General features: G+C 40.8%; 2 protein-coding genes across 2 annotated transcripts; both read right to left on the bottom strand.

Moving 5' to 3' along the window:
* Positions 1 to 46,002: 46,002 nt before the first annotated feature.
* BMP5 (bone morphogenetic protein 5) lies at positions 46,003 to 118,114 on the bottom strand. The gene is made up of 7 exons (XM_073335124.1): positions 116,955 to 118,114; positions 90,196 to 90,388; positions 82,085 to 82,233; positions 63,072 to 63,269; positions 55,026 to 55,102; positions 51,702 to 51,812; positions 46,003 to 47,384 (listed from the first exon to the last, which is right to left on the bottom strand). The coding sequence occupies exons 1-7, from the start codon at positions 117,436 to 117,438 to the stop codon at positions 47,235 to 47,237; spliced, it is 1,362 nt and encodes a 453-aa protein (XP_073191225.1). The 5' UTR covers positions 117,439 to 118,114; the 3' UTR covers positions 46,003 to 47,234.
* A 16,812-nt stretch (positions 118,115 to 134,926) lies between these two features.
* On the bottom strand, positions 134,927 to 135,838 carry LOC140908770 (paraneoplastic antigen Ma1 homolog). The gene has a single exon (XM_073336644.1). The coding sequence runs from the start codon at positions 135,836 to 135,838 to the stop codon at positions 134,927 to 134,929; it is 912 nt and encodes a 303-aa protein (XP_073192745.1).
* Between the last annotated feature and the right edge of the window lie 8,341 nt (positions 135,839 to 144,179).

Here is a 144,179-nt window from a genome sequence, read left to right on the forward strand (position 1 = left end):
TGAATGAATGTGTGAATAAATAGGAGATTGAATGGAATGTTATAGCTATAACTAACTGCTTACTATGATTCTTTCTGTATTCACAATAAATGTGGTATTTTGCCTTTTTCCCTTTAATAAGATCCTGCTGGTTTTTATTTTATTGGTACAACATGACTGGCAGAGTGGTAAATAATGATGAGGACAGGGTAGTCTGTGAATGGGATTGCTTGATAAACTGGGCCCATTCACACAAAACATTTTAATGTACTGCTGTTTGAAACAGATAGTAGGGTCTACATGGCTAGTTAATGCATAGCAAGCTAGTACACTGTAGATTTAGATCCTGGCTTGCCACGCCTCAAGTCTCCATGTAGACAAGCCCTGAAAGCGTTTAATCTGTTTAATTTATCAAGAGAAGAATGAGAGAGGACTTGATGACAGTGTATAAGTACCTTCATGAGGAGAAAATACCGGGCATGCAAATTGCTAGAGGACACAGACCTGGCTATTGTCTGTTTTTGAACATAATTACTGCTCCCACAGGTGCTCCACAAATGCTAGCTATGTAACAAAAGACAGGGAAAAGCAGGGACAAGCCTCCCACCCCCATTTCTGTACTTAGGCAGCAAAGATAGCTGGGCAGAGAGGGGAACATGTGATGCCCCCTTAGAAAAGATGGCAGAATTACCAGTGAGACTCTGGAAGACCTGAACCAACTAGAAAGCCATCTTGTGGCCCCCACTGTAGTTCAATTTCTCCAGAGTGGACCATGGCTTAAAAGTCCCAGAGAGTCCCAGTGTGTATTATAGACAGCAGACAGTGGCACACAGTTAGAGACGGTTGGCCAGGCATGTGCATGGCCCTATCTGACCAAAGAGTCAGCCACAGGCTCAAGGCCTCTACTGTTACAAGGGCTTTGGTAGGTGGCGCACTTCCTTCCTCATCGGTACTGAATCATTACACTGTAACAGTGTCTGTCTGAATGAATATCAGCCCAACAGGAAATAATCCATCCTACCATAGAAATTCAGGAGAGACACTGTGCACCACCTGAGGTCTTTCCCATGATCCCAATTGCCACAGCGGGTAGAATTTGTGACTCCACCCACAAGAAGAGGGGAAATTGTGGGTGGCCCATTTAATGCCTCAAGTGGTATTACACAACTATTAATATGGAAAAACCTCTATGGTTGCATGATAGGGAAGTCTTTCAAAGTTTCTGTAGGCTGGCAGCTGCAGAGGCTACTTTCTAGTTCACATAGCCCTAAGAAACAAACAAAATCATAATATATTATTAAAATAGGGGGGTTTATGATACTGTTTGGAATTCCTTGTTAGGTTTTCTGGCTTCCACGTTCCTCCCTGCTGTTCCAGACTTTCCCACCAGCACTGTCACAGCTACAGGCTTCAACAGCCTTCATCTGCTGTTGAGAGTGCTATAACTTCTTTTTTCCCTATTAAAAAGTACATTGGGAGCCCCTTAATGGTGCCTCTTTTGTTTTCTTTTAATATAAAAAGTAAGTTACAAGCCAGCACAGCCTTTGGTGAAATAAATGAGAAATGACAGCAACAAAAATTGAGATTAAAAAGAGAAAATACCAGACAGTTTCCATCTTATTTCTATTAATATACATCTGTGAAGGCATTTTTTCAGGCCTTCTGATACTTTATCTCCCCTTTAACCTCTGACACACACACTGAGAAACTCCTCCCATCTCTTCTCAGTTACACCTCACCTATAGTCATATACTATATCTCTGCTATGGAACAGCCACTTCTGAAGAACAGGACATAAAATAAACTCGGAACATTAGTGAGGACCTAGTCTCCTAAGGTGCCCGGCAAAGGTGAAGTTGTAGTGGCTAAGTAGAAAGTCGGGTGAGAGGACTACTTTTGTAACTTGTTTGTGTAGCACATGATTAAAACAAGCCTGTGCTCTACTTCCAATACAAGCAACACATATGATTATAACGCCTTTTCTGGTCACTCCACTTAAAGTACTAGCATAAATACCATTAATGGTAACGGATGTAAAAGCACCCCTTGGCGTTCACTTGAGTGGATGCACGGACCATTGCATGGACATCCATTACGAAAGAGAATTTAACAAAATTTTCAACACCCGGCACCTCTTTGTAACAAACCGTCAGTCAGATTTGTCTGGCATGGACTCAGTGAGCAGCTATTTTTTCATGGCATCTGCAACCTTGTGTTTGCATTTATGTCATTGGGGTATATCTCTGAAGCATAGGAGTGGACAATTTAAATGTCAACTCTTTTAAATTATTTCAGTGATGATAAAAATGCACAAAAAAATAGGGATTATCATATGAAGATCTAGGCCATCTGCTGTACAAGTTGTTGCATTTTGACATCACCATTTTGACATCCTCCCATTTACTGTGCTCTTAATTATATAACATGATGCCTTTCTTACTTTGTTTGCTGTCCAAGGAAAGTGACATGACTGTAGTTTCTCTTACAAAAGTGAAGAAAAAGCTAAAGAAACAATATCCATAGCATTTTTGAAGCCATTTTAAACAGTTGTCTGCTGTAGCTCACGAAAGCTTATGCTCAAATAAATTGGTTAGTCTCTAAGGTGCCAGAAGTCCTCCTTTTCTTTTTGCGAATACAGACTAATACGGCTGCTACTCTGAAAACTACTCAATGATCGGTGGCAAACATCTAAACAATATTCAGTACATTGCTGAACAGGCTAATGGCTGTTCTCAAATCTTTTCTCTATTGAGAAGAATCAAAATATTACATTCACAGCATGCACACCAATACACAAAATGTAATCTAATCTATTGACTCCATAGTATAGTTGTAAGCATCAGAAGTGCCTCAGGATGTGCTGCAAAACTGATCATTTTATTGGCAAAGAGGTAGGCTGATATATGGGGTAGTCAGACACAAGCTTTATTATTGATAGGAACATAGGAAGTGCCATGCTGGATTACACCAGTTGGCTGCCTAGTCCAGTATCTTGTCTTCAGCAGTTCCTAGTACCAGATATTTGATTGGGCTGTAAAGAAACCCAGTAGTAGGCAAACGTGGCATAACTGACTCATATGGGAAGTTTCCTGACTCCCATTCATTATTATATATTTATTGTGTTTATTAAGGTAGTGCCCTGGAACCACCTAAGAATTTGGCTCCATTATGATAGGCACATTGCAGACCTAAAATAGATTGTCTCTGACTTGAAGATCTTAAAACCTTGAAGTTGCTTCATGCCCTGAAGCATGAAGATGTATATCCTTTCCAAAATCTTGTTTATTTTTAATCCTTACTATTGTACCTGGATGTTTTTGTCACCCAAACAAATGTCCAATCCTTTTTTGAATCCTGCTATTATCATGGGCAAGTATTGTTGTGGTTTTCTATGGTCATTACATCTGGCACATAGTGGCATGTTAGTTTTGGCCCTGGTAATTGTAAAAGCTCTTAAATTAAGGGACTGACACCTCCCAGAAGTTGAAATGAATTAATTAAATGCATATTAATATATAGTGAAAGAAGGTTTACACACCATTTTGTTCACATTTTCTTCATTAACAACAGACATAAGAAAATTAATTTACAATGAACAATTTCATCTTTTTTCCTAGTCACAAAATGTCCCCGAGAAGATTACAGTTTTTGCAGATGTATGCTCTATTTGAAAGTATTTGACAAAACTTTTTGCAAATTTTGTTTAATGTAGGGACTGCTCTTTGATAATTCATTACTAGTGGCACCTTAGAGACTAACCAATTTATGCTCAAATACATTGGTTAGTCTCTAAGGTGCCACTAGTACTCCTTTTCTTTTTGCGAATACAGACTAACACGGCTGCTACTCTGAAACCTTTGATAATTTGGTAGTCAAACTGCGTGGCTCAGCTGTGATTGGTCACCTAAGTCACATGGGGCTGTTTCTATTCTTTGACAGGATGAGGCAGGCTCTTATAGCCCCATTCATTCTTATAGCCCCTGCTTATGTGCTTTACTGAATTATGTCCATAACGAAGTGTCCTGGAGGAATGCTCGCAGAAAGCTCTCTACCAATGTTCAAACACACAGCCTTAATATCACCTTCCATGAACAGAGATGGTAATACAGTGTAAGTGATTGATGTCAGGAGTGCAATCTTCATAATACCCTGTGTACGGAGTGACTTGGGGAGGGTATGATCCTCCCTTCCTCCCCAAGATTCCGATAGGACAAGATTACTGCCCACTACTTGAGAGAGCAGCTAAATTGCATAACTTACACTCCATAACTTCTTGAAAAACAAATTGTTCGATTTTTTTACTCTTGGATTTTAATTCTGAAATATCAGTAGGAAATGATAGGGTTTCACTAGCTGCCATTATAGCTAATGTGACAAAAAACAGAGCAAAGATTAGATTCAGTTGTCAAAGCACAGCTATTTACCAGGACCAAAATAAATATTGTACTTTGCAAAGAGTATGTCTTTGCGCTTTCTGCATAAAGGTAGCCAGGGTTTGGCAAGCTTGTTCCTAAAATTGCGGAATGAATTGTAAATTCACATTGCAACCTGGACAAGGTCTTGTTTCATTCTGTAATTCATACCCCACCTCCTCCTACTTCAAAGATGATCGCGGGGGAGAACAGGAAAATATACACTTCCAAAAAAACAGCATAATTTGTAGAGATATTACAGTAACTTTTAAATGAGTGTTGCTTGGTACATTAAAAAAATAACATGGCAGACGAACAGAGGCAATGATGTTTTTCTCTTCCCCTGCTCCCAACCCTTTGGTCCATGTATTTTGAATTGCTGTTAAAAAATAAGGGCTTCTTGATATTATTTGACATTGTTATTTTTATTTTCCAGGCTCAAGACTGTGAATGTGCTTAATCTCTAAATTAAGTGACTGGTATTGAAGATACTGCAGTGATGAGAACAGTTGTGGAAGCTTGGTTAGATAGAGCCAGGGGTATTGGATATTCAACTCCATTCACTGGTGTCCTTGCTGAAACTGTTACTAAGGGTACTAATTAACACCAACTGGTGTGGTGATTGGGGGAACACAGACTCCTGGCTTGAACTATGGCCAGTAGATCATTTAGCATAGTTGCCTAAACAAACACCTCATCCAATCATTAACAAACCAGGCTGGGGTTGAACTGGTGACATAAAGCAGGACATCTCTAAATTCAATTACTAATCACTTCAGCTATTCAGTCCCTCAAAGCACAGCATCCTGTAGTTAACTCAACATACAGCATTAGGGAAATTGTTGCATTTAAGAAATTACCTATCCTGGTAGGCTACACAAACAATCCACAATTATCTATCATGGCCATTTGAGTCTCCAGTCAGATGAAATCACTGAAAGGCAAGCTGTTAATTTATCATGTCATTATGATGAACATTTAGACTGACATTCAATAGAAAACTACACAGTGTCTTTCTCCCAACTCACTGAGAAAAGAGTGATTGTTAAAAATGCAAGAGAGAAGATTAAAGATGCTGTGTCAATTACTATGGTGAAAAGAATTCAAATGTACATTTAGGGCTGGGACAGGTGAGGTATGTTAATGACTATTTCAGATCTTGACAAAGGTATTTTGGAAATTCAGTGAAAACTCACATTCTCATGCTGTCTGTCACTTGCTCCCCTAATGTTTACATTCTTCAGACCACTTTGTGAGAAAGGGATCCTCTCCTGAACCAGCTGCACTTCCCAATCATGACTGTCCAGTTTGCCAAATTCTTAATTTTGCAGGCCACCATGAGGACTCTATAGTCCTCTGGTAGTCTATATACCATACTCTAAGTACTGCTGCTCAAGACTGTTAACCAGCATTTTGGTTTGAATTTGGTGCTCAGGAGAATGAGGGATAAATAATACCATTGGTTCCAAAAGGCATAATGCAGGTACCAAGAGATACATCAAACACAGTAATATCACTAAGATTGGGATTGGAACAAATCCAAGTTTTGGTTTTGTCCCTGATTCATTTGCTTCAACACTCACACATCCAATATCTCTGTGTGTGCATGTTATATTGTTATATACTATATATATGTACACACACACACACACACACACACACACATTTCCTGCAACTTTTAAACAAAAGTGGTAATAATATTTTGGTAAATCTGAAAACCTCTCCAAAAAGAGCTAATGTATTCTTTGTTCTAAATCTGATCTTCACCAGATCTAAACCCCAAAATCCAGATGCCTGGGAATGGGGAGTAGTGTGACCCTGAACAACTCATTGTCTCAAAAGGTTCTGTCATATAACTTATATATACTTATCAAAGCTTTATTCTAAGAATAAGCTGAAAAATGCTATTTTACAATTATAAGATAAACCTTTACTGCTTTTCCTAGTGTGTGTGGTAAGTTCTGATAAGTGTGTGATAAGATCTAACTTCTCTATTGATGGGAGTGAGGTGGTTAAATCCCCAAAATGTGCTCAGAAAATGTCAGAGTCCTGTTGCATTTTTGATCCCTGTGACTTCACAAGATAAAAGGTGCTGGGGGGAATGTCTTCTTTGCATGAGTCATTAACATAATGACAGCTATACAGGCATAAACAGTCACTAACAACATAATGAGTTAGCCCAGGTATTTGCCTTTGGGGTCTTTAAGTGTTTTCTGCATACAGGTGACCTTGTAGATGCCTTCAGGATGATTCTGTGAGTAGGGAAGCGAATACCAGGGTCCGAGTGTAGTGGTGGTGAGCAGTGCACAATAATGCTAGAAGCAATGGCTTCTCAGGGCAGGTGCTCTTGGGGACCAAGGTGGTAGGAAGGGAATAGAATAGGCAAAAAAATTAGGAAGTGAATCAGCGAAAGGAGAAGGGACAGACTGTGGCCTCAATGGGACTGCTCATGTGCTTAAAGTTAAGCACAGTTGGAAGTGTTAGCAGAATCAGAGCCTACATGAATTTTAAAAGCCAGAGCTATGAAGTAGCTTATCTGTGAGTACAGTCAAAGTGCTCTGTGAGTCTACTTCGGAAGGGAAAAGCTTATAAAGAGGTAGTTTATTAAGGTTTAACCCCCACAATACACTCTTACAACATGGATTTCAGAAATGTGCTGCAAAAGCTGAAGAGAGGACCAGATTTACCAAAGGCTGGTCTACATTACATTATGGCCTAACTACGTACCTCAGGGCTCTGAAATATTTCACATCTTGTGCAATGCAATTAAGCAGACCTAAGTCCCAGCATAGACCCTACTAGATCAATGGAAGAATTCTTCTGTTGACCTAGCTACAGCCTCTTTGAGAGGTGGATTTATTACAGCAATAGAAGAACCCCTTCCATTCCTATAATACGTGTCCACACTGCAGCTGTGCCACTGTAGTGTTTCTAGTATAGACGAATGCTGAGTACAAAAAGGGATAATGGTCCTGGGGATGACGAGAGGGTGGGTGGGGTGGGGGTGTTGTGGCAGATTCAGGAAGGTGTATGTGGAGGGGGTTCTGATAACTGAAAGGCAGGGGAAGAGACGGGGTGGGGGGAGAGAAAGAGGGAATACTTTCCTCCTGCTTAGTCAAACAAATCACATCCCCTAACTTCCCTCCCTGCTGTTCTGTGAATGGCCAGCCGTAGGCGATTTGCTGTCCAGCGCAGAAAACATTTTCAGCGCTCCCTTCCCCTCGCCCCCTCTCCATCAGTCAAGCAAAACTGCCATGCAACCATTCTACCCGACCCCCGACAACCAACCACAATACAGGGATTTGGTGCCCTGAACGCTGATCCGGTGCATTTGACACCACATACAAGAGAGTGTGGCCTTGAGGACACTTATAGTCCTCCATATAGTGTGGGGGGTATCAATAAGAGGCTTTATGGGAGTGAAAGAGAAGGCCAGGAAGCCAGCATATGCCAGGCCTGCTGGAGAAGATAGGGAGGGCTAACCTGCAGGGCCACATACATTTAGCCAGCCTGATGGCTCCTTCAAGAACAGGGCGGAAATGCTGCCTTTGTGAAAATTGTCAAGAACACTAGGCCAGGCACTGAAAACAGGAATATTCCCGGGTTTCAGGCATACCTACTCACCTTACACTCAAAGCACTAGTACAATAGTCCCAAACTATTTTTCTTGGAGCACCCCAGTGTGCTGGATTGGCAGATGGCTGCTTTCCCTTCTCCTTATTTTGGTCAGCTTGAAATTCCAAAGATTGTCACCATCTTTTGGTTTTTGTTGTTTGTTGATTTGGGGTTTTGTTTGGTTTGCTTTCTATTTTCAGAATTATTTTTACTTCCCTTCCTGGCTTCACCACTCTCTAGGTGGCTCTCCTTACTCATACCCCAGCTCCCTGAAAGTCTACATGAGTGAGGTTGGAAATCCATTGCTGCCTCTATGAAGCTGGGGTACTTTGTAGCTGAACAGAGTTCCCTGCAAACAGAGAAGAGGATCTACAATCCTGTAAACATGGCCCATTTCCATGGTTGGCTTCTTTAGGGCCACAGTGGAAATGGAGGAAATTCCAAGAAGCATCCTTCTTCTTAAGTATTTAGGAGAGAAATTGGGCACCAGGATGGATTCAGGGTTATGCAACTTTCTTTATCTTCCCCCCACAAACGCACAGCCCACTGCCCCTCTCCATGCCTCCCCTTGTGCCTAACCTGAGAAAATGGAAAGAATTAAATGGAGAGGGGAAAGAAGCAGCATTGTAGGAGGAATAGAAAAGTAGTTTAATGCAGAATGTGTATGAGCCAAGGTAACTCACACTATATTTTTCTGTCAAGGCTATAGGAAGCAACACCAATAAATGTGGACACATGATTTAGTTGCGGATTGGTCCTGCTTTGAGCAGGGGGTTGGACTAGATGACCTCCTGAAGTCCCTTCCAACCCTGATATTCTGTGATTCTATCGTGCAATCCTGGCCCTAACTAAGTCAATTGGAGCTTTGCCATTGACTTGCGTGGGGGCAGGATTTCAGCCTACTTTAGCTGTTTCGCTTACCGGGGGAAATATTCAGCTGAAAGCACACAGTTACAATATATTTACCACAAAGAGGTGGTTGAGGGGTGGGGGTGGGGGGGAACACAAAGGCTTACTTTAAACTTTTTAAGTAAGACCTCAGCTCCTTTAGCTTCACACAATGAAGGAAAGCACATAGGTTTCAACAGGCTGAAAGCAGACTTTATTTTGTAAAGAGATCTAAGGATGAAACAAAGAACTGTAATTGTACCTCCTATCTGTAAATCTGAGGTGGTGAAGGAAAGGAAAGTGGGTGGATGGTTAACAAGAATAGTTTGAAATTGTGCTTTGTAACTGAGTAAAATTAGCTTGCTGAGAACCTTTATTTTCCACATAACTCTTAACAAGAGCATTATTTTACATATCTCCACGGTGGAGCGCCCATTTACAAACTGTAACAAGTAACCACTGAACTTGAACTAATTTTCCCCTCTGTTTTCCATGTCAGCTACTTAATTAATGCCACTGCATTAGAGTTGGCTTGCTAGCACAGCTATGGTGAAGGGGCTGTCAGCATTTCCATTATGTACACCTAGAGCACTTTCACATGGGTCTATTAGCTGTCTCTAAAAATATATAGTGTAGGATCAAGCCTGACAACTGATTGCACCTAGGGTGCAATTTGTTTGTTTTTCTAAAAATATTTTTAAAACCTATGTGGCCATACGTAAACCATAGGACCGCCCAAGTATAAAGAAAATAGAAACGTATCAATTTTAGATACATTTTTCATTTGTCTGATTTTAAATGCACATGGTAAATTGCCTACCACATGTGTAATATAGCAGAATTAATATCTGCAGTTTGGCCATTACACCATATCATGTTTACAGTTTCAGGTTAGCAGAATCATACTGAGCATGACACCACAAGAACTGCTTACTAGAGCTGATATTGTATATGAGTAAGTGTCAAATAATTCTTTGAAATCTGCAAAGCAGCTTTTGTAGCATATGAGTCTAGAAGTACATATATATTTACTATTTAACATTTATATTATGGTAGCTACTTCCGGCCACAGTCAGGCTGCAAGCTGTGACAGATATGGCAATTTCCTGCAACATCTTTGGGATATCTTACTGCCTTAAGTTTATGTATCATTGTGGGGCAAGGAGTGTATGTAATTCCATGGAGGAGGGTGACCACAGTTTCTCCAGGAATTAAGAACAGTGTGGGGTTATTTGACAAATTCACTCAGGTTGCAACATCTCTAGAGAGGTACCATCACCTGGAGAAGCTCGCATATACTGGCTCAGACTGGATTCTGTTGGTCTGGACCAACAGACAAAGAAAGGGTAAATAGCCTGAGTTTAAACTGACTTAGGGTGTTCTTTGTGATCCAGCAAATGGACAGGTACTTTTGTCCAAGGGTTGGGAGGCAATCCTGCCTGGGAAGTGTTGGAAGGACTTGGGTCCACTGAGGCCCCATCAGACTGATGAGTGATTATGGTAAGCTGTTACCACACATATGGGAACTTTTGTTGTTTTTAATATCTTTTCTCTGTAATGCTTTCACCTTAAAAGTAGATGTACTTACTTAGAAAGGTCTGTGTGGTACCTTATAACAGCTGGTAATTGTGTTGTCCATAAGCCTTTGAAGAGAAAGCAAAGTGCAGATGCTGGCCTGCTTACGCACTTTGGCTTGCTGGGGATAGCACAACAGGGGCAGGAAACTGTGCAGCCTGGAAAAACCCTGGTCAAGAAAAAGAGACAGGTCTCCACTCAAGGGAGGGAACAGCTGAGGAGCTGGGAGCCAAGAGTGGGTGTCCTCGGTGGACCATGAAGGGAAAATACAAGTGCAGTTGTCCTGAACTGTGACAGGTGTCACTGTGCTAAGCACTGTACAAACACATACGTGCCCTCACAATTAACCTTGGCTAGTTACTTTTTTTGTCCCTTTTCTGCCTTTTTCATAAATTCCAAGCGTTCTGTGGGCTAGTAGAGTAAATGCAAAATACAAATTATCCCCATCATCAATTTTTAAAACCGCACAGTTGTCAGGTGTGACTTCAGATTCCACTCATTTTCCAGGTGATATTTTACCCTGCAGGGTGAATTCCACTGGAACATATCTCCCCTTTTAGGGGATGCTAGTCTCATCTCCTTGCATTTTATCTTACTATTGCAGAAGATAAATAATATTTAGGGCCCTATTCTCCATTACAATAGGCCCCTTTGCATTTCTCTGCCAGTAAAAAGTACCAGTTAAGCCAGTAGAGCAGCCACCTCAGAACTTTCCTTTTATAAAGAAAATTCTCTGGGTGGTGTGGAGCTCTACGCCAACCTCCCTTCTTACACATACATGAAGTCCCCTCATATTGGGGGAAATGGGTCATGGTCAGAGCATAGATATGCTCTGGCTATTTCTGGCTGTAAGTCTCTCTTGACTATGGGCAGCCTCCTGTAAGTTAGAGTAGCACTGAGGCTGCTTTAGCTTCTCCTGAGGGTCAAACTAACCCTCATCTAGCTCCAAACTCATGGAGCTATCACAGATGGTGAACAGGCACCATTGCCCCATCCCTCAGGTCTTGCACTGAGCATAGCTTGGTCAAAGCTGAGAATCAGACCTCAAAAGTCTAACTGGCATTACATGGGATTACAGCATGTCCATGCCCCCCGTTCCTCCAGAGCCTAGGGCAGGAGTGGGGCTGTGGATCCAGAGATGGGGGGATGCAGCCAGGAGTAAGGGGGCCAAGGCTGGGGCCGCATCTGGGAGTGGGTCTCGAGCCAGGAGTGGGGACAAAGCTGCAGCCAGGGGCCGAAACTAGGGGCTGGAGCAGAGCTGCACCAAGGCTGGGGACAGGGATGGGGCAGGACCTGGGGGCCAGCCCAGCCCTGCCATGCCCCCCAGTGTTCCTCAGTGCCCCTTAGGGAGGCATGCCCCACAGTTTGGGGACCTCTGCATTACAGTGTATAAAAATAGTGAATGACAATGGATAAGCTTAAGGCTTGAGTTTCAGGCTTAATTTTGAACCATCGTGTTTAAAGGGGTAGATTCAATCAGATTCCTGATGCTATCTGAATATATATTTGTCATGGGTTTTATTCATTTTTTAAATGTTTGAGTTTGCTCTAATTTATTTAGCAGATCCAACATTGGAGGCAGAAATCCCAACATTATTAAATTCAAGGACTCAAAGAAAGGAAGGCATAAAAACATATTCCTTAAGAAAAATCAGCTGATTAATACTGAAGGGCCCTCTAACCAATTTAAAATTATGATTAATCTCAATATATATAATATATGGAAAACCATTTAAAAACTGCAACTTGAGAAACCTAAATCTATTTTTTATTCTTGAAAGGGTTTGGTTACTTTTGCTAGAGCACAGTGAATGTCTATTTTGTACTTTGACTTAATACATGTGTAACTCTTATTCTCCAAAAAAATCTCTCTCTTTAGAGTGCTCATTGGTGGTGTAAAGTAATCCCTTCTTTAATTTACAGACTCTCTGGGGTTTTGCAATTTGGGGATTTCAAAAAATCAAAATAAAATAAAAAATTATTCCTATGCCAAGAGAAGCCCTCTGCTCCATAGTACACACATTGGAATTTTCCATGTTGTTTCTTTGTATTCATGGAATATTTCCAGACATTTGGTTGCATCGCATTATCCTGTCTGTTCATTAAACACAAACATCATCTCTCATCGTGTCTGTTATTCTTACATTGCTTTAGCCCAGCTGTGCTGCCCAGTTCTTACTGTTTGGTGCCATTGCAGTTTGTGTTCTGAATGGACTCTGAATGGACTATAGCATCATGTCCCCACATTAGGGTGGAACAGAGAACCTATACTGACTGGAAATGTTACAAATTCAGTTCATCCTGAGCCTGATAATTTGGCCCTAATATGTGCCTAAGTGACAGTGCTGGGTCAAATTTGGCCCAAAATGTGGGTTTTACAAAAAAACCCACAACAACAACCCTTTCTATTGCACATCCAATATCACTGGTCCCAGGACTTCCTTCCCGAAGTGTTTCCCAGTCAAACCCTGCAGCACTATACTAGTGTGTGAGAACCAGAATGGAAAATAACTGGTTTATTTCCATTTTCTGAGCTGAAAGACTTGCAAAATGTAAATAAGCAGCGTAGAAAGTGAAAAGTAAATGAGATAAAAAGATTCTTTTCTATTTTAGTAATAGGAGGTAAAGGTTAGTAACAAGGGTAAGGAAATTATATGCGGAGGCTGTCAGTGATAGTTTAGGTTGCCTGATCTTTATTATACGACCCTGTTGTTTTCAATTGTTTATAACTTTCATCAACTTTAAATCTTTGGGTCTTTTAAAATAAAACTGGCTCTGGGTGGGGGTTCAAGCCATATACTCTTATTTTGTCTCTGGAAAGTTAAAATAGAATCTCTCTGCTCCTTTCTGCAGATGGTTCTGCCCCACTAGCAAGCACACAGAACCCCTGGGAACATGAAACCACAAGTATCTTTTCTGGGGGGTGGAGAGAGGGGAAGGAAGGAAGGGAAAAAAAACAAAGGAAACATGAAACAAAATGGAGCAATAGTACCTCACGAGTTTGGTCAGCCCCACAGTTCCAAAAAGTAATTGTACAGATTGCTGAGATCCAGAACTCATGGTCCCACCACAAACCCTACCACCTAAAACCCCAACTCACGGATCCAGTTAGACTCAGTGGTAGTCAAAGGGCATCAAAGTGTGGTTCTGCTTTGCCAATCTGCTCCAGTTCAGAGAGAACTGCTCTGCCAGGTCCTGTCACAGTTTGCAGATACCTGGGGTATCAGCTCTGCTTCTGGCAGGCTGGTGCACCTTTATGAGGTGAAATCAGCTCTCTTTCACTGTTGGTCTGGCCAAGCCACACTGCAAAATCAGCTCTGCATTGCCACTAGTCCAATCTGTCTAGTCTCACAGATTCACTCCTCAGAGGGCACAAATCTCCAGTGGGGAAACTCAAAGCCAAAGTAGACCCTTGAACAGTGCTTGCTTGTCAGGATGAAGCTCTAGTCATAGGCACAGAACCCTCTATCCTCTTGATGATCTTTGATTTAATTACCAAAGTTCACTACCCATAAAGCCAGGGTGACCCATTCACTTCAGGGCATATCCTATACATTTTTATGCTCTTCCATCAATACAGCAATAGTAATAACCTATTATCACTTATACAATCAAAACATAAATAAATTCTAACTAAAGTAACAAAATTCAGTAGATGAAATTATGGGTAAGCATCTATATAATTCATTCTGATCTTTCACACACTACTGAGTAACTGTGAACTTCAGTAGAGTTATTCCAGTTGTATACTGGTGTAATTGATGTGAATCTAGCTCTCTGACTCTATTGGGCCTAATAACCAGAAAGCAGACTCTTAGGAATGATGTTGGAGAACTTCACTAAGCATGCCAAATGACCTCCATCATATCTAATATGGGATCATAGGTTTCAGAGTAACAGCCGTGTTAGTCTGTATTCGCAAAAAGAAAAGGAGTACTTGTGGCACCTTAGAGACTAACCAATTTATTTGAGCATGAGCTTTCATGAGCTACAGCTCACTTCATCGGATGCATACCGTGGAAACTGCAGCAGACTTTATATATACACAGAGAATATGAAACCTGATGATCACTGATGATCACTTTAGATAAGCTATTACCAGCAGGACAGTGGGGTGGGAGGAGGTATTGTTTCATATTCTCTGTGTATATATAAAGTCTGCTGCAGTTTCCACGGTATGCATCCGATGAAGTGAGCCGTAGCTCACGAAAGCTCATGCTCAAATAAATTGGTTAGTCTCTAAGGTGCCACAAGTACTCCTTTTCTTTTTGCGAATACAGACTAACACGGCTGCTACTCTGAAACCTGTCATTATGCAAGGCACTGCATTTAGCCGTATGGAGTGGAAATCTATCAACTGCATGAAAAAACTTGTACAGATACAGACAGACATCATCTTCCTTTCCAAATGCAAACAGGTGGACATCGTACCAAAAGGACTGAAGGTAAAAAATCCATTACCATCTACAGACTATGCTGACAGCTTGTGCCACACGCTCTCAAAGAAACTGCGGAATCACCTGATCAACATCCTCTACAGCAAACAGGGAAAGATTAAGAATGAGCTCTCAAAAATGGATACTCTCATAAAAAACCAACCTTCCACACAAACTTCCTCGTGGAAGCCATTTACAACGCACACTTTGCTTCTCTACAAAAGAAAAAGGACACTAAACTTTCTAAACTACTACATGCTACAAGGGGCCACAGCAATGGTTCCCTCAACCCACCTAGCAATATTGTTAACCTATCCAACTATACTCTCAGCCCAGCAGAAGCAGCTGTTCTATCTCGGGGCCTCTCCTTCTGCCCCTCCACCCCCACGAACATGATACAGTTCTGTGGTGACCTAGAATCCTATTTTCGACGTCTCCGACTCAAGGAATATTTCCAAAATACCTCTGAACAACATACTAATCCACAGAGGTCTCCCTACCAACACTACAGAAAGAGGGATTCGAGGTGGACTCCTCCTGAAGGTCGAAACAGCAGACTGGACTTCTACATAGAGTGCTTCCGCCGACGTGCACGGGCTGAAATTGTGGAAAAGCAGCATCACTTGCCCCATAACCTCAGCCATGCGGAACGCAATGCCATCCACAGCCTCAGAAACAACTCTGACATCATAATCAAAAAGGCTGACAAAGGAGGTGCTGTTGTCATCATGAATAGGTCGGAATATGAACAAGAGGCTGCTCGGCAGCTCTCCAACACGAGTTTCTACAAGCCATTACCCTATGATCCCACTGAGAGTTACCAAAAGCAACTACAGCATTTGCTCAAGAAACTTCCTGAAAAAGCACAAGATCAAATCCGCACAGACACACCCCTGGAACCCCGACCTGGGATATTCTATCTACTACCCAAGATCCATAAACCTGGAAATCCTGGGTGCCCCATCATCTCAGGCATTGGCACCCTGACAGCAGGATTGTCTGGCTATGTAGACTCCCTCCTCAGGCCCTACGCTACCAGCACTCCCAGCTACCTTCGAGACACCACTGACTTCCTGAGGAAACTTCAATCCATCGGTGATCTTCCTGATAACACCATCCTGGCCACTATGGATGTAGAAGCCCTCTACACCAACATTCCACACAAAGATGGACTACAAGCCATCAAGAACACTATCCCCGATAATGTCACGGCTAACCTGTTGGCTGAACTTTGTGACTTTGTCCTTACCCATAACTATTTCACATTTGGGGACAATGTATACTTTCAGATCAGCGGCACTGCTATGGGTACCCGCATGGCCCCACAGTATGCCAACATTTTTATGGCTGATTTAGAACAACGCTTCCTCAGCTCTCGTCCCCTAAAGCCCCTACTCTACTTGAGCTATATTGATGACATCTTCATCATCTGGACCCATGGAAAAGAAGCCCTTGAGGAATTCCACCATGATTTCAACAATTTCCATCCCACCACCAACCTCAGCCTGGTCCAGTCCACACAAGAGATCCACTTCCTGGACACTACAGTGCTAATAAACAATGGTCACATAAACACCACCCTATACCGGAAACCTACTGACCGCTATTCCTAGCTGCATGCCTCCAGCTTTCACCCTGACCACACCACACGATCCATCGTCTACAGCCAAGCTCTGCGATACAACCGCATTTGCTCCAACCCCTCAGACAGAGACAAACACCTTCAAGATCTCTATCAAGCTTTCTTACAACTACAATACCCACCTGCAGAAGTAAAGAAACAGATTGATAGAGCCAGAAGAGTTCCCAGAAGTTACTACAGGACAGGCCTAACAAAGAAAATAACAGAACGCCACTAGCCGTCACCTTCAGCCCCCAACTAAAACCCCTCCAACGCATTATTAAGGATCTACAACCTATCCTAAAGGATGACCCAACTCTCTCACAAATCTTGGGAGACAGGCCAGTCCTTGCCTACAGACAGCCCCGCAACCTGAAGCAAATACTCACCAACAACCACATACCACACAACAGAACCACTAACCCAGGAACTTATCCTTGCAACAAAGCCCGTTGCCAACTGTGCCCACATATCTATTCAGGGGACACCATCACAGGGCCTAATAACATCAGCCACACCATCAGAGGCTCATTCACCTGCACATCCACCAATGTGATATATGCCATCATGTGCCAGCAATGCCCCTCTGCCATGTACATTGGTCAAACTGGACAGTCTCTACGTAAAAGAATAAATGGACACAAATCAGATGTCAAGAATTATAACATTCATAAACCAGTCGGAGAACACTTCAATCTCTCTGGTCACGCAATCACAGACATGAAGGTCGCTATCTTAAAACAAAAAAACTTCAAATCCAGATTCCAGCGAGAAACTGCTGAATTGGAATTCATTTGCAAATTGGATACTATTAATTTAGGCTTAAATAGAGACTGGGAGTGGCTAAGTCATTATGCAAGGTAGCCTATTTCCTCTTGTTTTTTCCAACCCCCCCCCCCCCCCCCAGATGTTCTGGTTTAACTTGGATTTAAACTTGGAGAGTGGTCAGTTTGGATGAGCTATTACCAGCAGGAGAGTGAGTTTGTGTGTGTATGGGGGTGGGGGGGATGTGAGAAAACCTGGATTTGTGCAGGAAATAGCCCAACTTGATTATCATGCACATTGTGTAAAGAGTTGTCACTTTGGATGGGCTATCACCAGCAGGAGAGTGAATTTGTGTGGGGGGGTGGAGGGTGAGAAAACCTGGATTTGTGCTGGAAATGGCCCAACCTGATGATCACTTTAGATAAGCTATTACCAGCAGGACAGTGGGGTGGGAGGAGGTATTGTTTCATATTCTCTGTGTATATATAAAGTCTGCTGCAGTTTCCACGGTATGCATCCGATGAAGTGAGCTGTAGCTCTCGAAAGCTCATGCTCAAATAAATTGGTTAGTCTCTAAGGTGCCACAAGTACTCCTTTTCTTTTTATGGGATCATAGTAATTATTTATTTGTATAATCATGGTGCCTAGGAGCCCACTCAAGGACCAAAAGCCCATTGTGCAAGGCTCTGTACAAACACAGCATAAAAAGACAATACCTGCCACAAAGATCTTACAATCAAAGTATAGTTTCTTCCCTCATTGTCAGACAGGCAGAATGTTTAAAAAGTACCTGACCATTAAGATGAGAGCCCCTGTTAGCGTGAAGAAGAAACTGATGATTGCCCTAGGGAAGCTGGAAGTATGCTCGCATGCTTACCAGTCCATGGGGCATCAGTTTGCGATTAGAAAGTCCACCTTTGGCGCTGTTTGGTTGGACATGTGTATGACAATACATCAAGTGCTGTAGGAGCATTTAAACAACTGTGAAATGTGCCTGAGATTAGTAAAAAGAAAAGGAGTACCTGTGGCACCTTAGAGGCTAACAAATTTATTAGAGCATAAGCTTTCGTGAGCTACAGCTCACTTCATCAGATGCAATCCATGAAGTGAGCTGTAGCTCACGAAAGCTTATACTCTAATAAATTTGTTAGTTTCTAAGGTGCCACACGTACTCCTTTTCTTTTTACGGATACAGACTAACACGGCTACTACTCTGAAACCTGAGATTAGTAAGGGCTTTTTGAGCAGCTGGACTTCCCAAACTGTACCCTCAACAGTTCTTATGTGCCCATCCCATCAATCGAGTATATGAACAGGAAAGGCTGCCACTTTGTGACAATCAATGCAAGCCTTGTTGGATCATCATGGCTATTTTCAAAATGCTTACATTTTGTAGCCAGGTTAAACTATATGATGCCAGCAGATTCTCCCTACCTTCCATCCTTTAGAAGTTGGTTTACATCCTAAAATCTGAGGGATTATGTCTCTTTTGAAACTTTTGGCTAGTTCTTGTTAACCCTTACTATTATAACTCTGGATGTTCTTGTTAGCCATATACATGTCCAATTTTTTTTTTAATCCTGCTAAGTTCCTACCCTCAATGAGCCCAAGTAGAAATAAAGTTCCACAGGCTAATTGTGCATTGCATGAAAAAAAAAATCCTTATATCAATATTACATTTTCTGCCATGGAACCACTTTGTTTTTCCTGGGCTGCCTCAGCTAGCTGATCTTTCCAATGAATAGGGTGACCTGAATATTGGTACACCTGTGGTGTTCTGTAGTTTGCATGGCTAGGAATGCCAAATAAACATTCTATAAAATCAGGCCCCTATAGGTTTAGAAGACTGACATATAGGTGTGGGACTGCTACATCTGTGATTGCTTTCTTTAAATATAGAGATTATGCAATAACCACTAGTACTAGTCGACATTTTGAATGTAGATAAATTAAGTACTGGAATGCCATTTAGTTGTAAAGCATTTTTAAAAGTAACTGTGAATTATCCCTTTGATGAGTCTAGCCTGAAGGCTGATGACCATAAACATTCCTGTCTAATGGCAGTCTTCGTTAACAGACCTCTGACAGTTGTCTTAAAAAATAAATAAATAGATAAATTCTGTGAGAGCTACATTTCCAGTGCTCACCAAGTCTTTGCATGGCTTGGGAGAAAGAAAAAACATTTTTATGAGTTGAATTTGATGGTGTACTTGTTGCTACACTTTAATTGGTAAAAAGCTATTGTTATTTAAATGAATTGCAGCAGATGCAGTTTTACCCAATGGTTTATCATGGAACAAATGTTTATCTGTGGTGCTGGGTTTGTGAGAAAATACCTCTGAGCATAAAAAATAAAAACTGTTTTCAAAGTCTGCTATGTTCTAATATTGTCACTATCTTGTTTTATTGCCAAAGGTTGTTCAAGAAGCAGTTTGTTAACACCCTAAAGGCGTGCAAAAAGGAGATCTGTTGTGGGCCAGCACTTGCCAAATAATGTTAGGAGTCTTTATTAAATGACTAACATTGTTGTAGACTTTTATGAGCTACTACCACAAGATGTGTAACATAGGAAAAATCATACAGCACAGATTCAGTCTGGAAAACATGACATATGTGGGAATTGCCCATCTTGCTCTTGGGAGGTAAACCACACACAGAATGATTTGTTCAATATGCTTATACATTGCCTCCTGTGTGACCTTTGTGAAAGCTAGAGATTAGAACTTCACAGAAGCGACAAACTTTTCCCAAAAATATTTTGTATGAAAAGTTTATAGAAGTATCACGATGGACTATTTGGTAAGCCAGAAATGGGGTTGTTGGGTTTTTTTTCCTACCATGAAACCTCTGTGAAATAGCCATGGCCACAATAAAAATGTGACCTTTCCCATGTTTTTTGATACTAAGCTGATTTTTGTTTGAAGACCTTAGGGTTTTGTGTTTGAAAACAAGAGCACATTTGAGTGAACAAAAATGTAAAATGGGGTAAACAAGTAACATTGTTAAAAATTCATAGGTTGGAACCTTTTTGCCAATTCAAAATGGAATGAAAAAATATTTCAAGTTTTAGCATTTCATTTTGAACTTTTCACAGAGAGAATCAGGGTCACAAGTTACTGATAGTTTAACAGCCATGTTTATTCAGTGAACTGTGACACTCATGTACTCAAAATTTGTCTCTGTCTACTAGTTATGGGAACATGGCTATATTCACCTTCTCTGTGCTTATTTTATTACATTGCTAAAATAGGTTTGATAAGGCATCTTGAATCATGGAGGTATTACCATGGCGAGCAGATACAAAAAAGCAGGTACACCAATTTTCCCCCCAGTGGTTCTATAAATACTCTCCCTGTTAATTGCCTTTCAGCCATTCTAATCCATAATATCTCTGCATACTCCCTAACAACCACAGCTAACTGCATATGACTTACCCCCCTTACCATTTAGACACTTGTCCATAGTATATAGTTCACAAATCTTTTAAATATTAAAGCTGGTGTAACAGATGTCTTCATTTGGCAATCCCTGGAACTTTAATGCACTCATTCATACTCTGGAAAGAAGTAACAATATTATATGCTTTTAAAATAAATGAGCTCTGATTATAAAATGACATTTCCACCCACACTTTTTTGCAAGTCCCCTCCCATAAAAATAAAGTTATGTGAAATATATAATGAAGTCCAGAGAAAGCACTAGTTTTATGATAGTCGTGTTATAGGTACCTGCAATGGTTATCTGTTAACTATTTAGAAGCTTATTCTGAAGTAACTTATATTGCTTTCCCTCTGATGTAACCCTGCGGAGTTCAACAGAGTTGCTCTGAATTTAAACTGGGGTAGTGAAAGCAGAATTGGGACCACTGAGGAGACCCAAGGCCCTATTTAATCCAATGCATAGAGAGATATACGCAAGCAGGTATTTTTAAACAGAGGGCTTTTGTGCATTAGTCAACATTACTGTAAAAATATGGGACTTTCACATCACAATGCTTTAGGTAAATATCTCAGCTGATGTTGGTAGGCTTATAGATGACCCAACCTTCCCTCTTACACAGTTTATTTATTTTGTTCCTGTTCCACTTTGCTTAAACAATTTGTATATTTATATGTTATACTGAAGCACCTTTAACAGAGAAATACCATTTGCATATGTAAGTCAGTTCAGGAACTGGAAATATGAGAAAGCCACTTCATGGAATTCTGGCCTAGTATCAGGAAACTGTGGAGAAGTAAACATTACATCTCATCTACTGACCATGAGGTCATAGTACGCTCAATTATGAAAAGTCATTTATAAACTATTACTGCTGTTCCTTTAGTTTGCATCTATAAACATTACAAACCCTTAGGATTCTACTTTTAAAGGAAGACGTTTGTGAGTAATGCTACCCCATCACTGGATGCTGTTTTAAAAGTAGAGGTTTCATTATTAAAAGACTGCATCAGGGCAAGAGGATACATTGTTTGCACTGTGGCCAGCAATCCTTAAATTAAGCAGCCTCTCTTCCAAGTGTGATATTGGAATGTAACAGCTGTGGGAGATTCAGCTAACTTGTGGGAGATTCAAGACCAGTAGATTAATTTGCTTTTCACCAATTATAATTAATCTTATATCAGGACTGTTTACATTACTCCTGTCATCTACATGCATTAGCACCAGGTTAATGTGCAAACCATGGACTAAATTCTGCCCAGTATAAATCTTTCCTGCTAAATACCAAAGTCCCTGTCCTTACTTCCTGAGAATAACCTTTGATCTTCACATCATCAACAAAAATAATTACCATCTCCCCCCAGTCCAGAACGAGTCATTTCACTTCTAAATAGCTGCACAGCTGGAGACAGATGTGCACTTCTCCCTGGTTAGACCCTAAAGGCTCTTCTATTAGTCTTTATATCATACTTGTCATTCGTTTATCAGTGTCCAAATGTTGTACACTGTAAATGTGTGTTAAGCATTCTCAGAATTTCAAACAATAACAAATCCGAGCTGGAAAAAAGTCTGAAAAAATAGAAGTCTCCCAGCTGTGCAAACTGAATTAGTTGTTGTATTAGCAGACAATGAACTCCAAAAGTTAATGCTATTAACATTTTCATCTACAGCAAATAATGACGGACCACATCTAGAAAAATACCAGTTTTCTTATGCAATTATTAATTGAAAAAGTACTTTTACTATGGAGTCTTCTTCCTTTCTTTTAAGGAAACGAATGTTTTTCCCTTAAGAGCCAGTTTTAGTGTTTGCTTATATTTTCCCCAGAAATACTTTTTGTGAAAATTATATTTTAGTTGCTTTGCTTTACTCTGGCTGTCATTGATTTGGAGAAATACAAAATTTGCTCCCTTCCTTGAGAACAGAATACAGGTGATAAGAAATTCTCTTCACTAGAGTCCCTTTTGATTCTTTATCATATGAAAAGAGATTGGAGTAGTTGAATCTGTTTACCCTGGAGAGGAGACAAATAAGTGGGATAATGATAACGGTATACAAATTAATCAATTATATAAATAAGGTAGATCAGGAATATCTGTTCATCATCTTAGGGTACAAGAAAAAAAAGGACAGTCAACGAAATCAGGAGGTAGCAAATTTAAAAGTGATAAAAGGAAATACACTTTTACACATTGCACTGTTGAACTCATTGCCACAAGAGATCTTTGAAGCTAAGAGCTACTCAGAATTCAAATAAGCATTGGACATTTACATGGATAATAACAACATCCAGAGTTAACAGTAATGATTTTAAAAATAACCAAGAGTTTTAGAAGGGAAATAAACCATCACGCTTTAAGGACTAAGCCAACCTCTAATTAATGAGTTAGAAAAAAAATCTGTTGTAGACGGTATATTTCTCAAAATCATCTCATTGCTCTGATACAATATGTCACCCCTTATAATCCTATAAGGGTCATAAAAAAAGAAAAAAATATAGATAGAAGCAGCATGAATAATCAATCTCTATAACAGAGTATCTTCTTCCAAATCGGTAAGCTCAAGGGTTCATGACACAATGTCAATCATTAAATAAGCTGGGGACAGCTCTGTAATTAAGCTGTCTTTTTCCTACCTTTTACAGCTATTTAGTTTGTTTTTAATTAATTATTAATTATTATTATTATTATTATTATTATTTGAGTCTCTGTTGAAATCAAGGGCAGTACTAGGTGCATTCAGCTTCTAGCTCCCCCTCCTCTGACTGCTTCCTGCTCCTTTCTTCACTATAGCACTGTCAAAATGGTGTCTCTCTCTCCTGTCTGCATAGAGTTAGGGGAAATCAAGTGGGCAGAAACACTGAAGACAAATAAGAGTATGGCCTATTGCTGAGTGACCATGATGATGCCAGTTCTGTTTGTTGTTCCCTTTATTTGAGGAGCTCCAGGTGATTGCTTACTTAGACTATTCTCCAGATGAAATGAAGACCCTGTCCTTTGCTAATCTTGATCCAGCAATGAGGGGTCCATATCTGCATAACCAGCACCATAAGTGGGCACCCTTCTTGGCAGTCACAGCAGTAAGGCCAAAGTTTGAAGAGTTTGTAAGACGCAGCTGCGTCCTCAATTCCCCAAGCCAACCTTGTGACAAACTGTCCACACAATTTGTCAACAAATTGAAAAAAAAATCTGTTGTGGGTCAAATGACATATATCGCTTGACTCGAAATGTTTTGTTTTGGGCATGTTTTAAAGGGTAGATTCAGAAACAGTGGGAAGGTCCACCTGGAAACGTAGCCCAGGAAACTCAGTTTCCTCCTCTATTTGGTGTGGAGAAGGGATTTGAACTTAGTTTCTGACATGAGAAGAAAGTGCCCTAACCACTAGGCTCTATGATACACTGGGAAGAGTCCCTCTCACTCTGTCCTGTTGAAGCTGCTTCACTTTTTATAAACAATTAATCGGCCTTTGGAGCAGGGACTTGAATGTCAGTCTCCCACAAGCGAGGTGTGGGCCTTACCCACCATGTTACAAAATCATTTGTCCTCTTTTTCCCTAGCCAATGACTATTCATTGTCATTTATAGTGGCAATTCTACCAGCTCAAGCCCTGCACAAATGATGGGAAAATACAGGCACCTGTGTCCTCTGATAACCAATAGCCCAGTGTGGTTAGCACATACAACTTCAATGTGGTAGAGTGAGGTAGGAATCCGCACTTTGCCTGACTTGGAGTAGGGAATTGAATCCTGGTCTCCTATTTCCCAGAAGGGTGCCATTATCACCGAGCTCGCATGCTGGAGCTGTTCCACTTTGTATAAATCATTAAATATTCAGTGGAGCAACGCTCGTGCCTGACTAGCCCGCGTTCCGGGAGGGTGCCCTCACCACTGTGCCATAGACCAAATCTCTCACTTTCTCTCGCTCTAGCCCAATGAATAGTTAAGTGGAACAGCCCCCTCCTCCCCTGCAAGCATAGCCCAGTGGTTAGTTGGGAGGGGGAAGAGTCTGGTTCCCTACCTCTCAGGTAAGTGCTCTAACCACTGGGCTATTTGGGTATAAAGGGTGGGCCGGATAGACAGGTGAACACGTAGCTTGAGGCTCCCCCTGAGGCTTACGCGAGAGGTAGGCACTAGGTGTCAGGATTGAGGTGGCTTTATGTATGCCAACCAGCTGAAATCTGACAGCTCAGTGGGTGTTTTGAGGATCCAGATTCTGGATTTGGGAACCTATGCTTTAACATGTGGCTACTGATATGGAACAATTACCTATATTGAATAATTCTCCACCCATTCTTCCAACAGCAATTATAATTATTGTACAAGATGCTGTTACTATTTTCAGTGAGAGGTTGCATGGAAGACTGATTGCCATAACTGCTTTTCTTAACAAAATGCTTCTGTACTGCTTGCAGTAGCTACAGACCAGGACCTGTTTCCACACTTAATCAGCTTGAGTTATAGGCACACAAACCTATTCATTTGATTGTTAAACAGGAGACAATATAAAATATGGTCTGATGTAATGTTTTGCTTCCTGCAGAACTCTTGCGTCAACACTTCAGGAAGATTCCATGCACAGGCAAAGACTTTACAGGCCCTCAGTCCCCAAGGAACCTTAAGCTGTACAAAGAGAGGAAGTCATTTTCTACTTCCTACATATCTCTTCAAACTTTTATGGAAGAAGAGGGCAAGAGCATAAGCCTTCAACTCCCTTTATAGCAGTAGCCAAAGCTTTAGCAACATAACTGAGGAGGCGAAAGGATGCTCATTTTCATCCTTGCTGCCAGCATTCTCCTAGAGAGACAAGGTGGGTGAGATAATATCTTTTATTGGACCAACTTCTGTTGGTGAAAGAGAGAAGCTTTCGAGCTACACAGAACTCTTCTTCAGGTCAGCATGTCAACATTTCTTCAACACTGCAAACAGCATTCTCCTGTTCATTTATGTGTGATGATATAGCCCTCCAGGACCACCAGCAAGCTTGGTATGAAGTCTAGGAAAGAACATTGAGACTTGACTTAGCAGATGAAAAATGGAAAGAAAATATTTTTTTCCTTTGTACTATTTCCATAAGACTCCCAACAGCAGCCAAACTAGAAAAGCATGTGGAGGTCAGGGAAAGAGAAGGGGGCGATGAGGGGACACTGGTTAAGTATTCTATCATGTAACAACATTCTTGTAAAGGCAATTTATCAAACGAGGCAGGGGGAGGAACTTGTAAATTGTTGTGATCTAAAGTTGTTTTCCATTGCTAGTGGAATCCCATACGATTCAATAGTAGGCCTGTTATTTTTTTCCATTATTTGTCAGTTATATTTATGTAGGTTGTTGGATAAATTCCATAACTAGGTTCCATCTCCATATGCACAACACTGTCAGTGTGTATGATATTGATATAGCAAGAGTGGAAATCATTGTCACAAAACATAGGGCTAGATCCACAGCTGGTGTCAACTGAAGTGAACAGAGATACTCTAGATTACTCCAGTTAAGTATCTGGCCCAAGAACTGAACTCTTGATTCTCATGCCTTGTCTGTTTGTGCATCACCCAAAAGTAAAGCGGGATTGTGACACGCAATAGCCTAAGCAATAAGGAGTAGCCATGCCAGGATATTGCTGTCTTTTGTCTATACGGATTGGGACAGACACATGGGGCCATCACACCTGTACTCAAGTGTCCCAGAAGAGGGGCCTAGCTAGTCCAAATGAGAAGGTGATAGCCCTACCCACTGTACATCTATCTGCCTAATCCTATAGGAAGAAAGTCTCCTCAGAAGCATACTCTAACTAGAATAAGCCCCATGCTTCAGCTGGGCTCAAATTCAAAGCCTAGTGGGACCTATCTGCCTAGATGTGATTTTTTACATACCGTCCAGCTAATTTGGAAATCCGTTTACAAAAGCCAGACCTTGAAAATAGCATATTGATCTCTGACCCTACCTGAGGGATTTAGCGCACATAAACCAATTAATTACACTCAACTGTAGTGTCTTTGATTGTTAGACATACTTTTCTACTTATAAATGGATAAACAACTTCAACAATTCCAAAGACAGCATATCTCCACCTCTGCAGGAGGAGTTCACAAATAATGCAGCTAAAAGATACTCCCTAACATATTCAGCTTGTCAGAACCTTTTGTATTTATTGCCCCTCTGAGTATATTGTGTGGAAAGGGAAAAAGAAAAACTGAAGAGGCAATTATGAGATTATGGAGGGTCTATTAAAAAGAGAAAAATAATCAAAATTAATAACTGTTACATATTACATGTGCAATATTTTTCATTTAATCCAAATATAATTCAGTAGAAGTTTTGCAGCATTTTGTGGCATGCTGGTCCTGAATAATAGATGGTGCTGGAGTGATAATTAAGTTTTGATTGTAGCAGTTACAAGTAGGGTGTGAGTAACAAGGATAAATATCTATGTTGTCTTTATTGGTTATACATATTGAACTCTGCACTTCCAACTGAAAAATGCTTATTTCTCACATCTCATATGTGGTGGACCTTAGAGAGCGATTTGAAGGAGAAGAGCATAGGAACCTGTATGGATCAGTTCAAAGAAGGCAACACTGAAAAAGATATGGAGAAATTTGTATGAGAAGCTGAGGAACAGACAGACAAGGCTAGTGTTGATGGAGAAGAGGAACCAAGGATGGAAAAGCAACAAGAGACAAGACTAGGTAAGGCAGGTGAGGTAATATCTTTTATGGGACCAACTTCTGTTGGTGAGAGAGGCAAGCTTTCGAGCTACACAGGCTCTTCCTTCAGGTCTGGAAGAGGTACTAAGGGCTTGTCTTCACATATGGCGCTACAGCAGTACAGCCCTGCCACTGAAACACTTTAGGGTAGATACTCCTATGCTGACAGAGGAGCTTCTCCCATCAGCATAGTTAATCCACCTCCTTGAGAAGCAGTCACTATGTGGACAGGAGACGCCCTCCCATCGACATAGCACTGTCTACATGGGAGGTTATGTTGGTATAGTTACATCGCTCAGGGGTGTGTATTTTTCTCATCTCTGAGTGACATCGTTATACTGATATAGGTCTGTAGTGTAGACCCAGCCTTCTTACTCCAGAAGAGCCATTCTTATATAGTTTCCTGTCTTCATTTTGTGAGCCTGATGAGGCTGCCATTCTATCTAATTTCCTTCAGCCAAATGGGTTTTTAACCCCCTATTTGCTGTCCATCATATAGGGCCTCTGCACTCTGTCACAACCATATTGTTAAAATTTATGGAAACCAATGCCGTGGCTTATGAAGCCATGCACGGAGCAACTTGACAGCAGCAAGGAGCAGTTCAACAACAGGCTGAGCAAGTGCAGAATGACTGTTGAGTGTGCTTTTGGCTGTTTAAAAGCATGCTGGTGCTGCCTTTATGGGAAGCTGGACCTGGCCAATGACAATATTCCTATGCTTACAGCCACGTGCTGTATGCTCTATAATATTTGTGAAGGGAAGGGTGAAAGCTTCACTCAGAGCTGGACCACAGAGGCTCAGTGCCTGGAGGCTGAGTTTGAACTGCCAGAGACCAGGGCTATTAGAGGGACACAGCATGGAGCCATAAGGGTAAGGGATGCCTTGAGCATTGCCACAGCAATTTGAGGCTGAAAACCACTAATATTTGTTGCTGTGTTTGGGAGTGCAGTGCCTGTAATGCTAGACGTGATTGGTGCAGACGATGCAATATGTGGGTTTAACATAATTGTATGTTGCCTTGCAGGGCTCTGTTTGCTTTCAATCAATAGAATAAAGAGTGCTTTCAGACCAACACAAATCTTTTATTAAAAAACAATAACCAGAGGAAAGAGTCAAACAAAACAAAAAACAAAAAACAAAACAAAAACAGCAATGAGGGGGATGGGGGAAGGGAAGGTCCCAGGAGGAAGAGGGGTCCCGGGATGGCTAAAGAGTTGTGTATGTCCAGGAATCATATTCAGCCTTCTCCTCTGCAGTACAGTGCACCAGGTACTGTACTTCAGCAGGGCTAAACTGCAGAGGGACGGGTGTTGAGTTCAGTGAGTACTGGGAGTCCACAGTGCTGGACTGTCAGGGGGGAGGAGTGGAATGCCATGGGTATAGACTGGAGCCAGGAGATTGATAAGAGTTTGTTGGTGGTGTCTGGGGGGGATCATGGGAAAGAGTTTTGTGACAGTGGCTGTAGGGGAGGGCGGGCGCGGAGCTGCTCGGTTTGAAGAGCTAGTATGGCCTGGAGCGTGTCTGCTTGGCACTCTATAACCTTTAAGAGCCTCCGTGGCTTCATTCTGGTGTGCTGCATTCTCCTTCCGGTCCATCTTATCACTGTCCCGCCACTCCTTCAATTCCTATTTCTCAGCGGCGGAGTGCATCATAACATCACGCAGAAAGTCCTCCTTAGTGCTTCTCGGCTGCTTGCTAATTCTGCGCAGCCGTTTAGCCGCTGATAACAAAGAGGGAGGCTGGGCTCCCAAGGACATATCTATGAAGCTCCCAGCAGCTCATGGGCGCAGCACCAGTGCGGCAGTTTGCCTCCCGCGGCTTGTTGTAGGTGTTTTGCAGCTCCTTCACTTTGACCTTGCACTGCAATGTGTCCCGGTCATGGACCCTTTCTGTCATGCATCGTGAAATCTGTCCGTAGGTATCATAATTCCTACAGCTGGCGTGCAGCTCAGACTGGACAGTCTCCTCTCCCGAAATGCTGATAAGGTCCAGCAGCTCCGCATTGCTCCAAGCAGGGGATCACCTGGTGCATGGAGCAGGCATGGCCACCTGGAAAGATGCGCTGAGAGCAAACAGGAAGGGGACTTTCAAAATTCCAAAGGAATGTACGGGGTGGGGATGGTGGTTAGTCTGACTGAGTTCAAACTGATGACCAGAGAGGTGAGAACAGGCATTATGGGACACCTCCCGGAGGCCAGTAGCAGCGCTGTAATTGACCACGATGTCTACAATGGCACGACAGTGCTATAGCCCTCGTACAGAAAGCTGTACGCCTCTCGTCGGGGTGGTTTTTTTACAGCGCCACAACTGCACAGTTTCTGTGCACTAAGGGGCTTGGCAGTGTGTACACCCCGGGAGTTACAGTGCAGAAAGCTGCTTTATTGTGCAGAAACTTGCCAGTGTAGACAGGCCCTGGTGTAATAGATTCTACATCAACAGAAGATACAGTACCACCTGATCTGGACCTTGGCAGCGGTTGAGGGGACAGTGCTATGATCTTACAGAATGTACCAAGACAGCTTCGAAAATATCTCAGTGGAACATATTGTATTTTCATTTCACTTTCTAGTGCCTGATTTTTCCTTTCCTGTAGGTGTAAATGTTAAGAGTTTGCCAAAGTCAAGGACTGCTCAGCTGGGCCCAGATGATGGTACTACTTCGTATCTCACTCAGTTAACCAGCTCATCAGGTATTTGTAGCAAAAGAGAAGCAAGAAAGCCACATCTTTCTACAAAGTAGGGACATATAGAAGTACCAAGTGAAGCAGAGCTAAACGCAGGGAAGAGCATTCATAAGAAGTCAGTCGGTCAGAAGATGGCAGTCTTACAACAAGACTCCAAAGGCAGCCGAGAATATATAGGGAGCTACAAGATATTTAGCAGATCATCAGGCAGGGTGTAGCGCATGCTCTTTTCTCCCCCTCAAGAATCAAATTTCATTTAAATGGGTGTTGAGGGGCCCACACATCACACAATCAGGAGAGGAGTCACTGTGATTTTAGGTACAGAACTTGGTTTTAAAGAATAATGAGTAAATGTGAAAAGGAAAATTGTAAAGAAGATAAGAATGGCTATACTGGGTCAGGTCAATGGTCCATCTAGCCCAGTATCCTGTCTTCTGACATTGGCCAATGCCAGGTGCTTCAGAGGAAATGAACAGAATAGGGTAATTATCAAGTGATCCATCCCTGTCGTTCAGGCCCAGCATCTAGCAGTCAGAGGCTTAGGAATACCTGGAGCATGAGGTTGCATCCCTGACCATCTTGGCTAATAACCATTGATGGACCTATCCTCCACGAACATATCTAATTCTTTTTTTAACTGAGTTATAGTCTTAGCCACAACATTCCTTGTCAATGAGTTCCACAGGTTGACTGCATTTTGTGTGATGAAATATGTCCTTTTGTATTAAACCTGCTTCCTCTTAATTTCATTGGGTGACCCCTGGTTCTTGTGTACATGAAGGGGTAAGTAACACTTTCTCCACACCAGTCATGGTTTTATAGACCTCTATCATATCCCCCCATAGTCATCTCTTTTCCAAGCTGAACAGTCCCAGTCTTTTTAATTTCTCCTCATACGGAAGCTGGTCCATGCCCCTAATCGTTTTTGTTGCCCTTCTCTGTACCTTTTCCAATTTTAATAGAACTTTTTTTGAACTGGGGTGCTTGCAGTATTCAAGGTGTGGGCATACCATGGATTTGTATTGTGGCATGGTTTTGGGATGTGCCAGTAATTCGTAAGAAGAGGGGAAAAGTGATTAACAAAAGTTCTGGGTGACAATAAATGAGTGTGGCACCAGGTCAGCAAGTAAATGTGTGACTAGAAATGTGTTAGCCAAAGGAAGAGTAAGTTGTGACTAAAGAAATGTTTAAAGATGTGTGAAATTACTTCTGCAAACTGTTGGCAATCTCTGAACTAGAGTAGAGACAAAAAGGCAGAGGAGAAAACTGGATGTAAGTGAGAGTAAACTCACTGAACTGAAAGACACCTTTGGTGTTGTCTGTTTTTCAGAAACACCAACTCTACAAACAATAGCAGCTGAGAAAATTTATCAGGTTTGCAGCAGTTTGCATTGGGCAGAAATTTATCTTAAACTTCATTGTGCAAAGACCAGAGCATTTTTTAAACAAGTGTTGTTCATAAAAGAAAAAGAAAAACATCTAACAAATGGTACATATAGAATCATAGAATATCAGGGTTGGAAGGGACCTCAGGAGGTCATCTAGTCCAACCCCCTGCTCAAAGCAGGACCAATCCCCAACTAAATCATCCCAGCCAGGCCTTTTTCAAGCCTGACCTTAAAAACCTCTAAGGAAGGAGATTCCACCACCTCCCTAGGTAATCCATTCCAGTGCTTCTCCACCTTCCTCGTGAAAAAGTTTTTCCTAATATCCAACCTAAACCTCCCCCACTGCAACTTGAGACCATTACTCCTTGTTCTGTCATCTGCTACCACTGAGACCAGTCTAGATCGATCCTCTTTGGAACCCCCTTTCAGATAATTCAGATAGTCAGCTATCAAATCCCCCCTCATTCTTCTCTTCTGCAGACTAAACAATTCCAGTTCCCTCAGCCTTTCCTCATAAGTCACGTGTTCCAGTCCCCAAATCATTTTTGTTGCCCTCTGCTGGATGCTTTCCAACATTTTCACATCCTTCTTGTAGTGTGGGGCCCAGAACTGGACACAGCACTCCAGATGAGGACTCACCAATGTCAAATAGAGGGGAACGATCACGTCCCTCGATCTGCTCACAATGCCCCTACTTATACATCCCAAATGCCATTGGCCTTCTTGGCAACAAGGGCACACTGTTGACTCATATCCAGCTTCTCGTCCACTCTAACCCCTAGGTCCTTTTCTGCAGAACTGCTGCCTAGCCATTCGGTCCCTAGTCTGTAGCGGTGCATGGGATTCTTCCGTCCTAAGTGCAGGACTCTGCACTTGTCCTTGTTGAACCTCATCAGATTTCTTTTGGCCCAATCCCTAATTTGTCTAGGTCCCTCTGTATCCCATCCCTACCATATCTATCTCTCCTCCCAGTTTAGTGTCATCTTCAAACTTGCTAAGCCCTGGTCTACACTAGGACTTTAGGTCGAATTTAGCAACGTTAAATCGATGTAAACCTGCACCCGTCCACACAGTGAAGCCCTTTATTTCGACTTAAAGGGCTCTTAAAATCGATTTCCTTACTCCACCCCTGACAAGTGGATTAGCGCTTAAATCGACGTTCCCAGCTCGAATTTGGGGTACTGTGGACACAATTCGATGGTATTGGTCTCCAGGAGCTATCCCAGAGTGCTCCATTCTGACCGCTCTGGACAGCACTCTCAACTCAGATGCACTGGCCAGGTAGACAGGAAAAGAACCGCGAACTTTTGAATCTCATTTCCTGTTTGGCCAGCGTGGCAAGCTGCAGGTGACCATGCAGAGCTCATCAGCACAGGTGACCATGATGGAGTCCCAGAATCGCAAAAGAGCTCCAGCATGGACCGAACGGGAGGTACAGGATCTGATCGCTGTTTGGGGAGAGGAATCCGTGCTATCAGAACTCCGTTCCAGTTTTCGATATGCCAAAACCTTTGTGAAAATCTCCCAGGGCATGAAGGACAGAGGCCATAACAGGGACCCGAAGCAGTGCCGCGTGAAACTGAAGGAGCTGAGGCAAGCCTACCAGAAAACCAGAGAGGCGAACAGCCGCTCTGGGTCAGAGCCCCAAACATGCCGCTTCTATGATGAGCTGCATGCCATTTTAGGGGGTTCAGCCACCACTACCCCAGCCGTGTTGTTTGACTCCTTCAATGGAGATGGAGGCAATACGGAAGCAGGTTTTGGGGACGAAGAAGATGATGATGAGGAGGAGGTTGTAGATAGCTCACAGCAAGCAAGCGGAGAAACCGGTTTTCCCGACAGCCAGGAACTGTTTCTCACCCTAGACCTGGAGCCAGTACCCCCGAACCCACCCAAGGCTGCCTCCTGGACCCAGCAGGCGGAGAAGGGACCTCTGGTGAGTGTACCTTTTAAAATGCTATACATGGTTTAAAAGCAAGCATGTGAAAGGATTACTTTGCCCTGGCATTTGCGGTTCTCCTAGCTGTAGTCCTAAAGCCTTTGCAAAAGGTTTCTGGGGAGGGCAGCCTTATTTCGTCCTTCATGGTAGGACACTTTATCACTCCAGGCCAGTAACACATATTCGGGAATCACTGTAGAACAAAGCATTGCAGTGTATGTTTGCTGGCATTCAACCAAAATCCGTTCTTTCTCTCTCTGTGTTATCCTCAGGAGAGTGAGATATAATTCATGGTCACCTGGTTGAAATAGGGTGCTTTTCTTCAGGGACACTCAGTATAGCCCATTCCTGCTGGGCTGTTTGCCTGTGGCTGAACAGAAATGTTCCCCGCTGTTAGCCACAGGGAGGGGGGAAGGTTGAGGGGGTAGTCACGCGGTGGGAGGAGGCAAAATGCGACCTTGTAACGAAAGCACATGTGCTATGTATGTAATGTTAACAGCAAGGTTTACCCTGAAAGAGTGTAGCGACTGTTTTATAAAATGTGTCTTTTTAAATACCGCTGTCCCTTTTTTTTTCTCCACCAGCTGCATGTGTTTCAATGATCACAGGATCTTCTCCTTCCCAGAGGCTAGTGAAGCTTAGAAAGAAAAAAAAACGCACTCGCGATGAAATGTTCTCCGAGCTCATGCTGTCCTCCCACACTGACAGAGCACAGACGAATGCGTGGAGGCAAATAATGTCAGAGTGCAGGAAAGCACAAAATGACTGGGAGGAGAGGTGGAGGGCTGAAGAGAGTAAGTGGCGGGCTGAAGAGAGTAAGTGGCGGGCTGAAGACAGGGCTGAAGCTCAAATGTGGCGGCAGCGTGATGAGAGGAGGCAGGATTCAATGCTGAGGCTGCTGCAGGACCAAACCAGAATGCTCCAGTGTATGGTTGAGCTGCAGCAAAGGCAGCTGGAGCACAGACTGCCACTGCTGCCCCTCTGTAACCAACCGCCCTCCTCCCCAAGTTCCATAGCCTCCACACCCAGACGCCCAAGAACGCGGTGGGGGGGCCTCCGGCCAACCAGCCACTCCACAACAGAGGATTGCCCAAAAAAAAGAAGGCTGTCATTCAATAAATTTTAAAGTTGTAAACTTTTAAAGTGCTGTGCTTAAAGTGCTGTGTGGCATTTTCCTTCCCTCCTCCACCACCCCTCCTGGGATACCTTGGTAGTCATCTCCCTATTTGTGTGATGAATGAATAACGAATGCATGACTGTGAAGCAGCAATGACTTTATTGCCTCTGCAAGCGGTGATTAAAGGGAGGAGGGGAGGGTGGTTAGCTTACAGGGAAGTAGAGTGAACCAAGGGGCGGGGGGTTTCATCAAGGAGAAACAAACAGAACTTTCACACTGTAGCCTGGCCAGTCATGAAACTGGTTTTCAAAGCTTCTCTGATGCGTACCGCGCCCTCCTGAGCTCTTCTAACCGCCCTGGTGTCTGGCTGCGCATAACCAGCAGCTAGGCGATTTGCCTCAGCCTCCCACCCTGCCATAAACGTCTCCCCCTTACTCTCACAGATATTGTGGAGCACACAGCAAGCAGTAATAACAGTGGGAATATTGGTTTCGCTGAGGTCTAAGCGAGTCAGTAAACTGCGCCAGCGCGCCTTTAAACGTCCAAATGCACATTCTACCACCATTCTGCACTTGCTCAGCCTGTAGTTGAACAGCTCCTGACCACTGTCCAGGCTGCCTGTGTACGGCTTCATGAGCCATGGCATTAAGGGGTAGGCTGGGTCCCCAAGGATACATATAGGCATTTCAACATCCCCAACAGTTATTTTCTGGTCTGGGAAGAAAGTCCCTTCCTGCAGCTTTTGAAACAGACCAGAGTTCCTGAAGATGCGAGCATCATGCACCTTTCCCGGCCATCCCACGTTGATGTTGGTGAAACGTCCCTTGTGATCCACCAGAGCTTGCAGCACTATCGAAAAGTACCCCTTGCGGTTTATGTACTCGCCGGCTTGGTGCTCTGGTGCCAAGATAGGGATATGGGTTCCGTCTATAGCCCCACCACAGTTAGGGAATCCCATTGCAGCAAAGCCATCCACTATGACCTGCACATTTCCCAGGGTCACTACCCTTGATATCAGCACCAGATCATTAATGATGATTGTGAATTAATGATTATGAAGCTGTTTCTATTTTATAGATAACTGGTAAATTACAGTAGTCTCAAGACAGAATTTCCAATTATTTATGTCTCATAAAATGTGAATTTCTTGTGAGTTACACAAGTTAATTCACCACTTTTGTGCTATATATCTTTAACACTGTCATATGGTTGATGTGTCAAAATATGCAAGCTTCATATTATAGAGGAATTATGTTATTCTATGTTGGTGAAAAGAATGATAATATTTATGATACTTTTCCTGAGAAAACTTTCTTATGGGAGAAATTCACGAGATTGGGACTGTTGACTTTAGAAAGGAGACAAATAAGAAAATACAATAACAGTATATAAAATAGTGAATGATCTAGAGAAGGTAAATCAGAACTTCTATTCTTCCTGTTTCATAATACATTAATATGGGGGCATTCAATTAAATTAAAAGGGGGAAAGTCAAAACCAAATCAAAGGGAATCCTTTTTCCACGTATGATTAAATTATGGAACTCATTGGCACAGGAAGACACTGAGGACATGAATTTTGCAAGATCTAAAAAGGGATTCGGCATTTCTATGAATAACAAGAATATCCAGAGTTTTCATAATTAGCAACAACAAATTTTGAAAAGGATATTAACCTCTTACACCAGGTTTTAGAACAATCTCTATTGGGATGAGACCATCTGCCTACTGTAGGGTTCTTATGCCTTCTTCTAAAACATCTGGTGTTGCTCACTGTCTGAGACAGGCTACTGAACTAGATGGATCTTGGGTCTGACCCAGCCTGGCAATTTCTATGTTCACAATAAAAGTGATCCAAGGGCTATTCAAGTTCCCCTTTTTATTTGAGGGGGACAAGGAAAAAAAGAGGTTCAATTTTTCTCCACCATTGATTTATCTATTGTATAACCTTCATCACCATTTTAGTAGCATTCTCATTGAGATAACTACCAAGAATCTTCTGGATATGCTCAATAGAACCACAGCTACTTAACAAGGGAATGTGCTATTTTAGGAGATGAAGGAACCATGCCACAGCTCAGCAAGTTCGTAGACACAAATGGACAAGGTAAAATGGGTTTTACCACTGAACAGAGTACTCTCTCCTAATAGAAAAGCTCTCATGTCTTGCTACTGATGCAAATGGGCAAAACCCACTGAAGTCACTGAAGCTGCACCCACTTACATCAGCAGAGACTTTGGCCCAGCAGTGGATAAATAGTGAGGAGCAGAGCTGCGAAGGGCCTTGCAGAGAGAACAAGAACTTTGAAGATGAAAGAGTTATTTCTTTTCCAATTATAAGCAATGCCTGAAGTTGTTCTTACTTTATTGTTAAACAGAAGTAAGCAAAATGGATCAAGGAAAGTAGAATAGATTGGGCCAGATTCGGAGCCCACTTATGCCAGAGTAAATGTGGAGTAACACCACTGACTTTAATGGCGTTTTTCCTGGATTTATACCAGCATAACTGAGACCAAAAATCTGGCCCTTTCCATCCTAACTGACACAAGTTATTCATGCTCCTGTTTATTAAAACCCCTTTTCATTTTGTAACTTAAACTAGTAGTGATTGCTCTGTCCAGCTACAGTAAATAAAATTCAAATAATCTCAATAACAAGATAAAATTGCCTCCTGAATGGGAATACAAACTTTTCACTAAGCATAATCATCTTTTTTTTTTAGTTTTGATTTTTGAGAGGAGGCTGACTGGGATCTGAATGACTGCCCATGACTCCTTTAACTCCAGATTGTTTGGATCAAGCTGCCTTCCATTTACCACTTTTACTTTCTACTACACATATTTCTTGATCGCTAAGTGCTTTAGTATAATTCAAAACAATATAGCATGGAGTGCCCTGCACTTAGTTATGTATATATTTTTTTCCTTAAGAGCATTTATATGAAGGGTACACCAAGAAACTATCCAAATATGTTTAAGGAGAAAGGGAAAAGTAACAAAACACACTTATTTAAGCTGCACATCCCCGTTAAACAACTATCCAATTTGGCAGGTCCTATCTCTCTTCTATCCCTGCAACACAGTGCAGGCAAAATCATTCCCGGTGGAAGTTATTAGCCCTGTCAAGGTTCCTCCCCCACTCTGAACTCTAGGGTACAGATGTGGGGACCTGCATGAAAAACCTCCTAAGCTTATCTTTACCAGCTTAGGTCAAAACTTCCCCAAGGTACAAAATATTCCACCCGTTGTCCTTGGACTGGCCGCTACCACCACCAAACTAATACTGGTTACTGGGGAAGAGCTGTTTGGACGCGTCCTTCCCCCCAAAATACTTCCCAAAACCTTGCACCCCACTTCCTGGACAAGGTTTGGTAAAAAGCCTCACCAATTTGCTTAGGTGACTACAGACCCAGACCCTTGGATCTTAAGAACAATGAACAATCCTCCCAACACTTGCACCCCCCCTTTCCTGGGAAATGTTGGATAAAAAGCCTCACCAATTTGCATAGGTGACCACAGACCCAAACCCTTGGATCTGAGAACAATGAAAAAGCATTCAGTTTTTACAAGAAGACTTTTAATAAAAAATAGAAGTAAATAGAAATAAAGAAATCCCCCCTGTAAAATCAGGATGGTAGATATCTTACAGGGTAATTAGATTCAAAAACATAGAGAACCCCTCTAGGCAAAACCTTAAGTTACAAAAAAGATACACAGACAGAAATAGTTATTCTATTCAGCACAGTTCTTTTCTCAGCCATTTAAAGAAATCATAATCTAACACGTACCTAGCTAGATTACTTACTAAAAGTTCTAAGACTCCATTCCTGGTCTATCCCCGGTAAAGACCAGCATACAGACAGACCCAGACCCTTTGTTTCTCTCCCTCCTCCCAGCTTTTGAAAGTATCTTGTCTCCTCATTGGTCATTTTGGTCAGGTGCCAGCGAGGTTACCTTTAGCTTCTTAACCCTTTACAGGTGAGAGGAGCTTTCCCCTGGCCAGGAGGGATTTCAAAGGGGTTTACCCTTCCCTTTATATTTATGACAAGCCCTGAATAAAAGAACAGATACAATGCAGAGAAGGGTAGAAAAAAGCTATGTCCATGGTTAAAGGAGAGATGCTGGTTTTTAAAATGAATCAAAATGATGGAAGTGCAGGTGGCCCACTAGAAAGGAATGTAGTTTCCTGTGGTAAAATGGTACAAGAGGGCTCCATCATTTAAAAAAACCAAAACAAAATAAAACAAAAAACACCACAGCCACGATGATTTGATAGGCAGTATTTTTAAAGAAGATCAACATGGGCTATCTTGATGAAAACACCATGTTTCTTCACCCTATCTCGTTCCAGCTTCAATCTCTATGAAATTCCCTAGCTAGCAATACTCAAGATTTCTCAGCCCAGATTTCCCGCTGTCATAGAAGGAGGCCTGAGGTATAGAACGCCCCACAAGAATCTCCTCACAGTTTTCTCCCTAGGTACATTTGTCCCTCCATTTCACTGAGGAGCATTTGCCCCTCCATGCTGCATGAGATTCCTCCATGCAAAAATATTAACCTGGTCCCCAGGTTTCATTGACTCACTACTGGGCATTCCATTGAGCATAGGAAAAATACACGTACCACTGCTCTTAACCCTGACCTCCTGCGGAAGATTCCAAATCCTTCTGAGGAGACTCAGCAAGATCTGGGGCAGGGAACAATCAGTTCTGTGAAGGGGTGGCTAACACTCTCTCTCTCTCTCTCTCTCTCTCTCTCTCTCACAAAGAGAGAGAAAGGGTGTAGTCTGCAAAGAGGAGCCCTTTCATGTCACTGCTACTGGCTTTAACAGCAGCTACTGCCCAGACTTCAGAAAACAATCATGAAACTGAAAAATATGCATTAACTGCATAACACAGGCCCAGATACGTTTTCAAGAATGTCCATAATTAATAAATGTAAGGAGCTGTAGGAGAAGGTGTTCAAAATGTATATATGGCTCAGACAGTGTAGCCTAGAAGACAGAGAACTGGACTGAAGAGCTCTGGAGACCTAGGTTGTATTCCCTATACTACCACAGGCAAATCACTGCTCTGTGCCTCTTTCCCCATCTGTAAAATAAGAATTATGATACTTACCTCCTTTGTAAAGTGTTTTGAGATCTACTGATGAAAAGCTTTCTAGTAGTATTATTAATCCATTGTGCCCATCTGGATAGCAAGCAGTGCAAGGCCAGAGCCCCAAATGCCCTATTCTGGCCAGGAATATAGGCTGCCAGTGAAAGTATCCAACTGTGGAATCTACAATAAATACAGGAACCAATGCAAAAGAACCACTAATTCAACATGTGATTCCTGGTCAGCTTTGGTCCATGGTCGGTGCTGGGCTACTTGAATTATAATAGAAAAAAACTAAGGATTATTTTTTATTAAATGGAATTGTTGCAGAAGAGGAAGTTACTCACCTTGGGCAGTAACAATGGTTCTTCAAAATGTGCATCCCTATGGGTGCTCCACTGTAGATGTGTTTGCTTCCCTGCGCTGCTGATTGGAGAACTTTGGTAGCAGTGTCCTTTTGGCCCACACATGCGCTGTCTTCTCCTTGTGCTCGGCCATGAGGATCACCAGTGTGCGTGTGCAAACCTCTCTCAGTTCCTCCTGTAACGCAGAGTCCTGGACAAGAACTCTGAAGTAGAGGGGAGGAGGGTGGCTGGTGGAGCACCTATAGGGACACACATCTTGAAGAACCCTTGTTACTGCACAAGGTGAGTAACTTCTTCTTTGAGGGTACTCTACTGCACGTGACTCCCGAGCAGTATCCCCAGTGGGAGGCTGGGGTTTCGGAGTTGAGTCTGTTCTGGATAACAATACTTCAGAGCTAAAGCTAGCACTGGAAGCAGAGTCCTGGTAAGCACAGTGGTTTCTGTGAAGGTATGCACAGACGCCCAGGTTGCGGCTCTACAGATTTCTGAGATAAGGACATTCTTTAGGAAGGCGACAGAGGAGGAAACCGACCTTGTGGAGTTGGTGCAGATTTTGGATGGAGTTATTATGTTGTGAACCTGATAGCCGTGTTTGATACAGTTCAAGACTATTTGGAGAGTCTCTGGGCCGATATTGCTGCACCTTTAGACCTTTCCACAATGGATAGGAAAAACCTTAGGAGATTTCCTGAAGACCTTTGTCCTGTCCAGGTAAAAACTAGGGCTCTCCTAACACCTAGCATGTGCAGTATAGCCTCCCTGATATCACGGTGAGGTTTAGGGTAAAAGGTCGGGAGGTGAATCAGTTAGTTTAATGTGAAAAGATGAGGTCACCTTGGGGATGAACTTCAGGTGTGGTCTGAGAGTAACTTTGTCCGAAAACAATATTGTATAAGGGAGATGTGCCATCAGTGCTGCTATTTCCCCTATTTTTCTTGCTGAGGTGATAGCCACCAGGAAGGGCATCTTCATAGACAGATATGCAAGCGAACAAGTAGCCATATGTTCAAAGGGTGGCCTAGTCAGGCTCTTTAGTACTAGGTTTAGGTCCCATGTTGGGGTAGGATGTCTGGGTTGAGGAAAAAGTTTTACTATACCCTGAGGAATCATTTTGTGATTGGGTGTGAGAGCACTGGGTATCCCCCTACTTGTTGATGGAAGGCTGCTATGACCACTATGTGAGCTTTGAGTGAACAAAGAGGTAGTCCTCATTACTTGAGAGTCAGTATATAATCTAAGACCATTGGGAGAGTAGCAGATGTCAGCAAAATTTGTCTGGAATTACACCAGACCTGAAACCTGGCCCACTTTTGCAGGTAAGTACGATGGGTAGCAGATTTTCTACTGTGTAGTATAGTTTCTGTACCTCCTCAGAGCAGGACCTTGTATGTGCTGGAACTGTGAAGGAGCCAGGCCTTGAGTCGGAGTATCTGCAGACTCAGATGGAGAGCACATCCTTCGTTCTGAGAGAGGAGGTATAGAGTAGATTGGAAAGAATTTGGTGGGCACATCACCAGTTGTGACAGGTAATGGTACCACATCTGTCTCAGCTAGGAAGGAGCAATCAGTATGATGTTTGTTCTCTCTCTTTTTATTTTTAACAGGACTTCCTATAGTAGAGGTGGACCAGGCTACCGTGTAGGCTGCATCAAGCACGGACTGGAGCACTGTCTTGGCCACCAGTTGTCCCTCAGTAACAATGGCCCAAAATGTTCATGGTGTGACTCCAGGAGCTGATCAATAAACGTGTTTAAGCTTGGTATAACCGACTTAGCCATGTTTTGCTGCCAGAGCTTGATAGTTTGTAATTCAGAATTGCAGTGTGGTGGAGGAATAGGCCTTTTTCCCCAAACAGGTTGAGGTGCTTCTAATCCCTATCACAGGGGGTGGAGCTCAACTGATGTTGGTGACCCTGTGAATTTGCTGCGTCCACCACAATGGATTTAGAGGTGGGCAGGAAAAAGAAATTCCATACCCTTAGCCAGGCTACAATATTTCTTACTGGCCCATTTACAGGTGGGCATGACCAATGTTAGGGCTTGCCATATAAGTTTGGCTGAGTCCAGAAGGGCTTCGCTGATGGGGCAGGCTATTCTGGAGGAATAGGAGGAGTGAAAGATATCCAAGAGTTTACTATGTGTGTTTTTTACCTCCTCAAGGGTATCTGCAGTGTGTCTGCCACCCTTTTAGCTAGATCTTGAAACAGCCTGAAGTCATCAGCTAGGGATGGTGGTGAGGGCATAACTGCCTTGTCTGGAGAGAAGGAAGAGATATTGGTCTATGCTGTGACGACTTCTTCGAATCTGCCTTCCTTTTTCTCCATGATCTCCTCTGGAGGTTTAGAGGTGCCATCTGGTGACTCCTGGTGCAGGTCCAGGGAAGGCTGAAGAGCTGCCTCCATGAGAAGGAGTTTTAGTCTCAGTTCTCTGTCCTTCCAAGATCTGAACTTGGCAGAGACCACACTTTTAGGAAATGTGGTTTTCCCAGAGGCACCAGATACAGCAGGAATGCTTATCCATTACAGGGATGGCCTACTTGCATGAGAGGCACCTCTTAAAGCTCAGTGAACCAAATGTATTGTCTGCTGAGGCAACCTCAGACAAAGGGGGAAAGAAGTTTTCCCTCCCCCGCAAGCTCTACAACTAAGAGAAAAAGGACTAACTAACTATTGAAGTGCTAAGAGAGAGATAATGATCCAATGAATGGACTGTTAATAGCTCAGTCTCTAGCCGGGGTGGTTGAGAAGGAACTGAGGGGGGTTTGGCCATGCATGCTGGTTAGCAATGTGGCAGAGCATGAGGCAGGGACAGCACATGTGCGGGCCAAATGGACACTGTTTTAAAGTTCTCCAAACGGCAGTGCAGGGAAGCAAGCACACCTCTACTGGAGCACCCCTGGGGACACTATTTGAAGAAGATTGCTGTTTACAGGGCATGTGTTTACAGATGTAATGCAGCAATCACAGAGAAGCCTCTATAATATACCAGGGACAAGTACAATATATCAAACTCTTGATATGCACAGACCAATGTGTGAACAAGAAAGTCAGTACTAATTGCAAAGAACTTTATTGACAAAAGCCTGGATTCAAGGGATCCATATTTTGAACTGTTAGAGAATCTCACAGCACCCAAAATGCTTTATTTGGATCAACAATTCAGAGACTTATGAATAAAGGACAAAAACCTTATTGTCAATATCTTACAAGCTTCCTGAATCAAAGAAAATTAATTACGTAGCTGTTACAAAAGAACTCAGGGAAAGGAAAATGGAACAGAAGAAATATATTTTTAAAAAATGCCCCGTTACCTCTATTGCAAGTGGAAAGGAATGTTAGATTCCAAATAGAACGTGGCTGACAACCTACCAAGGTAGCGGCTATAACACAATCATCAAGGTAACAACATTTGGGGAGGGGCAAGGACTGTTATTTACTCTAGTTTATACAGTGCTTAGCACAATGGGGTCCCAACCTCTTTGGCTTCCAGGTGCTACCACAATAGAAGTGTTAAATATGCACTCAGAGGGCCAGTTCCGACCCTGACTTAGATGAGTAGGGCTAAAAAAGAAAAGTAAGTAATGTGTACTAGAAATGTATGGTAGTAGCTGAGATTTTATAACAATGATATTAACCATGGGTGGCAGATATCTTAGGCTGGAGGAGGCTGTGCCTCCCCAAACAGCCAGGTGTGGCCCTGCCCATGCTCCACCCCCAGGCCTCCCCAACCCACTCTGCATGTGGCTCCAGTCCTCCTGGGCAATGGCCTGTCCTGCCCGCCCTTCTAGTGCTCCAAGGCTTGGAGGGGAGGGGGAAGACATCGGCTGCCTGCCCTCCTGGTGCTCTGGGGCTGGGCGGGACTAGCCTGGGGCAGGGGCCAGTGGCCACAGTGAAGAGGGGCTCTGGACTCCGGCAGGGGGGATGGAAGGGGCGGTGGCTCAGGTGGAAAGAGCAAGGCTGGAGGCTAGCCTCCCCATCCAGCGGTTCACGCACCGCCCATGGTATTAACATTATGAATAAGATAAGGATTGAGGCCCAGTCTACACTAGAAACTTACATCAGAATACCTGTGTCGCTCAGGGTGTGTGAAAAATCCACAATCCTGAGTGACACAGTTATACCAACCTACCCCCTGGTGTAGACAGTGCTATGTTGACGGGAAGGCTTTTCCTTTTGACATAGCTACTAGCTCTGATGGAAGTGAATTAACCATGCTGATGGGAGAAGCTCTCCCATTGGCAAAGGACTGTCTTCACTGAAGCGGTACAGGGGTGCAGCTGCGCTGTTGCAGCTTTTTAAGTGTAGACCTGCCCTAAGAGTATAAGTGGCAAATGGCTCTATTGAAGTCATTGAAAATACATTGATTGACACCAGCTGAGGATCTGGCCCATACATTTTAAGAGAAAATATATATGTTCTCTCTTTTTGTTTTTAGCTCATTAGGCTTATTAGGTACCCGCTGTTTTTTTTCAGTCTCTCAGGATGATGAAGAAAGTAAAACTGATTAAAATGGGAACATACTCTCTTATGAATCCTGAATGGAAATGGAATGACCGTAGACATTTACTTAGTATTTTTGAAAAGACAGACATGTGGAAAGTGTTACATCAAGTACTATGGGAAAAGGTGTGGTTGAACATGTGTGTTTTAAAACCCAAAGGTATATGTATGCATTTATTTGGAGTCTGTGAAAACAGTAATGCCAATTGCCTCTCCTCTCAAACAGAGGAAGGACTAGGAAGGAATTTCCAGAGCATATTTTTCCCCATCCTTCCTTGTTTCTGCTATATTTTGACTTCAATTGCTGTTTTAGTAGCTTAGAGAGTTGTAAAACTGTGATTAATACTGTACATGGTTCAAATAATAATTATGTCTTTAAAGCAACAAAATGAAAGCCATTTTGCAACACATGACAGTATTAAGACACAAAATTCAGCAAACACTATCCTCAGTAATGGCCATTCTCTTTTGTTCTAGCTTTTAAAGAACATGAACTTGACTTTCCAGTATAACATGGCTCAGAATCAAAAAGCATAGCAGAGCAAATTAGTATTACAGGTTTATTAGATCTTAAAATATAGAAACATATTCCAACAGCACATTTTAAAGAATAATATAATTTTCAGTTTCTTATTCTCAAAATAGTACACCATTATTCAAAAATATATTACTTAATGTACACCAAATTCAGTTTCCATTACATTTTATTTAGAATAAATTGAATTCAAAACATCATAACCATCTACCCGATTCATAAACAAACCCATAACTTTTCTGAAAGTATCCCCCATGCAGTTTAACGTTCATTATCTAAGTGGTCCCCAAACAGCAATTCATTGACGAAACTTTATTAATATACCTTATTGTACATGAACTGCAATTAGACATAGTTATGGAGGTACATAAAGTATAAAATAATAATTGAAATGTAATGTTTGGAGAAAATGCTATGACTTAAAAAAAAAACACCCTGTTTAATTTTTCAAAAAGTTAAGTGTATGTTTAACAATTTAAGACAATATTCCGACAGTGAGATAAAATAAATTAGTTTCTGCAAAACACACACACACACCTGATTATATTATTCTGCAATAGTCTGTGTTTTGTGGAATGTGCATTAAATAACCATAGAAATCAGGATTTAAATGAAAAGATTCTCTAAGGCATAAGAAATGGGCGTGTTCTATTCATTTTAAATAACACTCTAATATAGCAATATGTCTACTGAGGCAATTCCCAACAAAACTATATAAAATGATGACTGGTTGTAGAGACGGGAAATCAGGACCTTCTATTCTCCCATAACAACATGGGGATATTCAATGAAATTAAAAGCTGGTAAACTGAAAACTGATAAATGGAATTACTTTTTCACACAATGTGTAATTCAACTGCAGAACTCACTGCCAGAAAATGTAATTGAGGCAAAAAACTTAGCAAGACAATAAAAGGGATTTGACATTTATAGGGTAAAACAGAAATATCCAGAATATAATAGTTACTGCAAACAAGTTTTGGAAGAGATAGTAAGATTAGAGATTAGGAGAGGACCTACTGTGCACAGAGATTATCCTAAAAACTGCCGTATAAGATTTATTTCACCTTCATCTAAAGCACCTGCTGTTGGCCACTGTCAGAGACAGGACACTGTACTAGACTGACCACAAATCTGACTACGTATGGCAATTCCAATGTTCCTAAATGCCTTACTGTGCACCAATTATCAAACCCAGCAAGAAAAGGAAGCTAAAGAAAACAAATTCCTTCCAGATTTTAATCTTTTACACATTGCATACACATATTAATTCTTGCCCATATGGTAAGGGAGCTCAGGTGAGTGTGGAGGGTTCTTTTGTTTTTGTGGGGGGGGGGGGGGAGGAGAGGGTTGTTATTCAACATGAAAAAAAATCGGCTGCCGTAGTGTTATAGATAACAAACTGACAATTTATCGGAGGAAAGAACGTTGTACTACAAGGTTTTAGCGTTAACTTGGAAAGCTCTAGGCACAGACTAAAGCCTCTCTCCACAGAATTCCTGAAGCTTTGAGCCTTTTGCAAAATTCCACAAGCCAAGACGTAACATGTTCCTCCAGTTACACCGATTCTGTTAAAGAAAATAGCTATAACAATTATGTGCAGTCTTTCAGCTTCTATGTTCTACCGACTGTTTGTTTATTTAAACACGGTTCAACATTTCAATTTGTCTAATGGACTAGAACTTCTAAAAGAAAAATTGTGTTTCACCAAGGATTTTTTCTTCAGTTTCTTTTTTTAGTGCCTTTTCTAAATAAATATCCCAGTATATATTTCATTTGCACAACATAACCAAATGTATTCAATTTCCTTTAACAACATAAAACAATCACAGGAGTTCTGGGCTTTCTAACTTAAAAAAAAAAAACTATACAAAGGTCTTACTTTAAAATGTTGAAATGGACAGAAAAAGGTCTCAGTGAGATTGATTGCAAACCAGCTTGGGAGGTTCTCCGACATAGTAAGGTGACCCATAAAATAAACTGTTTTGAAATTTCACCCATAGAAAAGAAACGATATACCTTTAAATAAATAAAAGCTACTATATACATTACTGTACATTAACTGAGAGATGAAATGAAATGGAATAAGTTTAGGGATGCCTTTTCACTAGCAAGAATTGCATTTTGACTTGATTACAATTCTGAACAAACACTGGGCTTGATTTTTTTCTTGTTTTTTATTCTAGTGGCAGCCACACGAACGCACCACCATATTTCTGTATTTTTTCAAAATAACATTGGAGCTGTCATCAAAGTAGAGCACTGAGATTGCATTCAGTTTTGTAGGTGCACAGCATGGCTTAGGTACATGATCAGGGAACATCAAGTGAACCTGAAAGAGAGAGAGAGAGAGAGCGAAATTGCTTATATATCCAAATAGAAAGGTGTAATGGCAAATCTATGGAAAACACTTCTATTCAATTTGCAGAGTTCTGTAGTTTCCGCTTTCTTTCATTTAGCAACTTTCATACAAAACTCACTTCCAGAATGCTCTACTGATTTACATAATAGAGTTATACAATAATAGCAGATGGAGGGATAAATTAGGAGGAATAGCCAAGAGAGAAAATTGGTTTTCAGATGAGATTTGAAAAAGAAATGGAGATAGGTCCTGGTTAAGGAAAGCTCTTAAACATGTGGTTAATACCAGCACTATTCAGGACAGAATTTGAGCATGTGCTTAAGTCCCTGACTTTAGTTACTAAACTGTCTTCCTGAATCAGAGCCTCAATGGGGAGGGGGAAAGGAAGTTTGTTCCATACAGTAAATGTAGAGGCGAAAGCTCTCACACAGAATGTCTGGATTCCATGAAGATTCTAAGAACATGGTTCTTTTAAGGTTTCTATTGCCTTGGCATCAGTGATTCCATTGAAGTCAATGTCAATTTTGTCAAGGGGAGCAGAATCAAGCTAAAAGTTGGGTGTCAGATGCAGGGAAGGGTAAAGAGAGGGTATTCTCTGAGGTAGGCTGCGGTATTCCAATGGAATGCTAAATAAAAGAGAGGTTATTTTGAGCAGCATCTCAAAATGAATGGAGATATCGTGAAAATAACTGAAAATAAGGGCAACTAAACATACTTTCTCTATCCTTCCAAAAAAGTTGGAAGTGATATTCTACACGGCTGGATAGCTGGAGACTGGGGAGGCCAGAGAGAAGGGAGCTGTGATATAGAAGGTAAGAGACTATTACAGTACGGATGAAGACTTCAGCAGTAATGGATTTCATTTGTATGCGAAGTCTTTTAAAATCTGTTATAGCCATCTTTCTAGCAGTAATATAAGCCTATGGTCTTTGCCAGACCAATAACAGTCTATCAGGAAGTGATTTTTATGTAACTGTTACCATGAGAAGATCTTTCAAAATGAGCAATAATAAATCCCAAAGTAGCAGTTTAGTAAGGATGTAAAGACACACACATTTCAAAACTGATTAACTAATGACAAGCAAAATATTGGAGAAAAAAAATTGTCCTCCTTCTAAGCAGATGTTCACCCAGAGCCAGCCTCTGGATTCTATCAAGCCCACAGCCACCAGCATCCCAATTCTGGGAACCCCGTGTGGATGTTTGGGCTAAATTTGGCTTTCACTAAATACATTTCTTGCCTATTCTACTGTAAAGATAGTTTTGAAAATGTAAGTTAGTCATGAGGATTTGGAATTTGCCGCAGTGATTTTATCTCTACTGCGCCTACAATCTCTACTCAGAGCCATCCAGGGTCAGCCTCCTGAGCCTTTGAACCCCCTAGCTTTTGAGTTCTGTGATATTTTAGGGATGCCACTCCTGCTGCTGAAGAAGCTAGTGTCTCCACAAGCTACTCCCCGGCTGCCTGCCAGTGAGCCAGCTCCTCTTTTAAGCAGCTAATTTGGCCTCCCACCACTATAGGACAGAGAAGGGGAGCAGGTTTGACAGTTCAGCAGCGAGAGTGGCAGCTTGACCAGCAGGATTAAATGCAGGATTGGAAGCAAGGAACTCCTGCTCATGAATTTTGGCTCTGAAACTGACTGCATCTGTGACCCTGGTCAAGCCACTTAATCATTCTGCCTTACTTTCCCCATCTACAAAATGGAAATAGTAACTAGAGATGGAACCAAAGCCAACCCCTGTATCTGAACACAGCCATACTTTCAATGTGCAATATCCTGATTCAAATTTTACAATCTCTAATAATACTGATACTAGTATTTGTACTGGAGTGAGGATTCACTTTTTAAAGGTTTAAACAAGTATTATTAGGGTGGAATTTTCGAAAGCATTTGGCATTGGCCTAACTCTGCTTCCTCTGAAGTCAATAGGAGTTTACACACAGATGTCAGTGGGAGCAGAGTTAGCTCTACTCAAGCACTTTTTTGACTCCTATGGATACACCTTCGAAAAAGCAGCTTAGCCCCACGTGGAAATGAAGATGTGCTGGACCAAAGATTGTTACAAAACGAACCAAAACAGTCAGTTATATTTGGAAGGGTTTCAAGGAACAATCTCGTCCCAAAACAAAGCTGCTTTTTCAGAATGGTGCAATCACCATGGACAGGAATTGATTACATTTGGATTGGGGGAGAGTGTATGAATAATTGTTTCCCGAACTCTCGCTGTGTGAACACCTTGAGTATACAGATTATTTAGATTTAATTTCAAACAAAGTGTTTGGCTACTGCTGAACACTTTTGTACTTTTAAGTGCACATAAAGTGGCTGGCCAGCTAATTTATGTGCACTTAAAATTCAATTAGCCCCATGGATATTTGGCTGCCCAATAGAATGTGTGTGCAGTACAATTTGAACCCCCTGCCCTTAAGAAACTAGCTATGGGGGATTTCAGTAAAAGCTAGGTGCACACATGAAAGTTGGACTGCTATGTTTTATCTTGCATGACAGATAGTTCCATGAGAGAAACTGTAATCTAAGGTCTCACTGAAGCTTGGCAACTTTTCTAGGCAATCTTTGCCATAATAGCTGAAGAGAAACAACAGTTTATTATTGTAAATATGCTTTTCTTCATCATCACGTATGTGCATTGCCTTAGTTCTTGCCAAAGAGCATTACTTTCCCTCTCCAAATGAATCCCTTTCCCACCGCCCGTTGCTTATTTCCACCTTTGACTCCCTCCCCTCCTCCTGTCCCTTCTGCCTCTCTGTATAGGATCTTGCTGGCTTGAATGTTGGGATGGAAGGATATAAGGTCATTGGCTCTGTAGTTGGGGACTGCTGGGGGTGAGGGGATTGAATGGTGGGAGGAGAAGAGGCACATTTAGTGCTTGTTAAAAATGGAACTAACAAGAAATGTGCCTGCCATGATCCCAATCACCTGCTTGTCCATTGAAGCCATTTCCCCTGTCATTCATCGGTCTGTCTTTTAATTTTCTATGTTGTGCAGAGCACGGGTTGTATCCTCAGCTGATGTAAATGAAAAATAAGAGCCTAACATTGGACGCCTATGTCCATATTTAGGCACATAAATAAGTTCCCTAGTTTTGTGAATTGCTGAGCACCCAGTAGCTCCCACCGAAGCTTTCCTAGGGGACTGTTCCAGCAAATGTAAGTCAGAACATCCTGTGGCAGTCCATCTTGTGTGGGGGGCTGGCTTGACCCCCAGCTAGAACCAGGACTGGGAGAGTTGGAAAGGCGGCTGTAAGGCTCTTCCCACTTCAGCTGCACCACGCGGAGAATCAAATCCAAATGGTACTATATTTCTAACCATAACTGGTAGCCAGGCACACAGCACACTTCTTGCTTGCAACTGCATCAACTCACACATCTTAGATGAAAAGGTATTTTTCAGCCCAGTCAACTGATTGAGGCTTTTCCGATAACAGCTGAAAATCGAGAGCTGCTGTGCAGTACAGGTCAAAGTTACCAGAGACTGTACTGTGAATGTTGATGAGGAAGTTCAAAAGCTGCATAAAACACTTGGAAGCAGGAAGGAAGCCCCTCTTTGCTTTACATCAGCACAGCAGCAGATTAGCCACTGGGTCAACGGGACCCTGGCCAATTGGGGGACCCCCCCAAAATGGGCACCCCAACCTTGTTCCCTGGCAGGAATGCCAGGTGAGGTGGGGGAAGCCCCTGTGCCCTGATCTTGGCTGCAGCCCCGGGACTGGAGGAGCTCTAGTTCCCTGCCACGGCCTCAGGGCTGGGGCAGCTCTCACTCGCTGCTGCTGCCCCAGGCGTGTGGCTGGGGGAGGGAGAGGACAGAGCTTTTCCAGTCATGGGGCCGCAGCGGGGAGGGGGTGGAATGGGGCAGGGCCGTGGGAAGGGGCAGAATAGGGTGGGGCTGTGGGCAGGGCCGCAGACAGAAGGAGCAGAATGGGGGAGGGAGTAGAGATGGAAGGGGTGAGGAGGGGCCCCCACTTGCTCTGCCCCAGGGCCCTATGAAACCTTAATCCGCCTCTGCATCACCAGAACCTGTGACACAGTCTTTTTCATGCATTACTGGGTCAGAAACCGAATGTAAATATATAAAACAGGGCTTTCTGGGCATTTCATCCACTAGCTATTGCAATCACGAATGCTTTTGTACAAGGGTGTAATTTAAACAAAATTAATCCAAATCCAATAAAATTAACCGCAAACCAATAATAATAAACTGAGAGGAAGACATAGCTCCCTGTCCCAAGTTATTTGCATGTTACAAAATATTTATGACACAGACATACCAGAGTCTGAACTATGGCATGGTTTGTAGCATTCATGTGGGCGTTGAGTGGAAAGGAGCATTCTCCATCACAGTAGAATGCAGCGTAACCCTCTGGTGCGATTATCCAATCCTGAAAAATAAAACCACAAGCAAAGTAAATAATAACAAACACAAACACTCTCAATCCTTCCCAATTCAATCAATTGAAAACTGTATCACTGTCATTCTAATTTGGATCCAGGATGACTGAATAAGGCATATACAGAAATACAATATTTTGGGGGGAAAAAAATGTCCAAATCCCTTTTCCTTCAAAATCAAGATGAAAATTGAGTTAAACCTAGAACTATGCACTGAATACCCCCAATCAAGATGAAAATTGAGTTAAACCTAGAACTATGTACTGAATACCCCCAACTAACCAACCGGTGAGGGAATTTAGCAAAGAAATACATTGAAACTAGCCTTTAAAATACTTTTCCTCCCACTTTGAAATTCTCACAGGGGTGCTGGAACAATTTGTACAGTGCGGGTGCTGAGAGCATTGAACTGGTATATAATGGAAGCCACTTCATTCTGGGGAGTGCTGTGGCACCCCCTGCACCCTTAGTTCCAGCACCTATGAATTCTCAAGTTATTTCTGGTTCACTAAAAGCATCCCAAATGTATCATTCTCTGACATATCCAGTGTCATTAATCCCGATGATTTGTTTGAGACGAAAAGTATTTATGGTCTCAGGAGTTGCATGGAGGATGGTGGCATTAGTGATGTCACAGAATGATCAACTTTGGGGGTCTTCACCAAACCATAAAGCAGATAATTTTTCACAGAAAGAAAAAGGTATTTTTAAAAGTTTAGTTAGAGAATTTTTCTTGGCTGAATTCCCCCATGGCCCAGCTGAGGTGGGGAGGCAGGGGGGAGCATTAAGCACATATTTTGGGGGTTAACCCAATTTTCATTGTAGTCCCATTCACCATTAGTTTCACGGATCCATTTTTGAATGGTTATACTTGGTTAGGTGCTTGCATTATGAGATTATCTATTCTTTTTATAAATATGTATTTAGAGAAATCTGAGCTAAACAAGCTGCAACATTTTCATGAAATAATAATATTTTACATTTCTGTGACACCTTGCTTTGCCCATGATCTCAAAGTCCCTTACAAATGATGGGCCCTGTTGTGGAAATAATCTATGGGAGAACAAGTACTTGGAAAACTCTGAACACGCATGTAGTGAGGAAGGATGGTCCAGAAGACAGGCACTTGCTTAGGAATTGGGAAACTTGCAGTCAAGTCCCTGCTCTGCCACAGACTTACTGTGTGACCTTGAGCAAGTCACTTACCCTCTCTGTGCCTCAGTTCCCCATTTGTAAAATGGGAACAACAGTAGTATATTACCTGACAGGGATTTTGTGAGGTTAAAACTCTCGGATACTACAATAATAGGAGCACTATAAATAACTAAGACAGATATCTAGAAGCTAGAGAGTTTCCAAAGAATGTTGAGGGTGTCAGGGCCTGTTGCTTACGGAGCTGGAAGGGTCCTTGAAATGCTAGTCCTATAGCTGCGCCATGAACCACATACAAATAGTATAGGGACACCATAGAAGGCAGAGGCATTTGTGCAAGAGTTGCTATGTCCACATTCCTACTCAGATCCTCATCACAATCCCACCACATGAGCCATGAGTCCAGTTCTTTCTTGCCCTAGGCTGGCCTCTCCACCCTCCAAGGAGACTGCCAGACTGAGCAGGAAAACAAAGGAATTAACGTTAATGGCTTTGGTGGGAATGATGCCACAGAGTGACTCTCCTTTAAACCACATAAAGGAACTTCTGCTGAGTCAAAAGAAGCTAATGCTGCTTGAGTTCAATCCTCCTTGTCAGTTTTTTTGCCTTTTTAGTGGTGTTTCCAGTACTTTAATCCCCTTTATGGCTAACATTGGAGGCAGTTGACATAACCCTAAGAACAATGGCCAAAAATTTAAAACTTGGGTGCCTACAGTTAAATATCTATATCCATATTACCCACTCAACTTCTGTTTATGCGCTTAAATATGAATTTAGGGCCCTAACATAAGCCAATTTGAAAATGTTAGCCAGTTGATTCTTTCTGGCCTTATAGCTAAGACCAAGTACGGTATTAGAGGCAATTAAGTATATGCCACAGCTCATATTTAGGGATTACATCCTGACTATACCGAACAATGAACACTTTAGTTTTAACATGAGTGTTTTATATTATTTATAGGAATCACATCAACCATCACTGAAATGAAACCACCTCTGGGGTATAATGTTGCAACTGTTTAAGAGCGCACCACAGTTCTACACATCTAGGAAGCAAAAATGAATTCTGTATTAAATTGATATTGCAGAGGGAATTTAAGTACACATGGAAACCTGAAGTGTGTTATCGAAATCAGTTGCTGATGGCCTTCCCATTATTTCCTTAATAAAATATTTCCTTTGCAAACAGCTGTTGCTTCCCTGGAAGAACCCAGCAAAGCCTCTGTCTTTTGTTGCCTTACCTTGCTTTCATGGCCCCATAGGCACCATCTTTTCCATTAAACTACGACTGCATAAAGGGGTTGCCGTTGAGTGATTCAGAACACCTTGTAGGGGCTGAAAGCTCTGCTTCCACAGGGCTCCAAACCCAGATGGTATAATTCTCATCTGTCATTACACAGCAAGTGCAGGAACTAGAAAGAGACTCAAGCCAAATCTGGATCTGGATTTCAAATACTCCACAATTTAGCCGGGGCGCTGGAACAATTTGTATAATGGGGGTTCTGAGAGCCATTCAACCAAACTGTAAACCCTGAAAATGATGGAAACCACTTCAAGCCAAGGGGTGCGGCAGCACTCCCAGCACTCCTAGTTCCAGCAGCTATGAAGTTTAGGGGTGTTCAGACCTGGGATTTTGGTTTGATCAAATATTGAAAGAGGGTTGAGTGGCAGTATTCTGATGCAGATTCAAACCCCACCACCACCAGTGTGCAGAGGGTGTTCAGATCTGGAGTAACGGTTAGGGCCTATCCCTAGTAAAACCTATTAATTTATCAGGGCTATAAAACTATTTATGCCTGGGATATTTCTCTCACAGACTCATCAGCTATTTTCCCACAGGGCTCAGTGGGCTGTAAACATGAATCGCTCTATAACTGCTATCAAAGGATTGCATATAGGATCACACATCATTACCAAGTGCACTTTGAGAATTCTTGCCTCTTCAGTGCAGCACCAGTTACCACCAGGGAAAATCCCTCTACAACAGATGGCAGATTGTAAAAGAGATTATAGAAATTAGCACTGATAGGAAAGAGCGTTGGTATCCATACCTGCCATCCCAAGTCACGGAAACTCACATAAAGTTCATGTTTTTTACAGGCTTGCTTTTGTTCACTTGTGTTGTAATCTACAGAAAGAAAAAGACACTGTTCAGACACACTGCTATGGAAGACAAGATTCAGCTGTTTTAAGTTCCTTGGCAAACTTGCACAAAGCAAAGGAACAGAAATACTCTACAGCTAGGGCTGGTCCATAAAGTCAATATCATTTTTTGAAGTTCTGAATCCCCAATCTCAGGCTGGCATAGTTTGCGTACGGAGCGGAAATGATGCATTCAGGATTAGGGGAAATAACTTTTTATGCTGCCTAGCTGCTAGCTATCGAAGTAGCAGGTAGATGTAATTTTGCAAGCTGGAAAAAAAACATCAAGGGCCTGATCTAAAACTCACTGAAGACAGTGGGAGTCTTTGCACTGGGCTTTGGATCAGGTCTCAAGTGCCAGACAAAGAGTGGGAGAGACCCCAATTTCAAATTAAAAATATAAAAAGCATAATTCCAGTTATTTAAATCTTAGCACATTTTGTACAGCTACTTTTTTTACCATTGTAAAAAATATCCGCCTAACTAATGACCTTTAGCTGTTAATACGAATTAAACAAGTAGCACAACAGATGGACTTTAAAGGCCTGATTGTCTCTGGCCCTGGCACAGGTGTGCTAAAATGGGAAGACCCACAGAACCTTCTCTACACTCTTGTGCCAGGGACAATCATAATCTCTCCTTGGGGAAGTACAAAGCTGTGGGGAAGTCCTGGTCCCATCCCATCACCACCCTATCTGAGCGGTTGGATAGGAATGCGAGGCCACAGGAAGTAGCACCTCAAGGGATGCTGCAGCTTAGCCCATTCTCCTGTTTGCCTGGGATCTGGGAGAGTGATTATGTCTCCTGATGATGATCAGTATTCCTGCCAGTTAAAAAAAAGAATGGTTTTGGTGAAAAAACGTTTTAAGACAAAAAATGGCTTTTTGATCAAAACCAAACATTTTCATGGGCCATTTTCATTTTGGTAGAAATTTCATAACCACGCGCTCCCCCCACCTGGAAACTGAAAACCCAAAATACTTTCTGAAAATTGAAATTTTTATTCAAAACCCAAAATTTACCAAACTGACTTTTTTAAAAACTGAGAATGGTTTTCAAAAAACAAAAGTTTTGGAGGTTTCAGGGTGGGGGGTTGTGTGTCTGTCATTAACAACACATTTTCTTGGGAAATGCAGGGGGCCTTTTTTAAAATTTCTGATGATAAATGACAGCCTGCTCTATTTAATGTTATATGGAATGACACGGTTAGACTTTCTGTTGCCTGGAATAGCTCTGGCATGTCCTCCAGGTACGTTAGATAGGTACAGCCATTAAAGGTTCTGGTTAGAACTTGGGCTTGATTCTGCACAGTGCTCTCCAGCTCAGATCACCAAAATGCTGAAGTATGTGCTTAGCTTTAAAGAGGTTAATAGTCTCATTAACTTCAGCTTAATTTTAAATAATTTTTTTCTACTTTGGGCTGGCGTGCTCACCACTAGCTAGGAGTGTGTCCTTGGTTAATAATGCAAATACACTGACTAATATTAGTTCAAAATCTTAAACAAGTTTTCTTTGATAACATTCTATGAATATTTTACTAGTTTTAATGCTCCTTCAAGATGAATTTTGAGCTTGCATGCTCAAACTCTCAGAATCAATTTTAAATTCATGTTCCATGAAAATCTACACAAGAAACTAGATTATGAGTTACTCATTGAACAAGGAAATAAAGACAATGCCATATGTCATTTCAAATTTCAGGCACTAAATTTAGAATAGAAAGCCATAGTATAAATGAAATGTGTGAAAAATATGACTGAATGATTTCAGAAAGAAACACACAGGAGAAAGTCACAATCCATTTGTAGATGGTCCACAAACAGAAAAACAGGTGGAAGCTGGTGAATAAATTATTCTTTATTAAGTTCTCCATCAGCGTGAGCTCTGGAATCAATTTCTAATTTTTTGAACTTTTCATGTTTAACACACAACCTTCAGCACCAAAAAGAATGTGGAGGGGACCCTAGGCCTGTGGGAAGAAGGCTCCATAATAAATATGTATGGCATCACTTCAAATATCTTCATAGTCTTGAAAATCCCAAAAACTACTTAAAAAAAAAAAACAGATTAATGCTGTGTGGATGTGAAAAAGTCCCAGGATACTTGATATGCAGACATGCATTTGATATATAGCTTTCTGAAACCTACCTAACCACACACCTATTTAGAATGCTAAACTACTAAAGCAAATTCGTATTCCTTCCCTACATTCTGCCTTTTATATAAGACAAATGTTGTGTGTAATGTAACATTACATAAAAGTAGCCACAGTGACATTTACAACAGGATCTGGTGCCAAGGATCCAGTTTCACATTCTGTTGCTTCAAGGTCCATATGCTTATTCTGTCAGGCATCAAAACCATGGGATATTATGACTGAGTAAACTTTGTACCTAAGCCATCCAAGGACTGCAGTTGTGTTCCAAATCTGTATGTGGCAGGAGGAGCTGTGGGGGTAGGGCAAGGGAATCAGATTTTTTATTCCTATGCATATTCACTGGCACTCAGAGAGGATTTTGGTTTCTAAAGATGAGATGGAAGTTGAAACATAGGAACCTGCCTGCATTTACTATCACAAAGTACCATATGTTTAATTAATTAGTGTGACAGCAACCAATAAAATCCAGGAAATACACAGTTAAGCATGTTTTTCCATTCTTATCTCATAGCATCAGGAATGAAAAGTACCACAGCCTTGCTTTTGAATTTCTGGGTAGATGTCAGTTTGCATCATTGCCTTTACATTATTAAAATATAGATTTCATTTTGTGCCAAATTACTATTTCCCTCCCCCTTTTCAGAACCACTTTTTGAGGAAAAGGTTGATTTGTTTTTGTTTTTTGTCGATTTCAGGACAAGTTAAAGAAAGAAAACATACTTTTCCTCTAGTCCCTTATCTGCCAGACAACTCCAGTTTGACCAAAATGGAAGTAGCACCTGAGTCAGAACTGAAGAAATACTGCAAATTTCACCCTTCTGCTTGGAACAGAAGGGAGGGCCTGGAGGATACATTCTGCTTTCTGCACTGTGTTCTTGCATGCATTTAAGCCATGTGCCCTAAAGTTTTCACTCAATAGAGGAAGGTTAAGCACAGACCTGTCAACATTAAGAAGAAAACTTTTGCCAGATTGTTATATTATATAGGTTTTGTTCTTATTCGCATTCTGTTTGTTTGCATGCATGTGCGGGAGTATTTCAAAAAGGAGTTTCACAATTTTAATTAACTGTAAGGGGGAAAAGAAGGCAGTGAACTATGGCAAGTAGGAATGTCTTTCTTGACTTGGTGAGAGAGTGAAATGAACTTAATTCTTGTGAGAACAAAATCAAAAGGTAAGAATGATCAGGTTAAAGTCAAGAAAGGAACTCCCCAAACTAGTGTCTTCTGCAAAATGAAAAAGAAATAAGACTAAACCCTGTGCTATACAAATGACAGCAACCATAACAGGAGCATGTCATGTGGCTTATGCAGAACAGCATTTCCCACCAAAACTACTTGACTCTGAGGCATTTGGCCAGGGGTTTCACAACAGGTAAAGAGATAAGGAACCAAATTTTGTAATTACACCACTTACAATGCCATTCACTTTGATGGAGTTGCATGGGATATAAACTGGAGTAGAATTTGGCCTACTGACATAAGCTTAGGTATCTGCAGTGTTGTTGTAGCCACATTTGTCCGAGGATATTAGAGAAACAAGGGGTAAGGTAACATCTTTTCTTGGGCCATTTTTATTGGTGAAGAGGCAAGATTTCAAGCGACTCAGATATCTTCATCGAGGTCCTTCTCCAGCCTGAAGAAGAGCTCCGTGTAGCTCAAATGCTTGTCCCTCTCACCAACAGAAGTTGGCCCAATAAAAGATATTACCTCACCCACCTTGTCTCTCTAATAAACGTCAATAGTTAGGCTACGATAATCTGCAAATTCCATTGCCTATGCATGGGCAAGGATGAGCATAGTGGGCAGAACTATTAGGTTTTCTATTCAGTTTACAGCAGTTTACTGTACCTTTTAGATACTGGCCATTGGTAGGGGCTGTGCAGAATTGCTGCACCCCTGCAAACTGGGAGACTGTGCCTTCTTCTGTATTCCTGCAGGGGATGCAGCATACTCCTCCTTGTGAACCTCCCAGCTCCAGTGGTTGGTAAATGGGCAGAGGAACCCAGGGATTGGGACTACATTCTGCCATTGTGCAAGGAGACAAGAAGGCTAGTGGTTTATTTTGCTCTCCTCTCCCCCTTCTTACACCTTAGAGCAGCTGAATAGAATCAGTCACTAAGCTTGCACCGACTGATATCTTCATTTGCAGATAGTAACTACTGCAATAGCTATTATAGATCTTGAAAAGTTGATTTTGTTCAACTCTTATAACTGATACTTAATAAGACCCTAACCAAAGGGACTGGTGTGCAGTTACACAGCAAGGGGTGATGTGGAAACTGTTCAGAGAAGATGCAAGCAAGACAATGTAAGAGCAGCTTGGTTTGCCATGGTGAAAGTAGGTACCATGGCTTACCTCTCAGGACAGTTTTGTTTTACAGGGCCCCGTTACTTGATTGTCTCTTTCCAGCTGCACCATTTAATACTTGAAAGAAAGTTCTTGAGATGCAAACTAAAAGCTCTTCAGCTATACTGTGAAAATATGCAAACAAACTCCAAGACTACTTTCAGACTTAGAAAACTCTCTCATGCTCACACAGACCCTTTCAACTTGAAGGAATCCCAAGGCACTTTGCAACATGAAATATAGATGGCTAAATATAATTACAGCACCGTTTTTCAAAAGAGTTCTGAACAGACCTGAAATTCGGGAAATATGGGTCATGGGATAAGCACAGGAGCAACTCACAGCATATAAGTGTGGGGGATATGACTAGCCATCAGTTAACCAACGGCCAAATAAGTGCAGTCATTGTTAATATGTAGGAATCATTTCACTAACCGCTGAAATGCAAGCATCTCTAGGGTGGAACATGACTATTTTTAACAGTGCAGTACAACACTTGAAATGAAGAAGTAGTACATACTAAATTTAGGTGGCAGGAAAAATATAAGTAGATTGTAATAGCAGAATATAACTACCCAAATTGGAATTTGATCAGGACATTGGGCAAACACCACTGCTCTTTCTAAAAGTGCCAGGAAATCCTTAATTATAAGGTTTTGGAGTTTAGGAATTTGTCTTTACATATTATTCAAACGGCCTCTGTAACATCACAGTGACATCTCCAACACTGAAGCCTGGTTGATTTAAAGGGAATAGTGCTGTCTACAGATGAATGGCTTTTATGAATCATTACAAAATCCAGCTTTTAGAGGAGCTTTCACAAAGTTACTAAAACAATTACAAAATGATGGCACATTCATAAAATTTGGTGATGTTGGTCAAAAATCATTGATAAACTTCACAAAACAATTTGAATTTTTTACCACTAAAATTCTGAACAGTTCTTTACCTCCCTCTTATTTTAAAATTAGTTTCTTGAGAGAAAAGCATGGGAATAAAATGCATAATTACTGGGGAACAGAACTACCAAACAGGCCTACATGACTGAATTATGATTATCAGAATCAGTAAAAATGTTGTGGAAAATATGCAACAATGAGTTTTATATATAATTTATGTATGAAGTACTATTCACCCTGGAAATCAGTGATTGCTTCTTTGGAGTCATTCTGGTTGAATGTATCTGAGCAGGTTTCTTTTCAAAACTTCTATTTATGTCACCTTACTCAAAGCCATTTTATTCTAAGAGGAAAATGCATCTTTCTATATCAATATTATTTACTGTGAAGGAACAGTTCCTTAGAGCCATTCCTGACCATCTTGCAATTACACACACACAGATACAAACAAAGATCTAGTATAAACAGGTACAACTCCTTCTATTAAAGTCAATGGATTTTGACAGATTCAGACCTGGTGTAAGCCGGCAAAACTCCACTGACTTGACACAATGAGTTACACCTGCTAATACCAGATCTGAATTTCTCAGCTGGTTTAAAACACGCTTAATAGATTTTTAAACCTCAATGTATTGCCCCTTTTTGAAATTTTAAAAGCATTTAATTACTCTTCATTTCTTAGTAAATGTGCTTTAAAACAATCAAATGGGGTTTTCTGATGTACAGCAACAATAAGTATTTTTTTCTTCCACCAGTAATAATTTAAAACTGTCCAGTCTGTTTTATTTATTGATAATTGTTCCTCTGCGTGATTCTTTCTTGGGCTATAAAGTGCTCTTGCAGGTGAGTTGTTCCTGAGATCATTTGAACAGTAAATGAAAGAAATTTACAATACCCAAAAGGGACAGGCAAGAGAGCAATTATAAGTAAAGCACCACTAAGTCTTAACACCTTGCAAGTGCTTTTGAATATATGGACAGGAGGCTTTTCAAAGGCTGGACTGTAGGGTTCTCAATCCCTGAGCACAATGAAAAGATGCATGTTATCTCTCTGCTGCCTGCCTCACAGGATAATTTCTGCTCCAGTTCCTCAATGTAGAGTGGAGCAAAGAGGAAGAAGCCCTGCTCCAGCGGACAGCACAGCATTTTAGTTATATTTTACATAAAAATAAAATCCATCACCACCATGATAGGTATTAATAATAGCTACTACTGACTGAGCTTTTTTTCCTTTTTTGTGTGTGGCGTTTTATGGGTGTTGACATTTATTTATACCTTAAAAGCAGGTTTGGGATCCAGTAGATCACCTGGTAAATCTCCATAGCCTCTGACGGAAACACTTGAACAGCCAGTCCCAAGTGATCATGAAATCAAGTGAAAGTGAAATCCATCCCTGAGCAGAGGGCCAGCACAAGGCTTATACACTGCTTAAGACCAACTTAACCTGCTATTTTGAGGGTCTGAATGGGACATACTAATTTCTGCATATACATGAATACCACCCTATGGCTCAATTCTGGTCACAAAACTGCATTCCGGGGCACTAATTTACTTACATAATGGACATGTTTGAGAGGCTGGCAACAGCTTTCAAGAGAAATTCTTGATCCACTAATACTATACTCTGCTACAGTATCCTCTAAAAAATACATATTTGGATGTGCAGGTCCTGTCCCCAAAAAGAAAGACAAGGTTTCTCCAAAAGGGGGAGATCTTGAATTTCAAACAAGTTCTTCATACTCCTCTAACTGGAAACATACCAGGAAATAATGTATAGACCATAATTAATTCCAGACACCTAATGGAACAAACAACCACCTTGAGCATCCTCGTATGCATTAGTGTCTGACTATGTGAGTTTTTCAACACTTTTCAAGTAAGAAAGAGATCAAATTGCACACGGCATACTAGCATTTAGGGATACCATGTGGATTTATAACACCAAGAGAAATCTCAGTCGTCTAAAACAACAAATGGATTGCACTCATCCCAATAGATTGCTTTTTCTTCTCTGAAAGATGAGACATGGAAAATAGTTTTCAGACAAAAAACATTCAAGTGACTTATCAAAAGGTTCAAATTCGCCACATTTGGGATAAGAAATCCTTTAATTATCTGCATAGCATGTACACGGCTATTTGCGAGAAGGGATTTTAGTCGGATGGCTCACCTGCACAGGCACAAACATTGAAAAAGTGTGCTGAATTACCCACTCACCGGCTAGTACACTAAAAGTTCACATAGCACAGTACACATTTAACTCAGCAAGACGTGTACTGGTAGCTGTGGCTGATTTACACATTTTCAATCTCACTACTGACCGTTTCTTTAATCTGAGTTGGATCTTTCACCTTTTCCCAGCCAAAGTTCGCAGTGAATAATTCACCAGCCAAGAAGACAGAGGCGGCCGAATCATCACTGCATTATTCATTTGGACCACTGAATGTGTGAATGCACAAATTTATTTCACAGTACCTAACTTTTGAAATGTGCACCTTACAGTTGTACTCTCAGATGCCTACTGCATAGATGGTACTATGGCTTCATCTTACCTGCAACACTGGGCATCCTGGAAGAATCCTGATGGCTACTGGATTTGTTGCGGTTCTGATTTTTCTTTTTATTGTTGGCTGCTCGGACAGATCGAAAAAGCACTTCACTCGCCTTGAAGAATGCAACCATGAATGGCTGCTTTGATTGAGGCCCATGTCTTCCTATAAGGCCAGCTGATTTAACATTGATACTGCGACCTATAAAATAATGCAGACATACAATTAATACCGTACGCAATTTTGCTCTTTCTGGTTGCCAGATAAATATATGGGTGAAATCCTGGCGCAAATGACGTCAATGGGAGTTTTGCCATTGTCTTCACTGGGGAAAGGATTTTACCCATGATCCTGAAGTTACAATATTAGAAACCTTAACCTTATTTTGGTGAATGTAATCTAAAAGGCAGAGAACTCAACAGATTTATTTACAAAAGTTTCAGTAACTTCACAGACTCCCACTACATGAAAACATTGTCCACGCATTCTACACAAAACCCTGATATATTAATTCAGTGGTATATGTACTAATCTACTGCAAAGAAATAAATCAACTCCATTAACTTCTATGCTCTTGGAAAAGGATAACATGATGCAGTCATCTTAACATACATCACAAGTATGTTAAATCTGGAATTCTATTTCTCCAACTCAAATCAATAGGAACGAGAAGCATAGGCAATCAATATATTTACGCTTTAAACAATGTAAAGCATTACTCCAAGTTCATGTGAAGTCATCACTACATATACAGGGGCACTCAGTCTTTCAAGGGAAATATAAAAGAGTTTGAAATATGTGCATGATTGACTCCAGTTCTTCTCCTAAGGGATGTACGTACTTCTTTAAAATATTTGTTCAGTCAGGACTGTGTGGTAACCTCACTGTATTGGAGGAACTGACCCTCCCTAGAAGAAAAGTAAGCAAAACAAGTCATTGAAACTGCATCAGTGACATTTTAACAAATAAACCCTTGCTCTTAACAGAATTGACTTTGGCAGCATAAACACTTGTGTGTACGTGTATTATGCAGAGCCCTTCAACCGTCAGAAAAGAAGACCGTGTCACATGAAGCTGTGCAGCTGTGCAAGGCTGGGGGACACAGAGGTCCTGTAAATGTGAAGGTATTGGTCAAGAAATAGTCTATGCACTGGTGTGGGCAGCATCAGGGCACTCAACTATGGTACTAATAGATTGGAAAGGTTTGTTAAATAGCTACAAGGACAATAAAGGAGCATCTGCCTCACAAATGTACGGTATAATTCCATTAAACTTAATTTTACCAGAAAAAGACCTTACCAATAATCATAGGAGTAAACCTTAAACAAATAAGCCTATAGGTTTCCTTTAGAATGCAAACTTACAATGGCTCTGTGCCAGAGTCTATATTTCTTAGAAAAACTCTATCACTGGCGTAAATGAAAGAGGCAGTTTGATTTGTGGTTAAAGCAGTTTCCATTCTACTTCCACTGTAACAAATGTATTAATTCAGCTCAGACTTCCTCCTTCTGGCAGCCCTTTTGCTGTAAAAAGAGAAATTAGAAGTTCCAGCCAAATACCATACCTTGAACTGACCCACTTCAATACATAAACACTTTTACAACATGTTTATTCAGGTGTAGCACTTTAAATTGGTTTAAGATGTTTCCAGTGACAGAGAGCCCAGCAAAGGCAAAAGAAGAACTGAGAAAGTTAGCAGTTTTGGAGCAGAGTAACTGGCAACATATTCTGAACAATTTTGATAATTGCTTTTTTGACTAGAAGGGAAAAAATTATTTGTTGAAGCTACTGATTTCATTTTCAAATGGCTTTTTAGTTCTGTGTTTATCTAATTCTTCTCTTCATCTATTTAAATGACTATGAAATAACACATTAAAATTAATTTCTGAATGTTCAAGTCTTGTAGCAGGTCAGATATGAAACACTGTACAGACTATTCTCTATTCATTACAACATGGACCGACCAGCCACTTACCACAAAGTTCCAAGTTTCCTTTACTTTTCTAGAGGGAATTCTTTTTGTTCCAGTGACTTTCAGAATTTTAATTTTATCTGTAAAAGATTAATACCTTACTGGCAGACATTTTAGGAATCCTATTAGATTTATGTACTGAGGACTGTAAAAGATGTGTGTAAGTTCTCTAAATTTAAATCTAGGTTCACTGAATTTACAAAGGTGGATATTGTGTGAGAAGCAAAATACCCTTCAAACCCATGTGAACTCCCTTTAAAATAACTTTTAATATTATTAAGTTTCCTCTTGGTTTCCTTTAGACTTCAGCAGTGAGATGACTATTAAGATTCCACAAGCTAAGGTTTACTTACTTACTCAAGGTATAGAGATATAAACCATGAAAAAAAAAATTGAAGCCCATAACCCACACTCTTTTTAGACACAGAAGCAGTTTATGTGGCTCTATACCTTCTGTTTATTTGATCTTTTGAGTAGCCAAACTAAGTTTTTTTAGGAAAAGAGGTTTTTTTCCCCAACCCTACTGTGGATAAGGACACAATTCTACCAGACCTCAAGTCAACGGTAAAAGTCCAACTGAAGTTTTACTTCTAAACACTGAGTCCCATTACCTACCTTGGTTTATTATATGCTTTAGATTTAATTGCATCTTTCAGAAGATGATTCCTTATAAATATACACTTTTCACAAGTAGTACTAGCTACATTTTACATTAGCTAGATTAGGGTAATTACACAAAATACACATCAAACTATGTACTGTCTCCTGTAGGTTACTTCTGTGCAGACTACAGAAAAAAATCTAAGAATTTGCATTTGCAGAGCATCCACAAGACTGCTCCCTGGGAAGAACAGGAACCCCCTTAGACCAAAGAATATAAAAGTTTGCCTCTCCATAAACCTGGGGATCCCTCAAACCCCATGCCTCTGAACTGCCTCAAGCTCCCTTCCCTACTCTACCTCATCCAATGTGCCAAAGGTTGCTTGTTAGCCACTGCTCCGAGACTAAACCTTCATCTGTAGTGCCGATTTCAGGAGGTGTTCTACACTGTGGCAAGGGAAATGGATAAGTTAATGCTTAACAAGGTCTGCCAACATTAGTTTATCAAAAGGTCTTGAACGGCTAGTGACAGGGACAGTTACCACTCAAAACTTAATATATCTAAATGAATTAGCTTGAGAGAGATACACAGATTCACTTAGCAAAATTTTGAAAGCTGTTCTAATGTGCCAATTCTTTGCAGCCAAAACCTTTGGCTTTTACTCCACGTGCCAGCAAACCCCCTTTTGACTTCACTAGAACTGCAGGTTCTGGTCCTCTTGAGACACAATTCTCCTCGTTATGCTATTAGTGTGATATATTCCAAAAACTGTTGCATCACTCAGGCTGCATCATCCCTTTCAGAGTCATATCAAATGGCAAAGTGCAGCAGTCCAGATCCCTTAAGCTGATTTCTCTGACCCTTCACAGGCGTCAATTAACTCTTCTATTAATAATTAGATCACAGTTACATTTATCTCGCACCTTTAATCCTGAAAGATTCCAAAGCACATATCTCCAGTACTGTATATACATACAGAATCACAAAAATACCATCAACATTGAAGTGGAGGGCAGCAAGCTGGTGATTAGCCGGCACTCAGCTCACTGAGCAACAAGGACCAATCCCTACTCTTGAAAAAAATATGCAGATCATTCAAGAATTACTTTTCAAGATGAGGATCCAGAGAGTCCCCATAACCTTCTCTATCCTAAATATGCCAGCATGCACTTCGCAACCCAATGAAGATAACTGATGGTTACTTATTTGTAACCAGTGTTCTTCAGGATGGTCTTTGAACATTCATTTTCTTTGGGATGCATTGACCAAGAGCATCTGGGATGGTGGAATCTTCTAGTTGTAGTGCCGCCCTTCCTTCCCCTGCCTTTGGCTTGGTCATAGAAGGGGCATGGCACCCATTGCCACCTCAGTTACTTCCAATCACTAAAGTCGAATATGAACTAACCCTAAATTAGGACTCTGCAAGAGGAGAGAAGGTGGATGGGGAAAGTGAATATGCAGAGTCCATCTCGAAGAACTCCTGTTACAAGTAAGTAATGTTCATTTCTTCTTCGATAATCCTCTGCATATTCCCATTCTTGGGTTGGTTTGGCAAGCAGTACCATAAACTGGAAGGAGGGAGCATAGTCCTACCTAAACAATGACTGAAGTACTGCCCTGCCAAACTGTGCATCACACCTGGATGTCCTAGCCAGTGCATAATGTCTTGTAAAAGTATGCATGGAGTTCCATGTAGCAGGCAGCCTTCCATCAATATCAATAAGGGGAATATGCTTAGTGAATGCTACAGATGTCACAACTGCTCTAGTGGAATGTGCTCAAGGGGAGCAGGAGGAGAGAGTGAAGCTGCTCGGTAACACTCTTCAATACACAGCCTGACCCAACTACAGAGGGATTGTGCTGAAATGGCCTGACCCCTTGAAGAGCCAGCATATGAAATAAATAATTTGGGAGAAGACCTAAAGCTCTTAGTTCTGTCCTAGTAGAATGAGAGCTCTCTCTTCACATCTAAGGAACATAATCTAGATTCTCCTTTACTTGTAATAGTTTTGGGGGAAAATAGGTAAATTTATACTTTGATTTATATGAAATTCTGAAACCACCTTTGGAAGGAAGTTATGGTTTGATCTAAGAACCACCTTATTTTTTATGAAAGGCTGTATCAGAGGGGTCCAGCATCATCACATGAAGCTCGTGGACACTGCTGGCAGAAATGACTGCTATTATAAAGGCTGTCTTCACAGAGGGATGAAACAAAGAACAGCTTACTAGTGGTGCAAACAGCAGACACAGCAGCCATATTAAAACGAAGTTTAAATTCCACGGAGAGACAGGATCTCAAATTGGGGGCTACAGATTCAATAAACTTTTTAAAAAGATTTTCTTGCCAGATTATTTGTGCATTATGGATTTACCATCAGTGTAAGTATGGAATGCTGCTGTTTCCGCTAAGTGGACTTTAATGGAGGAGAGAGAGACAAGCTCATTGTCTTTAAGTGTATCAAGTATTACAAAACCAGTTGCATAGAGACAGAAACTCCTATTAGTTGTCCAGATAACATATCTCTTCCATTTGAAATTGTAGCTGTTTTGGTAGATGGTTTTTGAGCATTAATAAGAATTTACTGCACTTCACTGGAGCATGAAAATGGCGATCGGGGGAGGTCCTGGATGACTGGAGAAAGGCTAATGGAGTGCCCCATCTTTAAAAAAGGGAAGGAGGAGGATCCTGGGAACTACAGGCCAGTCAGCCTCACCTCAGTCCCTGGAAAAATCATAGAGCAGGTCCTCAAAGAATCAATTCTGAAGCACTTAGAGGAGAGGAAAGTGATCAGGAACAGTCAGCATGGATTCACCAAGGGCAAGTCATGCCTGACTAACCTAACTGCCTTCTATGACGAGATAACTGGCTCTGTGGATGAGGGGAAAGCAGTGGACGTGTTGTTCCTTGACTTTAGCAAAGCTTTTGACACGGTTTCCCAGAGTATTCTTGCCAGCAAGTTAAAGAAGTATGGGCTGGATGAATGAACTATAAGGAGGATAGAAAGTTGGCTAGATTGTAGGGCTCAACAGGTAGTGATCAATGGCTCTATGTCTAGTTGGCAGCCGGTATCAAGTGGAGTGCTCCAAGGGTCGGTCCTGGGGTCGGTTTTGTTCAATATCTTCGTTAATGATCTGGGAGGATGGCATGGACTGCACCCTCAGCAAGTTTGAAGATGACACTAAACTGAGAGGAGTGGCAGATACGCTGGAGGGTAGGGATAGGATATAGAGGGCCCTAGACAAATTAGAGGATTGAGCCAAAAGAAATCTGATGAGGTTCAACAAGGACAAGTGCAGAGTTCTGCACTTAGGACGGAAGAATCCTGTGCACTGCTACAGACTAGGGACCGAATGGCTAGGCAGCAGTTCTGTAGAAAAGGACGTAGGGGTTACAGTGAACAAGAAGCTGGATATGAGCCAACAGTGTGCCCTTGTTGCCAAGAAGGCTAACGGCATTTTGCGCTGTATAAGTGGGGGTACTGCCAACAGATCAGGGGACGTGATGGTTCCCCTCTATTTGACATTGGTGAGGCCTCATCTGGAGTACTGTGTCCAGTTTTGGGCCCCACACTACAAGAAGGATGTGGAAAAATTGGAAAGAGTCCAGCAGAGGGCAACAAAAATGGTTAGGGGGACTGGAACACATGACTTATGAGGAGAGGCTGAGGGAAGTGGGATTGTTTAGTCTGCGGAAGAGAAGAATGAGGGGGGATTTGATAGCTGCTTTCAACTACCTGAAAGGGGGTTCCAAAGAGGATGGATCTAGACTGTCCTCTGTGGTAGCAGATGACAGAACAAGGAGTAATGGTCTCAAGTTGCAGTTGATATTGGATAGGTTGGATATTAGGTTTGATATAAGTAAAAACTTTTTCACTAGGAGGGTGGTGAAGCACTGGCATGTGTTACCTAGGGAGGTGGTGGAATCTCCTTCCTCCGAGGTTTTTAAGGTCAGGCTTGAGAAAGCCTTGGCTGGGATGATTTAGTTGGGGATTGGTCCTGCTTTGAGCAGGGAGTTGGACTAGATGACTTCCTGAGGTCCCTTCCAACCCTGATAATCTATGATTCTCAGATTTTTCCAAATCTTGTATTTTCCACTGAACAGATGGAGTAACTCATTATACCACTGTTGTCTTGGTCATGCTGGGGCAACTAGAACCATCCTGGTGAATCTTATTTTCTTTGAGGGTTAGGAGAAATGCATTTACATCAGCTACATTTCCCAGTCTAAGAGGAATGTGTTCCTCAATGACTGTTTGTCTGAGCCCAGTCTCAAGGAAAAACAAGCACATTTTGTAATGAATTTTCAGTGAATAGATCTAGGTTGTGAATTCCCCAAAGGTTGAAAATGTTCTGAATCATTGAGTCCTTTAGAGACCATGTATGCATCTGCGAGGAATCTCTGCTCAGATGATCTGCAAGCTCACTGTGCTGTCCTGCAACACATAAGGCAATTGGGGAAATGTTGTATAGGATATGCCAGTCCCAAAGTTTTGTCCCCTGGATTACCACATCCTGAATCTCCAGAAGAAATGCCTTGAGAACCCACTGACTGACCTTCAGTTCTAACACGTTTATGTGTAGTAAGGATTCCTTCTCATTCCAAAGACCTCAAATGTAAAGGTTGAGGAGGTGTGCACCCCAGCCTATTCTGGACTCATCTGTGGTGACCATTTGCAAAGGAGGAAGTGGATTTAACGATGCTCCCTTGAGGACATTTTTTGGTTTCAGTCTCCATATTAGAAAGACCACCTTTCTCAGAATGGTGAGTTTTTTGAGCATATTGTCCATAGTGGGTTTGAAGTTCTTTAATAGCCAGTGCTGAAGTGGCCTCATTCTGAGTCCGGTATATGAGGACATATACGTTGTGGATACCCTGAAGCCCATTAACTCCGGGAAATACATTATCCTCTGAGAGGGTTGTAGCAGCAGTATAGTGGTCTTTAGTTCCAAAACTGTCTCCCTTATGGAATCGAGGATTCCCCCAATGAAGGAAAGCTTTTGTGATGTAATCAGAAAGGACTTCTCTTTGTTTATGAGAAGACCTATGGTTTCAAACAGAGAAAAAGTGACCTGAATGGCTTTGTTTAAATCCTTTACATACGGGGCCTTGAGCACCCAATCATCTAAGTAAGGGGTAACAAAGATCCCTTGTCTTTTTAAATGTGCTGCTACTGGAGTCAGCCATTTGATAAAATCCCTGTGTGCAGTGGAGAGGCCAAAGGGTAAGACTCTGTATTGGAAATGATCCAAACCAAAGGACAAAATGTAGATAGTTGTGGTGAGATGGTCTTAGGGGGATGTGGAAATATGCATCTTTGAGGTCAAGAGCAGCAAACCAATCCAGGGTTGATAGGGAGGGAATAATCAGAGCCAGAGATAGCATTCTGAATTAAAACTTCCTGACATATTTGTTTAGAGGCCTGAGATCCATAATTGGTCTGAAACCTCAATTTTTCTTCAGGATTAGAAAGTAGAAACCCTTGTTTCTGTAAATTAAAGGTACTTCTTCTACAGCCCCTGCTTGCAGTACAGCTTGTACTTCTGCTTTTAATCTGTCATGAAAAGGGAGGACAGTGGAGGGGGCTACATGGCAGAAAGGATTTGAATTGGATGGAATAACCTTCCATTACTGTGTCTAAAATCCACATGTCCAAGGTGATAGTTGTCCAGATGTAAGCAGGGTCTGAATGAATGCTTCCCTGATAGCTAGTTGGAAGAGGAAAAGACTGTGGGTGTGTTTATGTAAATACAGTTTGCTCCGGCTCTGTTTACATAATCATTTACAGCTGTGTCAAATGATCAACTTTGTCTGGTGTTGGGTACAAATGATCTTAGTACTGAATGCAGGGGTAGTGAAATATGGTTACCAATGTTGTAATTATTGTAGGAATACAGGAAAGCAGGACTGTTCTTAACCTGTCCAAAATGGGGGGGGGGGGGCACCCTCAGTTGAAAGAACTTCATTAAGCAGGGGCTCCAATGTCAAAGCCCTGTGAAAATAAGAGGGATGGGGATAGGAGTCCTGGTCAGGAGATTGCACAACCCCTGTCGTCGTCCCCCCCCAAGGGGTCCTCTGTTCTTTCCCACTGTTCAAAGAATAGAGCTAAATAGACTTCATTTGGAGCCTCTTTTGTTAATTTAATTGCTCATTTAGAGCTGAAACCAGTTGTGGTAGGACTGTGTTTCTGCCCTGCCTGCTAAGAGCGAAAATCACTGAGAGACTGATGTGCAGAGGTCACAGCAGAGAGGCAGAAAGTGACTAACAGTCAGCTGGTGAATGATCAGCCAGCAGGGCGGCGGCAGAGAGGCATGATTAGCAGGCAGCAGCAGAGAGAAGTGACCAACAGGGTGGCTGGTGGAGGGGGCACAATGAGAGGGTTAGCTCAGTGGTTTGAGCATTGGCCTGCTAAACCCAGATTTGTGAGTTCAGCCCTTGAAGGGACCATTTAGGGATCTGGGGCAAAAATTGGGGATTGGTCCTGCTTTGAGCAAGACTAGATGACCGCCTGAGGTCCCTTCCAACCCTGATATTTTATGAGAGCATTGAGCTGGTGGCCAGTAAGCAGCCAGCAAAATTACAAAGTCCATTATTATGTCCTGAGTCATCCACTTGCAGCAAGGCACTCATTTTGTCTTTAAACAGAAAGTACTTATTTACCTTCAACAGTGTTCAATAAGCAACAAAACACATTTTACAAATTAACCACAGCTTAGGAGGATAGTAGCAATTCTTGTAGTATTTGGATATATTTTTAGCTTAAACTGAAAAATTTAGTGAGGATGGAGAGATCTGCTTGTGAGGATCATTATGCCAGAGCAGTCTCATTGACTTCAAGCAGAAGAATCTGTGCAGCGTTGGGCCAATGAGGCTAAACAGCACAAATAAAACTTTCCCTTAATATTTTCCCCTTCATTGCAGTTAACTACACTCACACAAACCCCACTCAAAAACAATGTGTGATCATGTAGAATCTGTGTTGCACTGCTTTGACCCAACAAAGTCAGGCCACTTAAGTCCCACCATGCCTAGGCCAAAGTCAAAGCTGAAGTTTTAGCTTTAATTTCTGGCAATCTTCCTGTTGCTGCCTTAAGTGAGACCAGCAAAATTAATTTTACATTTTTTTTTGTCATTTATCTATACATGTTGAAAGTGGTATTTGAAAAGCACTTTAAGGCAAGCTCCCTGGATAATTTATGAACATCTGAGGATCCATGGAACAGTATATTCTACTACAGTATGATATATTATTTAAAAGAAAAATGTTGTAATCATATAAAAATATGGCCCTTTAAATATTTGACCTATTCTTTACATTTAATGCACTTAAACTGTGAATGGTATGTGGGAGTCTTTCAACTTTCTTGGCATGCTTACTGTATTTTCAGCAAGAGGATAAAATAGGGAGAGATTGGATTCTTCAGTCATCCATTGGAGGAGTTAAAAAGAGCCAACAGTCTTCCAAATAAAACTAACCAAACTCCTATTTTTACATCTGGCATGCTGGCAACTTATTTAAGTGATGCAGTGGGGCTGATTCTGAACTCATATTTATCCCAGTGAAAGTCAACGGATCACTGTGAAATCACTTTTGATGTTCTCTATCTGTTTAAGCTTGAAAGCTTGTCTCTTTCACAAACAGAAGTTGGTCCAGTGAAAGATATTACCTCCTTGCTCTTTAGTATAAGTGATTACAGACTCAGGCCTAGTGTTTCTACTATTTAAGTATCAAATGTGTACTCAGTTCTGTAACATATGGTCCCTCTTTTAAGGAGCTCATAATCTAGTTTATCTACAAGAAGAGGCATCACTGAATGTGCAGACTCATGTGGCTCAGTTTACCTATAAATACAGCTAATAGATGGGCAATACATTATACAAATGTTCCATACTTGGTGGATTAATACTGATGGGCCTCATGGAGGAAAAAAATTAAGAAAGGATTTAAAAGGAAAGGTTGCTCACTGACACACAAGGAGACAGGTGGAATTCTAAGAGTAAGGGACACCCAGTACAATGTGGCCCTGATCCTCACTCTAGCCTTCAAGCAGTACCAGAATAATAATTATAGGGGGAGCAAGTAGGGACCCACATATTTAGGTTGCCTAAGACTTTCCATTATAAAGCATTTTTGCAACCATTTTTCTCTGAGAAGCTCTCACACCTAAATTGTTTGTGGGAGGATCCACTTGCGCTATAAAATGCCTTTTCTTTGTCCCAGGAAATGCCACTCAAATTTGGCTGAGACAAAGTAAAAATACAAACAAAAGTACAGGTAAAATACAAGTAAAACTCTCTCTGACTTGCAGCCTCAGGAAAACTTTGGCAGCCTGCCCAAATCACTGAACTTTCAAAGGCCGGGCTCATGCCGCCATGAAAGCATCAGCTCCACTGCCACCAGATGCTGCACTGAAGCTGACTAGCCCCAACGCAGCATGTGGTCCCAGCGGCCCAGTTATTCTCCCACCCTTGGGGCACTATAGGAGGCAAGATCTTCCCCAACTCCCGGGTGGTAAGAAATGGAGGCTAATGGGGGGAGGTGTGAAAGAGAGAGAGGCAGGCCAGGCTCCCCACAACCACCCCCCAAACCCAGCACATGGCACAAGTGTCCAATCTCCCACTCTGTGGGCAGCACCTGGGACAGGAGCTACTGCAAATCTGGGGGAGAGGACAGAGAGCACACCACTCCAAGTTGGGCTTCCCTAGACCCAGTAATCCACATCCCCTCCTCTGAGAAAACAGCCGAGGTAACAGAGGCAGACTTGGGGCAGCTGCTCCACACAGCATGCACATTTCAAACCCTGACAGAATCCCAAGGGGAATCTTCACAATAATAAACGCTGCTAGAAGCAGCTTTAACTCTTTCAAAGTCACTCTAAGATTCTAACCCCACAATGCTCAGCAACAGGAGAAACAGCCAAGAGCAGCATGGACATAGAAAGCTGCATGGAAAGTGCAGGGTCTAAAAGCTCTTCTTGAAGCTGAGCTGAGATCTATGTGTCTGCAGTCTGCTCTCTCTCTGGATTTTCTGTCCTTGATGTTACAGAGATACATTTTCTTTCTCCTTTGTATTGAGGAGAGAACATGTTGAGTTCTCTCCAGAGTGAACAATATGACAGCAAAAGAAATACCGATACTTTTTCATCTCCCCTGGGTTCTTATGTTCCTGTAGTAAAAATGATGTGCAAACTGTCACTAATTTCCAATTATACAAATGTTAAGCGTGAAAACAAAAGGTGCTGAGTCACTCACACTATTTTTAAAGGCCTATGGGGTGCATGCTCGATACACAGGAAAAGCATAAAATTAATGAATTTTCACATTGTTTCTGCATCTGCATAAATTATATGTTGGAATTCATCTAGTACCCCATTCGTATCAGTGTGAAAGCGATCACCTGATTTTAAACACCACAGAGGCTTTCAGCATCAAAAGGATGGAATCAGCATGAAGAATGCCGAGGAGATATATGTAGACATTTAAAAAAAGACAGAATTAAAAAAAAAAAAAAAACCAAACATGATCCTTAATTTACCACAGCTCCAGGGAAATGGTAAATTATATGTTGACAGCTTCCATGTGTGTTATGCAACTCTTCATTTTTACTATTAACAGAAAAATGGCTACATTTCATACCAAAGGATGCCTGTGATACCAAATACATCTTAAAGAAAACAACACATTCCAATGCCATGTGAACATTTGTACATTTTCAGCATTTTCAAGGGCAAAAAAATGAACTACAATAACCAAACATTTCTTACTCTTAATGCATTATTGTTTTAAAATAGTAATGTTCTTGATTTTTAATTTAAACTTTATTTTTCAGACTTCACCAAGGGGGATGGCACAAGGAAAATATCCATTTTTCTAATTCCCTGAAAATTCCTCTACAAATGACATTCAGAAAATAATTACTAATTAATATTGTATTGCAGTAGCACCTGGAAGGCTGGATCATGATTGGGGCCCTATTGAGCAGGTGCCATAGAAATAAATACAAATAAACACAGTCTTGTCCTCAAAGAGCTTATCACTTTGGGTCCCAATCCTTCATCTGGATCCCCTGGCATGGACCCTAGCACCCAAGCAGAATCCCGTTTATTTCACTGGGACTCCACATGGATGCAATGCTCTGTACCAATGGATCTTAACTAGGAAGCAGGGCCTAAAATCTCTCAGTGTTTTCCAGTGCACAGCCCAGTCCTGCATTCCTCACTCACTTAGAGCTCCAGTGGAAGTTACAGAGAATTTTTCTTGAGGACTGCAGGATCAGGGGTCTGTTCTAATGCCCACTGAAGTCAATGGAAGGCTTTCCATGGAGTTGAATGGGCCCTGGATCAAGCCCCATGTGCATATATAAAATAGATGGGAGGCGGGAAGAGGGGGTTCTCTGATTCATGGACAGAATCTGTTACATACTGAGTAGTGTAAAAATACATATTCCATCTGTGCACAAACACGTCATTCAGTGGTCTATGTTTATAGTATAATAGGTTCCAGAAATAAATGCAATTCAATAAAAATAATGAAAACCTTAAGACCAAAATTCTAGGAGTATCTAAGGATGATTTTCCTATTACTAAACTAAAGAAGTTGCACAGCATAACTCTCTCCTAGAACTTTACCAAAATCTTTACTCACTATGGATGTGTACTCTTCTGGCATGAATCAACTGAAAAGTTAAAAAAGTGAGGAAAGAGGAGAACTACCTTTCAAAATGAAGGTCTTCATTTAGCTAAAACATCACAGAAATCAGACAAGTCAGGCATAGAAATTCAAACTGCCTATGGCACTCGCACTTAAGCAGAAAATTACCTGTCATCTGATTTTGGGAACAAGACAGGAGTAATATCTATATAAAGATGAGCTGTACTTAGACAATTTCTCCAATGTGTAAGTTAAAAGATTACTTTCTACCTATACAATCTCTCATTATTAACTGAATTTTGATGCTAGTGCCAACAAATTGCTTCACCTCTTTCTTTCCAAATTTTCTTACTGAATGCCTCCCATAGGGTATTCAAGAATATTTAACTTTTAAATATTTAACTCTTTAAAAGAAGATGAATTTACATGAAGCTCTTGAAAAAAAAGCAGCTAAAATTTCTTCTGCAGTAGGAATATTATTTTATATCCAATACTATGTTTTATATCCATGATTATACCCAAAAACCTATGTTTAAAGAACATTAAATGTATGTATACACTGCTATGTAAGCACAGGGTGAGTAGACCCTGGGTTTGTTAATCTAGGGCTTGAGCATCTACACTCATTCGTAACTCCAGGTTAGGAATTGTTGAACCCTGGGACTCCAGCATTATTATCCGAGACCTACCACTCATATCCCAGGACTTCCTAGAACCCTCCCAAACTGTGGTCATTCTAGCCCTTCATTCATGGTGTTGTGTGGGAAAACTTGACTGTCCACAGAACTTCAATGTCCAGAAGACAAAAAAAGTCGGACCCCTGGTAACGTGGAACACTTTTGATGGACTCCCAGAGTATGAGTCTATTGCTTTACAGTGTAGACTCAGGCCCATTAGAGCTTGAATCCTAGATCCTAGCTTCACTCAGTCTCAGACCCTCCACCCCATGGGATCCTGAGACCAGGCCCTGGTCTCAAGCATGACTTGTGTGTAGATGGATGGGAGGGTGGGGGGTTAGGCTTGGGCCTGAGTTCAAACCCTGTTCTTACACTCCATACCCTTACGGCTGTAAGCATTTTTTAACACGGGCAAAACAATGTCAGTTCCTGTTTCTCTTCTGATTCTAGCAAAGAGCTGAACCAATTTTGCTGAAATTAAAAAAATAAAATAAAAATGCAGCCTCAAGCATACACTTCATATGGAAAATTTCAGCCCAAATGGTTAAAGTTCGGTTGCTTATAACTTGCCAAAAACAGAGTCTCATAATGGGAAGTGTCAAGTAACCAATAACTTTAGGCAGCGCCACAATTCGAACACATACTGCTTTTCAGGGTTCTGCTCTTTATCACCTTGTAGGTAGACATCCTGAGATTATATTAATTTACAACAATTGCTGATGGATAGGAATAGTAACTTATGAATTAAAAATACATTGGTGAAATAATGCAATATCAATTTTTGGGAGGCAGGCAGGAAATCACCTATTTTTATTTTTCATATTATTTTTATAAGGAGAATGATCATGTATTTGTTAATTTCTAGGGCTGTCAATTAATTGCAGTTAACTCACATGAATAATTAAAAAAATGTGATTAATCATAGTTTTAATCACACTGTTATACAATAGAATACCAATTGAAATTTATTAAATATTTTGGATGTTTTTCTACATTTTCACATACTGTATATTGTATTGTGTGTTGTAACTGAAATCAAATTTTATATTATTATTACAAATATTTGCACTTTAAAAATGAAAAACAAAAGAAATAGTATTTTAATTCACCTCATACAAGTACAGTAGTGTAATCTCTTTGTTGAGAAAGTGCAATTTACAAATGTAGATTTGTGCGTTTCATAACTGCACTCAAAAACAAAACAATGTAAAGCCTGCTTGTAGAGCCTACAAGTCCACTCAGTCCTACTTCTTGTTCAGCCAATAGCTAAAAGAAACTAGCTTGTTTGTATTTACAGGAGATAATGCTGCCCTCTTCTTATTTACAATATCACCAGAAAGTGAGAACAGGCATTTGAATGGCACTTTTGTAGCTGGCATTGCAAGTTATTTACGTGCCAGATATGCTAAACATTCATATGCCCCTTCATACTTCGGCCACCATTTCAGAAGACATGCTTCCATGCTGATGACACTCGTTAAAAAAATAAATGTATTAATTAAATTTGAGAGTGAACTCCTTGGAGGAGAGTTGTATGTCCCCTGCTCTGTTTTACCCGCATTCTGTCATATATTTCATGTTATAGCTGTCTCGGATGATGACCTAGTACATGTTGTTCATTTTAAGGACATTTTCACTTCAGATTTCACAAAACGCAAAGAAGGTACCAATGTGAGATTTCTAAAGATAGCAACAGCACTCAAACCAAGGTTTAAGAATCTGAAGTCCCTTCCAAAATCTGAGAGGGATGAGGTGTGGAGCATAAGACTTTCAGAAGTCTTAAAAGAGCGACACTCCGATGTGGAAACTACAGAACCCGAACCACTAAAAACGAAATCAACCAGCAGAAGGTTGATTTATCTGACTCAGATAATGAAAATGAACATGCGTCGGTCCGCACTGCTTTGGATGGTTCTCGAGCAGAACCCATCATCAGCATGGATGCATGTCCTCTGGCATGGTGGTTGAATCATGAAGGGACATGAATCTTTAGTGCATCTGTCACATAAATATCTTGCGATTCCTGTTACAACAGTGCCATGAGAAATCCTGTTCTCACTGTCAGGCAACATTGTAAACAAGAACCAGGCAGTATTATCTCCTGCAAATGTGAACAAACTTGTTTGTCTGAGTGATTGGCTGAACAAGAAGTAGGACTAAGTGAACTTGCAGGCTCTAAAATTCTACATTGTTTTATTTTTGGATTCAGGTTTTTTGTACATAACTCTACATTTGTAAGTTCAAATTTCAAGATAAAGGGATTGCACTTTACAATAAAGGGATTTTATTAGGTGAATTGAAAAATACTATTTCTTTTGTTTATCATTTTTACAGTGCAAATACTTGTAATCAAAAATAAATATAAAATGAGCACTGTATACTTCGTATTCTGTGTTGTAATTTAAAACAATATATTTGAAAATATAGAAAATATCCACAAAATTTTAAATAAATGGTATTCTATTATTGTTTAACAGTGTGATTAATAGTAAGATTAATTTTTTAAATTTCTTGACAGCCCTATTAATTTTATATAATTTCTTGAATGAGTTGACATCTGTCTTTGCTGCATGTCAGAAGATGATGCAGCTACTCTGGATTTAGTCCACTTCTGTAACCAAGAGCTGAATTTGGCAGAGAATCACCAGTTGTCAGTAGACAATATGACAGTGGAAGGATACTTTATCAGAGCACTGCAGTATGGTTTTTGAAAAATAACTCATTTTGGTGGAAAGTAGTTTTTCAGTTAAGAGTTCACAGGCATTTTCCATACAGCAAGACAGTAATTTTAAACAAATAGCTTTCTGGAAAAATTAAGATGGTGATTTACCCCCTTTGAATGCACCAATGCGTGTTAGTTACCTAATAGCCTGATCTACTAACACTTACTAATGGGTGCATACTTACTACCAAGGATATTCCCACCGATGTGCCTATGTTCAGCGGCAAGCATTTGCTCACTTATGATCCTGCAAGCAAGCTACTTTGTGGAAGGTTTGCAGTCTCCCAAAAACCATATACTAAAATGCAGTGTCAGATTTAAAAAAATGACAGAAAAACTGTTGAAGCCTCATTTATTTATTATTGTCTCACTTATTGAAAACATCTGTTCCCACAGTAACTTCAGCAAAAAGGAGCTCTTAGATCTGTGAATAAAAATGGGCAATATCTTCATAAGGCAAGGGCCTGGGTGGGGACCTATCAGAGAAGGAGTTGGGGAGACTTTCTAAAGCTGGGAATGTTCACAGACTGATGAATGAGAAATGCAATTTCTGAACCCAGATCATTAACAATGAGAAAGTGCTGCCTAGGCAGAGGAAAAAAGAAAAATATCAATCCTGACCCCAGAATTTCTTCTGGTCCTTATTAACGTCATGTCAGCTAATGTTCAGATTAACTGACACCATAGATCACCTGACCTCCGACACAAATACTAAACTGACAGGTCAAGAGTTTAATTTGGAAGACTTTTTGTGGAGTATGGGCTAGTTAAACCATTTCAGAGATCATATGATAACTCAGTTTACTAGTATTTCACTTTTAATTGGTTTTTAATGATGCGTATGTAGAGGCTAAATTCTCTAGAATATTCTTTGTAACTAAACTTGCATTTATGCATAAACTGTATGCAGCTGTGTTTAGAAGACATACTTTTAAATGACCAGTATAACCAGGGGTGTGAATGTCTGGTTCAGCAGAGACAAGTTGCTATTTTAGTAAGATGGCAGATTTTTTATTCAGCAGGGGACTGGGGTTATTCCCTTCCCCATTCCTTGCCCTAAAGCTAGGTGAGGGAAAGTGGTATGAATTTTATCCCAGGTTACTGCATAGGGTTCAAGTATTCACTTTACAACTGATCAGGAATTTTGCAGGACAAGGTAGGTTTCAACTAACCTCCCCATTCAAAACATATATTTTCAAAATAAAAGTTTCATATTTTGGTTTCAAAACCAAATGTTTTGACATCTTAGCCCTGGTCTACACTGGGGGCGGGGAAATTGATCTACGTTATGCAACTTCAGCTACGTGAATAACGTAGCTGAAGTCGACGTACTTAGATTGATTTACCATGGTGTCTTCACCACAGTGAGTCGACTGCTGACGCTTCCCCGTTGACTCTGCCTGCGCCTCTCACGGCGCTGGAGTGCAGGAGTCGATGGGAGAGTGCTCAGGGATCAATTTATCACATCTAGACTAGACGCGATAAATTGATCCCCGCTGGATCGATCGCTGCCGGTCAAACCAGCGGGTAGTGAAGACAAACCCTAGTTATCTACGTTTTTTAAAAGGTAATGTTTTTAAAAGGTTGAAATGTATCAATTGACCCAATCTGAAAACCTTTTTGACTTAACAGTTTGTGAAACTTTTTAAGATTTCAACTTTTTGACCCAATTCAAGATGGGAAAACATTTTTGAATCTCATAGGAAAGAAAAAATGTCGGACCTAGTTCTTTCTTCCTCCATATCGTTCTCTAGAGGCGGCAGCTCAGTGGTGGTTCCAGTGGAGAGGACTCTGGGCAGTTCAGTCAAGGCCAGGGCTCTGGAGGTAGCATGGGTAGGAGCTTTGGGCCCACAAAAGTCAATTTTCAACAGAGGACTGTTAGGATAATTTCTCTTGGATGAAAAATGAAGCCATGACTACCTAGGGCAAGATTTTTTTCTTCTTCTTTTTTTTTTTTTTTTTTTAAAGAAGGGTCTGTCTAAACTCTATGAATGTATATCTTATGGGAATTCTCTGTGTTGCAGACCTGAAGAAGAGCTCTGTATAGCTCAAAAAGTTTGTCTCTTTCACCAGCAGAAATTGTTCCAATGAAAGATATTACCTCACCCGTCTTGTCCCTGTCATCTTATGGGTAATCATCAGTGGCAGTTCCATACAATAAATCTTACCTAAGTGTTCATTAGGTGTAATCAGACTCACTCCAGTTTGTAAAATCACCATATTCTATTACATTGAGAACATGTTGTGGAGGTGACAGGGTAAGTTAGCAGTCTCATCCTGTCAACCAGCAGCAAGTACAACTTTTATCCATTGCAGTTCAAATTGATCCTGCACACAGTGGGTTTGCAGGCCACACCCCAAGCATATAAAATGAGGTATAAACTGTAACTCACCATCCCCAGTTTCAACACAGAGTTGCAAGCCTAAATTGTTCTGTGGATTAATCACCCAATGGTTGCTGGTCACAGTGATATCAAATACAAGCCAGCCCACATTAAAAGCTTGAGTCTTCCTTGTGTCCAGCAGGAACAGTTCTGCATCCCTATTTTAAAAACAAACAGCAGAAAGTTAGGGCAATAGCAAAGTCATTGTTTCTTGTGTTGATCTGCACTCCTGAGAGTGATCTGACAGGGCCCATGTGAGCAATGAGGCACAGCTTTTTGGTCTTCCTTTGCTGTGACACAGGGTATTTACATATCTTAGCTGTTTCCCCTGGAAAGAGACTGCCTATATCAGAGTTCTTGGTGGTTCCTTTCTCAGGGAGTGAACCTGACCACAGCCAGTTCTCTACACCAGGCAGTCATATAGCTACCACGGCTACATTACTATTTTTAGCTTGCTAGCGCATATGAAAGGTGTGTCGCCTCAAGCTAGGAATCAGTCTGGATTTTAGTGCAGACATACCCTAAGTGCTTGGTGTGGATCATCTCTTTCTGTTTGTACAGTACCTAGCACAATAAGCCCTGATCCATGATTGGGGCTTCCTGGGCACAACTGTACTACAAATAAATAAAATAATAATAATATCGGTATCAGTTTACTTTTCTTAAAGCAGCATGCAAGTTCAAGGTAAACATTCTTACCCCTATTTGCCATGGTGGGCAAGCTTTTATAACCTCAGAAATCTTTTAGTAAGTAAAGTATCTGATTCAAAATTATTTCTGTCTGAATTAATGGTAAATGATTCAAGTCAAACTTAATCCATCCTCTAAAAACTATACTGATAACTGCACACACCAAGATCATATGTTAAAGAAATACAAAGGGACAACAAGCTTATAAAATATGAAACGAACAGGTTAAAAATTATGATGGCCTTGGGTAAATGATATTTCAGCCAGCAGCTGTGCAGATGGACATCACAGTGACATGACGGGTGGAAACTGGCATGTCTAAACTGTCAGTTTTAAATGCAGACATAGGCTCTGATTCTGCAAATGTATACAGATGAGTAATTTTACACACAAGATTTTGAGAGATATTGTGCACCTCAGCTCTCATAATAGTCAATGGGAGCTGCAAGGGTTCAGCATCTCTAAGCATCAGGCCAACTGACCCCCAAGGGACTACAGTACACACAAGTGAGTAAGTGTTTGCAGGATCAGGGCTAATAAAAGGTGATCTCTGGAGAGGAGACTGGCTCTTTATTAAAACAAGATCAATCACATTGAGCCAGTGCTCCCCAATTTCTCTGTTAAGTTATAATGCTAGTGAGGACATTCTCCTGCTGTGCTCCTATCTATTTGATTATAGCAGAAATGTGTTAATGACCACACAAGAAGAAAACATACTGCTTCCTCTGGGTATAACCAACATGAAAAAATCCTACAGTTCACAAGACCCTGACCCGCTACTCAAGCACTGAACGCATTAACAGCATACCACAAGCTCATAAAAGGTATTCTCGGGGGTCTTAAATGCCTAATTTTCCTCTAATAAGCAGTTTTATCAGAACTTTAAATATTAAACATCTAGCTGTAAATGAGATGGCCTTCTAAGATGGTTATTTATAAATATTTTTATATCACTTAGTAACAAATGTACACAAAGATGACAATTCTGTAATACTATTTTGGAGCAAAAATATGAGATTTTTAAAAATTGACTGTTTTAATGTTTACTATTCTCTTCAAGAACAAATTACTTAAATTATTAAAAACAAACAGGAAAAAATGTTTACAAAACTCAGGATTTTGTAGTAAATATTTAAAACACATCTGAAACAACTTTACAATGATAACAGAACTGGTAGTTTCATACTCACTCCCCACCAAGGAGTCCATGTGATAATGTCTGTTAAACATGATTTTCTTTAAGACTCAAATTAGCCTTTATTCCAGATCTGTCATTTTTGCAGGAGAGCCCTTTACAAGGGACCTGGTATACACTACACAATTATGTCAGTGTACACACTACAGCCTTGCCCTGTGAATGTAAGTGCCCTCCTACATCAACATAATAACTTCACCTCCACAAGAGGCATATGCTTATGTTAGTTAGGGCATCAGTGTCTGTGTGGACGCTGCCTTACTTACTTTGGCTGTTGGCTGTCTTGTCAATTTCAGGGCTCTATGCTGGCACCATGAAATTGACAAGAAAGCCAGGCAGCTAGAGCTCAGCTGCCCCTGACTCCCCACTCCCAGCTGGCTGTTGCCTGTAGGCTCCCTGTTCTTCATTCAGGGAGCCTAGAAACTCAAGCAGCTGTCTCCCCACCACACACACACACACTCACTCACTCTCTGGGTTGGGAGCGGGGAGTTGCAAAGCCCAGGCTGGAGTGGGGAGGCGAAAACTGAGGGAGGGCGGGAGAAAGGAGAGGGCAGCTGGGCTTACAGTGGGGAGCTGCCCAGAGCTCAAGCCCTGGCTTTCAGCCCCCCCTCCCGCACACACACCCCCCACTGCCCCTCTTCAGTTGATGGAAGCACTCCTGGTAAGGATGCGCACCACCGACAGAAGGTGGGTAGTGTGGACATCAGTAATTACTGCAGTGGCTGGAAGTTGACCTAACACAGGTCAAATAGGGATGTGGTGTGGACATGCCTAAGGAGTTAGGAACCTTTGGATTTGCACTCCCTCTCTTAGTTATTCTCCCTTATTGATTCACAAAGCTACTAACTGCGATGTTTTTGACTTGTACCAGAAAGATTCCAAATATGCCCTCAGATATATCCACGAAAAAGCCAATTGGAGCGGAACATTCTTATACAATAGTGAAACAAGCCCCTAATAATGGGTCTAGTCCTCAACTCCTTCTTAGAGACAAAATCCCTAAAGGGAGTTTCGCCCAACTAATGATCTCAGAGCTGGCCAATATAACTTAGTCTACTTGCACTGCTGCAGCTGACATGAACTTGGCTACCCTTTGGCATTGGTACTTCGATCTTTTGGTTCTTCCTTCTTCACGCAGCAGAATCAGGTAGTGTAACTGGCTGTAACAAAGGGATTATTCTTTCTCCTTGGCTTCACGTATGGAAAAGTTATTCATTTTAGGGAACTACAGAAAACAAGAAATGATAGCTCAAGGGAATGGTAATACAATATAGAGACTTTCACTTCTAGATCACTGCAAAGAATCTAGCCCAGGTAAATAGTAACTTAATACAGAACTTCAAAATATTTGCAACAAAAATTTGACTTTTTTCACATTTTGTTTCAAACTCAGGGTGAAATACTGCCCACCATGAAATCAGTGGGAGTTTTACCATTAATTTAACTGGGGCCAGGATGTGACCCTTAATTTGAGCCCAATTCACCCAAAAGTGCACCACATTTTGTGGATTTTCTCCTTTTATCCAATGAAAGCAAGCATGGGTCCATTCTGAATGATAGGCAGCTTCAACATTCAGATTCAAAATGCAAAATTTCATATTTTCTATGCAAAAAGTAGCCTATCACATGTAATGAAAACATGAAAGGGGATGAAGTAGCCTGAAAGAAAAGATTGAACAAAACAGTGAACATCTGGTTACAAAATTCAGGGGGGAAAAATGCCTCCATCATAACGTACTCTGGTAGTGACAAAGATTTTACCACGAGAAAGGCTATTGTGTGTCTAAGCATAATGTGTTTGGTGACCTCAGTCCAGTCCCTCGTGGTCAGCTGTCCATGATAGAAAATCCACCCCAGCTGAGAGTCTCAGCAGAGGCAGCTCTGGACAGAATGGATGTGCAGCTCCTGATCCCCAACGGCCAGCTGAGCTGCTCTCTGATTGCAAGAGCTGGGCAGGATAAAGGTTCACAAAATCATCTTTGTGAGCCCCTGAATCCTGGGGCAGATCTGTCCCAGGCCACCTCAGGACTACTACAGCAGCTAGCTAGAGATATCCCGCTAGTATTCCTTTTCTCCTACCCTCACTCCCTGAATCAAGGGCTCTGCTACGGCGTCTTTATGGCACCTGACAATTCCGCAAAGCACATGACTAGTTAAGCTCATGACTCTGTGCCACCAGACCAGAACCAAGTATTTGGCCGGTGGATTGCATTACTTTCGTCACTGGGAATGGTCAGTCCAGCTCAGGGTTGGAGCACATTGGCAAAGCTATGTAGAAAATCTTGCACTATTGCCCATGCTTTATGTGTTCTTGGGATAAGTTGAGAGGCTGTGTAACAGAGTCCATAGGGGTTCCTCCCTCAGGTGGGTGGAGGAACCTGACCACAGCCAGTGAGCTATACTAGGTGGTCAGTACTAAGGCCCCATTTACCCACTATTTGCCTCGGGGCTCTGCCCTTTATTGGCCTCCTTTAGTCTCTCTGTCTGGGGGATCAAAATAAAGCCACAACCCCCCACACATTCAGTGATACTGAATGGTAACTCCTCAGTGGTAACTCCTCAGTGGTAACTCCTCAGTTAATGTTGTAGTTATGTTCCTGAAAAATGCGACTTTAAGGGACACGATGTTAAGTGACTCCAATTTCCCCATAAGAATTAATGTAAATGGGGGGGTTAGGTTCCAGGGAAATTTTTTTCACCAGACAAAAGACCACACACACACACACACACACACACAGATTTAAACAAACAATTTAATACTGCTACACCATGACAATGATTGTGAAGCTTGGTTGAGGTGGTGGAGTCAGAGGGTGGGATATTTCCCAGGGAATGCCTTACTGCTAAATGATGAACTAGCAATTGGCTGACCCCCTCCAGGGTTAATGCATTATTGTTAATGTAGCCTCACACTCCTCAAGGCAGCACAAATGGAGGGAGGGGAGACAGCCTGGCAGACAGAGCCAGAGAGACACACCATGAGCGAGAGAAAGATGCGCATTTCCCCGTTAAGTAAGCTGACCCCACTCTTAAGTAGACTACCTTGTTAAATTAATCAGCAAGCTGAGAGGGCAGCTGCTGCCAGGAAGCTCCCTCCGTCCTGAGCCCTGTCTTTTGTCCCCCCTGCTCTATGCAAGATGGGGTAAGCAGGGTGTAGGAACAGGGGGGAGGGGGACACCCTGGCATTAGCCCCCCACTTTTTCCCCTCCCCCACACACAGCAAGCAGGAGGCTCTGGAGAGCAGCTCCAAGGCAGAGGGCAGGAGCAGCACATGACAGTGGGGGGAGGGACAACTGAACTGCTGGCAATTGATAGCCTGTTGAGCAGCTGCCGCAGAGGAAACTTAGGGGAATGGGGAGCTGATAGGGGGGCTGCTGGTCCACCCTGGTTCTAAGCCCCCACCAGTTAGCTGCAACAGGCTGCTCTTTCTGCGAGCAGTGGACAAAGCAGGCATCTGCCAAACGACATTATAAGAGAGCATTGCACAACTTTAAATGAGCATGTTCCCTAATTGATCAGCAATGTAACAACAAAACAATGTTAAGTGGGATGACTTTAAGTGAGAAGTTACTGTACTCCCTTCTTGTGTTCCCTGCAAAGGGGAGTGGCACATCGATAATGCTGCCAATTAGGGTGACCAGATGTCCCGATTTTATAGGGACAGTCCCGATTTTTGGGTCTCTCTCTCTTATATAGGCTCCTATTACCCTCCACCCCCTGCCCCACCCAAATCCCCTGTCCTGATTTTTCACATTTGCTGTCTGGTCACCCTACTGCCAATGATCCAGACCCATGCAATGAGTTTGGTGAAATCGCTCTGGCCGGGTCTCTGAGATCAGCTCAGCCTGTCTCCCTTACCCTGGGAGTTCGTTGTACTCTCCTCAGGGCTGGGGTGAAGGCTTCCTGCCTAGGAGTTCCCTCCACAACTTCAGAAGTCACTCCTGCAGTCTACTGCTTAGGGCAATCCTCCTCCTCCCCTCCCTGCTGGCTGCAGCTTCCTCCCTATCATGGATGATTGACAGAGCCAGAGGGGTGAGACTACCCCTTCCATAAGGGCTTCTCTGGCCCCTTCCTCATCCGTGTGGGGCCTGTACATCTCATCACAGGCTGCCACATGCAAACCCGAAGTGTCGTTCCCATACATGTGTGGCCAAGCAGCCACAGAGACAGGAAAAGTCTAGGAGTACACAGTCTTTGCTGGTGACCTGAAAGTCAACAAAACTGGGCTCTGGTGGTCCAAATGGTGGAAAGAAGTGTCTTCCAGAATCTAGGACCACTTCTCAAGCACCCCAGATGCCCCAGCACTTTCCCTGCTTAAACCAAGAGACTTTCTTATTGAAGAAGTCTGCTGATAGCAGTTACTGTGGTATCATACTGGGAGGAAGGCCTCTGAGGTGACCAGGACCTAAACCATTTAGGGTTTTTAATGTCCAAACCAATGTTTGGTTTCACTCAGGAGCTAATGGATAGCCCCAAGTAACTATTGCTTACTAAGCAGTTGCAGAATGCAGCCGCCAACTGCAGCTTCTGAACGGTTCTCATGTAGCCCCCTTGTAGAGTACAACCTGGAGGTGACAGACCCATGAATAACTGTAACCAGGTCTGAAAACCAAAACAAAGAACTTTCTTGCCAAGCACAAATGATAAACACATTCTTGGCAACCACTGCTATTTGGCAGCTGGGAATCCAACAAGCTGTGCAGGTTTCAGACCTCAGCACAAGCAAATGGCAGTGGAGCTGCCCTTTGGACTTGGACTTCTTTATCAGTCTTTTGAATTTATAGAATTTGAAGACCCTGTTTGAATTTGAATTCAAATTTGAATTTGAAAACCCTGTTTCATTCACACCTTAATTTATATCTATTTAAAGATATCGATGTTCCCTCACGTTCTCCTCTTCCTCACAGTACCTTTTTAGAACCTGTTGTCACAGTTCTTTTGAATTTTTTGCAACATGCATGCCCAGGAAATCAGCTCCTGGTCTGCAGATCTATAAGAGGCAACATTCTGGTTACAGGTGACCATTTTCTGTGGTGAGTAATATTCTGAGCAAGATTCTCATTTTAACAATATTCCTTTGTTTTGTAAAATGATACCCAATTTTGGGTTTTCATTTCCCTTTCCCTGCTACTAACCCTGAAAATATCCCTTTCGAGTGATGTATGAAGTCTCCTGCTAAAATAATGAAGGACCAGATTTTCAAAACAGCTTAGTATCCAGCTGTTCCCATGTAGGCACCTAAAGAAGTGGCCAGATTCTCAAAAGGAAGAATTTCCATGGAAGCCAAGTTCTGAGATCTTTTGACTATTTGGATCCACATATTTAAGCAGGAGATTCTCTACATCATTTTGAAGGACTATTTTCAGGGTTAGCAGTAGGAAAGGGAGAACCCAGGACTGGGCTTGCTGCTAGGTTAAAATGAGCACTTCGGGGTGCTGAGCTCCTTTGAAAATCTAATTATTTACTTAGGTGCTGGACACACTTGACAATCTGTCCTATAGAGCTTTCTGTAAACTTGCACTCAAAGATTATTGCTTTGTCCACTTGTAATGCTTTATTTGCATTAAACTTTAACATATGGTAATCCCATGGAGCAAAATGTGTATCTCTCTCTCACCAACAGAAGCTGGCCCAGTAAAAGATATTACCACACCCACCTTGTCTCTCTAATATCCTGGGACTGACACGGCCATAACTACACTGCCTAACTCACTCACAGACACACATAGCAGTCCTTGGCAGTATTTAAACAATAAATTACATTTTAAAAAAATCAATACAGCTCTTGCTTTGACAAAAATAAATAAAGCTGAACTGTACAGTATACAGTAGTTAAATGAAACTTGGCTTGTGGAATCCATATTTCAATGAAGGTTAACTTTTTTAACATTGGCCACTTAAATTGGGCATGCAATTCTGACATTTGCTCATCCAGAACAGTTAACTTAACCCATCTGCACACAGAAACATGGAGAGCATGTATTGTGCACGGATTAGGTAGTCAGGCTGGAAAAACTCTGCCAACAATGGAGACATTTTGTACAAGATTTTTTTGTAGCTGAATTTCTGTTGTTTCCCAGGAATTAACAGCCTCTTAAATTAACTGATGGTGACAATATCTTGCAGACGTTTAGATGCAGATGAATTTGTGAAAGATATCCAGTTATCACTTCTCCATTTGAGAGAATGCTAATATAAGGACTTTTTTTTCTTTTTCTTTTTAAATAAATAGTACCTGTTTGGGTATTCCTTGGTGATCTGATATATGCTAATCTTAATTGTTTCATTCTCAAACCGACTGTAGCTTCGGTCCTTGTAAATCCGGAATTCAGCTGCTGTCACTGCTTCTCCATGTGGGATTTGAGTCAAGTCAAATCGAAACTCTTTGTAGTGCCTTCTTTGATGAGAAAAGTCCTTGTCTCTTTCAACTATGAAAAAAAATTAAATTAAATTAAAGGAGTGAAATGAATATACCAATCCAATCATTAACTGTGCATTCACTATGTTTAAAAAAAATCCCAACAAACTGGAGTATATAAAACTGTGCAAATAATACAGCCACAAATCCAGACATATTTCCAGTTAAAGGAAACTCCACAAGCCAAATGGTCTTCAGTTCAAGAGGAAAAACCCTCTGTGGTTTTATACAAATTCCAGAAGTCAGAGTGGAAAGAATATCAAGAAAACTGAAAGTAGTCATGGTGTAAAGCAACTAAAAATATGGATAAAATGAAAGTTGCAGAAGGATTTGATACTTGGGTTTAGTTACATGTACAGCAAAAATTATTTGAGACACACAAATGATCTTGGCGTACATGACTGTAGGTAATAATCGGGAAAGAAAACAGGGAAAGCTGACTACTTCTGTCTGAGGCAATAAATTCTGGAACAGCGTTAAGTGCACCGTAATTGCTACATATTTAAGAAGAAACTACATCATATAAATTAACACATGCTGTCATCTTATGGCATAAAAGTGTCCTCTTTCAGTGGTATGAGCAAGAGAACCACAAGTCAGAGCTATGTGGTTCCAGCACCCAAACTGCACATTGAAGCAACACTCCTAGTATAAGTCTTCTCCACACATATATATTAATTCTCTGCCATGTTTTTGTTTATGTACAGTTTCCAATGCTTCTTTTATTGCAGCAAAGGTCCACCAGGAGCTAAAATCTATCCTCATAACTAGTTAATCAGGATCCCACAGTATTTTAAGAACAGAGGGCCAGATCTTCAGCTGAGGTAAATCAGCACAACTCCATTAATATCACCAGAACTATGCTAAATTTACACTAGCTGAGGTTCTGGCCCAGTAGTATGAGAGGACGTCTTTGCAGAATATTTGTTTTGATGCATCAAAGAAGCCCACATAATTACTCAATGTGATTTTACATGTATGAAAAACAAGATCACCTATGCCTATGGGGTAATCAGTGGTAGATCCCCAACTGCATTAGAGTTTTGTACCTTACTAGATTTGGCAAGTCCAGAGTCAAGAATTCAGATCCATTCATCTGTCTCACCAAGAGTTAGCGCGTGTCTACTAGTGATGGGAGAAGTCCAAAGGGTTCAGAGCTTGAGTTCGGCTGGGATGAGCCGACAAACTGAGTCTCACTAAGCCCCACTACACTCTTTTCCCACACAACCCCTTCTCCTACTTTCAGATCTACTATTTTCATTCCACTGATCCAAGAGAGTAACAATTTTGGCCCTGAAGCACTCTACGTTAAAAAGGGAAAGGAAAGGAAAATAGGGCTAGGTTTTGAAGTGCATAGTTAATGACACGGACGTAAAAGTTGTCCTTCCAAAAACGCTGAAATTACTTTCAGAACTGTATTTAAAGCACCTCTGTCAACTCTCAATGCCAGTCCTTAAGTATGCACCTATTATTTAGTCTTTTAAAGCATAACTGGAAATGGATTTCATTAATATAGACTTCTTTAAATGTGCAGATCTGTTGACAAGTTTTGCTTTGTCAGTCTAACATACTGCACAGACTATATTATCTATAAGAAAGTATTATCTTTACTTCAGTGAAGATGAAATTTCTCTTGACTGACAAAGAACCATAAAACTCCTCTCTAAACAAACTCAAGGAGTTAGTTAGCCCAAATACACATTTTGACTTTAAGGATCTGAGATTTTGTTCCATGTAAGACAAAGTCAAGAGGCAGAAGCATGTAAACTACCCGCTCTGCAGCCAAAGATAAATGGGCTGCCACTGAAGAGAAACAGGATACAGTCTATTTAATACCAACATCACTAGCTCCTAAACAGCAAGATATATATTGATATCAGACCAGTTTTTAAAGCAATGAGATCCCCTGATCGGCTTACTTAATGCTCCAATAAAGGATCTATATTTTACACAGGACGACAAATCAATTTCTGTTTTATTGTTCGCAGCTAGACTTTGTATTGCACATTCATGGAAAAATGGACTCTTTCAATGGAATTACAGTATAGAAAAATATGTAAAAGCATTCACACCAAGTACATACACAAGAGAAGTGTTAAAAAGAGCATCAGAATTTAGAAATTTTGTCAACTTTTTTAGCACACTCAGAGGAGGCAGACACCCCAACCAACAAGCTAGAATCTTTAGCCAGGTTCTTGGAATATTAACCTGATCCTAAATAAGTAGTAAGTAATGTATGATGTAGTATGTTAACATTTTATTGTAACTGTGCCTCAACAAAAAGTCTAAAAAAATACACACTAAAGTCTTTCATTACTGATACAGAGTACAACATGAGTTAGCACATGCAATCACAATGAATTGTTCAGGGATGCTTTTTTTTTTTTTTAAAATACAGTGAAGATCTTGCTATAAATTATGAATGTCATAATTGAACATTTAAAGACTACTTGGGGAGCAGAATGTGCCAAGAGTTTTCATTTTTAAAATATTTTAAAAGTAGAATTAATCCAGGGCCCAATTCTGCAACCCTTTGATTATTACTTATTGAAGGAGTTCAGAGGGAGTTCTCATGTGGGTAAGTGCTACTCACTGTGAGTAAGGGTTGCAGAATTAGGCCCCAAATGCGGATTTCAAATCCCAGAATTACTGGTCTGGTTTTCATGTCTATCTACTTTGCAATAAATTCAAATTAATAACATTTGTATGGAAACAGTAAGTATCCCCCATGGTATAACTCAGACACAAATAGGATCAGTATTTACAACACACCGTATTACAGCATTGATAGTATTCTCCTAGAAGCACACACAACTGCTGAAAAAATACTTATCATTTCCTGTTGAGTTAAACAAAATGAAATATATCAAATAGGGCTAACACACATTTTACTTATCTATTTATATTATTTCAAAGAAAAGGCACTGTTGCAATATGGAGAACACCCCCCCCCTGTTGTTCTAGGGCATTCTTTTAGTCCTGATCTTCAATTGAACAGGACTGAAATTACATTCAGACAAATTGAAAAAACAGAGGTAAATGCCAGAAAAATAACTGATTGTCCAAATAAAGAATTGAATAAAAATAAAAGCCATAGGTGAAATCCTGGCTCTATTGAAGTCAACGGATAAACTTCCATTAACTTCAGTGGGGTTGGGATTTCACACTGTAGATTTCAGTATACCAACATGAGAAAATTAAAAGCAAACATAGGTGAACTAGAATGCCTAGCAATCAAATAAGATTTTGAAATAGGCATTACTGACACATAATGGAATTTAAAAAAAAAACCCAAACAATGTGATATAATAATAGCTATCTATGAACTATAAAGAAGGGCAGAGTAGGTCATAGAAGTGGGGGAGTAACATTCTTTCTAAGAGAGTCCATACAATCCATTGAAATAAAACTTCTTAGTAGAGAAGATAATATAATAGAATCTGTATAAAGACAAACCCCACACCCCTACATTAACTCTGTACTGGTAAGGGATTCCCTTCTGCCACGGAAATCCTCTTCTTTCCATTCAGGGAAGCTTTCAGGTCCTTTTGCATGCTGAAGTAGCACAAAGGGAGCCATGGTGTCATCCAGGATCTGGTCCCATGACAAAAAGATTTTAGGAGGCAGAAGTTTCTGAAAGTTATGAGACTCTGAAAAACAGGTTCTTATAAAGGAAACACTTAAGCAACCTTAAATATTTACTACTCCAATTCTCTATCATATACATACACGCACCAATTCACTAGCTGAAAGGCAGCCATCACAGGGATGGATCACAACAGCAGTTTAATGGAATACAGTACAGCAATACTATGCAACAGCTAACAACAGGAAGTGAGGAAATACATCTTAACCATTTGAAATTGCAAGGGGAACTTAAATAAATGGAATATAATTACTCAAACTGGAATCTGACTAGAACATCAGAGCAAACGGTATTATAAAAGAGAGATCTTAAGTTGTTACAATTGCCTAGGACCTAGGTTTCAAATCTCATCTTAAAAACAGAACCTCCAACATACATGTTTAACACTACATTGGGGCACTGGTTCACCACCAACTCAGGGGAATATTAACAAGAAATGACTGAGTAAATGGCAAAGAGCATTTTCTTGCCAGCCATCAATATGGCCAATGAAACATTCAGTGTCACAATGCATTCATACTAAACTAAATTACAAAAAAAAAAAAAAAAAAAAAAGCCACATCTAAGAGTTGCTTTATAAAATGGATCACCATTGATCTCAAGAGAAAATATTGGGTTAATTTTTCTGCTGGAGTAAACTGAGGCAGCTCCACTGAAATAGATGCAGAGAATTTGCATTGTCTACATTCTTTGTTCCTAGAGTATACATTTATATTTAGTCATATTAAAACAAATATAATTTGCTTGCACCCAGTTTACCAAGTGATCCAGATTGCTCTGAATCAGTGACCTGACCTCTTCATTATTTACCACCCCCACCCAATTTGCAAACTAACAAACAGCGATGATATTATGTTTTCTTCTAGGTCACTGACGAAAATGTTGAATAGAATGGAGTCAATAAACAATCCCTACAGGACCTCACTGGAAACAAACCTGCTTAATGACAATTTCCAATTTACATATTACATTTTTACATTTTGAGATTTATCCATTAGCCAGATTTTAATCCATTTAATATGTGCCATGTTACTTTTATATCAAGTTAGTATGACAGAATCTATTTTCCAGAAACCCATGTTGATTTGCATTCATTACATTACCCTCCTTGCTTTTTTATTAATTAAGTTCCATAACAGCTACTTCATTATCTTGCCCGGATTCTGTGTCACACTGACAGGCCTATAACTACCCAGGTTATAAGGTCTGTTCTACTCTTCTGGAATTTTCACAGTGCTCCAAGACTTATTGAAAATCCACATTAACAGTCCACTTAGTTCCTCAGTTATCTCTTTAAAAATTCTTGTGTGCAAGTTGTCTGGACCTGCTGATTTAACAATGTCTAACTTTCGTAGCTTCTGTTTAACATCCTTCAAAGATACTAGAGGAATGGAAAGACTGTTATCACCATCTGATCAGACAATATCATCTGTTTTTTCCGCAAATATGGAACATCAATATTTACTGAACACTTCTGCCTTTTCTGCATTATTATTGATAATTCTACCATTTCCATCTAATAATGTATCAATACCCATTTTCAGGATTCTTTTTGTTCCCAATCCTCTTTTTAAAAAAACCTGCATTTTATAGTCCTTAACTGTGCCGAGCATAGATTTCTTATGTCCCTTTGCTTCCGTTAGGAATTGTAGAAAATTGATAACTTCTGATTTATATTCATTACTATCAACTTCCCCTTTCTTCCATTTATTTTATATATTACATTACTTTTAATAGCTGCCTTCAGTTCCCCTGTAGACCAGATCTGTTTCTTAAGCAGTACAGCCTTTCCCGAATGGGGGATTGTGGTCTTTGGCATTTAATAAGGTGGTCTTAAAATGATTCCCAATTATAATTCACAATGTTCTGATTAAATTCTTCCTCCCAGTTGATCTGCCTCAAAATTGTTTTTAGCTTTGTGAAATTGGCCCAATTAAAGCACCACGTGTATATGTTACTAGTCTGGACTTTACTCTGGTTGCGTGTTATAAATGTGATCAAGTCATGATCACTTCTACCGAAACGATCATTAATTTTTTGTTCTCTGATTACTTCCTTTTTTTAAAGACAAGGTCGAACAGAGAATTCCTCCATGTTGGCTGCAACACTTTTTGAGTTAAGAAATTCTCATTGATATTGCTTAGAAATTCTGAGGAGGGTTTTGTACCATGAGACCTCCAACACATGTCACTGAAATTGAAGTCCTGCATGATCACAAAGTTTTTTTCTACACATTATACTTACACATATTAAAGCTGTGATATTTTACTACTTAGCTTATTGTCACTGTTTCACTGTTAAATATACTTGCACTGGCAAAACTGGTGGGGCTTATAGATCATGTGACTGTAACAGGTCACTTATCCTAATCTCACTAAATTTCACTGTTTGAATTCTTTGCACAAGCACTAAAATAAACTAGTCAGTTTTAACTACCTCAAGGTGAGAGAGGTTACGGTAAGCTGATATACTACAAACTACACTCGTTTACATCTTGAATACAATGAAATGATAGTTTATCTACAGTAAATACTTGTGGTTATCTGACAAAACAGGCCAAAGATTCCAGGAGTTTTCTCCTGAAGTTACCCAGTCCTACCTCTAATGACTGATAATTGAAAGCAGAGGCTGGAAATATCAAATGTGGTAGGTGACAGATAAGCAACAGATTAATGCAAATACTTTGTTACAGGACACTAAAAGGTCAGAGGCCCCAGGAATTAGCTATTGTGCTACTGTGAAAAGACAGACATCAAACAGCTATTTACAGCATTCTTGCTCTTCTCTCCAAAAATTCAAATGACTAGAAATCTATTCTTACTTCCTATGGCTACACTTTATATAACAAACAAAATCACAACAAACTGAGAAACTTAGTGAAGGTATGCAGATAGCAGAAGTGGTCTAATCTAGAGCAGGGTGAAAGAGAAAACCATTGTTTTCCCATATGCAAATATTTTAATTTAATGCATTGAAGAAAAATTAAGAGCCATATTCAGACCCCCCCATTCATGTTCTACACTTCAAGCGCATGAGGAGACCAAGCTAACACCTACAAACTGTATTTTAAAGCGGTGTGTCTTTGTACAGGCTTGCACAGTGTGGAAAGCAAGGAGTCCAAATTTTACAAGCTAGAAATAGGCTTAATTAAAAATATATATATAGGTTTCTCTGCTGTACTCTGGAAGCCCTAAAAATGAAGGACCCAATCCAAAGTATTTTCATTGACCTCAATGGCCTTTGGATAAGGCCCACGGTCTTCTAGAAGATCCAGGGATTTTTTTTGGTTGAACAGAACCTTCAAATTGAACTGCAGTGAAAAATACTTGAACAACTAAAGTGATAAAAACAACTTTTACCAGAAAACAAACAACAGCGTAAAAGTTACAGTTTAAATACTATAAAGCTTACTGTGACAGAACACTAGGAGCCAAATTCTGCACTCCCTACTCAGATAAAACCACAACCAAAATCAATGAGAATTTTACTTGAGCAAGGAGTGTAAGTCTGCAGTAAGTTAAATTTTCATTGCAGCACTTTGGTCTTTGAAGAGTACTTTTATTGAAGAACTATATATTTAAATGATGCGGCATTTGTTATTACTGCCCTGGTTTTATTTAAGCTAATTGTAGGTCTCCAGATGTGGTTTTGAAAGTGTAATATAAATAGATTTTACATATAATGGTCTTTTTTTATTAAATTACAAAACATGAAATCTGATGGGTCAAATTCTGCTGCAAGTGACACTAATTTACGTAAGTCCAGAGCCATTACACTGAAGCCAAAGAGGTTATTTGTTTACCAGCTCAGCTGAGCAGAATTTGCCCAGTTGTCCTCAACTGAACTAAAAGATACATTCTATGAACTGTTTGACAAAATGCTGTGCAGATCATGCCAGTTTCAATTAAAAAAATTAGCTGACTAATGTTTATTGAATCCAGTAATTTGATAATACCTCTTTAGTAATTACTCAGAATTATTGAAATATATGAATTAGAACCTGACCCAAAGCAGCGGTGGAATTTATGGAAAGGCTTTCATTCACTGCAGTAGACTGGATCAGAACCTTAGAGAGGAAGGGAACAACTATGGTTAAATCAATCAAGGGTACTGCAACAAAACTGCACTTTGTTCACTTCTTACAAGGATAGATTAGTTTTAATTACTTATCATTCATAGAATTTTTGTAAATAATTTACTGCAGTGTTCAGTATCTTGTAAAAGCCATGAATTCTTAGTATTAAAGGATCTCTCCCAAGCACTTTGCTCTTAAATCTTTGCCAAGAACTGCTGTAACACCACAGGGTTTTTTTACTTTTGAGAACAAAAGGGTTTTTATGGGTTAGCCAAATATGAATTTGCAAAAGTCCTAGCTATTGGTTAGCTGGGTCTTTGTGACATTCCTCTCAAAACATCCATGTGACATAATCAACTTTAATAAATGGCAGACACCAATTCTGCAACCAGGAGAAAAAGAAAATTGTGTGTGTGAAAGAAAGTGAAGTATAGAAGGGTTTGTAGTAAAATCTATTTACTCCTCCTTTTAATTCCTTTAAGACGCAAAGCCTGAGCAGTTAAAGTCATCAGAATATTCTCCCAGACTTGTCTTCCCCAGAGTTCCCTCTCTCTGCAATACTTCCAAGAGCTCCAAGGGACAACATCACAGTGTCTACCAGTACCCCTCTCCTGCACAGACTCCAACGTGCATCAGTGTAAAAAGGCACAACTGGATCTTATCATAAGTAAGCTACCAGTATGTTCTACCAGCAGCATCTTCCATTCACTTTATATAGGCTAAAATATCCCTGAAGTAAATATACATTTTGAAGAAATAACCAGTCTCACTACATTAACTGTTTTGGTGAAAAGCTAATTTGTAAACATATGGTATTCATTCCATTTATGCCTTCCAAGTCACATGCACTTCCTTTACAAGTCAAAACAAGTATTACACTACAGCTGACCCAAAATTTATTAAATTCTGGAAGGTTTTCAGTTATTGATATTGTAAGTGGAAAAACGCTTCATCTTCCCTAAGCTAGTTTGAACCTTGCCAGTGCAACAGTATGGATAAGGAATAGCAAAAAATACGGAGTCTAGTTCCTACTGGAACAGGGTTTGGGAAGTGAAAAGCACTGTGAAAAGCTAAGTATTATTATCATCATCATCACCACAACAAAAATCAGAACGAACTGAAAGTAATTTCCATTATTTCTTGTTTCCATTGTATTTAAGTCTTGAACCTTTGGAGACAAAACTTCCACTGAATCCTGTAGCCCTGATGTTTGGCTGAAACACACAGCACAACTATCTCTGCACTTCACTAATCCTAGGCCAGCTGTGTACCAATCCAGTCCCCTGGCTTAAATTAGAGCAGTTTGAGGCTATGCTCTCTTTCCCCCAGCCATGTCACTTGGTGGAGGTTGGGCTAGCACGGGATCTGTCACTGTGGTTCTGTGCCACGAACAGCAGTTCTAGCTTTGCTGGGGTAATTAATCCTCCCATAGGCAGCTGAGACAGTTTCAGGACTGCTGCTGAGGTGTCACAAAATGACACAACTGAGGGAAGAATCTGGACCAAACAGTTTTTCTTGTGAGAAACAAATAAGGACCCTTTATTTCAGTCCATCACTTTAAATGATACGACAACATTTATTACATAAGCATGCTAGACACCGATAACCTCACTCAAAATAGTGTGCCCATTAGATATTGGACTGGCATTACCATTTCACTAAGGAAAATAAGTCTTTCAGAAATGAATAAAGTATCATGTAGGTCTAGATCAGACTACATTAGAGCTCCCATTTCAAGCAGGAAGTCAAATTTTCCACATTTATTTCATGTCCTGTTAGGAGACTAGTTTTTACTATACAGCCCTTTATTAAGGAAGGCATCTAAGATAATTCATCTGAACACCGTGAGCAAGGATATTAATTTTCTCTGCTTTTTCAGTTAAGTCAACTATTCTGATGGCTATGGTTTAGAAAAATCAAGTACATATTGATATGGTGTGTCAATAATCTATTATTTTTCCTAATATTTAGCTCTAGTTTTCTCCCATACCAAATGGTTGCAATGAAAGGTAACAATTATAGCCAGGTTTCTTTCCAAACCTAAAGGTCAGGATGTCAGGCCAACACAGCCTGCAGATTAGTGAACCACAGGGGGAAAAAAACTGCTTGAGAACTAGCTGTACACAATGAGAGCTCTGAAACTTTTATTGCTATTGAACGTGTCAGGTTATATTTCAAATCCAGATTCCTGACCTACGTCTACAGTACATGCAGGAATCGAAGGAATACACACACACACACACACCTTTTTCCTCATTCTTGAAACTTTCAGCACCAAATTCTGCCGTAACCTACACCTAGTGCAATCTCATTCAAGTCGCTTGCTTTTTGGTTCCACAGAGTTTGAACAGTAACTCAATTTATACATCGGGGGAAAGTTGGTCAGAAAATGGGTGGACGTTATAACTGATTTAACAGGCAAAGAATTTGAAGATGGAGTGTAACTTGTGAGAAGGCTGAAGGGGAATGTAGGACCATAAGGCAACTGTCAGGAGTATAGAAGCTAAAGCGCATTGATTGTCTCGCCTCCTGTTAGTTACTTCTCTCACTATATTCCCCCCCCCCCCCCCAATCCACCGAATCACGGCAAGTTATTTGACCACTTATGCATTTTCTGACAAACTCTATGCAATGTTTAACACTGTCCTGTTCAGCAGAGGCTTCCATGTGAGCTCTACCTTTTTACTTCATGATCAACTTGCCCTAATAAGGTATGAATCAGTGTAGTATTGCTCTTTAAAGTTTACCTCCTTTTAGTGGGTTACTGATGTTTTAACATTACCCTCACTACCAATTCGATCTAGAATGATCAGTGAATCACATTTTACATGAAATAAGAAATAAAGCAGGGAAACAATTTCTGGTTAAGAAAACCAGTAATTAAAGTTTAACCCTTCAAATACTCATTGGCTGAATAGGGAACTCTATGCTGCAATTACTATTAACTGTGCTGAACAATGAACCTCCTGCTATTTCATTTTAGAATGCTGCATTTCAACTTTGACTAAACACGAAACAAAATCAAGCCAGCTGGAACAACGATCATAAATGAATGAATAAATAAATAAAATTTAAAATGCCCAGAACATACATTTAGAGAAAACAGAAAAGTGTATTGTAGATGATCACTTTAGAATTACTTTGACACATTCAATATTTTCTTAGTGAGACATTGTAAATATGCTGAAGTTTGCATAAACAACATAATTTAACATATTTTGGGCCATATCCTGACTTATTATAAATGTGTACCTCCACTGAAATCAGTGAAGCTACACCGATTTACACCAGTGGATTTAAACCACCCTATATATTTTATGCCTTCCGTGTTCTAGTTCTGCAACTTATGTAGCAATGTCACTTTATTGATTATTGTAAAACTACAAGGAAGTAGTTTAGTTAAAGCATACCAAAAATCTGCAGCGTGCAAAAGGACATTTACCCTTACTGATCCTCACACCGGATATGCTTGTAATCGTAATCAGAACTACAGTATTTGCTTCACTGTGTGTTTGGATCATGATTTATTCCTGGCCAAATGATAGGATGGGAACAACAAAAACATTTCTTTTGCACCCTAACATTTTTCACATTGGGCACCTTTGCTGAACTGTCCACAATGAAACCCAGAACTCTTTCCTGAACGATTAAAGTGAATTCAGAACTCACCAATCTGCATGAATACTTTGAACAATTCTTTCCCAATGTACATTTATCACCAGGTTAAAAAAGAGAGGCATTGGATTTGGGGAAGGTTGCATGACTCTGGATCTATCTTGCTCCCCATTACCAACGCGCTCCAGGTGCTGCAAGTCAAGGAGCATATTGAAAGCCCCCGCAACTTTCTTCCCTGCCTCTGTGGTAGTAGGAGCATATGGCTGATGCAAGTTTGTCTGCCTGTGAAGAACTCAGTTTAGCCATGGGTAGAACCACAATGGATGCCTACCCCGAACCTAGCATGTAGCTGTCTATTGTTTGGATTACTAGGAGTGTGAGACAATCAGAACACCCATGTTGATTGCAGAGTCATTCATCAATATAATTCATCTCTGGAATAATTAACCCAATCTTAAGATGTATTTTATGTGCTACAACTCCAGCTGCTTGGCTGTTAGCGGAGCTTAAACTTAAGAGACAGATACTTGTGTTTGATAAATTGAGCACTAACATGCTACTCTGTATTTTTATTTCAAACTATATGTTTGTAGAGCCAGGACAATGAGGAAAATTTGATATTTACAACACAGTGCAGGATCTACCTTTTTCTTGACTGCGGTTTATAGTATGCTCTTGTTTCTCCTAGGACTAAAAATGACTACTGGCGTAATCTCTGATGATGGTTCCAAATTACATTTAATCGAAAAATAGCCCTATCTGTTGCCCAGCCCATGATTGTACCCTACCTTTTGGGGCTACCTTGCTTTCATGTTCTTGACAATACATTGAAGGCAAGATTGAACAATTTGGTTGGAGCTGGCCATAATATATCCCACTAGTCCAAAGGGATGTTCATGCCATGTTAACAAAGCAGGCTTCTTTCACATACTGCAGCAAGTGGTGATGTAAACACAGGACAAACATATAGGGCTCAAAATCCCCTTTTAGGAAATTGTATTATAGAGTCTAGTATTCAAATCATCAGATGCTTTGATGCTAGATCAAGTCTGGTCTAGCATATGTGCACAACTCCCCACCGTATGCGCACTTTATGGTATTTGCACATCTGTATTAAGCTGGAAAAAGTGGGTATGCTCTTTGGTATATATCCATTTGAAAAATCTGGTCTTCAGTTTCAGAATTTAAGTTGGAGGGGGAAGGGTAATATTATTCTCATATATTTAAGTCAGTGCCATAATTGTGATACAAAAACACAACACAAAATCCCCGTCATCTGTTCACTCTGTAACATGGGCTACACTATGGATTTTTTAGGTCTCTATCCACATGATAGTGTATGCTATGGAGCCTCACTAAACACGATTCCAGAATGCAAAAGGGAATTGAAAGTGTATTGCTGGAAGACTTCAAGGTGGTTATAAGGGAACACAAGCACACATAATGAGCTATGATAGGAAATATCTGAAGTGCACACTGCAGGCATTAAAAAGAGGAAATGGCTATATTCTGATGTGCCACCTAAATTTGAATCATACTGATAAACATTACTATCTTGTCTTACAATAAACATCCCTCACAAAGATCACCAGAATAAAGGCAGCCTTTCCTTTAAGTCATCACATCATATTCTATTATTTCAATTATATTTATTTTTGTCTGAGACCATGAAGCTCGTTCATGTCTTTGTCTCCTTTTGATTAGACTACTGCAATATTCAGCTTGTTGGAGTTGGTTTTTAAACCAAACAGGATCATAACTAAGCACCTTGAAAGAAGGATAGCATCTTCCATAAGTAAATGTGAACATAGAAATCTAACCTGCAGGTTTTGCCTGTGCTACCTCTAAAACTTAGTATTTATTTCAAGAACACTTTTCTTTTCAGAGACAGGTTCATGAGTTGGTGCCAGATCCACCTAGGTTCTTACAATCCAGAGTCAAACAATTTCTAAATTCCAACTACTACATGGCAAACATTGTGTAACTGGGCTTCTTCTACAATCCTCCACAACCATAGTTAATTCTTCACAAAACACTTAAGAGGTTAATTATCTCTGTTTTTAATCATCATTTGATAACATACTCTTCCATATTGTGCTTCTTAAAAACTTGGGCCCAGATCCTCAGTTGGTGTTAATCAGCATTGCTCAAATGAAGTTAATAGAGGTAAATTATTTTACACCAGCTGAGGATTTTGTTTTTAAATTTTATTGCTTCTTTTCTTCATCTGTTTTCAGATATGAAGCACTCTGAGAACTTCCTTGTGAGATCTGAACAACAGAACAATAGCAATGCTATTTGTTGGGAGCCTCTCCCATCTTTGCTGCACAGTGAAAGGGCACATGGAAATCTCCGTCCTCTGGGGGACTGAAGCAGTATCTTCAACCCTAGTGTTCAAAATTCCTTAGACAGACACCCTCACACACGCAAATCATGGGACTGGTTTAAAAATCATGCATTTTAAAAAAATAAATTTTGGGTTCTTTTTACTTGCCTTCTGCTTTTTGAACATTTAAAGGCCACTTTTTTTTTTTTTTTGCAACCATAGGATTAGAAACTTCATTAAGAAAAAAAAACATGAAAGCTGAGATTCTCACGTAAGTCTTGGACTCCAAGAAGACCACCAAACTTCATGAGACTCACAGTCAGCTCAGGAGAAATGGCAGCATTAGAGAAGTAAAAGGGAGAAATTCTGGAAAGACAGAGTAAGCTCTCTCATGGGAACAGAGGCACAGATCCCAGGTTATCTTCTTCAAACTCCAGTTAATGGAGCTGATACAAGGGACCTATGCTCCTCAATGCAGCATTGAGGCCTTTGGGAAAGCTCCAGGTCTTACAAGTAACTGGGAACCTACTTGTGAAATATAAGAGTTTAAAGGACTTATCTTGCAAGCTACTAAGCAACCCTCAACTCCCACTGAACTAAATGGGAGGTTACTCAGCATCTCACAGCACCAGGCTCAAATGCTGTTATTAGTCCTCAACTCCTGGGAGCAGATCCATGAACTCTCATCCTTATTTCAAAATGTTGCAACAGGATGCAATTAAGCACAATTAACAAAGGGGTCAAATGGTCATCTGATAAACCATGGTCCAAACAGGCAGCCTGGAAAGGTCAGTGCTGCTAAGGCTGCACAGTATTGATGAGGGGAAAAATAGTATAATTTAAGGACTTTTTAAAAAAGGAAAAACAACAACCCCAGTGTATTAAACTAGAGAGACTTATGTGCTTTCTGTGTTTTATCTTTATTATGTAGAGACATTACATAGTAAGTTTGCACAATTTTATACCTTACAGTCATAAACTAGGCTAGTCTCACAATACCTGAGTGAGTTAGGCAGCTTTTACTGCTTTAGTCTTAATAATTCTTTGTTTCATCTACATGACTGTCTGTCTTTATAAATACATCCTGAAGATTATGATTCACAGCAATCTACTGACATCTCCTACTAGAACAAGGACACTTTGAAATCCCCAGGAAGAATCCACAGTACAAGCGCAAGGGGCTACAAAGCTCTCAAGAGCTAAATCTTATACAAAGTGCACAGCCACATTAAAAATAGGGTATGTGGGGGACAGAGGCCACGGGATTTATGTAGTTGCAGATCCACCATGTCTACCTCCACTGGACGAACAGGGAGCTCAAACCTTTGTTGGTCCCCCAAATTCCCTCTCCACCACTGGGTGAAACCACAGTCCTAGACCAATTCTGAAACATCTTTGGCCCTCTGTGCTTATGGAGAGAAGGAAAGGTTTGTCCAAGGGAATTAGAGCTCACAAAGCATGTAAGCTCCATACAAGCATCCTTATTTTACAGATGGAGAAACTGAGGCAGGGTATCTTTGTCTGGAAAGTGAATCTCTCTGGTTTTCTTCCTTGGACAGCCCATTGACTGTCCTTTAGGTCTGGGCTGCGACCGTGGCTGTGGTAGACTCTCCAGCCGTTCAGCCTCCATACAGATTTCCACGTTCCACACACCAAGTACCACTAACTTGAGAGTGACTGATTAGACCTCAGAATGGCAATCTATTTAATCTAGGACAGAGAAGGACAAATACTCGCTGGCAACCTAGGAGATGCCCTGGGTTAAAGAACCTCTGGAGCACCTGTTCCAAAACAGTCTTACTACAGGGCAATTGCCTGAGCCTCCTATTTTCCATCATAAATCACAGCAAAACCATTTGCTGTTGGTGTGCTGCATGCTGGGCCTGCTGTTCCATCATCCATCCTCAGGATCTCTACCATTTTTCCCATTTCATACCTCTTTTGCAGAGTGGGTTCAAATAATCCTTTGGCACCTTACATCATGCGTGACCACGTGCCATTCTCCACCTGATCTAAAGCAAAGCCCTGTGTAGAGTCACCACTACCTCCCTTCCTATGGTTTGGTTTTATTCATAGATGCTAAGGCAAGAAGGGACCCCTGTGATCATTGAATCTGACCTCCTATAGCACAGACCATAGAACTTCCCCAGCATTTTTAGAAAAACGTCCAATCTTGGTTTAAAAAAATTGTCAGTCATGGAGAATCCACCACAACGGTTGGTAAATTATTCCAACAATAAATTACTCTCACTGTTAAAAAATTACACCTTACTTCCAGTCTGAATTTGTTTAGCTTCAAAATGCAGCCATTGGTTTGTGTTATACCTTTCACTACTCGACGCAGGAGCCCATTAAATACTTTTCCACACTGAGGTTCTTATACACTGTAATCAAGACACCCCATAACCTTCTGTTTTTAAGTTAAATAGACACAAGGAGATCAGTCTATCACTTTAAGGCATGTTTTCTAATCCTTTAATCATTCTCATGACTTTTCTCTGAACCTTCTCTAATTTATCAAAATACTTCTTTAATTGTGAGCACCAGAACTGGACACAGTATTCCAGCAGTGTTCACACCAGTGCCATACACACAGGTAAAATAACCTCTCTCTTCCTATTTGAGATTCCCTTGTTTATGCATCCTAGGATTGCATTAGCTCTTTTGGACAGAAAGTCACTCTGGGGGTCATGTTCAGCTGATTATCCACCATAACCACCAAATCTTTTTCAGAGTCACTGTTTTGCAGGACAAAGTCCCTCGTCCTGTAAGTATGGCCTATATTCTTTGTTCCTAGATGTATACATGTACATTTAGCCATATTAAAATGCATACTGCTTGCTTCCACGTAGTTTACCAAGTGATTCAGATTGCTCTGAATCAGTGACCTGTCCTCTTCACTATTTACCACTCCCCCAATTTTTGTGTCAGTGATGATTTTACGTTTTCTTCCTGGTCATTGCTAAAGATGACAAATAGGGTAGGGCCAAGAACCATCCCTGCAGGACCCCACTGGAAACAGACCCCCTCAATGACAATTTCCTGTTTACAGTTACCTTTTCAGACCAATGAGTAAGCCAGTTTTTAATCCATTTAATTTATTCCTAGTTAATTTTATATAAATTTGGTTTATATAAGTGCCATGTGGCACCAAATCAAATGTCGTACAGAAGGCAAAGTATATTACATGAACACTATTACCTTTATCAACCAAACCTGTAATCTCATCAAAAAAAGATATCAAGTTACAGTCAAACTATTTTCTATAAACTCATGTTGATCTACATTCATTACGTTACCCTCCTTTATTTCATTATTAATCAAATCCTGTATCAGCTGCTCCATTTTCTTGCCCAGGATCAATGTCAGTCTGACATGACTATAATTAACAGATCATACCATTTATCCTTTTTCTTTTAAATTGACACATTAGCCTTGATCCAGTCTTCTGGAACTTCCATAGTCCTCCAAGACTTATTGAAAATCAATATTAATGATCCAGCTAGCTCCTCAGCTAGTTCTTTTAAAACTCTTCTATGCAAGTTATCCGGAACTGCTGATTTAAAAATGTCTAACTTTAGTAAGCTTCTGTTCAACATCCTCCAGAGAAACTAGTGGAATGAGTGTTACCACCATATGATGAGACTGCATCATTTGTTTTTTCCCCCAAATATAGAACAGAAATATGTATTGAATTACCTCTGCCTCTTCTACATTATTACTGATAATTCTACCATTTCCATCTAGTAATGGACCAATACCCTTGTCAGTATTCTTTTTGTTCCTAATTCATTTTAAAACCTCTTTCTTATTATCCTTAACCTGCAGGCCAAAGATTTCTCGTTGTGTCCCTTGACTTCCCTTATCAAATTATTAGCACAGAAATTAATATCACCACAACATAAGAATCAGCTCAACCTTCTCCCCAGGCAAATTATACTGTTAGTAGATTACTAATTAGCAATTCTGGCCACATCAGGAAGATGAACAGATGTGTTTTTGACACACATTATATATCTATATATCTGTACTTGTATATACAATAATTTTAAGAAAGTATTTTACAACTGAATACATACATTTTTGTTCTGTGTTTGTATAGCACCTAGCAGAATGGGCTCCTGGTCCATGACTAGGGCTTCTACATGTTACAGCAATACAGTCCGAGAAAGAAAGAGAAAAAGAGAAAGAAAGAGAAAATGGAAGGATTGAGATATATATAGATATAGATATATATACGCACATCCATCCTTTTAAAACTTCATAGATTAAAGACCATTTCCTTCACAAATAAAAAAAATGGTTAAGAGGCGTTATCATTTTCAAGACAGTAAATATCATAAAACCATTACATACTATGCCCACACCTTAAATACTGCATGCAGTTCTGGTTCTCAAAAAAAATGGTAAACGGTACAGAGAAGGGCAACAAAAAACTATTAGGGGTATGGAACAGCTTCCTCGTGAGGAGAGATTAAAAAGACCGGGACTGTTCAGCTTGGAAAAGTGATGACTAAAGGGGGATATGACAGAGGTCTATAAAATCATGATGGGTGTGGAGAAAATGAATAAGCAAGTGTTATTTACCCCTTCACGTAGTACAAGTACCAAAAGGTCACTCAATTACATTAATAGCAGCAGGTTTAAAACAAACAAAAAGAAGTGCTTCTTCACTCAATGCACAGTCAACCTGTGGAACTCATTGTCAGGGGATGTTGTGAAGGCCAAAAGTCTAACTGGATTCAAAAAGAATTAGATACATTCATGGAGGATAGGTCCATCAATGTCTATTAGCCAAGATGGCCAGGGATGCAATCCCATTCTCCAGATGTTCCTGTGTCTCTGACTGCCAGATGCTGGGACTGGACAACAGGGGATGGATCACTCGATAATTGTCTTTTCTGTTCATTCCCTCTGAAGCATCTGGCACTGGCCACTGTTGGAAGAAAGAATACTGGACTAGATGGTCCATTGATCTGACCCAGTATGACCATTCTTATGTTTTCATGTGCCGCAACTGAGTAGGCCATTGGGACTTTGCAATAGGTATTCCTTTAATTTCATTCCTTTTACTGTAGTTTAAATACATGAGTGTTAAAAACAATAATATAGTGGTGAAGAAATTAATTCATTTAAAAAACTACATGTAAAGGGTCTTCATGGGCCAAATTCTCTGCAGACATGAATGAGTAAAATATTAGACATTATAGGTGACATCACATACACCAGTAGAGAATTTAGCCGTAAATATTAGGTATTTATATGGATGAAAATACTATTGGTCATCCTGGTAAAGTCTGATTCAGCCTTCAATATCTTACAAGGGAGCACTGGAGGAATTTTTTCCCCTAGTTTGTTGGTTGCCAACAATGGATGCATACCATGTACTAGCATTGATACTTCAGGTTTTCCTGACTAGCTTTCTAGGCTTCCACTCATTACTTTAGTAATGTGCCTTTGTGCTGGGCCCCACTGTGTCATTGTCGTCTATCAGTTGTGCATGCCCCTATCTGCAAAAGAGGATGGGCCGCTCCAAGTTCTACTCTTATCATTGTGGGTACAATACACATCACTAAATAGGAGGAGACAGAGTGGATGATACCATCAGCATAGTCTAGTATACTGGCACAATTGCTTAAAATGGTTGGAAACGACTGGCTTGGTTTGACTACCGAAGGATCTCTCTGTAATACTCTGGCCAAAGTACAGGACCATAAAACCAATACGATTGTACTCATTTTACAGTAATTTTTGCACAGAAATCAAGTCTTAAAATACAATACAAAATACAAACCAACTCCTGCCCCCATGCACCCCACCCGCAAACTAAATGAGCTGTTGTCAGGGCTGACGAGTTCTGCCTGCTGTAGCACTTGTGTGTTTTATAGGAAATTTTAGCCAGGGGTGTTATTTTAAGAGAAGAGCAAATGGGGAAACCCCATGGCCTAGCCAATAAAATATGAACTTTAGGTGCAATGAAGTACTCATAAATATAACTCGGAACAAGAGGATTCATTGTTCCTCCTGATCCCTTTTAGCTGATCCTCTGATCTCAGTCTCTCTGTATGCGTCATGGCAGCCCTCATCCTTTAACCTGTGGTTTTTAAAAGCTCGCTACTATGTTATTTATGACTATAGTGTCAGTAGCCAGTCTCTGTGCTCCCTACACACACATACTGGAGTAGAAGGGGCTTATTTTCTTTTGCTAGGATGAAAGGATTTGTATCTGGAACTGAATAGTTTGGGGACATTGAAGAAGTTACTTTGCTATAAGGGGGGAATTGGAGGATGAAGTATTCAATTTCCTACTTCCACCTGCATGGCTTCAAGAGCACCTCCTCACTCCCTCCCATTTACACCTCATCCATCTTCATCTTGCAACCTTTCATTCTCCTGTCTCTCTTTTAACACGACCTCCAATCTCAAGAACTTTATTGGCATGACAAGGTATACAAGTGTCGCCAAAGGGAATACATCACGTTCCATATCAGCAATTCCAGTGAGGTCACACTCTTGAACTGTCCTCATTCATTCTCTCCTTTGTCATCTTTATCGCATTCATTTTTCTTAATACTTTCTTTAATGCCTTCTTAAAGTATTATTCTAATTCACTGTCTGAGCAGCAAAATGAAACTGCCATAAAATTAAAGTTCAGTGACCCACCTTTGCTGGCAGGGAGGAGGACAAGGAGGAGACTATGGGAAGAGTGTGGGAAAAAATTACAAGTCTGGTAGCAGCCAGAGTTTTCCTGAAGCCCTGGGGGAGCCTTTCTTTAGCAGGAACTTCATAAACTGTTCATCCTCAGCTATGTGGGAATACAAGACTGCACCTCAAATGATCATCACTTTTCTGTTAAACTTAGCCCATAGGCCCAAGAAAACCAGCACAAAGGAAGTGTCATGGCTAGAAAGTCAAGAAGGCATCTCCACAGCCCCACTAGAGACTTAATACTCACTGAAGATCCTCCTCAGAGAGTAAGCCCTCACCAGCCTCTCTCATCCTCTTTTGTAGCTAGTCACTAGGAATTGGTGTTTTCTGAGGAAAATATGTACTGTACAATACACACAATCCTTACGTCCCCAACCCAAGCTGTGTTTAGTTTGGAAAAGCAACACATATTAAAGAAAAAGAAGCAGAACTGGGTCAGCATCCTTCCAATGGGAAAATATTAATATTTTAAATATATGTTTATGTACAATTTGAGAGAGAGAGAGATTATAGATATCCCTTCACCATAAACTTCTGACCATCTGCTAAATCAGTTTCTCTTCAGTTATCTGCAATTTCTTTCAAATCTGTCGGCAAGGGAAGTTAGACAGTTTTATGCCCCAGTTAATGGAGAGCTTGACATATTTTTGGCCAAGTTGCTACAACAATTTACTTGAATTTAAAGTGTTAACTTTGGCAAAGAATTAACTGACGGTTATAAAAATATTATTTTGTTAGATGATAGTCATGCAAAACACACAAACCTATCTAGAGGTATGTCTATAGAACTCATAACATTCATGTAACATGAGAAATTTCCAAGGAAATATAGAAATACAAAGTGATAAAGCAATATAGTTTCAGACTAGAAAGACGGACAAATATTTCCCTTTTGAAATCCTAACAACCTGCTCTGTCATAATGTCAAAATTGGTTAGCCCTGACTAACAAATGATTAGAGATGGGTGAGCTGTTGGTAGTGAATAAGTTATTCAATGAATTTGGATTTTTGTTCCTGTAACAAATTTGTTAATTTGTTCATTATTCAAAGCCGTTTGGGCACTTTATGTAAACATATAAAATTATTCCCTTGTTACTCATTGTTTGTGATGTTTGTTTGGACTTCTAAGTCACATTAGATTGTTTCTGTTCACTGACTGGATGACTAAAAATTGTATTGTGAAGGGAAGTCAAAGGAGATTTCAAGTTGCCAGCATGGCTTTTGTTTGGATAGTATTAGCAAGACTCACTTGCTACAAAGTTTTCTTGCAAAATTTTCACTTGTATGAAAATTCACAGAAAACAAAGAAAAAACAGTGATTGTTGTAGTTTCCGTTCAATATCGTCATGCAGTTTTTTGCAGCATTTGCCCAACTATACAAATAATTAAGATCTGTGGGCTATTTTATTTAATTTGTATTCATTTGTATAATAGCATCTGTCTGTTTAACACAAGATAGTAAAAACACCACTTGCATCACTTTCATTAAGGTTGTTTCAATGTTTCCATTAAAAAACTTGTATTTTTGTGAGGTAAATACTGTACTACATCCAAAGAAATTCACTCATAGCTAAAATTAAGCCTCAAAGGTCAGAAACTGACCACTTTTTTTTTTTAAACCATACAAAAAAGTTTGGCCATTCTTAAGTGCTAAACGAATACAGAAGTTAATGGTTTCGGATGCTCTTTGCAGTCATATATCAAAACTAGCTCAGTTTCCACTACTCTTGACATTTTCTTGCTTAGTTTGCCATATCCTTCAGTATTGATTGGTTACTTTAGTGTGGGAGGTTATAGCAAGTCAATTATTTTGGTTTAAGAAACTAGCTACCGTACAGGCACAATGGCTAAATATGGATAGGAGCCCCCGTTTTATTGTATATAACTCAAATAGTAATACATAGATTTGTAAGTATTTTGAGTATGGACTAAAAACATAGTACAGCCTTAAAATGACTTCATAAAAGTTGTTTTCTATCATCTTTGTAATACAGAAAAACAATAGGCTGTAATGAGTCCATACATGATTCACATTTTAAAGAGGAGCATAAATATGCCTTAAACAAGCAAACTCTCTTTGATTTCAACCTTTGATTCAGCAGCTGACTCCAAAGGGTCTAGTGGGGGAACACTTTTAATTAGGTGTGCAGAATCCAGCCCAAAAACTCCTTATGAAAGAGTAGTTTCTGTTTATAGACATTAGCTGCTTTGTAAAGCTAAAGATCACAGTCAGTTCCTTCTTTAAAATAGCATGTAAAGTTCCGGCTGACAAATATAATAATGACCTTCCCATCTGCATTTTTAAAAATTCAAACCACTTTCATGTTAGGCAAGAAGAAAATAATTGAAAACCAAAGGTTTGATTATTTTTGTATTCCATAATATAACAGTGGCCAAATGTATTCAAACCAAATATAGGAAGACAGAAAACAGAATTGCTTATTAAAGGCAAATATCTGCTTACAGCAAGTTTTACGGATGACTTGTAAACAAAAGAAAATATATAGATATATTAATAGAAATGGGGAGAAACCCTTAAGCACAGTGGTAGCAGTGCTCATTGTGATGGTATATGGAAAATGTAATCCTTTTACTGGAAATGTTTGAACATAACTGTTAAAATCCTTTCTGTTTCTTTGGTCCAAACTTGAGCCAATTTTTTTTCTCTAATTCAATCTTGCTTTTTTGTTTTAAGGTGTGGGGTGGGCAAACCGTGAAGTTTTTTTTCCAGCAAAGTCCTTCCTTTGACATAATTCCCACTGGACACAGTGAGCAAGGACTGTATAATTATTATAGGATTTAGCTCTTCCCTGGCGAATACAGTGTCATATATGTCATTTTGGAGATCAGCCAAAAAGAAGATGCCAGAACTCTAAGCTGCAGTCACTCACTTACAACAGTCTGGGTCAAAACGTAACAGGAAAAAACCACCCATGAACAAAACAAAGAAGCTCTGAAGTTGTAGGTTATATGATCAGATTATTAAAAGCTCTGTGGTTTATTTTGGTGAGGTTTTATTCTTTGTCTTCTGGACCAACCCCGTTAACTCTTGTGTTTCAATCATCAATATTTATGGGGAGTTGCCAATATGCTCAGCATTGTATAAAACATGGGAGAATACATAGTCCCTGCCCTGTCTATATCTTTTGAGAAAGAAGAGACCATAATACTGATATAAGCAGCATGTGCTTACAATTTTAATTTTAGACAAGATAAATATGTTCATTTTTTGCTCCTGGTTGCTCGAGGGAAATTCTTGTAATTGTAATTCCCTTGGTTGTATTTTTAAAAGGTGAGAAGTTTAGAACTCCATTCTGAAAGGTAGCTTTTTTTGCAGTTTTTGTTCTTCAGTAGAAAGTGATTTGTCCTTCACTGATTTTTACTTTCCCCTAGTTTCTTTTGTAATTTATTATGTTACCCATAAGGATGATTTTATTTTTGTAGCTCATACCTAATAAGGCTTCTCCAGCAGGACACTTACACATTCGTTGTTTTACCATATGTGCTTTAAGTAATTATAATTGGCAATACAATGGTTTAAATGTAAAATGCCAGGATGATTAATCTGCTTTGGAAGCAGTATTGACCATATTAATACTGGCATATAATTAATTAAATACATTTTATCAGTGCAATCTAGGATTACAAAGATTTATTAATTTGATAAATGTTGCTTAGTGCTTCAAACCCAAAATGACTTGTGTTCTGTTACTAACAATACCTCAATTTTTATTGATTTTAAGGTATAGTGATAGCATTAATTTATCAATGCATATTTTCCCCATTATATGTTAACATAGCTTGCTCTCATCTGTCGGGATCTTAAATCATACCAAATGGTTACCTGCTTCAATGACTTATTTAGTCATAAGTTATTATGCTAAAACATGGGCTCATTTAATAAAAATGTTAAAGCTAATCTATATTAGTCATCAATATTTATTATGAATGTTACATAGTGAAGCATGCTATAAACCACAATTACACAGAATGAACACTGTGGAACGTCATTGAAACTGATGCAGGGTTAAACCTAATTTAGGTTTAAAATACATTTTTAATGGCTTATAAATACCAAACAAAATCTGGAATTTATATAGTATTCTTGAGATTTTAATCATGTCTAATTACTGTAACCACTAGAAAACTCTCACTCCAAGTTTTCAGTTGAAAAAATGTAAGACAAAGCATATAATGTTATTTTAAAGGGATTTTTTTGGTTTTTGTTTTTAAAGGAACATGGACCTCAGGCCAGAATGAGAGGCAGAAATATTAAGACACGTAGACAAGACTTGCATTCACCTGAATGGGAGTTTTGCTTGTGTAAGCACTGCAGAATCCGACCATTCCAGTCCAGATCCCAATCCTGCAAAGACTTATGCACGTATTTAATATTGCATCCTGTAAGAAGTCCTATTAAAATCATCAGGCTTACTCAAAGGGTCAGATCGTCAGCCGCTGTAGATGGATGTAGCTCAATTGACTTGAATGAAACTGTACCAATTTACACTAGCTGAGGATTTGACCACAGTGTATTAGGTTAAGTAGATATGTAAACTTTTGTAGGATTGGATACTTGACTATTGCTTAGGAGATCATAGTGGTTTGTTTTTTGTTTTTTTTTTAAATATTGGCATTTTAACTTCAAATGCTGTAGAGTACTTTTTGTGAGTTGTATCATGTTTCCAATCATTTTAAAACTAATATGCAGATAATATAGAAGTATAATATTTAGAACATCCCTGGAAAGGAACTGACCCGTTAAAATAATAAGTTCTATTCTGTTCAACTTATTGACTTCTGGGAACAAAAAAATGTAATTACATTAATTTATTAATTGTATTTGGAGTTGCACATATATGTTGCTGTTTTTCTTAAAAAAAAAATTGGAAATTGAGCACGCTAACCTGCCAACTAATTAGTGAAATATGATTTTATTATTATGGCAACTGAACTCTAGGGTGTCATTTTCCTACAAATTCTGGTAGCTAAGAAGGTTAGTGATTAGACATGTTTAATCCTGCAGCAGGTTTTAGGGACCTGGAAGACAAAAAAAGTCTAAAATGTGTGTGATGATGTGTATTTCAGAACATGGGCCAATATTAAAAAAGTTACCATAATAACGATTACTCTGGAAAGCAAGACAGTTTATCAGATCTTTTACAGCACTTGTAGAAAACCTTCAGGTTTTCATTTACACACTTTTGCTACTAAAGTCAAATTAGAAGTTGTATAAATAGTGCTGTCAGGCTTTCAGCATATTCCTTTTTCATTTTTAGATTGTAAAACTGGTGAGTAAATTAAATGGATTGTTTGCAACATTCTTAATGACATTTAAGTCGCCTATTCTAGTTAAGAAACGTGCAATTAATTTTTTTCATTGAATTATGTAATGTTTCATAACTGGTAAACATGTTGCTCCACAAGACCAAATATAATTGGGTTTCATCCATATAACTTAATTTACATACACTTTCATACCAGAAACAAGTCAAAAAAGAAGAGTTCCTGGAATTTTGAAATATTATATCTATTATTTATGTTATAAATAAACATACAAAATTTTAAGACCGAACCCAGGTTCCAGACACCCTGACAAAACACTAAAAATACAACCCTTGGTTATAAAATAGAAACAACAAAAAATCCGCAGCAGATGCCACAAAATCCAGCCATTCAGCTGAAAAGATAACAAAAATTTGACATTTACCAACAGAAAAAAAAAACAAAAAACCCTTCTCGTTAGAAACGACTTGATTCCCCACCCTCTTCACATTCTAGCCTTTAAAATATTAACATCTGATGTTTTTTTATGTTTGAGCTTTACATAAAACGGAGGGGAAAATAACCCACCAACACACATAAGTGTTTGATTTTTTTTTTTTTTAGTTTTAAAAAAACGGAGCTGGCCTAAGGCTAGCACTTTCATTACATCAATGGAAGAAAGAAAACAGAAGCCAGGAGAGGGGAGTTATAGAAACTGACTTTATATAAACAGTGAGAAAAACCTTTTTCCATGGCCACCTACAATGTAGCTACTTTACCATTAGCAGAACTTCTATTTTATTAGTAGTACAACTTCCAGGGCCCAATCCTGTTTTGTTTATACAGGCTAAGCTCACACTGGGAGATTTGCCTCTGTACAAACTACAGGATCAGGGTGATAGTTTGTCAAACAGAGCAGAAAAAAAATGTTTAGACATACCTAAATTGACAAAGCTCATGACCATGTCGGCATCATTCAGAAAGTTGGTATCACGCAGGCTGGCTAAGGGAGGACTCTGTGTGGTCAGGGGGGTCATGCGAGATAATTGTATTCTCCGTGAGTATCCATTTGGAGATGCGGAGTATCCTTTTCTTACCCCTTTGCTCTCTCCTCCCATTGATTCCCTCAGTGAATACTCCAGTTCCTCAGTATCCTCTTCATTTGTCATGGCATTGTACAGGTCCAGCATGAAAAGGGGTGCAGAAGAAGCCTGCTTTCCAGGTGAAAATGGTCTGGGTCTGTGAGGTAAACCCAAGATAGAGAGAATCTCTCTCTGGATCTCCCTTCTCTCATGGTTCCGCAGCCTCCTGTAAATAAAACTTGAATGGACATGATTGTCTCCTAAGCCTCCCTGTGCATGACCCACTAGAACCCAGCAATTCCAAAGTAAGCCCAGGAAAGCTTTGAGTGCCGTTAGGTTCATTGTTGAAAAGAAAAAGAACAAAAATATTTCTCCTGCTTATTCTGAGCTCCTATGAGATCTGCTTTACCAGTGGCTGAAAAACAAAATTTACCTATTCTTCATGTCAATGTCATCTCTAAACATAACATCTTTGGTGATTCTCACCCACCCTCCGTTTAAATATTATGGAATGTGTCAGGTTGCAGTTATTTCTAAGAAAGCTGAAATTCAGACTTCCAATTTTCCACTGTTGTTATCGTTTTTTCTGCATTTATGGAGCAGAAGACCAGTATTTTGTCAGCTGACCTAGGCATTCCTATTAAAAACCTTAGATAACCAGGTCTTTAGTTCAGGGTTGTGTTAGCAAGAGCTGATCTTCTGATACACTGTAGTTCCCAGAGTTATCTTCTCTTGTTATTCTGAGTTCTTCTCACACCTTGCACTCTTTCAAAGATAAAGTCCTGAGTCACAGATTTGTCTTGATCTGTACCTTGGTAGTATAATTTATATTTGTCCAGCAGCCTGGTGATAACTTTAACATCTTTTGAATCACCTTAGTATAAACTAATTCTAAAGAATGTACTAATCTAATTCATATGTTTCCCTGAATTTACTTGAAAAAACTTCTGTAAATCCATTCAACCCCTGTCAGCTTCTTAACTGTTATTTCCAACTCTAGCAGGCACAAATATAACAGCTCTCTTCAACAGAGATCTAAAGACTAATGTAAGCACAACCCTGCTGGGAAAGAAGAGGCTTCTCATTGTAATTTGAAACGGGCAAAGCAAAAAAGTCCTTAACCCTTCTGCTGCCAGACAAAGCTTCACCCCCCCAGAACCCCAATGTACAGTAATATACGTAAATTGGGTACATACCTATTTTGACATTTACAAACATCTTCTACAAAACCCCAGCTCTATAATTTAGCTTTACTTTAACTATATGTCCTAAATTTGTTTATGCTTATAATATAGGTCTTTGAGTCCGCAAATTAGTAAATTTGAATATGACACACTCAGTCACATGACATATTAAACTAGGATCTCATTCTGAGAAGTGTTTATATTTTAAGATGCTTACATAAATAAAGATTACCTTTAAAAAAAAACCTGTAGGATAATTTATCAATTAAAGCTCAATTTATTTCTCTGTTTAGCTGTAAATTAACAGAAGGCAATCTAAATTAAAGTCAGCAAGCAATATATTAAAAATGCACATAGTTAATGGTGTAATTATACATCACATAGGTAGTAATTAGCAATAATCATTTGTTTAAAGTGTGTTTTGTATAATACATGATTGTACTGCATTTTCTAGTTAAAGTGCAAAACTGAGATTTAAACTTCATAGCCTGCTACTAATAAACTATTTCTCTAATTTAGTATAACTGGCTAGATAGCTAAACAGTTACTCACAAATGCTTTACTTGAAATTATGGTTCTCATTCCAAATTTTATTAAGGCCTGCACCTTGGATTTTCTTATAATTTACACAAAATCATAGTATTGTGTGTCACTATTGCTTAAAATTACTTGCAGCCAGTTACCTGCTTCTTAAAATTTGATTTAAGCGTTAGGGAAATTTCCCTTGATGAGGATACAGCTGGAGAGTGAGATGGGGGCAAGAATACAGAAAAAGGAAGAAATAAGACAAAAAATGAAAAAAAGTTACTGAAATGCCGGACATCAAAGAAAAAACAGGTTCCTAAATTGCCCTCAGGCAGCTTTCACTCATGTGACCAGCACCTACTCAGCAGATGACCATAGTTCTCAGTGAACTTATGAGCACTACAGAAGTTATATTCTCACCCTAATAAGCCACTCATGAACAATTTCTCTAGTACAGTAGGCACAAACAAGCTTTTCTCATATGTTCTGGTCCATATTATGCCTTTGGGGCCCAATCCAACTCCCATTAAAGTAGACTGAACACTTTCCATTAAATCAAGGACCCATTCAAGGCACACTGATGACAACCAGGCAACCCCACTGAGTTCAGTCGAGTTGATGGGCATTGCCAAGGGAAGGATTTATCCCATAATGGGATGGCTACAATTAACACCAAAGCTGATGGCAAAACTCTTATTCCTTTATGGGAGAATGATCAGAACCCTACTGAGGTCTTTTTCCATTTATTTTCCCTCGGCAACCATTTGCTGTGTCCACTACAAAGTAAATCTCAGTTTGCATTTAAGTTTGAGCTCCCATTTGTCCTACTCACAGGAGTGTAATGGTGCCTACGATGTTATTGTACACCTGCCCCCATCATATCTCTCGTAAACTTGCTTATTTCTCTTTTCCACCAAAATGTCCCCATTTTTCTCTAGAGAGAATCTTTTATAGGACCAGCTTCTGTTGGTGAAAGACACAAGCTTTCAAGCTTACACAGAGTTCTTCTTCTGTGTAAGTACGACAGCTTGTCACTTTCACCAACAGAAGTTGATTCAATATAAGATGTTACCTCATTCATCTTATCTAATATCCTGGGATCAACATTGCTACATCATTTTTTTCCCCTCTAAGCATTCATGAAAGGTCTTGGACGGATTGCCCTGGAGACTTCAGTGAGACAATGTTGGGAGTTCGTACTGCTGCCTGCTGCCCCTTAGACAAGCTGAGGGCTAAAGTGCGTCAAGCACAAACCCAGTCAGTCAATCTTTGGTTTCTCTCCTGAGAGTGCCAACTAAATGTTCTCAGTGGTGAGGATGCTTTTTAATTATGTAAACAGCTGGCTGATAGGAATCAGAATAATCATATAAACCACTACTCATGCAGCTGATGGTGACAATTTCAGTCACTATCAAACTAAGTCAGAACCAAACACTTGACCTATATATGAAAGGTTTCCTACTGAACCAGCAAGTCCACTTGACTAGAACCTTTAAAGAAAAGCCTTTACTTAATTTTTATCAGAACACACCCAACATCCTTCCATAACAAGTTCATGTTCTAGAGACAACAGACATTTACCATAGATATCTCACACATAGGGTGCCAGAACCCTTCAGCTCCAAAAATTAAAGGCTCTATCAGTTGAGCTAAAGGAGATCTCCTGAAGCAGTTAAGGTAGATAAGATCCTTTCCTTATCTCTTCTGTAGGTGGATTGGCTAGCAAATGGAGACATCACACACAAATCTAGTATACTGGTGTCTTTTATTGGCAAGTCGTCTTCTTAGTGTATGCACAACATGCCTCAAGTGGCACATGACCAGGATTCATCACCGAATTTGGTCCGCTGGCTGGATTATCAGCTTTCCTGGGCCAGGTACTGACAGGGAGTGTGATATGCACGCTGATCCATGTCCCCCAAGAATTGACTACTGATGAAACAAGAAGTGATGTTTGGATCTGGATTGGGTTGGGTTGAAGTGAGGATTCAGGTTCAACATCAAATTAGAGCTAGGATTCAGATTTTATGACAACATAATCTTGTGAGCTGTTTGCATGAGATTTCAGTTTAAAAGTAATGGAAACTGTATGAAACCAACTAGTTTCATAAGATTTTAGCTACATTCAAATCGGAATCAGAAACTAGGCCCCTGGTGGTTTTGTATCTGATCCAGAAGCAAAACTGCAGCAGTGTGTTTGAATCCAAAATTCAGATTACTTTGGATTTGAAGTTCCAGTTTTGGCTCTCTCTAAAACCAACAATCCTCATTCTGAAATATAAAGATGCACAGTTTGATCTTCTTTCATCCCCAGGGGTTCAACTTGGAATTTACATAGGAGAGCATGTAAGCAATCTCTCTCCAGACCTTGCAAATGGCAACATTAGCATCATCAGTGTGTTCAGATCAAACAACAATTTGGATGAGATTAACAAAAAATAATAATCCCTGTGCTCAGGAAATAGCCATTCACAGATTCAGGATACTTGACCATAGCATTTCAACAAGTGAAAATTCTTAACTCTGCAGCGAGTTACAGCAGTCATTGGATATGTCACTGTTTTTCCGTGAGGACACTGTCTGGTGCTCAGAAATATATGTGGCAGGTGGCTGCCTAGAGGAGCACCCTGCTGCATTCTGTATATCACATCAGTTTACAGGAACAGATCATAGGAATGGTTCTCTATAAATAACTGTGTTTTGCTGCATAGAAAATAGAGGAAATCATGGTCCCTTTCCCACATGTTTACAATTTAAATTAGACACAGACAATACAGCTCAGGGCCCAATCATCCTGTCAATTCTATGTATGCAACCGATGGGATAGATCCAGCACCCAGATCTGTATCATACATAAAATGAAGGTCCAACCTTAAAGCAGTGCAGGTTTGCTCTTTGTTGGTATACTTGTTCTCTCTCATGAGATGGGGTTAAAAAAAAAGGAAGAGGAGACTTTTATGGAGAAATTTCACTACCCGGGGGAAACCATCTGAAGAACAAGGAGAGGGCGAGATTTCTAAGAAGAAGAGGCAGCATGGAAGGAAGCCTGGCATATATATTAAGCGTATTTAGTCCCCACTCTCTTACTGGGACAGGATCATTACCTAAAGTGCATAGAGTATCATCAAATAGAAAAATGCACGTGTGTTACACCACCACCACCACCGCACTTAGACTTACTTGCAATGGCATGGAGAGCTTGATTTGCATGTCCCTGTGTTGGCCATGTTAGATAACTCAGGAATAAAACCCACATAACTGCTTTCAATTGTATCTCAACAGAAAAGGGTAGTGCGTGTTAAGTTGTATTTTTACTTACTGTACAAATGAAACAACTTCTCTGCATAGGACTGCACTTGAGCCATGCATAGAACTCGGAAAGGGAATTCTGCTGGCAGAGGAGAGAATATGATCTATTTTGGAATTCTTAATTATATTTAATGAGTCAGAATAAATTGCTGGGATATTGCTGAAATTAACTGCTGGAGACAAGTGAAGCAACATATGATTAAATGCAGCATACTCATATAAACATCTTTCATTCTGGAGGATCCCAAAGCATTTACTAGTTACATATAGTGGACAGGGCTAACTTTATCTGCCACTACATCACATCAGGAAAAGGAGGATACCATATTAAATTTTAATCACAAGGGAAATTTAGAGGAAGCTTTGGCCTTGAAATTTTACCAGGAGATATTTCTGCTAATTTCCATATTGTTATCAGTACCATCATGGGATCATTGAGAACCACAAGTAGAAAGGACCTCTATTTCTTGTTTTATTCAGATGAATGCATTGCACCACAGTGCCCACTATACAGAGGCATTGGTTCAATACTGACTTACAGCTGAGAGCCACCAACTCGGTCAACAACACAACTTCCTAGAGGAACTTATGTTTTCTCTACAGGTTTCTCATCCAATTCTTAGAAAGTTCAGACAAATTCACAGCCCTGCCTAGGTGGTATGTCTTCAGGCATTTTATAGAAAGCATATAACAGAATAAGTCGACTTTGTTTCAATCTACAGGCAAAGAAGGACCTCTAGCTTTAAATACAATCATCTGTGAAAGCTTTTCTATTTAGAGCTCCATGTCCTATGCTGTAAAAACCATCAGCATGGTATTGTCTCTATTATAAAAAACACCACAATATTTTTAGTTTCAAAAGAATCAGAAAATTTTTTTGCAATGTGTTAAATGCGCCTTTTAAACCATATTTTGTTTGATGATTGAAAAAAATTGGAAGCTTTCTTTCACAAATAGTATTTGCAATACTTGAACCACAGAACATACAATTAATAAAATGATCCATCAGCCAAGCATTGTCATTTGCATATTTTAGAAACCAAAAGAGCTTCCAGTAACCCCCTTTGCTTTACAATAAGGCTCTAATTAGTAAAAAGAATTGCACAATGGCAAACACAAAACACTTGGACGTGGAAAACATTTGTAAGTAGCAGTGCTTAGCTCTTTTTACAAAGTTTATGCTTGGCTTAGGCTTAAAAAAAAATTTATTGTGCCCCAGCTGTAAACTGGTACCTGTTAGACTCGTTGTCCTCGAGCTTCAGGATTGCCATATCCTTTCTGTTGCACCAATGCTGTCCTAATTTCTCTATCAGGGATGTCCTCTAGCTTGTGCTCTGTGTCTTCCTTTGCTTTTTCATTCTTTACTGTACAATATATTAAATGACTATGTTAATAAATCATAGCTCGTTAGTTTGAATGCCTGTGTCACACGATCAATTTTCTTTTGAAATTCTTTATTCTAAAATTCCAGGATTTTTTCCCTATTGTGTATTCTCACTGAGTACTCTACCTATGTCTTTAGCACCTTTCCTGGAAATATTTTGATCTGACTGTTTCCCACTCTCTTTTTGCCCTACAAACTTTTGGTCTTATTGTGTTTTCCATAGATTGCTTGTGTGCCCTCTCTTATTTTGCTTCCTTACATCTTCCCACCGTATGTTTCTCTCCTTTACAGAGTGTTGCACTGACGTGTTCTCTCTAATTCCATATGCACATGTCCATTTGTTTTCTACTTTCTTAACTTAGAACCCTTTCCCAGCATAACTGTTTCCTTCCTCCTCTTCCTGCTCCCACATCTCTTCTACTCTTTCCAACATCTCTGGAGACAGATGTCATTTTCTATTTTTTGTTTGTTTACAATTTCCCTTCTCCCTTGTTTAGCAGCACTTTCCTCCTCTTTTTGTAATAGATCAGCATCCCTTGAGGCACAGAAGGAGCTGCTGCTGCAATACTTTCAATTTGTTTGTACTACCATAAGTAATACAACCCCCTGTGCCTCAGTTCCCTATCTGTATAATGGAGATAATAATACTTTCCCTACCTCAAAGAGTATTGTGAGGATAATTATATTAAAAATTGTGAAGTACTTTCAGACCTACTGAAGAAAAGTGCTATCTTATGAATTATTAAAAGCTTAATTGCCGCATGTGGTGCAAAGAATATTGCCAGAGGAAAAGATGTGCCTAGACGTGCATGATACTAATGGGACACAACCTACATCCTAAAAATCTTTGGACTATGCTGACTGAGCCTCGTGCACGGGTTTCTTTGAGCATCATCAACAGTAACTCATGGCCAACGAAGGGACCAGGGTACAAAATGTCTGTACAGCAGCTTTGGGACAATAGACAAAAGTGGTATCACCCAAGACACAATCAAAGTATACGGTCATGTGAAATGCTCATGAGCCGCACGAAAAGGGATTTTTGTAGGCACAGCAATGATCCTGACACAGGAGGGCAGGGATTTTATTATTATTAATTATCTGTACCATGATAGCACCTAAAAGCCACAATCGACATCAGGACTCCATGATGCTAAACGCTGCATAAACACATAGGGAAAGACTAGAAACCATCCAGTGCAGGAACTGTCTAGTTCGACAGGGCACACAGAGGGATGAAGTGCCTTGCCCAGGTCACATGGCAGGTGGCAGCGCTGAGAATAGAAGAGAAGGGTCCTGAATCCCCAGCCACTGAACCATACTGTCTCTCCAGGGCATAGTGCCCCCATGCAGCGGGATGGGGACCATCTGCCACACGTGATCAAACTTATTTCACTATTGCTAGGCAGGTGTTGCTAAAATTAATTGTCATTACTTGGATCGATGAAGTTCGTCAGCACAGCTAACTGGTCTGGCTGTTAAAAGTACAGGACTGGAAGTGAGAGTTCTGGGTTTATTCTATTCTATTGCTGGGTGATCTGTGGTTCCTCAGTTTACTTCCTTTGTAATAACAGAAAATATTCACACACTTTTGTGCAGTGCCTTGAAATTCCCAGATGCAAATATGAAAATTATTAGCAGTTGCTGCTCCTCCATTCACATAGCCAGTGTTGTGAAGTTGGGATTTGCAAAGCCATTGCATGGGTATGGCACAGAGTCTAACACCCTTCACCGACCCAAGACACCCAGGTAAAGAACGCATGGCCTAGAGTAGAGTAATCTGTTCCCCTCTCCCCACCCAAAACAGACAAGATTTAGGGGATTTAGGAAGGATAACGGTTAACAGAACTGGCCCATCTCAGTAGAGCAAGAAAAGCACAGGTTACTCTAGGCAACAGGCTAATTATTTACATGTACAGGCTGCGTCCTTGCATGGTCAAAGAATGATTCCAACTTCCATATCTGAAACTACACCATAATCTAAACACTGCATAATCACACAGCTCTTCTCTCATTTACATATCTGTAGCCTCACAAATTTCAGTGCTGTTGACCTGGCATTTTAGTGGGTCTGAGCTGTGCATCATGGAGGAACTGCAGCATGTCCATGTGCTAGGGCTGTCAATTAATCGCAGTTAACTCACTCAAAAAAATTAATCGTGATTAATCGCACTTATAATAATACAATACCAATTGAAATTTATTAAATATTTTTGGATATTTTTCTACATTTTCAGTATTGATTTCAATTACTACACAGAATACAAAGTGCACGGTGCTCACTTTATATTATTATTTCTGATTATCCTTTTTACAGTGCATATATTTGTAAACAAAAGAAATAGTATTTTTCAATTCACCTCATACAGGTACTGAAGTGCAATCTCCCTATCATGAAAGTGTAACTTACAAATGCAGATTTTTTTTTGGTTACATAACTACACTCAAAAACAAAACAGTGTAAAACTTTAGAGCTGACAAATCCACTCAGTCCTACTTCTTATTCCGCCAATTGGTAAAACAAACAAGTTTATTTACATTGATGGGAGATAATGCTGCCTGTTTCTTATTTACAATGTCACCTGAAAGTGAGAACAGGTGTTTGCATGGCACTTTTGTAGCCAGCGTTGCAAGGTATTTACATGCTAGATATGCTAAACATTCTTATGCCCCTTCATGCTTCGACCACCATTCCAGAAGACATGCTTCCATGCTGATGATGCTTGTTAAAAAAAAATGTGTCAATTCAATTTGTGACTGTACTCCTTGGCGGCGGGGGGGATAATTGTAGGTCTCCTGCTCTGTTTTATGCACATTCTGCATATTTTTCATGTTATAGTCATCTCGGATGATGACCCAGCATGTTGTTCATTTTAAGAACACTATCACAGATTTGACAAAATGCAAAGAAGGTACCGATGTGAGATTTCTAAAAATAGCTACAGCACTCAACCCAAGGTTTAAGAATCTGAAGTGCCGTCCAAAATCTGAGAGGGAAGAGGTGTGGAGCATGCTTTCAGAAGTTTAAAACAGCAACTCTCTGATGCGGAAACTACAGAACCCAAACCACCAAAAAAGAGTATCAACCTTCTGCGGGTGGCATCTGACTCAGATGATGAAAATGAACATGTGTCAGTCCACACTGCTTTGGATCTTTCTCGAGCAGAACCCATCATCAGAATGGAAGTGGTGGTTGAAGCATGAAGGGACATATAAATCTTTATCGCATCTGGCATGTAAACATCTTACAGTGCCAGCTACAATAGTGCCATGCAACGGCTGTTCTCACTTTCAGGTGACACTGTAAATTAGAAGCAGGCAGCATTATCTTCTGCAAATTGTAGCCAACCTTGTTTGTCTGAGTGATTGACTGACCAAGAAGTAGGACTGAATGGACTTGTAGGCTCTAAAGTTTTACACTGTTTTATTTTTGAACACAGCTGTTTTTGTACATAATTCTACATTTGTAAGTTCAACTTTCATGATAAAGAGATTGCACTACAGTACTTGTATGACGTGACTTGAAAAAAAATTTGTTTTTTACAATGCAAATATTTGTAATCAAAAATAAATATAAAGTGAACACTGTACACTTTGTATTCTGTTATAATTGAAATTAATATATTTGAAAATGTAGTAAACGTCCAAAACTATTTAAAATAAATGGTATTCTATTGTTGTTTAACAAAGCAATTAATCGCGATTAATTTTTTTAATCACGCAATTAATTGTGATTAATTTTTTTAATCGCTCGACAGCCCTACCATGTACATGTAAAAAATCCTAGACTGAGACTTTAAAAAGCATTTCTGCTTTTTGATGAACAGCTTTCCTGCAAATGGAGCCTTGGATCTGAAAATGAAACTGGGTTTTGTCTGTTCATGCCTCATCAATAAGAGCAGGTTATGCAATGGAAACTTAATTAACGATTCTATTGATAATGCATAAGCAGGTATAGCTCATGTCCCACAGCACTGTTGGCTTGGAGTGCTAGAAAAGTGAGAAGGAAGTATGAGTACACTCAGGACGCAGGTCTAATCTTTTCAGAGTACAACCATACTAGAATCTTCTGTCAGTGGGCCCTATGTTCCCTTTCTGTGTTAAGGTCTGCACAGGAACAAATTAATGAAGACATTCCACCGCACTGGAATGTGTGGCCTTGGGAAAGTATTCCCCTTCCCTGTTCTGTGGACTCAGCAGTGATGCAGAAGGGCCAGGGCATGGAGACTACCTAGAGGCTAGTGATCTGCAAAGAAACCTCAGCCTTTTTGTTTCCATGAGAGCCATAACAGGTGCTTCTCCAGTAATGGAAGCACAACCCAGCTTGCAACCCTTCTGCCATTGGTATCTGACCAATACCAGCCTCCAGTGTGGGCCAGAGAGTACAGAGATAGGAGGTTGTACCAGTCATCAATCATTCTATCTTCCCTGGATATTGTTCTACATAGGCTGGGGAATGTCACAAGTAGTTTGATCAATAATAATTTGGAATTTAAGTCAGGCAGTGCTGTTTAATTAACTGAGCGTGTGTCTGAGGGAGAGGAACTCTTGCGTTCCATTCCTGGCTCATACAATGACTTGCTATGGGACCTGGAGTTACTACTGAAACTCTCTTAGTCCTAGTTTCACCATCTGTAAAATGGCGATATTCATACTTCTCCATTCTCAGGGGTATTGTGAGATCTTTCATGTATGTATGGATCTCTGAAGAGGTGAAATCCTATGTAAGAAGCAGTAAAGGATACTCGTCCAGTTTACAAACAGATGCAGTTTTTAAAAGCAACTATGTTTATGTTATAGGATGGATAGAAAGCTTCTGAAACCATAAAATTTCTGGTTTGTTAAGTATGCTCCTAAAAAAATATGAAGGATGACCAACCGCATTGTTTTTGTTGAAAAAAAAAAAAAAAACCCTGAAAACTTCTTGGTCTGAAACCCTCCATGCCAAGATTCAGTCCAGAATGATTTTTTACGGTCGAGTTATAAATTGCTTAAAAATGGGGTTTATAATGGAAATGGTGACAGACTTAACTATGGCGGCACTAGCAGGCGCCAGTATAATTACAGTCTTCTCAGGACATAACTTATTACAGGCTACACAGCAGAGCCAGTATTTTGTATTTTAATTAAGAAACCTGGATTTTGTTTGTAATAATTGACTGTTATGCTGCCCCTCTTGCCAGGATACTCTTGTAAAAGAGACTCTTGCCTCAAGTGGTCTTTCCTGGTTAAATTTTTTTTTTAATTTAGTATTATTGACTGGATTATTGCACATATTTTATGCTCATTAGCTGTCTTTCGGTAACTTTCAATAGTCCAATAGTTCCTGTAGGGGACATTTTCATTCCACTCATCTGTGACTAGATAAAGTTTGCAGTTTAGATTTTTAAATAGTTTAATCCTCCAATACACAACTACCAGCCTTGTCCTGTACCCCCATACAGGTCTTTTAGTGGGAAAATAATTTTTTGATTACACACTACTATTTATAACTTTGTTACTAACTTCGTTATTTGACGGCCATCTTTGAGGTAGAGACCAAAAGGGCTACAGATATTCTCTTAACTAATGACATGACTGGTGTGTAAAACTCTTATACACGGCTTTGTATCCTTATGCATCCTGCTGTGTATTGTCCATTGCTGAGATACATGGGATGTTTTTACGTTCCTGGTACTAAAAACTATTTACTTCTCACACCTGATGTCATTTTGCATATGGCATTCAAATAGACTAGGAAGCACATAGGATAAAATTTGTTTTATCATGATGAGCTTGAAAAAGAATGGGTAATTGAAAGAGCTGTTCCTTGTGAATATTGAATGGAATGCTGCCACCTTTTGGTTACACAGACTATTCGCATGACACTAACATTATTTTGAAGCTAACTGAATGGCAGTGCTCAGCTTTAATAACAATGTTTTTGTTTCCATTAATAGTAGTTTTTGGTGTGTTTATATACTGTAATTTGTCAGACTTAAAAACCTGCTCCTTGATTTATTTTTAACTCATTTATTATTGTTGGCGTGCATCCCCAACCTTCTCCAGCAAGCATACAGTCCTTGAGTCTGCACCTCTTAACATTTTCAGCCAAATGCTTTCAATTCTTTATGTCTAAATCTGCCATAAACAGGCAGGTTCGTAGGTGGAGCTTGGAACAACTAAAATCAAGTACATGAGTATGTTCGCAGGATGGGGACAATGTGCGCTATAGGGAGAAGTGGAGAATATGCATATGGGTAACACACTTTAGAGGTTGAAACAGCAGGGGAAGTAATTACTGCTAACACCACCAGACTATCAGATAGTGAATATGAGGGCAGGGGGTTGAGTTCCTTTAACATTAAAAAAAGAATCCCAGACTAGAAACTATGGGGCAGATTTTCTTCTGTATCCCCCTTTCACTGGGTGCAGCAGAGAATTGGGGTGTGATGCTGGTAAACCAAGTGCCAGCTCTGGCCAAGGACGTAGGCTTTAGCTAAGAACTGATGAACTCATAGCTGGAAACCAAAACAGCTCACCTATATGTTATTTTTGTTCAAAATAAATATTAGTTTTATAAGAACGTATTTGGTGTTTACACTATGAAATGCTTGTAAATTGCTGCATACATTAATCTCACTTGTAATATCTGTATTCCATGCTATAAGGAACTATGTAAGTTTTGCTTTATAACTTTGAAAATGTTTGCTCTACACTTGTGAACCCAGGCATGAGAATTGTTCCTTGCCCCCACACCCCATCCAGGAGGACTATCAAAAATTAAGTAGGACATTATAAGACAAAAGCTCTATTTATTGACCCATCCACCCATGGAGAACTATGTGCCTCATCCCATTGGTTTAAATGCTGGAAGAGGGAAATAAAAATAGTTGACATGAAAATTTTTCATCCCTTTGCTGTTTAACTCTCAGAGGGCCAGAGACATTAAACTAAGGCAGAGATCCCCACGGTTTGCCACTACTTCTGCCATGAGAGACACTTTGAATTGACAGATTACCAAATCTCTGTCATCTTTAGGAACCATATATGGTGACTCATGGATAATTCTCATTTCTTTTTCTTAATTAATAAACCTTTAGTTAAATTTATTACAGGACTGGCTACAGGCTTCGTCTTGGGTGTGAGATCTAAGATACAAATTGATCTGGGGTAAGTGACTAGTCTCTTGGGACTGAAAGCAACTTGAGTATTTTGTGACTTTTGGTTTAAGTGACCATTTATCACCAAGGCCAGCTTGCCAGGGGGGCAAGATAAGACTGGAAGTATAACCCACACTCCTCCTGGGCCTGGTATTCTGTCTCATAGGGGCACCGAGACCACTTAGAGAGATTAATGAGTCAGCAATACAGCCATGTGGCTTTTAGTTCATGCAGTAAGCTCCAGAGGTCCCAGGTTCGATCGCACCTGTTGATGACCAGGGTCTGTAGGTGTTACAAACAGAGAGTCTCAGGGGACTGTCTATGACTCCATGGTAAGTCTGTTATAGTGATCCTAGGAGTTCATGTTTGGTACTGGGTTAGCGAAGTCTAATTATAGAACATACCACCAGTTTGGGATGGCTGTTCTTTGGTAGGCACTAACGGTTGTGAGCCACTCCAGACATGACTGGTTGGCTCCCTGATCTCTCTACCTGGCCTCACAGTGAGGCTGCTCTAACATGTAGCAGGTACTTGGCTATGTTTCCCAAGAGACACCCACCAGCTGGAGAGGGCCAGGATACATTATGGTCCAGCCACTCCCTCTAACATACTCCCTGTACCAGGGAAAATGGCAAAGGAGACAATTTTTCCAGCTCCACACCCCAGAGATTCCCCATACCAAGAGAACCCTCAGCAAGAGGATTACGGCCGGTCTCTACTCTTTGTGCCTTCTGAGTGGTGCAAAAGAAACAGAAGGTTGACAAGAATGTGTCCCTATATCCATTGAAAAAAAGAAAATAGCTGAAGATGTCTGAATGCAAATACTAATCAAGGCTTATACTTATAATTGTTTAAACCCATCAAAGACCTTTAGCTGTCCTTAAAATTACTATGAAAAAATAGTGTTATTACTATGGGCAAGCAGCTGACGGAAGATTGAAGTACAACACAACTTTTTGGTAATATGTCCTCAGTGCACAGATTTGCAGAAAAGAGAATGTAAATAGTGAACTGAAGTTACACAGAAACAGCTAAAATTGATGAGCTTTAAATTCCATAGAAAATTCACAGAAATTGTATCAAATGGTTTCTGCAAAATATCTGCAGCAACTGGTTCCTCCCTCCCAGGTAATGATCATGACAGAATAGATTTCAATTGCCATGAGTAAGGGAGGAAAGTACTAGACAGCTCATTTCAGTGACACGGTTCTGCTCAGTTCCCAAGTATTGAAAGTCAAGCAATAAGCTAGGGAACACTCAGCTAGAAGCATGAGAATTAACATCCCACAAGAGTTCCGGTATGAGATTATGGCCTTTTCAGTGGAGAACAGCAAATCCGCAGGATTCTGTAGATTTTTTTCTGAGATGCAGATTTCCAGTGGCCTTAATCATGAGAAAGAGAGAGGGTTTTAAGGCAAGATATAAGGTATGGAAGTGACTCATTTATTCGGAGAGTTCCAGACAGATGATGCAATGTAAGCAAAAGAGCACTCTCTGTCTGAGAGGAAGAGACAGAGAGGAGCAGGCGGAGGACGAAGTGATATGAGGTCAAGGAAATAGGGTGGAGTAAGTCCATGGAGATTTTTGAAAGCCAGGAGAATAGTTATGGAGTTGATTTGGAGACTGATAAAGCAGCATTATGACAACATAACTACAACCGTAGGTTCTCCTTCATTGAGATTCTTTACCGGTTATACACTAGGACAAATTTAGGAAATCAGAGCTAACGGAGAGATTGACAGACAAAGGAGATCTGGAAGTACAAGAAAGAGACTAAAGATAATTCCAAAACGTTTTCTCCAAAGACTAAAGCTCACATCTGAGTTCAAGAGAATGAGAGTGAATTCGAGGGCATCTAGCTTTAAAGTGGCTGTTTGCGGTACAGGGTTCTCTGCCTGCACTCAACCTTCCTCATCATGTTCTGGGGGGCGAGCGGGGGTGCTCCACAGCTTTGGACAGTGGGGCCTTGGGAATGCTCAGTGTGGGTTCTTCCCCTTCACCATCTCTTTGTGCAACAACAAGAGGGTCCATTAGAGTTGGGGCATTCCAAACTGGATGTTTGCCAAACCCCATTTCATCCTCACTCTCCAAGGAGCTGGGTGTTTGCAGAGCACAGGTATATTTCCATCGTTGGGACTGTGTCCGACTCATGGTACCGGGAGGCTCAGAATCTGTAGAAACATCCTTACGGGGAAACAATACTTGCCCTACAGGTAACAGATGATTCTGGTGGCGAGTTCTGGTGGGGCCGTGACTACCCTCAGGACATATATAATACACTGGTAGATCCCCAAGTTTATTCTCTATTATGTATGGGTGTGACTCCCAACTGCAATTTTGTGTTTTCCCTGTAGTCCGAGATTTCGGGCCAAAACTCGGTCACCACCCTGAATCTCCTGTTGCCTCACTCACTGATCATATCGGGTTTTATTCTTTTGATTCTGGTGACCAGCTGCTTGGGTTGCTATCCAATATGCCTCCTTCAGTTGATCTCTTGGGCGAGTCACATACCCCAGTATGTTTCTGGGAGTGCCCCATCTGAAGACACTCCAAAACAGAGATTGACCAGCAACCAGGCTTCTCGACCGAACATTAGCATGTATGGTGTGATCACCATTGCATCGTGTCGAGTGCAGTTATAGGCATGTACCAAATGCTCCACGTGCTGGCTCCAGTATTTTTTCTGCTGAGGCTGCAGAGTTTCCAGCATGTTCAGTAGTGTGCAGTTGAATCGTTCTGGCAGTGGATCCCCTTGTGGATGATAAGGGGTGGTGTGTGATTTCTTGATCCCCAAGATCGTACAAAGTTCTTTTATTAACTGACTTTCTAAATCCCGTCCCTGATCAGAGTGTAGTCTGGCGGGCAACCCATAGTGAACAAAGAACTTTTCCCACAGGATTTTGGTGGAAGCTTTTTGATCTTTGGTGGGATAAGCCTGGGCATAATGAGTAAAATTGTCAGTGACCACCAAGACTTTTGCAGTACCCCGGCGGTCAGGCTCTAATGATGGAAAGTCCATAAAGACAAGCTCCATGGGTGCAGAACTTATGATGCTGACAAGATGGGCTGCCTGCTTAGGCAGAGTCTTTCATTGAATACATCTGTGCAGATGCGAACATGGTGGACAATGTCACGCCCCATCCGGGGCCAACAGAATCTTGCCTTAACTAGGGCCTCCAATTGCTCGACTCCCAAATGCTCCATTCTATCGTGGCAGGCCTCTAGCATGCCTCGCTGGTACTTCTGTGGTGGCACCAATTGCTTTGGGTGAGACTTCTGGGGATGCATCTGCCCTCAATCAATAAAGTTGTCCACCCAGAAACAACAGGCGGTCCCATTCTTTCAGCAGGAATGGGGGAAATCCCCAAACTGGAAACTATCCCTCCCCAAAGGTCTAGCTTTGGTCTCCTCTTCGGATGGGGGGCCACTGGCTCGCTGGTATGCTGCTTGACATAAAGCGTGCATTGGCAGCTCCTGCAGATAGTTGTTCCCTGCCGTTTCACAGCATTTCCATGCCAATCTCTGGAACAGGTTTGCATTTGTCCCTAGGATTAAAGGTGCATACTCTCTTCCCTTTGTATCTGGGCAGACCAGTGCCAGTGTTTCTATTTCCTTATTTACCCCCACAACGTTCTTTGGAAACTGGACATTTAACAGGATATATCCCAGATGGGGCAGGAGTCACAGTCAATGCCCCACACTGTCAGGCCAGACAGGGAACGCAAGAGTAAATGCTGCAGGTGTTCTCGGTAGTAAGATTCATAAAGTATGGTGACCTGTGATCCGCTGTCCAGCAATGCCTCACACAATCGTCCTTCTATACGAACGGGTATTATAGCCTGTGGGCCTGCCAGCCCATCTGGGTAACCCCTGTTTGTGTTTTTTTTCTGGGGAGCCTTGGGATTTCAGGGTCTTGGGTTGCTCCTTCCCCAAGCCCTGTTGGTGTTTCCCTGAAGCTCCCTAATGGTTTGCTGCAATCTCTGAGATACCCTTGCATGATCCGTCTTGTTTTGGCAGTCCAAGGCATAGTGACCATCTCTCCCACAGTTGTAACAGAAACCTTCTCGCCAGCTATCAGCCCTCCTGCTACTCTCCCCTCTTGAGGATGGCACAGTAGGTCTCGGAGCCTTCATCATGGCCACTTCTCTGGTCAAATCTCTCAGTGCTGCTGCCACTGATGGGGCCTCTACCATCTCTCCAAGCACTGTGGTGGTATGACTCCCTGCCCTCTTCGGTTGCACCACTGCATCCACTTGCAACAATCGCTCCTCCTCTTCACATATCTCTCAAACGAGCTTGAGGAATGGGGGTGGGTTTTGGGCCTGCTCCCTCAGTTGCAGTTGCCACAACATTAACCCATCTTGTCGGGTGCCCTGACAGTTCTGGTCTAACCTAGCGGAATCAATGCACTTGGTGGGAATTCCCTTCTTCCGCACTACCTGCTGTAGCAAATCCTCTAGTCTCCTGATGAAATCCGACAATTGTTTGTGGGGCTCCTGATAAGTATGGCAGAAACAATAATACAGGTCATCACTGCTATCAATAGAACCGTAGACACTCTCAAGAGCGGTTAAATAGTCTTGCACTGTGGCAGCTGGTTGGGAATCTTTCAGAGCTCGGACAATTTGCATGGCAAGTCCCCTCAGACGTTCAAGCACACGTTTCCACTTCTCAGCATCAGAGCATTCCCACTCTTGGACAAGTGGCACCATAAAATCCCTCCTGGTCTCGTAATCATCCTCCCCTGAGGATACAGGTGACACCCCCGAGAAAGAATGTAACCGCTTGTATGGAGCACTTTCATATGCCGGCTTCAATGCATCTTTGAGAGCATTTCCCAGCTCTTTTGCCCATCCCACCACGCTGAATGCTGCGGGTGTTGGAGCCCCTCCTAATGCCAAAATTAATTCCTCTCTTGTCCGCTTCTCATCCACCATCAGAGCTTGCAATTCCTGCACTAAAGAATCCACCTCAAGTGACACGAGCACACTACTAGGGGACTGCTCTGCCCCCAGAATTGTCCAGGGGATAGCTCCTACTTGCACCTCTTTGGGTACTTTATCAAGATCTGCTTCCTTGGAGTAAGTACATAGTGCTACCATGCCCTTCACTTTGCGGTTGTAAATACGAGTGTGGACCTTCACTCTCCCCAGTATTTCAGCTGCAACTAGGCTCTCCTCAATTTCATTTGGTTCCATCTCTTCTGGGAACCCAACCACCCGCACAGCTTTGGTTCATGGGATTCATGCCCCTCAGCACAGGTCTTCTAGTAATCCCCGCTCCATTTTTTTTTTAAAACTGAGATGAAAGTCACTCAGGAGTTTCTTTGCTCTGTGAAGGAGAGCCCAGGGTGTGGGTGTGTGTGTACACTGCAAAGTCCCTGTACGGGCCACCAAGTGTAACTTTAACGCCCTCATGGCCAAGATGGAGTCTCCTCTGCAGGCAGCTCTGGCCAAGAGACGGTGCGCGCAGGAATGCCACAGAAAAAATTTCTTCCACCCCAAGGGCACCTGTTCCAAACCCCCCAGAGTGAACACACACATCCACAGGAAAAGTACAGTGGATATAACAAAGAGAGATATTTATTTACAGAGGGATGAGAGGAGAAAAACAAGGGAAGTATAGCGGGAGCAGTAAAACAGGGTTGCATCCAAACAAAGGCCCCACAGGCCCAGTTGTAGCACAGTCTGAAAGGACAGACACCGAGCAATGTGTCTGAGCACAGAGTTCAGGAGTCCTGAGCAAAGTTCCAGTTCAGTGCTGAGTCTTGGGTGCTCCTGGTCATCTTCGGCACCAGTGAACTTTCCCCAACAAACCCCACCGGTGCCCTCTTCTGCCGCTCTCTGCAAAGCTGCATAGAGCGACAACCTCCCCACGTAACTAGCTAGCAGCCTCCCTCCTTATTCCCAGTGCAGAGTCACAAGCCCCAGTACTCACAGCCCCTTGCAGCTCTGGGTGGTAGTGATACTGGGTCCAGCTCCGGCCAGTCCTTCTCGGGCGATTCCTCCCTGGCACAGTGCTCCTCCTGGCTCCTGTCCTGGGGTGTACGAGACCGGCCGCCTTGTCCTTCCCAGGCTTCAGGCAGGTTCTCTCTGTTTCACTTTGTCCAGAGCCTCCAGGCTGCAGCCCTTCTCTCCCGGGAGCACCAGAGCCACACCCCCAAGTTTCCCTCCTTTCTCTCACTGCTCCCCCTCCCCACTAGGAAAAAGATTTAAAGGGGCCATGCTCTCTAAACCCCAAGGGGTTACACATATAACTTACAGTGCAAAGGTGATACAAATACATAAATGATATGATTATAGCTGGCAAATTATAACATTTTTGCAGATACCTTACGTGGTATATCTGGCATAACTCATTCCAATTTTACAATATCGGTATTCATAATGTCCTAAAGTGTCCCCCAGATTCCATACAGTGTCACAGCCCCGATAAACTCTATCCTTTTGTCCAGAATAAGGGTGGACTTCTGTACGTTCAGTAAGAGGCCCAATGCACTGAAGGTCGATTGGATGAGACAGATGTCAGCTTCCACTTGAACTCCAGAGAGGCCTTTGACTAGCCAGTCATCGAGATATGGCAATATGTGGACTCCCTTTTTTTCTGAGAAATACTGCTACCACCCACTTATACACTTGGTGAAAACTCACGGGGTGGCTGAGAGGTCGAACAGAAGCACTGTGAACTGATGCTGACTTTGGTTCATTATGAACCTTAGGAAACATCTGTGGCCACAAAAGATCGATTTGTGGAAGTAAGCTTCTTTTAGATCGAGGGCAGCATACCAGTCCCCGGGATCCAGCGAGGGAATGATGGAAGCAAGGAGACCATGCAGAACTTTAAATTCTTGAGATACCGGTTGAGATGATGATACAAGAGGCTTTTAGCTGTTCTATACTGTGTAAGGAAATCAACAGTACCATAGAAAGCGGTCAGGCCACGCAACTGTAAACAGCCAAAGAGGGGTGGAAAACATTGTAGAAATCACCTCTCCCAATTAACATAACAAATGTACTGATAGTATCATAATGCTTAAACATGCATAGAAATGAAGTTAGTTTGAGATTTAAGGCTTTTGATAAGTAATCATAATCACAGAATAGTAGGGTTGGAAGAGACATCAGGAGGTTACCTAGTCCAATCCACTGCTCAAAGCAGGACCAACACCAACTAAATCATCCCAGCCAGGGCTCTGTCAAGCCAGGCCTTAAAAACCTCTAAGGATGGAGATTCCACCACCTCCCTAGGTAACCCTTTCCAGTGCTTCACCACCCTCCTAGTGAAATAGTGTTTCCGAATATCCAACCTAGACCTCCCAAACTGCAACTTGAGACCATTGCTCCTCGTTCTGTCATCTACCACCACTGAGAACAGCCTCACTCCATCCTCTTTGGAACTCCCCTTTAGGTAATTGAAGGCTGCTATCAAATCCTCCCTCACTCTTCTCTTCTGCAGACAAAATAACCCCAGTTCCCTCAGCCTCTCCTCGTAAGTCATGTGCCCCAGCCCCCTAATCATTTTTGTTGCCCTCCGCTGGAGTCTCTCCAATTTGTCCACATCCCTTCTGTAGTAGGGGGACCAAAACTGGATGCAATACTCCAGGTGTGGCCTCACCAGTGCCAAATAGAGGGGACTAATCACTTCCCTCGATCTGCTGGCAATGCTCCTACTAATACAACCCAATATGCCATTGGCCTTCTTGGAAACAAGAGCACACTGCTGACTCATATCCAGCTTCTCATCCACTGTAATCCCCAGGTCCTTTTCTGCAGAACTGCTGCTTAGCCAGTTGGTCCCCAGTCTGTAGCTGGATAATAAATATTGATAGTTTATAGTTTGAAATCCAAAATGGCGACCACAATGATTTTATATTAGAGACATCAAAATGGAGGATTCAGACTAAATTGACCAAGAGCAGACAGGAGAATAAGGTGAAATAAAGTTCAGCAAGGTGGGGCTCAGCTTACTCCAAAACACCTGAAGGAAGCAGTGAGAAGGAGGTTCTCAACTATGTCCAGCTTGATTGGCTAAGCAGGTATTGCCCCACTGGGGATCTATGCTAATAGCTGGAATTGAGAAAGCAACCAATCAGAAAAGGCCAAAAATCATATACAAGGCAGAGAACTGGCAGGCTTGGGCGTAGGTGTGTGAGTGGAGGAGAGCAAGCAGGAGCAAGACGAGAAGACAGCAGGAGGAGAAGAGCAAGGGTGAGCAGTGGAGAAGGTGACAGCAGCAGTGTGAAAATTGCAGACAAAACAGAAGCACTCTTAAGATGGTATGGAGAGATTATAAAGAAAAATAAGCATAAAATTCCTTTTTAATAATAAGGAATGCATGAGTATGATTGTAAATAAAGCTGAAAGCCTATGTTTGAATGGACTTGTACCCCACCCACTCTGACGGATTAAGCATCACTCATAGAATGTTGGTGCTTAATGTTCTTTAAGGCAGGGGTTCTCCACCTTTTTCTCTCCGACGCCCTCCTCGACAGGCTAGAAGAACTCCAGGGCCCAGCAGGGTAGAGTGGGGCTCGGGGCAGGGGCCTTGGGCATAGGTGTAGTTTGACTTCTATTTGCGGGTGCAGGGGCCAGTGGGGCTTAAGCCACCTCTGCATGGCGGGGTCCAGGGAGGGAGTGCCACCTCCCCCACCGACTCACTTCAGCAGGCCACCCTGCATGTCTGGGTTGGGGGTGCACAACCCAAACGTATAACTCAAAGGAGGGGGGCTTAGCTCAAAAAGTTTGAAACCAGGTTAGATTGTAGAAAGGGGGCAGCTAGGGGCTGCGTGGAGACAAGAGGCAGCTCAAGGTGCAGGCAGGGGTAGCTGGGGCTGTGTGCACACAGGGGGTGATTGTGGGTGCAGGGGTGGGGTATGAGGGGCAGTGTGCAGGCAGGGAGGTAGCTCAGGGTGCAGGGAGAACAGTATTAGATGCCGTGCTGGGAGGACTCCCCTGCAGTCCCTGATCCCAGAGAGGTCTGTCAGCCACAAAGCCGGATCCAAAGTTGGGGGTAACAATGGTGCAGGTCTAAAATGGATCTGAGACCACCTTTGGCTTTCAGAATTAGGAAGTAATGGGAATAGAACCCCTTTTCTCTCACATGAAACACAACTTTTTCCATGGCTCCCACCTGAAGGAGAGACTGGACTTCTTGTTCCAACAGATGATTATGAGAAGGGTCCCTCTGGATCTGATACACAGGGGATTGCAATGCCAACCTCAAGCGCCTCATGAAAACAAGTGCTTCGACAATCGCAAGTGTCTGGGCCCAGGCTGAGCGGGACCTGATGAGGAGGATGGGGGAGGAGGTCTGTCCCTGAATCCCCTATTCTTTGTCCTGTCTTGGTCTTACCTAGGTGGCTGAGAGAAGTAGCAGCCTACTTGCTGGGGACTATACTGCTTCCTTGACCCTGCCGGTATGCCAAGTCCCAAGGATTTCAAGGTTTCCAGTCCTTGAGAACATGCAGCCTAGTGTCTGTTTGCTCTGAGAAGAGCGATGATCCCTCAAAACGGGAAGTGCTGAATAGTCTATTGCATCTTGTGAGGGAGCCTTGAGGACTACAAGCAAGAGCTCTGGCACATTGATACCACTGTAGCCATTGATCTGGCTATAGACCTAGCTGCGTCCAGGGCTGCCTGCAAGGAGACAGGTGCTATGGTTTTCAGGAGTCTTCAGGGAGTAGGTTCTTGAATTTTAACAGGGACTGCCACATATTAAAATCCTAATGACCCAGCAAGGCTTGCTGGTTCGCTATGTGGAGCTGAAGGCCCCCTGTAGAATAAGCCTTCCATCCAAATAGGTCCAATTTCTTTTTTCCTTTGCCTTGGGCATAGGAGCGGTCTGTCCCTGGTGATCTCTTTCACTGGCAGCCACTAGAACAAGGGAAGGGAGAGAAAAGAGAAATTCGTACACTTTGTCCAGTATGAAATACTTGAACTTTGTGCACTTTGCTGTCAGAGGGAGGGAGGCAGGAGTCTGCCACAGGACCTTTATTGGATCCATGATGGCTTCACTTAGTGGTAGGGCCACTCTCGAGGTGTCCACTGGTGACAAAAATATCTAGGAGACCATCTGTTGCCTCTTTGACCACCTCTGCTTGGACCCCCATGTTCAAGGCTATCCACTTTAACAAGTCCTGGCAATCCTTGCAGGCATCCTGTGGCGAGGAGACCTCTGGTGTTACTAGTGCCTTGTCCAGAGCGGAGGATGAGGAAGCTAAAAAAAACAGGCTGAGGAGTCTCTGCTGGTTCCTAAATGTCTGCAGGACTCTGCTAGGCTTCCTCCCAAGTCTTGGTGCCATATTCAGTATCAGAGTCCAGATTCATAGCCTCTCTGTACAGTGCTGGGGCGCCTGGACCACCAAGACAACAGAATAGGAGCATCTGGAGGGGGTGCCCTACAGTGGGGTAAACCATCAAGGGTTCCAGAACAGTCATTGGATAGCTGGCAGTTCCCAGCCTACCTGGTGGCCAAATGCCTGGAGGCTTTGCATAAGTCAGGGTCATGGGTGGGATATGAATGGCACAGAGAGCGATGAGATTGGCTGTGCTGAGAAGGGGAAAACAAGTCCACCTCAAAGTCCAATGAAGATGGAAAGCTGTGGTGCAGAGACCGGGGTGGTGCTGTACCACAAGGTGCTGGAGAGTCACCAAGGTGATAATCGGGGGTATTCCCTGGGAAAATGGCCGGGGCACCAGGTGAGATTCTGGTGCTGGCTCCCTGTTACTCGGTAGCACTGAGACTTGACTCTTCAAGGACCTTGGTACCGATAGGATAAGAAGGTCCCTGGCAGATGCAAAAGCCTCAGGAGTTGACGGCTGGTGCATTTGCTCTGAGGCTTTCTCCCTTTTGTAGGTATATGAGGAGCTTGCTGCAGCACTGGAGTTGCAGGCACCTGATGATGTGGTGCCAGGGAGGAAGAGCAGCCTAACACAGATCTTGCTGTCTCCCTGTCTTCTTTCACCCTTGGTACTGGTGCTGCTTGTCTTGATGTTTGCAATGCTTCTTCTTGGGTACCGGGGAAGATGACCAGTGCCAAGAGTCATGGGTCGATGGAGGAGTGCTCTGCACTAAAGCTGAGGTACTTGGTGCCAAGTCCGAGCGTGGCTCTGAGGTAGGTCTTTAAGGCTGCCTCCATGAGAGGACCTTCAGTCGAGTGTCTTGGTCCTTCTTGGTCCAGGGTTTGAAGTCCCTGCAGATCTGGCAGAAGTCTCTCCCATAAGCTTCCCCCAAGCACTTGAGATAGCTCAAGTGCAGGTTACTCAAAGGCACAGACTTACTGCAGGAAGTGCAGGGTTTGAAACCTGGTGACCAAGGACACCCCGCCACCGGGGAAGTGGACAATTCTGCAAACAAAGCACAGAGGCATTCGAAAATATCTAAATACTACAACTATTTACACTAAAGATTGGAGAAAAGAAAACAATCGAGACAAAGTTTGTCTGAGCACTGAGGGGTTCCAGCAACCACTACTGGTGGTAAGAAGGAACTGAAGGGGAGCGAGCTCGGCAGGGCCCTTTATGCTGGCGCTATCAGTGTGTGGAACAGAGGGTGCTAGAGCCAACCTGACAGATACCACTAAGGGAAAAAAATATGACAGCTGTGCTCAGGGAGCGCACACACCTACATTGGCATGGACATGTGCAAGCACTCAAAGAACAATTACTCTTTTCTGAACCAATGTGTCCATATATTACTCCTGACAGAATTCTGTGCCAATTGTTAATTATTCTATTGTTCATTAACTGTTCGCATTCTCAGTCAATTCCCCCAGGAGCATAAAAACCTGTAGAAATTTGAAGGCTACATCACCCTGGCAGTGTCGGGAAGCCTTATAAATGATAGTAAGGGAATCAACTAGGAAGATCTATACACTCTCTCACTTTTTTCCCTTTGCCAAAGTGGCACAATGGGGTTAGATTTTTACGTACCCATTTAAAAAAAAAAAAAGACTTTTGAGGGCAAATAAATAATTTACCAAGCGGTCAATAAAATGTCAGGACAATCAGAACCGAGAACTTCTCAAAGTACCCACCTAGGTCCAGGACAATGATTAGCAAAACTTTATGACTTTCATGTGTGAAAGTCTGAGCAATTTAAAGTGACATTCTACTTTTTTCCCCCCTTGTTTGGTATTCTGTAATGTAATTTAAATGAAAATCCAGGATTAACACTGGAATGCAGGGTATTAGTTACCAAGTATTTGTAACTTAACTTTCACGTGTTTAGGAAATGCTGAATAGTTATTGTGACTTTTTTCTGTATCGTAGTTTAAATAACACCAAAACAATTGAAGCTGGTGTGATTATATTGCATTATGTTGACAAACCAAATCTGCATAATTTTTAGGCGCAGAATTCCACCCCCCCCCCACCGGCCCAGGAGTAATACATAAGAATAATAGATATATGTGGGAGAGGGACGAACAGTGGGTAAAAAAAAATCTGTCAAATATTTCATTGAAATATATTCATGAAATTCATTGAATAAATTTGCTGAATATGTTCATGAATTATTCAGCCAGCTGTGTAGTTTGATGAATGATTGGGCAAATATTCAAATAATATATTTGAAAACTATCATAAAATTGGTTAAATAAACTATTATTCAGCCAGCTCTAACAGATTTTTAACAAAGTTTTTCTCAGTTCACTCCAGAAAAATATATTTTAAAGAGGGACTTTGAAACACAGAGGCTTTTCTTGATGTTTGGCTTTGAGTGACAACAAAGTCCTACATCTGAGAGAAATGCTGGTTTGCTATCAAGTAGACAGCCATACGACAATCTTATCTGAGATGCTGGTCATATTATGGGCAAATTTAATAAAAAAAATAAAGTGTTAAGATAATTCTCTAAGGAAACTTACTTCATTTGGGCAAAAAATAAAGTTTCACCAGTAACCATAGTGAGTTCATATTATTGCCATTGTTTTTATAAGTAGTTGCCATGACTTTTTAGACTTTGGGGCTAGAATGGACTTAAAACACAACAGATGGCTACAATTATGCATCTGTAACTTTTTTTCCCCTAGAATACCTAAACAGTGCACAATAAAATAAACAGATATATTCCAAAGAGACTCTTGCCATTTAGGAGAACCATACATGGTTATCTAAAAAAAAAAAAAAAAAACACACAACAACAACCCTGCCCCTCAATACGATATGAATGAAGCATAAAAAATATATTAGTTTTGAAAATATAACATAGCCATTCAGTAACTGATTTGTTCATATAATTTTATTTTTGGATTTACAGTCTTCCAAGCTCTCATTACAATGAAAGTATGTTATGATTTTATAATTTGAGGCCCAGTATTGCATACCTTTAATCAGACAAGACTCCCACGCTGCAGTTGATGAGAGTTTTGCCTGAACACAAAATGCTAGCTCAGGCCCTTGATTTTAGTTGATTATCTTTAAGAAAGTTAGATTGCATTGTTACATTTATTATTTAGTATAATTAGTCTCAGCTTTAAAGCAGACTTGGAGCAATAGCTCTTCTTTACAAAAACATATAAACAAATAAAAAACCACACTC

The sequence above is a fragment of the Lepidochelys kempii genome, chromosome 3 (genome assembly GCF_965140265.1).
Source record: "Lepidochelys kempii isolate rLepKem1 chromosome 3, rLepKem1.hap2, whole genome shotgun sequence".
In the NCBI taxonomy this organism is placed as follows: Eukaryota; Metazoa; Chordata; order Testudines; family Cheloniidae; genus Lepidochelys; species Lepidochelys kempii.

Excerpts from the sequence above, each read along its gene's own strand:
- BMP5 (XM_073335124.1), bottom strand. The coding sequence starts at position 117,438 with ATGAACCTAACGGCACTCAAAGCTTTCCTGGGCTTACTTTGGAATTGC. Across the intron at positions 63,270-82,084 it reads CTGTGTTGAAACTGGGGATG|GTCGCAGTATCAATGTTAAA; the intron begins GTGAGTTACAGT and ends ATTATTTTATAG. Across the intron at positions 55,103-63,071 it reads CAGGATGCCCAGTGTTGCAG|ATTACAACACAAGTGAACAA; the intron begins GTAAGATGAAGC and ends TTCTTTCTGTAG.
- LOC140908770 (XM_073336644.1), bottom strand. The coding sequence starts at position 135,838 with ATGGAACCAAATGAAATTGAGGAGAGCCTAGTTGCAGCTGAAATACTG.